Raw genomic sequence first — 144,179 nt, 5'->3', positions numbered from 1 at the left:
ATAACAATATATATATATATATATATATATATATATATATAAATAACAATATATATATATATAAATAACAATATATATATATATATATATAAATAACAATATATATATATATATATATATATATATAAATAACAATATATATATATATATATATATATATATATATATATATATATATATATATACATATATATATATATATATATATATATATATACATATATATATATATATATATATATATATATATATATATATATATATATATATACACGTATATACACTGCCCACAAAATTTCATCCAAATCCGTCCACAACTTTTTGAGATATCCTGCACACAGACAGACAAACAGACAAACAAATGAACAAGAAGAAGAAGGCAGTTGAATTCAATGACCAAATATGCATCTCCTCTTCAAATTTCAAGTCAATTGGAGGAAAATTGAGGATTTTAGAAACAGCATCTTAGTTGTTGACCTTGGGACTGTGTTGACCTTTTGGTCCATGTTGACCTGAAAAATAATTGGCTGCTTGAACTCAGTGACCTGAAATATAAATCCTCTTCAAATTTCAAGTCAATCGGATGAAAATTATGCCTGGTGTTGGCTTAATGGTTAGGGTGGTGGGCTTGGGATCCGAGGATCCTGAGTTCAAATCCCACTCGGCTGTTGAATTAATACCAGGTGGGGCTGACTCTGCCTGTCATCCTTCTGAGGTCGACAAAATTAGTGCCAGCTTGTTGGGATCCTGTGTTGGAGTGCCGACCCATCCAGGATTGTGCCCAATAGCCAAGGAGACTGTGAAGGCAGCACCAATGTTCTGCACAGAGTATGGTCCCGATGGATGGGATGGCTGGATGAAAATTGAGAATTTTAGAAATACCACCTTCGTTGTTGACCTTGGGACTATGTTCACCTCAAAAAGAATTCACTGGTTGAATTCATTGACCTGAAAAAAAAATCCTCTTCAAATTTCAAGTCAATCGGATGAAAATTGAGGATTTTAGAAATCTCACTGTGCTGCGACAGCTCGCGACATATTTTATCTCAAAATAGTCACAGTCGTCGCGGTTGTCTCGAACCCTTCTCAATTTAGTTTCCGTGAGTCAGAAGGTGTGACAAATGTGACATGCAATGTAATGTAGATAGATTCACAATAGTTCAATCCAGATATGACTAAAAAAAAAAAAAAAACCTCATAGTCAAAATTGTAAAACCAGCATTGTCTGTCCTCTTTCTCTCCTGTTCTGAGCAATGGCCTTCAATGCAAACTTTTCACCTTCCCATCATTCATAAATCACGTCGCACATATTTTTACATAAATTAGGTCACACACAAAAATATGGTCACACCCACAAGCCCCTATCAAGGCAGATGAACAATTGGGTCACACACAATGTTTGTGGGTGTAACGTTGACAAGTAACAGAAGACTTTGAACAATCAGGCTTGGTCAGCATTCTCCTGTAATCCCACCATCCTGTTCTGCCAGGGCACAGCTCCCACACCATTGTAGTACTTAATCAGGTACTCTCTTACTCGTTTCCCAACTGACAATATGATCGCTGGAAGGGAGAGGCCTCATATATATATATATATATATATATATATATATATATATATATATATATATATATATATATATATATATATATATATATATATATATATATATATATATATATATATATATATATATATATATATATATATATATATATATATATAGTCCCGATTTCTCAATTGTCACGCACAGTTGTCGTGCGACTGTTGCACGACATTTGCGCGATGGTCGCACGACTGGCATGTGACCGTCGCGTGACAGCTGCATGTGCCAAAAAATCTCAGTTTTGTCACCTGAACGTCGCACGAATGTCGTGCGACATGTATGCGAACTTCAGGCGAAGTTCATCCCAAATTTCGCCGGGAGTTCGTGCAACATTCGTGCGAGATTCGTGAGACATCCGCAAATGGGTTTTAGTTTAAATTCAATGCGATTCCAAGTGAAAATTATCGCTGTTTTATCGCAATTTGGTGTCTCCAACTAGTCGCGAGCTGTCGCAGCCCAGTGAGATACAGGCTTAAGTTGTTGACCTTTGGCCTATGTTGACCTTTTGACCTCAAAAACAATAGACGTCTTCCTTATGTCAACCTCTACCATGTAATGAAGTTTCGTGAAGATCGGTGTAAATTGTGACTTGTAGGCGACAAACAGACAGACAGACAAACAGAATAACAAAATCGACTGACCAACATACTTGAAAAATTTTCGATTATGCAAGTAACAAACAGACAGACAGAAAGGAGTGAAAACATAACCTCCTTCCCCTTTGGTTGCAGAGGTAATTACAGTGGACTGCAGAGAATAACTGCAGTAAATGGATGTATAAGATTTGCTTGGCTGATAATTTGTATAGTTTACATTGGACGGTGAATATGGATGTGTTAGGAGTGCTTCCATGACCTCAAGACGAGGCAGAAGATGATACGAATATCTGGGCAGTTCACCGACGTGCATCGAGAATCTTCGAGGATAGATACAATCCTCTGGAGAAGTATGATGAGATCAAATTTGTCCGGCGTTACAGACTCTTGAAGGAATCATTTCATTGGCTGTTGAATCTAGTGTAAGATGACCTGGATCAACCTTCGATGGGGGGCAATGCACTAAATCCCCTCCAACAATTGTCCATGGCGCTGCCCTTTCTCCAACATTCATTTGAAATGATACACTGTGCAAGTGCATTATTTCAATTGGATGTTGGAGATATGTGTGGCGTTTCCCAGGCTAATCGGCTGTTTAGACGTGCGCAACTAAACGGCTGTTTATCTCCCTTTTAAAATTGATATTTAGACGGACGATTAGCTGTGCACATACAGCAATATTTTTGTCACCATTTCAGGATAAGGCTTGTGTTAGCAAGACGCTCGCAAAACGCCTTTTGTAAATTCAGCCCAAAGTTTTGTCAATAAAAATAGTGGTTGGAGACGAACTGATGTGACTTCTTATTAAAAGGAGATTCTGAAGAGAGAGAGGGAGAGGGAGAGGGAGAGGGAGAGAGAGAGAGGGGATTGAACGAAGACGTTTCGATCGTTTGCACAGCCACAGACCTCCTTTAGCAGCTGGCGGGTGTCAGACGGGAGTTTGGGAATTGGAAATGACTCGCGGTGCCAGCGATCGGTGTAACATTGCAGGCGAATTCTTGGCCGAGTCATTCTGCCAGTCCCGGTCGCTCTGACTCGGGAAACTGAAGCCTCGAAGTGCTCTTGCCGCGGGGGCTTTGTGGGTTTGGGGAATAATGTGCGTCAGTTTGTTACTACCTAAAAAGCCAGCAATTCAGCTCTGAAAAATGGTCATGTATCATGCACATGCATAATATATGTGCATAACTATATATATGTATATACATATATATATATATATATATATATATATATATGTATATATATATATATATATATATGTATATATGTATATACATATATATCTATATATATATATATATTACAAAATAGGGGGTTATACAGGTTAGAGGAGGAATTTTTAATGATACTTGACGTCCACCAGCGAATACTGAGACAGTCGGCTTTGACGACACATTCATTGATGCACGCACCCTGCCTGAGAAGCACAAGGAGTGTGTGTGTAGGGGGGGGGCGGGGAGCTATCTTATAGTGGGTTCAAGAATCGGACCCACACTAGACCACTCAAAGGCGAGTGCATGATCCTCTCGCCCAAAAAACCTCTGTGTCAGCTTCATGAAAATAAACAATACTAAATAAAGTTAGACCTCCGAGAATGTGTTTGAAATTTGGTTGCAGTGAAGGAAGGTTGCACGCAGTGTATATGTGTGTTGGCTCTTCGTCAGGAGGACGATGAACGAGCACATCTCCAGAAAGAGGGTACTCGACCTTGGCACGATGAGTGCAGTTTAAAGCCACATAACCACCTCACTCTCCATTATGTAATCATACAAAGAGTGTGTGACGACCAGAAGAAGGCAATTTCAAACTAACACATGCCGAATGGCTCAGTGACCTCCCATTTTTGAATATGGATAAAATTGCATCTCTGAATGGTCGTGGGAATCGAACCCACAATAGTGGAGGTAAAGCGAAGAGTATTCACCCAATTAACCACAAATCCACTGCAAAATGATGTGGAACTTTAAGCCACGAATATGTCAAAGCAAGCCAAATATAGAACTCAAGTTTACAATTGGCAAGACTGTTTGATGTGTCAATTGCATTATTTTGGGGATTCATGGTATTTTGACGCCTCTTTCCAAGTTGACCTGGCAGCAATACTATTATCAGTCAAGCGCAAAATAAAGACCGGCATCATGTGTGGACCAGACCAGGAGAGGCAGGCAAATTAACCCATACTAATAAAGGTATTCATTAAACAGCTCTCTTTTTAATCGACAATTCCCAACTACTACTACTACTACTACTACTACTACTACTACTACTACTACTACTACTACTACTACTACTACTGCAACAACTTCCAATGCTCCAATTATTCCCATCTTCTTGTGTGGTCGGCCAGAGAATGGTTTTGTCCCAAGTCTTTCACGAACCTGATGGTCAGGCCTGAGGTTCGACTGAAGGTGATCCAAGTCGGTACTTGTAATTTGTTCAAGGTGCCGAAGATAACTCACCTGTTCTTTGCAAGAAATCTTTAAAATCCACCAGCTAATGCTAGGAGATGCAACACCGAGCTTAATATCGTCATGACGGATGGTACAGATTGTGATGCAACACCCAGCCTGTGAAACTCTAATCCGGCAGTTTACAGTCGGGTTGGGAATCAAAGCCAAACTTGACAACTCAAAGGTAAGCGCAACCATTCTCAAGTAGATCACCTCGGTTTCAATAACTTCAACGTACAAATCGTGAATTGTATGCCCCGCAACCCGCAAAACAGGTGAGAGGCAAGCTCATTGATCTCACCTGTTGGTCTACACCACTTACTATCAATTTAATGGTCAAATCTGCTTCATTAACATGATGCAAAAGCTAGGATGTTCTATACAGGTTTGTTGAGTTTTGATCAATCACCAAGTGGCTTGAAGTCTCGTTAGTGATCGATCGGGGCCAGATATGATGGAATGCGGTGAGCCAGCATTATCAAGTGCAGTGTACACACCTTCCTCGCACCATACTCTCATCACAGCAGCCTTTGGACTCGGTTTAAATGAAATCATTTCTGCTCTGAAGTTCAGCAAAACGAAATTAAAGCGCATTCCGTTTTCACCACTGGGAAGCGGCCAAGAATAAGACGTGCCTCGGTGTGCAGAATGCGGTTGTTACACCATGAATGGCTTCACTGTGAAAACTGATGCTTTGATTTGAAAGGCGAGTTGACGCTTTCAGGCCAAACAGCGATTGAGCCAACTCAAACAGGTACATACCAGGGGCATGCTCTGTACGAGCGTCGGATCCGGAAACGGGCGCAGGCGATGGCACACTGGCATCAAATGTCAGGCTGGCTCATGGTCCGACTGCACGTCAAAGTTACTTCTTTGTTTTGCTTATTGAGCAGCAAACAGTGCCATGGTTGGACTCTTGCCTCCTTGCACGCTTTCGTTCTCGTGCAATCAGTCTCTGTCCGTGCGTTTTGTTTGCAATGCACCTGTTTTTATTTATTGAGATTGATCGATTCTCCATTTAAAAGGCATGTCATATTGTTTAGCAAGCAGTAATGTGAACCCATCTGCATGGCAAGAGTTCAACCATGGAGTCTTGTCTGATAATAAGCATTCCATCCCCTGACCCAGCCATTCACTTTTCCATTTCTACCTTCTCCTCACAAACTCACAACCAGTGTGACCACTCCTCATTTTCATAAATGCCAAGGTGAGCCAATGAAAAAAAAGCCAAGAATTCACAAGGTTTCGGAAAAGCGATGATAATAGAAAACCTATACGCCAAGAAAACCTATAGAAAACCAAGACGCCAAGGTGAACAACGAATAGCCAAGATCTTGTGAAAAAAGCCAAGGAGTGGTCACACTGACCACGACCAGGGCCTTGTACTCCGTCCGAATACCGAGCCAGCATGCTACCTTGTTTAGGTTGAGGTGTGGATATGACACAGCATGATGGGCCAAGGTGTGTGTGTGTGTGTGTGTGTGTGTGTGTGTGTGTGTGTGTGTGTGTGTGTGTGTGTGTGTGTGTGTGTGTGTGTGTGTGTGTGTGTGTGTGTGTGTGTGTGTGTGTGTGTGTGTCCATCTGTGGCTCCTTGTGCAAGACATGTAGGGTGTTCCAAAAAGACCCAGACAACTTTGGTTGTTAATATATTTAGAACCACAAATGACACGATGATGCCGTTTGGTTTATATGATACAGAAACACAATGTTTTGTGCGCATCATCAATACACTTCAACATGAGCTCCATATGTTGCGAGCAGGACATCGAGGTGGTACACGAGTTCTTGCCATGTTCGGCTCAGAATGTTTGCGTCCACCAGTGTGAATGCAGCTGTGATCTTAGAATGAAGATCCTGCAGGTTTGCCACCTTGGTGTTGCAGCCAACATCTTTGATAAACCCTGACAGAAAAAAAAAATCAAGGGGGGTTATGTCTGGTGATCGTGGGGGCCAGGTCTGTCTCAGCCAATCCAGTAACCTGGAAATTTTTCATACAGGACTGCTCGACCGACTAAGGTCCAATGAGGGGCGGGGGGGCGCTGTCCTGTTGGAAAAATGATATTGGGTTGCAGGTCTTCCATCTGTCAGAAGGCGAATCCTTCCAGCGTGTTCATGTAAATTGTTGAGGTCACTGTAGCCTCCGCAAAGAAAAACGGACCAACCAAGCAGTCATAAAGAAGGCCACACCACAGATTGACCTTTGAACTATCACATGTGTTCAATGACCATGTGGGGATTTTCAGAGCACCAGATCCTTATTTTGTGCCAGTTGACCTTCCGCGATACATGACCTTTTTTCAGTAATCTTCATCATCCTCGATGTGACTGAGCATTTCCAAGGCAAACACCTTGCCTTTGGGTCCATCATTTGGTTTGAGTACTGCAGAATCTGCACGTTATTGGCATCAAGCTTCAGTCTTTTATGAAAAATCCTGTGTGCAGTGGTGGTCGGTAGTCCCATTTCTCTGGATGCACGTCAAATTGATTTTCTGGGACTTTGTTGAAATGATTCATGCACTCATTTAACATCTGCTGTGGTTGTGCTTGGTCGACCAGTACTTTTCTGTTTCTGACAACTTCCACTCTCCTGAAACCTCTTGCACCACTCTCTGATATTGTCCGCAATGGCAGATTCCTTCCATACCTTGTACAAAAATTACGCTAAACTTGCCTGTCGGATCTCGTCTCGATCAACCATTCCACGCACTGAGCTTTCTCCTGTGGAGTCGCCATTTAATTTTACATTAAATCGTAAGATCTGGAAATACAGAAAACGTTATGAGTTTCTATATCATATAAAATAAAGGATATGATTGTATCATTTCTGCTACTCAATATATTAACAACGAAAGTTGTCCAGGTCTTTTTGGAACAACCATTACCATGATTCAGTGCTCTTGGTGAGGCCAAAAACAAACATTAATTATCCTGTGACACGGCTCAGAGCACAAACATATATACAGGGTGTCCCAAAAAAACATACAAGTTTTCATCTGCAAAGAGGATGGTCATAACATATATCTTTTAAAAAGATATATGGCTGGATAGAAAGCTGAAAGGTTGAAGTTTATTGTACCAATGTCAAAATGTCCACCAAAATTTAAATTTTGGGATAGAATCGTCGTTTTCTTTTAGACCACAAGTTCGATGTCAGCTCCACGTTGTCCGATCACTGCCTGCAAACGCGTTGTCATGTTCTCCATCACTTTGGGAAACGTTTCCTGAGGAATGTTCTGGATTTCTCGGTGGATGTTTTTCTTCAGCTGATCAAGAGTCTGAGGCCTAGGGTTTCCCTAGATCCTGTCCTTGAGATACCCCCACAAGAAGAAGTCTGGAGGAGTAAGGTCAGGGGAATACGGTGGCCACTTAATGTCTTCGTAGAGGGAGATAAAGCGGCCCTCAAAATGTTGGTTGAGAAAACGCCTTGTTTCCCTGGCTGTATGGCGTGGTGCCCCATCCTGCTGGAACCACTGGATTCTCATCTGGATCAGGATGTTTCTCCTACGGGCCTGAGTACATAGAATTCCTGAATCATTTCGTGATAGTTCCTCTGGTTTACCATGCAAGCATGTCCCTGGTCATCTTCAAAGAAGTATGGACCAATTATCCCATACCAACCAACCGCCACCCACATGGTGACTTTGAGAACAGATCGAGGCACCAGTTCAGTTGATGCATTACCAGGATTTTCAGTTCCCCAGTGCCGAAAGTTTTGCTTGTTTACCTCCCCAGACAAGTGAGCATGGCATTCGTCTGTCATGGGAAGTTTTTTGAGGAAGTCTGCAGCTTCCTCCAACTCTCCTGAGAACCAATTTGCAAAGTCTAGTCGTTTGTGTTTCTGTTGATCAGTAAGCACCGTTTCCGTTTGAATTTTGTATGGAAAGGCATGAATGTCTTGGCGAAGGATCCTCTGAACAGTGCTCTTATGAATGTTTGTCTCGGCAGAAAGTCGTCAAATAGATTTTTTTGGACTCTGAACGCCTGTCTCACCATTTCCACATTTTCTTCACTACGACCTGTCCTCTTCCGACCACTGTGGCCCTTGTGAAGGTCACAGATGGGTCCCACATTGGTAAGCTTTGCGATGGTTTACTTTATTGTCCGAAAGTTTGGTGCATGGCGCATGTGGATACCGAAATGTCTTGAGTAAGGACGTTGCACCTCTATGACACTTTTCGTCTGGTGCCAAAGTTCAACAATTTTCGTCCGTTGTTGTACGGTCAGTCTTGGCATTTTTCTGGAGCTTGCTTGGTATCAAAATAAACTTTAGGGTCTCTGCAACAAGAAATGAAGCATTAGTGAAAAAATTACTGCTTTTTTAGGATCAAACGAAGCATTATAAAAGTTGTATATTTTTTTGGGACACCCTATATATGTTGGTTTGTGTGTCTCTTCGTTTATGCATTCGCACCATGCAGGAAGTATTGCAACCAAACTTTGCATGACCTCTTCTTTTATGGAGTGGAATGTGAAGACCTATGTTTGGATTTTAAAAAATTGAAAACTAGATGGTATCAAAAAAAGGTGACCGTGAAATCACATGGTCATGGCAGGTGACGTCAGGTCAGGAATGGAAGCATGCGCTGGAGCAGCACATCACTGCATCCACTTTTCGCCGGTACTCCAGGGGCCTCCGTCTAGCCATCCCCCAGGCAGATGCCTGGCCCCTCCCCATCTCCTTGAGATGCTGATCAACCTGCTGCAACCATGAGGCATATGGTCAGCCCAATGGCCACCTCCACTCAGAGGTTCCCTCGCTGAGAGAATTTGGTGAGCAGGATCAGCATCAGGAAAATGAGCCCCATGTCCATAGAGCCACAGCTGATGCTCAAGGACTATACAGGTAACAAATCTCATTTGAGTCTCTCTGCAACCGCTTGTCCAAAGTCCAAAGGTCAGGTCCAACGTGTCCAAAGGCACAAAGTCCAACCAGCGATTGTCAAAGATTTTCCGAAGAGACCTGGAACATAAGGAGTTAAGTCTCCGTCTCAGATCCCTGCTCAGAGTCCAAGTCTCCCATCCACAGAGCAAGATCGGACGTGAAGACTCGGACTTTCATCCACCTGCACAGGTACCATCAGAGCCACACCACATGATCCCGTCAATCCATGACTCCCCAGGCCCAACCGAGACATCGATTCACCACTGGTTTACAGCCAGCTGAGACATGAATATCACTGCCAAGGTAAGTGACATCCTCACTACAAACAGGCACAGACAAGATAGCAGCATCCAAGATGTCAATGAAAGCCTGGATCTTAGTTTTGATCCAGGAAACCTGTAATCCCAGCAGCTCCGTCTCCTCATTCAGCACCTCGAAGGCCCCCAAAAGGATATCCAGAGTCTCCGCAAAAATGACTGCATCGTCTGTGAAATGAATGTCAGAGATCTTGACATTCCCAAAGGCTGCACTACAGCTTGATCTCTCCGACATCCTCCACAGAAACCAATCCATACAAGTGCTGAAAAGTGTGGGGCCAGTACACACCCCTAACAAACTCCAGTCATAACTGGAAATAAATCAGAGATGATATCTCCACATCTCACAGCACTCTCAGTTGCAGAGTATCATTCAGACATCAGATTTATCAGTTTTGGTGGCATCCCATGAAGAATAGGAATCCTCCAGAAAGCATTCCGATTCACTGAATAAAATGCATTGCAGACATCAACATCCCAGGAGCTTTACCCCATTTCAACTGGTTCCCTGCAGCCTGTGCTTCCACAAACAAAGGTAGATCACAGTTGATTGGAGGGACAGCAAAAGGGATAGTAACACCCCTAACATCCAACTCAACAATTGCTGAATCAGCCTGGTACAGCCACTCAAAGTAACCGGCCCAGCGGGCCTTCACTTCAGACTCCTCTGTCAAGAGCCCACCACCTTCCGCTCTAACTGCAGTACACCGAGGGATGGGTTTGAAGGAACGCAATGTACAAATTCCCTTGAAGCAGGACAGGAATCACTTGACCACAGGTGATGCTCTTGCCCCTCACAGATTCCTTGCACATAAGCTTCCTTGTCCACCCTCAGCGCACGTACAGTTTTATGCATCAACTCCATGAACAGCTCAGCTCTGCCATTAAGCCTGGACCTGCAACTCTTGTCTATGGTATTCAGTGTCCCCTGAAAGACATAATTCTTCTTGGACCAATGGTGAGTTCCAAGACATCCAACAGCAACATCAACATTGTTGTCACTTTAATTTGACATCTGATGTACCATACTCATTACAGAGTGTCTGTGCCACGAAGTAGTTTCCTGCGAAATGGTTAAACTGGGTGGTTTGCCATTGCCTTCCCAGTCGTAATTCGGGCAGAAATTTAGAATTTGGTCACGGTGCCGGCATGCCGGTTTATGGTCGAGTTGTCGGAGACTAAACCATCTCTCCCACCAGGATTCCTGGTGAGAAGGGTGTACGGATATGGGAACCAAGTATAATAAAAAACAAAACCTGCCAAAGGGAGGGGAGGGGTTCCTTGTGAGCCAACGGCCATCCATATATGGTGTCCAACTGTGTCTGCGGACATCCTACTCCAGTTGGGTTACCTTTTTGTCGGAGGTCGGTGGCAAGATTTACATTGCGGCCACGATAAAACATTTCATTCCATAAAACACATTAAAAAAAAAAAAACCGCAAAGAAATCTGAAAACCCACTCCGTTGGAGTACCTCCTGCGCAACTGCCCTTCACAGGGCAGCTCACTGAATGACGGGATTGGGGCAAAGCCTTCAGGACAACAAATTTCTTGATGATAGGAGGAAAAGCACGGGGTAACCTTCCTGGGTTGGATTGCAGTAGTGCGTGTCGAGGTGGTAATGAGGTGTCATCCACCAGATGGCGATTTCCTCAGGTTAACCTGAGGTGGTCCCTTCAGGTGAGTACCTGGAATGTCCTCTGCCCAAGAGAGAATGATCACCTGTCTCTGATATCATCTGAGTGACAGCATTTCAACATCGGTACTGCAGCACTCTCTTGAAGTTTGGAGTCCGGATAGTGGTGAGATCATGGTGGATAGTTACACCAACCTCTGCTCTTGTCGATCTGATGGTTACCATGCCCAAGGAGTTGCTGTTGCTGTGCCCAATAATCTGACTCCCATGGTAACACGGGATTTTTGAGGTAATCGAGGTAACACGGTTCAACGAGCGTATTATGAGACTGAGGATTCGTCACTCCTCGGATTTCATTTCTCTGGTCTCTGTATATGCTTTGACTGAGGCGAATGATCTCACAATGAAGGAGGCATTCGATGCCACATTCTTGTCTGTAGATGATCATTGCCCCAGGCAAGATACTTTTCTCGTCTTGAGGATTTAAATGCATCGACTGGAATCAATAGGGATAGTTATGAGACGTGTTTTTCCCCATGTGTCTGGAACTGTGAACAAGAATAGCACCAAGTTCCTTGACTTTGTGAGAAGTTGTAGACTTGGGGTGACTGGTTCATGGATGGAGTGTGCGAAGGCTCATCACTGGATTTGCTATTCCAACGCTGCTGGTGTGGCAAAGGAGATTGACCATGTCCTCATTGACGGTCGTTGGAGGATGATCCAGAACTGCAGGGTCTACCGGAGTGCTCAGTTCCTCAATACTGACCACAGGCTTGTGGAAGCAACTCTGAAGTTGCAGCTTAAATGTGGGAATATGGTACCTTCCAACCCGAGGCTGGATGTTGGAAAGCTCAAGGATGAGACGGTAGCTGATGAGCTTGTGAACAGGCTGAGTGGGGATTTGTGGGATCTATGTGCTTTGGGGAATCCTGAACTGTTTGGGAGCACTTTAAAGACCACCATTCTTGATGTTAACAGGGGATATCTTGAAACTCACTGTCAGGTGAAGAAGAATTTTGTCTCTCAAGAGACACTGGATACCATTGACAAGAGTTGCAGGGCCAGGCTTAACGGCAGAGCTGAGCTGTTAAAGGAATAGAGTCGTAAAACTGTACGTGTGCGGAGGCTGGACAAGGAGGCCTATGTCCGAGGAATCTGTGAGGGGGTAGAGCATCACCTGTGGTCAAGTGATTCCCGTCATGATTACAGGGGAATTTGAGCGTTGAGTTCCTCCAAGCCCATCCCTCGGTGTACTACCATTAGAGCAGAGGGTGGTGGCCTTCCGAAGTGAAGGCCCGCTGAGCCAGTTACTTAGATTGGCTGATCCACCAGCTTTTGAGTTGGATGTCAGGGGTGTTATTATATCCCTATTGCTGTCCCTCTAATCAACTGTGATCCACCTTCGTTTGTGGAAACACAGGCTACGGTGATCCAGATGAAATGGGGTAAACCTTCTGGGATCTGTGGCCTCCACTCTGAACTTCTCAAGGTTGGTGGAAATGCTCTACTTATGTTGTGTTGTTGCATGCAGTTCTGTGCTCTGTCTGGAACACAGGCATCATTCCAACTGATTGGAAGAGGGGCCTTGTTGTCCCTCTCTGGAAAGGGAAGGGTGATCACCAAGACTACAACAACTTCCGAGGGGTGACGCTGCTCTCAGTGCCAGGCAAGATTTTCGCTCGGATAATTCTTGATGGGGTTTGCCACCAGCTGCTTGAGCACCCACGCCCAGAGCAGTCAGGCTTTACACCAAAGTGGTCAATGACTGACTATCCTTGCACTTTGGGTCCTCTCCGATCGCAGACGAGAGTTTCGGCAGGATCTGCTTTGATCTCTGCAAAGCATTCAATTGAGTGAATCTGGATGCCCTCTGGAGGATTCTTGGTCTTTATGGGGTGCCACCAAAACATCTTGGATACTGCTATCCTATCTGTTCCTGTTTGTCGTGAGCACGTTGAAGTCACGGAGAGATTCACGAACCTTGACAGTGATATTCCTGTCTCTGCTGGCTGCGAGCCAGAGGTCAATAGACATCTGGGTCAGGCCTGGGGAGTCATGCATTCACTGGATCATGGGGTGTGGTGGTGTCGGTACCTGTGCACCAGGGTGAAAGTTTGATTCTTCACGTCCTTGGTGCTTACAGTCTTGCTCTATGGATGTGGGACTTGGACTCTGACCAGGGATCTGAGACAGAGACTGAATTCCTTTGGTACGAGGTCTCTTCGGAGAATCTTTGGCTATCGCTGGTCGGACTTTGTGTCCAACGAACCATTGCTGAGAGAGACTCAAAAGAGATTTGTTACCTGCATAGTCCGTGAGCGTCAGCTGTGGCTGTATGGACATGTGGCTCGTTCTCCTGAGGCTTATCCTGCTCACTAGATTCTCTCAGCGAGGGAGCCTCATGAGTGAAGTAGGCCAATGAGCCGACCACATGTGTCATGGTTGTGGCAGGTTGATCAGCATCTGAAGGAGATGGGGATGGGCCTCGCATCTGCCATGGCCAAACGGAGGATCCTGGAGTACCGCTGGAAAGAGGATGCAGCGACACGCTGCTCTGGCGCATGCTCCCATACCTAACCTGACCTGATAATCATGTCTCCGCATGTTGTGTGCAAGAGGTCAATAGACATCTGGGTTGGGGATGGGTAGTCATGGATTCACTGGTTCCTGGGGTGTGGCATGATCGTTGCCTTTGCAGGATGATGAATGTCCAAGCCTTTAAGTCATTGATGCTTCCAGTCTTGCTCTATGGATGTGAGACTTGGACTCTGACCAAGGATTTGAGATGGAGAGTCATCTCCTTCAGTCACAGGTCTCATCAGAAAATCCTTGGCTACTGCTGATCAGCTTTGTGGAACGAGCAGTTTCTGAGAGAATCTCAGATGATATTTGTCACCTCTATAGTCCGTGAGCTTCAGCTACGGCTGTATGATCATGTGGCTCGTTTTCCTGATGCTATCTTGCTCACCAGATTCTCTTAGCAAGGGAGCTTCGTGAGTGGAGGAGGCCAATGGGCTAACCACATACCACGGAGTCACAGCAGGTTGATCGGCATCTCAAGGAGATGGGTATGGGCCAGCGCATCTGCCTGGGGATGGCGAGACAGAGGCCCATGGATTGCTGGTGGGAAGTGGATGCAGTGATGCACTGCTCTGTCGCATGCTTCCATACCTGATATGCCCTGTCGGCGATAACTTGCCCACTCTTCATGAAGGACACCATGGGGATCTTTATTGTCCCTCAACTGTTGTTGGAAGACAGTACACCAAGTTTAATGTCCATCAGAGGGCCAACACATTGATGACTCACCCAGTCTGTGGAACACCAGAATTAAATGTTATAGCTGGACCGAGATTCAAACCCGACAAGACAGCGTTGAGGTGAGTGTGGGTACCTCAAGGTCATCCTGTCGACCAAGGTTGTACCTTAATAACTCACTGTTCATAAACAAACTGCGATTCCATGGTATATATTCCATGGTACACCCAGTTTAATGTCCATCAGAGGGCCAACACATTGATGACTCACCCAGTCTGTGGAACACCAGAATTAAATGTTATAGCTGGACCGAGATTCAAACCCGACAAGACAGCGTTGAGGTGAGTGTGGGTACCTCAAGGTCATCCTGTCGACCAAGGTTGTACCTTAATAACTCACTGTTCATAAACAAACTGCGATTCCATGGTATATTTATACGCTAAAAATGTCCATATGATAAAAGTCGAATCCAAATCCAAAATGATCACTCCTGGGGTTTCTGGGTGGTGTAAAATAAAATCAGACACAATAATTACTGTACCTTTGAAAGATTGAAAAAATGGATTTTGGAGCCATTTTACCTTCGCTCCACGGACCCTATTATTTAATTATATTGGGTCGGGTGAGAAGAAAGTCGATTTTTCATAAAAAAAATTTCTGATTCCACTCCAGATTTCAACATGATTATTTAGGCCATGATTTCCAATTGTCAAATATGGAATCTGATTTCATATAACAGCTTATAATAAGCTTACACGATACATTATTCAGTCTTGTCAGGAGCCAATCCCATTACGCCTTGCCTCAACCAGCCAAACAGCATCAACCATGAGCAGACAAACGGATAGCAATCTCTGTATGATTATATATATATATATATAAATATATATATATATATATATATATTAACCACACATCAATAGATAATATGTTGGAATATAAGTCGAAACGTGTCAAAATTTCCTTTGTATCTCCGATGCAGTAAACCCCTTGGATGTGACGTTCTCACTCAGTCCTGCCACGGGTGGTTGAGAAACGCACCAACCTGGGCTGAGAAGCCAAGCACGCGGCAAAGCCCAGTATGCCTTCCTGCCTGGCAGGCAAACGGAGGCGCATTCCTCGGGCAGGCCGCACTTTTGGCTGGTCGCCTTTCCCCTCCACCCGGCCCCCGTGAAGCCACAGAGTGCCGGAGCTTTTGAGATCCCCTCCCGGAGAGAATTTGGCCTCTGAACAGGCTCCGTGTCCCGCTGCTCGAGGCCTGAGGCTTCTAACGCGGCCACCAACCAGGCTTTGATATTCCTTCCATGTCCTGCAGCAGTTCCAGGGGAGGCCATGTCGGGCCGCAAAGAAAATGCCCGCTCATTTTGGGCAGTTCATGAGCACGACACCATCAAGGAGTGCGGAGCGCATGTGTGATCATTTATAACCTCACCAAGGTTGCTGCATGTACATTTTGTCTTCTTTTTTTTCATTACATTGCTTCCAAATAGCCGATGCAATGGTATTTTCTGGAGCACCATGCTGAACACTCGGTTTTACAATCCCACTGCAACAGTTTGGACATGCGTTGTAAACCTTCACGAGAGCTGCAGGCAAAGGGTCTGTTTTTCAATTGATGTTAAAACTTCATGAAAACTATATTCATGGGAATTTCATTCCAAGTAAATGCAATGTATGCTTGTGGTGGACTGAACCATGTTTGTGGCCTTGTGGTGGCATCAAAAGAGCTGCAAAAGAACTTACAATTACCATAATCATTTCAAACAACATGAGACTCATGTGGGAGTTTGTACTTGCATGTCAGGGAAGACAAAAATTGCACATCAGTGTACCTTTACACTAATTATAAAGATACCAATAAACAATGGACAAACAAATGGAAACAGTACTGTATTTGAACCTGGTAAATCTGCATCATGTGCCAGAGGTTCAGATGGGATGATGAACAGCTGAACCTGCTTTATGTGTTGACCACCATCATATAATGATATCTACCATATTATAAATTAATATATCTACAATATAATAAATTAATATACTGTATCGACTATATAGCCTGGTGTTTGCGTAGTGGTTAGGGTAGCAGCTTGGGATCCAAAAGGTCCTGAGTTCGAGCCCCATTGGCCGCTTGAATTAATACACACCAGGAGGTTGACTCAGCCTGTCATCCTTCCAAAGTCGGCGAAGTGAGTACCAGTGTACTGGGCCCGGTGTATGCCCCGGTTCGAATAGGTGTACCATATCCCTGTGTCGTAAGAGGTGACCAGGGTTGCGTCAGGAAGGGCATCCGGCGTAAAACCTGTGCCAAATCATTATGCGGATCATAACGGATGATCCGCTGTGGCGACCCCTAACGGGAGCAGCCGAAAGAAGAAGAAGACTGTATCCACTATATTATAAATTAATGTATCCACAATATAATAAATGAATATACTGTATCTACCATATTATAAATTAATATATCTTCAATATAATAAATTAATATACTGTATCTACAATAAAATAAATTAATATACTGTATCTACCATATTATAAATTAATATATCTACAATATAATAAATTAATATACTGTATCTACCATATTATAAATTAATATATCTACAATATAATAAATTAATATACTGTATCTACCATATTATAAATTAATATATCGACAATATAATAAATTAATATACTGTATCTACCACATTATAAATTAATATATCGAAAATATAATAAATTAATATACTGTATCTACCATATTATAAATTAATATATCGAAAATATAATAAATTAATATACTGTATCTACCATATTATATATTAATATATCTACAAAATAATAAATAATATACTGTATCAACCATATTATAAATTAATGTATCTACAATATAATAAATTAATATGCTGTATCTACTATATTATAAATTAAGCCTGGTGTTGGTTTAGTGGTTAGGGTGGCGGCTTGGGATCCCAGGGTCCTGAGTTCAAGCCCCGTTGGCTGCTTAATTAACACCAGGGGATTGACTCAGCCTGTCATCCATCTGAGGTCGGCAAAGTGAGTACCAGTGTACTGGTCCCGGTGTATGCCCCGGTTAGAATAGGTATACCATATCCCTGTGTGTCGTAAGAGGCGACCAGGGTTGGCGTCAGGAAGGGCATCCGGCCATAAAAACATTGCCTCAAGAAAAAGCCTAACCCCTGCACAGCAGGGAAAAATGGCTGTAAAAACGGTCATATACTATATTATAAATTAATGTATCTACAATATAATAAATTAATATACTGTATCGACCATATTATAAATTAATGTATCTTAATATAATAAGTTAATATACTGTATCTACCATATTATAAATTAATATATCTACAATATAAAAAATTAATATACTGTATCTACCATATTATAAATTAATATATCTACAATATAAAAAATTAATATACTGTATCGACCATATTATAAAGCAATGTATCTACAATATAATAAATTAATATACTGTATCTACCATATTATGAAATTGAGTGGTTGGTGGCTCGAACCTGATCCCAGCTGAGCCAAGCCAAAGACTTTAAAAATAGGATGTGCTGCTTCCCTGCTTGACGTTCAGCTTCTAAATATGATGGAGCACGGACAAATAACCGTATGTTGGCAATCATTGCACATTATTTGATGGGTATAATGGCCTTCTCCTGGTCAACGTTCCTTGTAAGGGAACTCTCTAGTTATTAAATTAATTACTGTAAGGTATCTTGCCGACTTCCATAAACAAGAAATAGTTCCCAATGATGTCTTAGAAAACCCTCTTCATATTTTTTGACATTATAGGAAGAAAATTGGTTTTGTTTATCTATTTAGGTCCTTTCCAAGGAGGTGTTGCTGATGGAAGACCCATCCAAGAAATGATTTTGCACTTGGTGAAAGATTTTAAGTAACAACAACCTTTCTGTTCTTCGCTGCTGAACCGAGACAGAATCCAATAAATTTAGCTCACAGTAAAAGTAATGCCCTCCACGTAAACTCCATTTCAAAGGTTTTGCTGGCTTCAATGTTCAGGGCTGAAGCTTATAATTGCAGTCCATTGAGAATTTGCATCGCAGAAGCAAAATTCGCCGCACTGGCAGCGCACAGAGCCTTCACACCGTTACCTATCATCAGCCAGGATGCCAGGTGTCTTTAGTTTAAATGGATTTCATACCTCATTGGCATCACGATGTGGTGCCATGCCAAGGGGTGTAACCTCGAACTTGAGCAATACGGAGAAACCAGACCAGACTTGCTGGTTATGTCCGTACCTCGATCACACCCAGCTGTCAGCACAGGTGTGTTATACATGATTACGTAGCCGTTTGTACGCATGCATATTGAAAAACGTCATTAATTACGTCCACAAAATGAACACCGATTTCCTTACGCATTTAGTCCTGATTTTAGAGTTAATAGTGATATGTAAGTCACATAATAAGTAAATAATGCGGGGTAAGATTTGTGAATAAAAGTTACCGAGTGCAGTGCTGCTTTCACGAAACTCATTTACATTACATTCCCTTTTTAGACACTTCAAGACATTTCAATGTCAAACTAGAAAGGCACTCGGTAGAGCACATACCTCTGATATGCAATGACTGATCCACTAGAACATATCGGACCCAATACATTTTTGAAATATCATGCTATACAGTACGATATAGTTTTTGGCACTCTCTCTCAATAGTGAAGAAACACTTTAAAAATTAAATAATTCTCATATTTGGATCTTCACGAAAATCGAATCAATTCGTCCTTGCCACACACCCAACGTGTCCACCAAGTTTCGTCCGAGTCCGTCCACAACCTTTCCAGATATCATGCTAAATATAGGTTTAGTCCTTTCTCTCAATGGTGAAGAATTACTTTTAAAATTCTAGTTGTTGGATCCGGATCCGGATCTTCACCAAAATCTATTTAGTTCGTCATTGTCACACACAGAACCTGTCCCCAAAATTTCATCCGGATCCACCCTGGACTTTTTGAGATATCCTGTACACAAACAGACAAGCCAGTAGGCGGCGATAGGTCGCCGAGCATGGAAACTATAAGATATAGAGCAAAATGGATGTCATATCGCGGATAGGGAATCACCTTAAGATTATGCATATCAAACCTCATCCAGTTCCATCTACTGATAACTACTCGGTATCCATGTGAATGAAAAGTACCGAAAATGCGGTTTAAAATTGTAAATCCTCGAAGTTCGAGGGGGTGCTGTGGGTGAACAAAGATCTAAATCGAAAATCTGGCTCGATTGTTTGTGCACAATGTATTCCAGATGATTAGTGTGAATTTTCATGACCATCCGACCATAACCCTAGGAGGAGTAGCATTTGGCGCGAAGGCACCTCCAGCTCTCGCATATTATCAATTTTTGCACGAATTGACCTTTGACCCCTGACCTAAGCGAAATCGGTCAATATGTCCTGAGGCAAAGTTGTAGTACTCATTGAGTACCATGAACCTGCAAAGTTTCATTCGTATCGATGCACTCACCTGGTCGCTAGGGGGCCTTCGATTTTTGCCAATTTTCACGCATACCCTAATTGTAGGGGGCGCTGCGGGTAAACTATTCCATATATCACAAAAACCGGAATAAATTTGATAGAGCATCACCTGTAGATCATTCGTGCTAAATTTCATAACCCTACGTGGGATAATGGCTTTCGGAATTGATTTCACGTAAACGGTACTGATTTTGAAGGTTTTTCGGTTGTTGCTAGGGAACCAAAGCGTCCCTAGCAACCATCACAATTTCCAACCATCACAACTAGGTCATAAGCACAAAGCACTAGGTACCTACCACCCGAGTTTGGTCAAAATCCGCCCACGTTTACTACCAATTATGCTGATGACAAACGAACAAACATCCAAACAAACAGACAGAATTACTGACAATAAGGCTCACCTATTTCGGTGACCCAACAGAGAGACAGACAAACAGACAGAAAGGGGTGAAAACATAACCTCCTTCACCTTTGGTGGCAGAGGTAATAAAACGTGGTTTAACCAGTCGATTAGCCTGGTATTGACCCTATGCACTAAGCGAGTGACGTCACAGCGGAAGGTAAGGCTCCGCCATATTGAGTGGCAAAAAATCATGGCTACCACGCACGTGTCACGCGAACTTCTGGGCTATTTCCATGGATTACATGATATTTCTAAGAAGAGGTACTGAAAAAAACTGAAACTGTGTGGTCTTAGTGAAGATCCTTATATTATTTCAAAGGATAAATGGACAACAGAAAGGAAATTTTGGCCTCAAATCGTTTTCCCCGACATCGATGTTCACCTTGATGAAACGCCGAGTCCTTTCACTCAAGCCAGTCTGAAAGCCTTCACGAGTAAGGACGCTTACTCGTATTATGTCGCCGGGTTTGTTGGTGACATAATCTCGACGAAAGCTGATAATAACTGTATTATCGTGAGGTAAAGGTAAGCCTGTTTTCTTTCATTTCACTATTATTGTATTATCGTTGTTGCTTGTTTTGTTCAGCAACCAGCGTCACTTTTTTTTTTAACCTGACTGCTGCCACAAGTTAATTTTAAGTAAACCTCTTGTCTAAGTGCTAAGTTTGTATAAAATCTTCGTTCGTCAGTTTGTTTACAGATACATTATATTTTTTCCATGACAAACATCCGGTATAATGCCACACTGCTGTGGATATTTCTAAGTGCTAGTTTTTTTTTTATGTATTATACATAATGATGTGACTTTCTGTAGTGAAAATGTTACACTGATTTTTTTTTCAAATTCCTACAATGCTATTTTAAAAAAACTATTTAATTTAATCTGCGATGTAATAACAATAGGACAAGTTTCGAGGAAACAACTCAGAACTGTGCGGATTAGACAGCTGTGAGAAAGGCGATCGAGCCCATCTCATTCTGTCAATAAAACAAGGGATATAATGCATTTTAATGATACAAATCAGACAATATTTTGAATATTTGAATGATACAAACTACTGAAATAACGTATCAGAAATTAGTTACATACCGGAGACAAAACGAAGGCCTCACAACCAGTCAGGTTCGCCAGGTCGCCATTTTTCTCTTCTCAGAACCGATATCCAAAGATGTCGTCGGTCCACTTCGGCGGGAAAGCGGTAAAACTGCACTCCAGAGCCTTCCCAGGTCAAAAAACCAGTAAAGACCAGTAGCTTACTGGTCAACTGGTACCAGTTGAAAACCAGTAGCCAACTGGTACCAGTAAAGCCAGTTGGTTTCTTACTGGTTTTAATATGGAAATTGGAATAGAGTGATATATTACCAGTTGAAATACATGTATTTAACTAACTGGTATCAACTGGGAGACCAGTACATTGTAACTGGTATCAACTGGGAGACCAGTACATTGCAACTGGTATCAACTGGAACCAGTAAGACTTTAACTGGTACAAATATGAGCTACTGGTTTTTTCAACTGGGAAATTGGAATTCTGACTGAATTTAACTGGTACCAGTTGAAACCAATAGAGACCAGTTAAAGACCAATTAGAACCAATAGAGACCAGTTGAAAATGTGTACTGGTTTTAACTGGTTTTTCGACCTGGGTTTAGTATATCGCTGAGTACATCCCGGGGCACAACAACTCTTACCCATTTGCAGAAAAAAAAAAATCGCTTGCTTGGAAATAACGGTGTAGTTGAAGTGGAGACTACCGGTTGTTATGCACGCGGTAATACTTTCTTGCCACTCAATATGGCGGAGCTGCCACAGTCACGTGACCGCTGACGTCATATGAATAAGCGCTATTGGCTTCTCGGTGAGGGCGGTGTCTTGGGATCCTTGGGCGCTGAGTTCGAACCCCATTGGGCGCTGAGTTCGAACCCCATTGGGCGCTGAGTTCGAACCCCATTGGCCGCTGAATTTACACCAGGGGGTTGACTCAGTCTGTCATCCTTCCGAGGTCGGCAAAATAAGCACCAGTATACTGGTAATAGGAGCACTGCATCAGTGGCACAGCTGTGCCCCGAACCAATGATGCACCCAGAAGCCAAAAAAGGCAGCACACGATATCAACCGGCTGATTTAATTTTGAAGAAGATTCACTCCAGAAGAAGAAGAAGAAGAAGAAGAAGAAGAAGAAGAAGAAGAAGAAGAAGAAGAGGAAGAAGAAGAAGAAGAAGAGGAAGAAGAAGAAGAAGAAGAAGAAGAAGAAGAAGAAGAAGAAGAAGAAGAAGAAGAGGAAGAAGAAGAAGAAGAAGAAGAAGAAGAAGAAGAAGAAGAAGAAGAAGAAGAAGAAGAAGAAGAAGAAGAAGAAGAAGAAGAAGAAGAAGAAGAAGAAAAAGAAGAAGAAGAAGGGGAAGAAGAAAAAAAAGAAGAGGAAGAAGAAGAAAAAGAAGAAGAAGAAGAAGAAGAAGAAGAAGAAGAAGAAGAAGAAGAAGAAGAAGAAAAAGAAGAAGAAGAAGAGGAAGAGGAAGAAAAAGAACAAGAAGAAGAAGAAGAAGAAGAAGAAGAAGAAGAAGAAGAAGAAACAGACGAAGAAGAAGAAGAAGAAGAAGAAGAAGAAGAAGAAGAAGAGGAAGAAGAAGAAGAAGAAGAAGAAGAAGAAGAAGAAGAAGAAGAAGAAGAAGAAGAAGAAGAAGAAGAGGAAGAAGAAGAAGAAGACGAAGAATAATAGGAAGAAGAATAAGAGGAAGAAGAAGAAGAGGAAGAGGAAAAAGCAGAAAAAGAATATAAGGAGAAGAAGAAGATTTCAATGTTGTTTGACGAGTGCTTGATCTCACTGGTTTCGTTTGATCATAATACTCGAACTCAACTTGTTCCAATCACTGTATTGAAAAAGACATCGAAGGAACATCACTACATAGCCATTCAGAACACAGAGCGTGGTGTCGCCATTTCGCCGCCATGTTGGTTAGCACAGGAAGCCAGACGAAGGCGATTTCAATGACGTGCGTTTGTGCGTCGGTTAAAACGAAAAATGATGGCATTTCTTCACCGTTTTTCCGATCATTTTTCAATAGGAAACCCATTATAGTAACTATAATACTTTCCCTTATCCTGTCCTTTTCAGAGTAAGGTACCAGAACAAATAATGTGCATTTGGGAGCGACAACAAGTCGGTCAATTTCCCTCAAACTTACAATGACCAAGATCAAGTCTGTCCAGTTTCTTTCACGATTCTTTTTTTGGTCAAAATTTACATGAATTTACCTGTACTCTACCTGTCCTTTTTATTTCTTACCGGTGTTATTAAACGAAACCAACTTCATCACAGAGGCTCAAATTGTTGGCCGAGCGAGCAGCCGCGATCAGAGTGTGGACATGTTACTGATGTTAGTGGAGCAACTTAGCTAAATATAGCATAACAATTGTGCATTTTATGAGGAAAGCACCAAATTTGAGACACTGGTAGCCTACCATATTATGAACAGATTTGGATATTGGGCCATCTCAAATTCAGCCGCTGATGGCTGTGACAGCCATTTTCCACTGCCATCAAAAATGTTGAGATGGCCCAATATCCAAATCTGTTCATAATATGTTCGGCTACTAGTGTGCCAAATTTGGTGCTTTCCTCACAAAATACACAATTGTTATGCTAAGTTGCCCCACTATGTGTGCTGCACAAAGTGTGTACATGTGATCGATTTAATGACTGGATTTTTTTCCCCCTAAACTAATGACGTTAGAACGTTCTCCTTCAACCATAATATTCACTCCAAATAGTTTAATGATTATATTGTCATCACCACCTGCCAGTGCAATCAGTTCTCTGTATTTCTCGTGATTCAGTCAGGACATTCACTCCAATAAAAGGCATTTCTTCATCATTACATCACTTTCACTTCAAAATGGCTTTCTCATGACAATCCGCAATCATTGTCATCAATACGATGAATTGTCCGACCCGCACACCATACACAGTACACTCACGGAATGGCAGGTAAGCTTGCATGCAAAGCACTACCTGAGCACTGCATGAAGCACTTTTTACATTCCCGTATCTTGGTAACTATTTATACCAATTGTGCTAAAGTTTGGCTTAAATTAAATGGAACCAGAAGGGCACTCTTCGATGTCACGACGTCGCCAGATTATGCCTCTGCCACATTATTACATCATTATACATACTTGTACCAAGTTTGATTCAAATCCCTGAACCCAGATTGAAAATATTAAATATTTATGGCTGCCAGACCATGCGTCCGATCAGGTTGAAATTTAAAACATATTCTCCATGAATACTAGATCATAATTGTGACGTTTCACGTCGATTGATGAAGCGGTTCAAGAGAAATATACATATTTAAGGATTTTCGTTCAATCCAATATGGCTGCCAGACAAAGTGACCTATTAATTATTCGTGAACATCCTGATATCCCCAAGGCTTCGGGAACATGACGTGGATGTAGTTTCCCCTCGATCTGTCAAGCCGTTCTGGAGAAGGGAATTTTTAGAGGTTTATTCTTCAAAAAAATTATAGCTGTCAAAGTATGTGACCTATGATGTCATAGGTGGACAACTTTTTGTTCCTCATGGATCGGCGATCATACCTGCAAAGTTTTGCTTAGATCTGTTAAGCCATTTCGGAGAAGAAGATTTTTAATGGTTTTTATGTTTAAAAAAATATGGCTGCCGAACGACGTGACCGATGACGTGATTACATTTTTTCCCCCATACAATTTAGCCCTAGATGACCATCAAAAAGTTTCATACTGATCGTAAAAAGCGTTCGATGTATGCAATTGTGACGTCGTAACGAAAGTCCTTGTGACATCATAAAAAAAAAACACAAATTTCCCATGGGGAGTACTTGTCATGTGCCAAGTTTCAATTTTTTTCCATGGAGCAGTTTCGGAGATACAGAGATCTAAAGTTTTTCCTTTTTTCCAACATCGCTGCAACAACACGTGACCTATGATATCACAATTATCAAAACTAAGCTGTTAGTAGTCCACATGAGTAGTTGCACCTATGGTGAAAATTTCGTGTCAATCGGATAAGCAGTTGCAGAGAAAACAAACAAAATTAGCACAGATGAATGCACAGACATGTCCCGAGAAAAGAAAAAGTTATGTTGAACACGCACACACACACACACACACACACACACACACACACACACACACACACACACACACACACACACACACACACACACACACACACACACACACACACACTTAGTGTCTTTTCGAGGGACAATCCTTTTTCCAAGAAAGATGCAGGGATAGTTTCACATGATAATTTCTTGTGACCATCCCTACCTTGTTTACTTACTTTTTGAAGTAATATCCCTGCAGCGTTTTGAATTTTTATCCTCACCAGAGGAGAGGGAGAGGGAATTGCGTTTGGGTCCTTTTGTTTGTTACTTGCAAAATCGAAGATTTTTCAAGTATATTGGTTCGTCGATTTTGTTAATCTGTCTGTTTGTCACGTACAGGTCAAAATTTTAAACCGATCGTCACAAAACTTCATCACATGGTAGAGTTTGGCATAAGAAAGAAGCCTATTGTTTTTGTGGTAAAAAGGTCAACATAGGCCAAAGGTCAACAACACTCTGGGACCATACTCTGCAGAGCATTGGTGCTGCCTTCGCAGTCTCCTTGGCTATTGGGCACAATCCTGGACAAGTCACCACTCCAACACAGGATACCAGCAAACTGGCAATCATTCTGCTGACTTCAGAACGATGACAAGCAGAGTCAACCCCACTTGGTACAAATTCAACGGTTGAGTGGGATTTGAACTCAGGATCCAAGGATTCCAAGCCCACCACCTGAATCATTAAACCAACACAAGGCATAACAACTTAGGTGGTATTCCTAAAATCCTCAATTATCATCCGATTGACTTGAAATTTGAAGAGGATTTATATTTCAGGTCACAAAATTCAACCAACCAATTATTTTTAAGGTCAACATCGACCAAAAGGTCATCATAGGCAGGTCAGGTCAGATTAGATCTGTGATTTGCTACAGGTGCCATGTAAACCTGCACTAACCTGTTCCATGGTCGGGTTGTCGGCGACTAAACCATCTCCCCCACCAAGTTTCTTGGTGAGGAGGGTGTGTGGTATGGATGCCCAGCAGCATGAAAAACAAAACCTGTCAAAGGGTGGAGGAGCTCCTTGTGAGCAAACGGCCATCCATATCTAGTGTCCAACTGTGTCTGCGGACGTCCTCCTGCAGTTGGGTTACATTTTATTAGGAGGTTGGTGGCAGGATTTGAACTCCGGCCACCGTAAAACCCTTCATTCTGCAAAACATACGAAAAGCATGAAAAAAAATCTGAAAACTCACTCCGTGAGAGTACCTCCTGTGCAGCTGCCCTGCGGTGACGGGATTGGGGAAAAGGCTTCGGGAACCCCAATCTTTGATGATAGGAGGGGAACCACGGGGTAACCTTCCCGGATCAGATTGCGGGAGTGTGTATCAGGGTGATGCTGAGGTGTCATCCACCAGACGGCGGTCTCCTTGTGTTAACCTGAGGCGGTCCCTTCAGGTGGGTGCCTGGAATGTCCTATCCCGAAGAGAGGATGATCACCGGTCTCTGTTATTATCTGAGCTCAAGCGTTTGGATATCGGCATTACAGCACTCAAACACTTGAGTTTGGACTCAAACGTTTGGACATCGTTTGGACTCTCTGAGGTTCGGAGACCGGATTGCGGCGAGATCCTGGTGGGTGGTTACAACTACGATTGGTCTGGTCGCTCTGATGGTTATCATGCCCAAGGAGTTGCTGCAGGTGTATCTAATAAGCTGACTCCAATGATAACTGAGGTAACACCAGTGAACGAGCGTATCATGAGACTAAGAATTCGTCACTCCTTGGGTGTTATTTCCCTGGTCTCTGTTTATGCTCCAACTGAGGCGAGTGATCTCACCGTGAAGGATGCATTCCATGTCACGCTCGAGTCTGTGGTTGATCAGTGCCCCAGGCGAGACACTCTTCTAGTCTTGGGGGATTTCAATGCATCAAATGGAACTGATAGGGATGGCTGTGAGATGTGTGTTGCTCCCCATGGGTCTGGAACTGTGAACCAGAATAGCACTAATTCATTGACTTTTCAAGAAGTCATGGACTTTGGGTGGTCGGTTCATGGTTTCAGTGCCCACAGACTCATCGCTGCACTTGGAATACCAATGCTGGTGGTGTTGCAAAGGAGATTGACAATATGCTCGTTGATGGTCGCTGGAGTGTTTAGTTCCTCAATACTGACCACAGGCATGTTGTGGTAACTCTGAAGTTGCAGCTTAAATCCAAGAGAATGGTACCATCCCAGCCGAGGCTGGATGTTGGCAAGCTCAAGGGTGAGAGGGTAGCTGAGGAGTGTGTGAACAGACTGGTTGGGGATTTCGGGGTTTGGGTGCTTTGGGGAATCCTGAAAATTTGTGGAGTGCCTTCAAGACCACTGTCCTTGATATTACTGGTTGATGTCTTGGAATTCACTGCAGAGGGAAGAATAATTTTCTCTTAAGGGACACTGGATACCATTGTCCAGTCACAGTGCCAGGCTGAATGGCAGAGCTGAGCTCTTCAGGGAGGTGTGTAATAAAACTGTACGTGCACTCAGGGTGGACAAGGAGGCCTATGTGCAAGGAATCTGTGAGGGGGTAAAGCATCACCTGTGGTCAAGTGATTCCTGTCCTGCTTCAAGGGAATTTGCGCATTGTGTTCCTCCAAGCCCGTCCCTTGGTGTACTGCAGTTAGAGCAGAGGGTGGTGGGTTCTTGACAGAGGAGTCCAAAGTGAAGGCTTACTGGACCGGTTAGTTTGAGCGGCTGTACCAGGCTGATCCACCAGCTGTCGAATTGGATGCCATAGGTGTTACTATCCCTATTGCTGTCTCTCCAATCAACTGTGGTCCACCTTCGTTTGTGGAAACAGGCTGCGGTGAACCGGTTAAAATGGGGTAAAGCTCGTGGGATCTGTGGAATCAGGCCCGTAGCCAGGGCTCAGTATTAAGGGGGGCATATTAACTGGATGGGGGGGCACAATTATTATATTTAATATTTTTGATAACCCGGTATACTATTGTATTCATGCAGCATTGACACATCTATACTGAGGTTGCCGTCGCATACTAACCAAATTGATCTCAGCTCGATTTAATATGTTCCGATGTTTTTGGCCTCAAATTATTCGAATGCAGGAGAGCCGCAACAAACTGGCACATTCACAATGCAAATATTCAATGATTAGACAATTGGCACCAATCCAGGTGCACTTATACAAGGTGTTGTGAAGAATTGGCATAAGAATATTAATATACCAGAGATACAATGACTAAACGGGGGAGGTTGGCACCAGAATCAGTGGACTATGAAATAAGATACAGTAGGCTATATGACCTGCGATCATCACGTTAAACTATCAACAGCAAATACGACCAGCCTGAAGATACCACAAAGTCCGCATTTAAAGCAGTCAATTACACAGAGGTAAGGTTATGCACAAAACACTAGATATGGGATATGCAAAGCACCAAACACAACATTTAACTTAAACATCAGAAGTACAAAGCAGCCGACCACGGCGGGTGCTGACCACAACCACACTGCAACCACAACCACATACGCATCACCAGCAGTCATACACACAATCTGAACTCCTCGTATAGTTTTTATACCACTGTACTCGCTGTCAGAAGAGCTGCAGGCGACGTGTCTCGGTGTGGAATCTTCTGAGGACCTTCTCCTTCCATTCATTCAGGCATTTACGTGTGAGGTCTCTCTCGAAGGCCAGCCGTACCAGTTATGCCTTGCGTGCATGGCGCATGGACCGTCGATGGTCAGTGAAGACATTCCTCAATGTTGAGAATGAGTTTTCACACATGGCAGTGGACGCACCAAGTGTTAGTCCAAGTCTCATAGCAGTCACTACACTTGGCATGGCTTCCAGCGTTTTGTGGTATGTTGAGAGGAGTTTTTGTGTTGTCCATCTCTCGTTTGGCTGCTTTTCTGTCTGTGTGCGAATAAACTGCTTTGCAACCACACACTCTGTTTCACTGATGGTTGACTTTGTTAATGTCATGATGTGCTGGAGCAAGTGGGGATCCAAAAACGTGCCATTTTCAGGATTCAAGGCAGCGAGTGAACGGGCGAGTTGTGTGTTGCGCTCACTGAAGCGCTGAGTGATCTCGCCAAGCACAGTGTCAATTGCCCTGTAAAAAACCCTCTGCAGTTCCGTCTTGTCATTGTCGTTGTTTTGTCCTGCAGTCTCCAAAACTACAAACTCTTCCAAGTTCTTATGCATTGTGCGTCTCCGTTTTGGTGGTGCAGGTGTAGAAGTGTGAGCATCGTTGGCCTTGTTCCACAGATCAGTGAACTCATCCTTCGAGTGGAGTTTCTTCACGCACTCTGTAGCACTCGCCACCAGTTCCAACCCCGTTAGCAAGTCCATGTCCTCTGCCTGCAAGAGTCTGTTAGGGCCATTTAACAACATCAGCAGTTTTTGTACAAAGATAGCAATGAACATGAAGGCAGGCCCAGAGACTTCCCGCAAAAGCCCAATAGCCTCCATCCTCATCTCTTCACCGTAGGCGCGCTCTGCATCAATCTCCGACAGTAAGGATGTGATATCCTTAAAAGATCCGATGATCACAGACACGGTGGCTAAATGTCCCGTCCACCTTTGATGAAGAAGTCGTTTTAACCGCTCACCTTCATACTGTGCAGCAACAGTGGGCTTTCTGAAGAATTTGTACAGGCAACAACAAACCTCGAGGAAATCAGTGACAGCTTTCTCTGCTGCCAGTGCGTGGATAACTACCAGATGGAGTTGGTGATTTAAGCAGTGCACATAGGGGATTTCTCTTTCCAATATCTCTTGCAACAGCTTTTGCACCCCACCGTGATTCCCAGCAATTACCGAAGCCCCGTCGTACACCTGACTTAATATTTTTGACACGTCAAGTCCTGTTTTTGTCAGCTCTGCAATTATTAGGTCTGTCAATGTTTTTGCATCACCAGCGTTGGCAGTAGCTATTGTGAGTAGATGCTCTGTTGCTTCATTTGATGCCGATACAAAGCGAATGATGATTGATATGTTCTCACATTCAGTGGGGTCCCTCATCCCATCCGCCTTGATGGTAAACCACGATGTGCCTACTTCTTCCACGATGGCATCTGTCACAACATTACTCAATGTGCAGATCAGTTCATTCTGCATTTCTGGACTAGTATAGCTTGCGTTTTGTGGGATATGCTTTATTATTTCGGCAAGCTCAGTGTCTTTTTTGAGTGTGTAGTTTAAAAGCGAGAGGAAGAGCCCACTGTGCCCTTCTAACATATCTTCAAAATGATCACGGCTCCCTCTAAAAGGTATCTGATTTTCGGCGAGAAATCCCACAACATCTATAAGAGCAGACACATAGTACTGGTTTCTATTTAGTTGGTCAGCATTGAGGAGTGTGGAAACCTCCTTACCACAATCGATGCACCTCTCATTCTCCTTCCACCTCAAAACAAGTTAAATGTTCCTTTGAAGTTGCGTGTTTGTGAAACCCCCTGCCTTTCTCAACGGCATGTTTCCAATTCCGGTAGCCTCGCACTGTGAAAGTAGAGTCCACTGGGCCACGTGCGGTGTTAAACTTCCCACATGGATAGCAGAATGCTGTATCTGTCTGCACACTGTATTCCAGCCATTCATTAGTCTGGTACCACGAGGACACAAATGAGCGACTCTTGTTCTGAAACAGATGGCCAGGGTACCGCTGTAGAACAACTTGATTCGGTCTCTCACTTCCAAGATCATCGGGAAGCGGCTTGACAGTCACACCCGGTCCCGAGGCCGCCGCCGAGCGTGGCAACTCGGCTGTCTGTGCTGGGGCTCCAGCCGCAGGGCTAACGTTGCTGGCTTGGCCAGGTTGGCCAGCTTCTGTCGGTATTTCATCGACATGATCATCTTTTCCTCCTCCTCCTCCTCCAACTCCTCCCACAACATGTCTTTCATCATCTTCTTCATTTTCGTCGGTTGCATTTTTTCCTTTTCTGAGCCATTTTCGTATATCCATCATCCACGTCCTTTTCTCCTGCTGCGAGCTCGTGCTCTTTGATTCGTCCCTCGCGACTCGCGACACTAATCTCGCGACTCGCGACACTAATCTCGCGACTCACGTCACTAATCTCGCGACTCGCGTCACTAATCTCGCGACTCGCGTCACTAATCTCGCGACTCGCGTCATTAATCTCGCGACTCGCGTCACTAATCTCGCGACTCGCGACACTAATCTCGCGACTCGCGACACTAATCTCGCGACTCGCGACACTAATCTCGCGACTCGCGACACTAATCTCGCGACTCGCGACACTAATCTCGCGACTCGCGACACTAATCTCACGACTCGCGTCACTAATCTCGCGACTCGCGTCACTAATCTCGCGACTCGCGACACTAATCTCGCGACTCGCGACACTAATCTCGCGACTCGCGACACTAATCTCGCGACTCGCGACACTAATCTCGTGACTCGCGTCACTAATCTCGCGACTCGCGACACTAATCTCTCGACTCGCGACACTAATCTCGTGACTAGCGACACTAATCTCGCGACTCGCGACACTAATCTCGCGACTCGCGACACTAATCTCGCGACTCGCGACACTAATCTCGCGACTCGCGACACTAATCTCACAACTCGCGACACTAATCTCGCGACTCGCGATATATGACTGTTGACGGTTTTATTTATTAAATGATGCATCCATCAAAAACAGGTTTTATCTGCATCATTTCAAATGTAAGCACGATTGCAAACACACATATTTTTAATTTTTATTATAAAATTACTTTTGTAAGATGGAGGGTTGACGGGTGGTGAAGGTCACGTGGTGCACGTGCACTTCATCTTTAATAATGTAAATTAATGTCTTTTCCTTCATCATATTATTATATTATGACTATATTACATTTATACCTAACTTACAACCAATCAGGAAACCTGCTCAATAGGGTCTCCATATCGAATACGCTGATTGGCTATTCCTTAAAACTAAATGATCCACGATATATATAAATATATATAACCACCCACAACATCGACATTCGACACGAGGTCTTGGCTGCTGGCATTGGTGCTTGCGTTATTATCTTTTATCTTGTGGTCTTGGACTGTATTGTCTTGCCAATTGCTTTTGGAGATGCGCTGGGAAGCGCACACTTATCTCTTGACTGTTATTCAAAGAAGGATATTATTAAAGAACAGTTTATCCAAGAGGGCCTTATTATTCACCATGTTGAACATCTGGAATAAGGGTTTTAGTTCACACAGGTGAACTCTTAAATAGCAAGTTCACAGTGGGCGCTCGTCCTTAAACACTAAGTTGTTCACAGGGTGCAACAGGGCATAAATGGGTGGCGTACAAGTGAGGGGGGCACCAGATGCGCCATGGGGGGGGGCATTGCACCCAAATGCCCCCCCCTAGCGACGGGCCTGTGTGGAATCCATGCTGAACTTCCCAAGGCTGGTGGAAATGCTGTACTGGTGTCATTGCATGCAGTTATGTGCTCAGCATGGAACACAGGCATCATCCATAATGACTGGAAGAGGGGCCTTGTTGTTCCTCTCTGGAAACAGAAGGGTGATCACCAATATTACAACAACTACTGAGGGGTGATGCTACTCTCAATGCTGGGCAAGGTCTTTGCTCGGATAATTATTGATAGGGTACGCCACCATCTGCTTGAGCACCAGCATCCGGATCAGCCAGGCTTTACACCAAAGAGGTCAAAATTGACCATATCCTTGCTCTTCGAGTCTTCACCGAATGCAGAAGACAGTATCTGCTGTCTTGCAGCCTGTATTGATGTCCATAAAGTGTTTGATTCAGTGAATCGGGATGCCCTCTGGAGGATTCTTGGTCTTCGTGGGTGCCACCAAAACTGATCAATCTGATGTCTGAACTATACTCTGGTGCTGAGAGTGCTTTGAGATGCAGTGATACTATCTCTGGCTTATTTCCAGTTTTTACTGGAATTTGTCGGGGTGTGTACTGACCCCCACACTTTTCACCACTTGTATGGACAGGATCCTGGGGAAGATGTCGGAGAGATCAAGCTGCGGTGCATCGTTTGGGAATATCAAGATTTCTGATCTTGATTTCGCAGATGGTTCTGAATCAGGAGTCGGAGCTACTGGGATAATAGGTTTCCTGGATTAAAACTAAGATCCAGGGTTTCAATGACATCTTGGACGCTGCTGTCCTGTCTCATCCAGTTTGTCGCGAGGATGTTGAGGTCATGGAGAGATTCACTTCCCTTGGCAGTGATATTTATGTCTCTGCTAGCTGTGAGCCAGAGATCAACAGATTGACTTGAAATTTGAAGAGGAGTTGCATATTTCATCACTGAATTCAACCACCAATTGTTGTTGAGGTCAACATGGACCAAAAGATCAACATAGGCCAAAGGTCTGATACTAAGGTGGTATTTCTACAATCCTCAGTTTTCATCCGACTGGCTTTTAATTTGAAGAGGATTTATGTTTCAGGTCACTGATTTCAACCACCAATTATTTTAGCGGTCCACATCGGCCAAAAGGTCAACATTGACCGAATTTCTAAAATTGTCAATTTTCATCTGATTCACTTGAAATTTGAAGAGGAGTTGCATATTTGGTCATTGAATTTAACCATCAATTATTTTTGAGGTCAAATTTGTTTTATGGATTTTGCAATTGTCGTGCATGACATCTTCTTTTTGTTTGTTTATCTGTCTGTCTGTCTGTTTTTCCGCACAGAACTTTTGTGTTTTTCTCCACAACCGCTTGGTGGATTGAGACAACGTTTTCACCAAAGGAACAACTACTCATGTGGAGTGTTTTGTTGATAATTATGATGTCATAGGTCATGTGATGTGGCAGCCATGTTTGGAAAATGGAAAAACTTTGGACCTATATCTGAAACCTCACCATGGAAAAAATTGAAACTTGGCACATGGCAAGTACTCTTCATAGGGAATGAGATTTTTTTAATGACGTCACAGGTGCCTTCGTTATGACGTCATAATTGCATATGTAGAATGCTACATCTCATCAGTATGAAAATTTTTGAGGTTCATCTCGGAATAAAATTGTCCACAAAAATTTTTTTGATGATGTCATCGGTCACGTGATTTGGCAGCAATATTGTTTTGAAAAAAAAAAATTCAAAATCTTCCTCCCTGAAGTGGCTCAACAGATCTCGGTGAAACTTTACACATATGACCACCTATCCATGAGGAACAAAATGTTCACACATATGACGTCATAGGTCACATGGTTTGGCAGCCATATTGGATTTATCCGAAAACGTATTAAAAAATCTTTTCCAGAACTGCTGGACAGATCGAGGGGAAACTTCATGCAAATGTTTCCCAAGCGTTGGGGCCACCAGGGTATTCACGGACAATTGATAAATCACGTGGTCTGGCGGTCATATTGGATTGAGCAAAAATCTTTTTAAAAAATTATTTCTCTTGAACCACTTAATTAATCGATGTGAACCTTCAAAATTATGATCTAGTCGTGATGTGGAATATAAATTTTAAATTTCAACTTAATTAGTCGCATGGTCTGTGAGCCAGAATTATTTAATTTTTTTGATCTGGGTCATTTTTGAAAATTTTTATTATTATTATTATTATTATTATTATTATTATTATTGTTACTAAGGCTCACTTGGCTGTGCCTGGATGGGTTTGAGGGTAGAGGAGTAGCAGCTGAAATGTTTATCATATCCAGGTTCCTCCTGATGACTTCATCTTTGCTTTTTGCTTGTTTGGTTTCCTTCTGATTACTCCAATGCAGGACTGTACCCATTTGGTCTTCTATTTGATTTGAATTTGATTAATTTTAATCCCATTCTGAGTTCACTTAAAAAAAAAAAAGGACATGAGTCAGGGTCAGGTGTCCAATCAAAGCGGGGTTGCATCAAAGTAGGACGTCTTGGTACCAGGTCATCACTGCTAGCAATTATAAAGTGGCAGTTGTAGTTATGTCTCATTAATTAGGTAACACACCAGCACACAAAACCCACACAAAATACACCACTCAAAACTACACAAACACCACACAAAACAAGTCCTGGCAAGGGTCTGCAATCTGTGATTGCAATTTTTCTTGTTCAAAATGTTTTTATCACTTGTTTCTTGCACATATATGTATATATATATATATATATATATATATATATATATATATATATATATATATATATATATATATATATATATATATATATATATTCTACTTCTGATTTACAAATGTTGTTGTACAAACTTTATTGACGTGCTCACATTGTTATGGTACTGCACATACTTTATAGACGATCTATCATTCTAAATAGTATGTTGTTTATATAAATATGTGTGTTGTTGCTGTCACTGACTTCCTGATAATATTCCGCCTTTAATCATACCCATGTAGCTCTGATTGGCCCGAGGAGTAAATGTGAAGGATATGTTATTCATTTATTTGGCATGGGGGTGGTGTACTTTGAACATAGCTCTATTTGTTTTGCTTTTTTATTTTCTCCATGGTCTGGAGTACTGAAATGTGATCCTTGCCTCGACAATCAGCTGAACAAACCAGGTGGGCTCTCATATGTAGCCTTAATGACTTTTTCGAGAAGATACTCCAACTTTAGTTTTGTATATAGTGGGTGGGACCGAAAAGATTTTCCTGCGCCATCCCTTCATAGAGATTGCAACCGCACTCTCTCATTACATTGTTCCTGTTTCGCAACATATAAAACTACCTGTGAAACGTCTTTACACAACACATCCGTAAACAATTGGAACGGTGTATTGCTGTACAAAACGGCATTTTCACAGAGAATTCAGTTTGAGATCTCTTCATAAACAATGAGATCTTCTTTTTCCAGTGAATCCACTAGTGCTAACAAAGATGGTGACTGGGCGGCGACACTTTGAGATCTGCTTTTCCCGTGAACCGACTAGTGCTAACAAAGATGGTGACTGGGCGGCGACACTTTATGATCTGCTTTTCCCGTGAACCGACTAGTGATAGCAAAGATGGTGACTGGGCAGCGACACTTTGAGATCTGCTTTTCCCGTGAACCGACTAGTGCTAACAAAGATGGTGACTGGGCAGCGACACTGTGAGATCTGCTTTTCCGGTGAATTGACTAGTGCTAACAAAGATGGTGACTGAGAGGCGACACTTCGCATAGCTTATGCTCCTTCTATATGTTTTCCAATTCAGTGGTTCTGATCAATACGCGACTTTCAAAATGACGTGTTAATGCTAACGAGGCCTTTCATGCATGTGCTGTGTGTGCGTTTACTGTGACTCACTTCTGCTAGCGTGGGCATTTCTAACCTGCCATTGCTAGGGAGAAATGTGCAAGTGAAAGTCATTTTAACATAATTTCTGTATTGAAACGAAAGTGGCCAGTTTAAAATGGTTACCCATAATTGTTGCGTTCCTGGATGCAAATCGGACTCACGGAAGTATAGGAAAGAGGAGAAATATCCGTGGATGACAGCGGGGTGTTGAGTTTCTCTCATTTCCAGTTATTACAAGCAAACGGTTGCAGTGGATATATTAAAACACACACACACACACACGCACACACTTCCCCTTTTTGCAAAAGTATAATTTTATTGTGGCCCCAGAACCAAACAAGCAATATCTTTACAACAGTCCTCACAGCTACCAGAACTCCCACCCCTCCCCCTCCCAACATGATTAATCATAAATATCATCATTTCAAACTTACCTGCACCGAGCATGCTGGGGCGGATTACGTAATTTCAAAAGTGGCGCATTACTTTATGATATAAATGAACAAAAAATGCAATTAATAACCGACTCTGTCCTGCTAGTAAATATTGTTGCAGGGCAGAGGTCCGGTGGCGAGAATGACCACGAGGTGGGGAAAGTTACGTCGATTCCCACCGGACTCTCCGGAATTGTAGGCCATCCCTCTCGGATAACTCCATGAGGCAGTGGGTCGCTTAACCGACCGTGGACGCCAATACCTCCAACGCATAGCGCATGGTCTTTTTGTCCAGAAGCAATTTACCTAATTAAACACGCAGTGTCGTCTACCGGGGCACCACGCCCTCGGCACGTCTTGATCGAACCGGGTCACTCTACCGACTGCGGTAAAGTTCCAACTACCAACAACCAACTCTGGTTTGGGTGCAGTCGAGCGGAACTGCCAAAGCCGTGCCGGCTAGGATGAGCAGATTAACGGGAACAAAAACCCAGCTCAGATCCGAACCATGCTGGACCAATGAAGGAAAAGACGAAAACGAACTGGGTACATTTCTAATAATAGTTTATTTACAATAAGGACACAGAGCAAGATTTATCGCGGAATATACAAGAAAGAATTCACAATGATCAGAAATAAACACTTAAGCAGTTCTACTTAAGAGACGGCCCCACACACGCAGACACACACACAGACGAAAATAAAACCCAGGTGTTTTATTAGGACCCCCGCAGCCAGGGAGAAAGACGAACTGGGGTCGCAGTTCGGCGGGGTACCTGCACGTTGGAGGGATGGGGTGCTCCGTGGTGTGGCGCCTGCCAATGGCTGTGCAGCCCGGCCCACAGTCACACGTGTGGGGCTCCTGTCCATGGAGGAACTTGAGAGGAGTAGTCGGAGTCCCAGGGAGGGGGTCAGGGTCATGGACAGGACCCAGCAAAACTTCCACGAATGCCCCAGACTCCGGCAACGAATGCCCCGTCTCCAATAAACCTCCGACAAATGCCCTCGAATGCCCCACGCAGAGTTGAACTCCTTCTGAAGTGAACTGAACTCAGACTCCAGCTCAGAACACACGACGCACACCCACCAACTCACTCCTCCAAAGAACTCTCCTCAAGACTGAGGATGGTGTCGTCTTTTTATGGACCTCCCCGAACGGGGCGGGGGCTCGGTGTAACAGACGTCACCGTCTGCCCTGATTGGACAGGGCCTCCACGGGTCCGCCATTTCTGGGCGGGGTCTCAGCCTTGTTGGGGGAACCCCCCCCCCCTTCCACGCGTGTTTGCACTCGTCGTGCAAGAGTTACAACATTGAAAAGAAACGTTTGTGGAAGTGGCAAGGAATGGCTGAAAGATTTTGCCTCGGCAAGTCAGGGTGCGAGTAGACAGTGGGTGGGTAGTGGATCGTGATGGGGGATGGGATAATTGTTGGATGTAAAGATTTAATAACCTACCAAAAAAAACATCGCAACGCACACCTTTGATTCTCCCACTAGACAAAAGGAAGGGACCTGTCTTCACATGTACTTAACAGAATCACTGACTTTTGGGACATCTGTATGTTTGAATGCATATGGTTTCCACATCCAGAACAATATTATCAACATGATAAATACACAAGATGGCTGTCTGACTGACAAGCCCCAAATATGGATGTTTAGAAGAAACCAAACCAGATACAGTGTCTTCTTCAGGGAAGTCCACCTGATACATCCAACTCCCATGTAAATATAGCTGGCACAAGCTTTGTGTACCTTCACGTCGTGAAGCGGTCTTTTGCTGAAAAGTTGGTTACCGTAACTTGCTAATGATGCACAAGATTGTCTTTTCAATTGCAGACATCCATTAATATATTACCAAGCCTGTCATGCTCACAGGAGGCACTCCCACAAGCTTCAAAGTCCACTCACTGGTAGCGATCCCTCGGGGGTTTGTGTAGTACACGCCCGTCCACTCTGGCCTTGCACTGGTCCACATGGTCAGGAGTTTGCAGTACGGACAGCTACCCGTTCGGCGAGCTGAGAAAGTTATCCAAGTCTTTCCTTGTGCAGAGGCACAGCCCTTTCTCAAAGGTATTTTTTTAATTATTTTCAGGCTTCTTTTTTAATGAGCCAAGTCATTTAAGGTAACAATCCTTATCTTTCACACACGATATCCTTTATGGTGCCCTGGAGATCGCAATTTCTAGTGGTTTCTGCACATGTGCACCAAGCATTTTGGGGTGGATTACGTCATTTTGAAAGTAACATATTGCATGAGATAACCAGAGAGTTGGTGTCAAAGCCACCCAAAGCTCGCCTGTTTATACATTTATCGTTTTTAAAAGACGAGTCTAATAATATTTTTGATAAAGCATTGCAGTGAAGTCTGATACAAATCATTTTAAAGCAATTTTCTGTATGTATTTGTATATTGTAATCAATAAACTAGTACACATATTAAATGAATGGCAAGCATCTAGTATAAACAGGTGAGCATTGGGTGGCTTTGACACCATCTTAGGTTGAAATTTAAAAAATAATTTGTTAATTTCAACTTCACTACACCAATAGTATACCCCAAAGGAACCTCCATGCCAAATATCAGCATCCTAGTACACATATTAAATGAATGGCAAGCTTCTAAAAAAATAACTTGCACCAAAAACTTTAACGTTGATGTGCTATAAAAAAGTTAAATCAAAAACAGGTCAAAAATTTTAAACATTTGAAATTATTTTTTAATTTCAACTTCACTACATCAATAACATACCCAAAGGAACCTCCATGCCAAATATCAGCATCCTAGTACACATATTAAATGAATGGCAAGCTTCTAAATAACTTGCACCAAAAACTTTAACGTTGATGTGCTATAAAAAAGTTAAATCAAAAACAGGTCAAAAATTTTAAACATTTGAAATTATTTTTTAATTTCAACTTCACTACATCAATAACATACCCAAAGGAACCTCCATGCCAAATATCAGCATCCTAGTACACATATTAAATGAATGGCAAGCTTCTAAATAACTTGCACCAAAAACTTTAACATTTTCAGGCTCACGCTGACACTGACGCTCATGCCGGGGTATCGCTATGGCTCTCTATTCTTCGAACAGGCGAGATAAAAATTAACAAAAATTAATAACTGACCCTGCCCTGATCGCAAATACGATCAACACGACAAATACACAAGATGGCTTTCTGACCGACAAAGTTTTGTGAATTATTTTATGAAGGCCCCACCGTTGAATAGTGGCATACCTATGATTGTACAATGAAATTAGTGCATATTATTTAGGATTTTTATCATGCTTAAAACAAGATGGTAGCTATAATAAAAGAGTAAAGTGTGACAATTAAATTGATCATGTCATGAGGTCCGCTGATGGATTTGCATGGAAACGTGATGATATAATGTGTTATTTTCCAAAGCATTAGTTCTGTCAAAGCAGTTCCTTGGCCTGCGGTCATGCTGGGCTGCTTGCCATCCCTCTCCCAGCAGTAGTTAGGGCAGGAATTTGGAATTTGTTCAGGGTTCCGGAGATAGCTCGCCCACTCTTCATGAAGGACACTATGTGATTTTAACCGACATCAACTAATGTCGGGAGATGAGACACCCAGTTTAACGTCCATCCAAGGGACGGCCCACACATTTATGAATCACCCTGCCTGTAAAAAACCTGGATGACAGTTTATACCTGTGTCGGAATTCAAACCCAGGATAGATGGCTTACAGGTGAGCATGCATACAGTTCCTCCAGGCTATCCTGCCAGTCGAGATAGCCGATACACAAACGCCAATTGTCGATATACTAACACTTTGTATTTTCTTAAACTCGACTACAGCAAAACCTCCATGCAATCACTCCCCCTTGGATCACTCCGATGGACGTTAAGCTGAGCGTCCTGCCTGCTCGTATCGGTTGATGGACACCAATGATCCCACGGGGGCTTTGGCAAAGAGTAAACGACTTCCAAGTTCCAAATTGCTGCCATCTTTCAGTCAAACATCAGGCCTGTCCAGCCGGTTCGTGAAAGACGTGTCAAGAATATTCCTTGGCGGACCCCAAACGAATGTGGGAATAATTGGGGCAGTTAACTGTTAAAGTAGTCGGAGGGTCTAAGTTGTTTGATACTGATTTGGAAGATTCACACTCAGATCAAGGAATACACGACGATGTCGAATACAGGTGTTCATTTCATCCTTGCGGATGACTTACTGTACCAAGTTATCTTTGGACTTCTCGGAGGACGAAAAGGCAATTACCTTACCAGAGACGAGTATTTGTGAAAGAGAATTTTAAAAAACATCTTTTTGGCTGCAAACGTTTTCCACAATGACGTGGCAATCATCCGTGAAGTCAAAGTGCCTTCTTCGTGCCTGAAAAAGTTCCCTTTCGCAAAGAGGAATAAAATGATCATGAAGAAACAACAAGCAAACGCCAGATGTCACAAAACACAAATCATTCACCCAGGCAACCCAGATGTTTTACCAGCAATCTGGGCAAACTACTATATATATATATATATATATATATATATATATATATATATATATATATATATATATATATATATATATATATAAAAAGCCGAGGGGTATGCACGCTCGCTCTAAGCTGTCGAACCTCAGTTCGAGTCCTGACCCAGTTATAAACTGTCATCCCTGTGTTTCACAGGCAGGGTGATTCATTGAAGTGTGTGTGCCAGTTAAACTGGACATCACATCTGCCAGAATTCCTTCCCCTCCCACCAGTGTGACCACTCCTCATTTTCATAAATGCCAAGGTGAGCCAATGAAAAAAGCCAAGAATTCACAAGGTTTCGGGAAATCAATGATAATAGAAAACCGATACGCCAAGAAAACCTATCGAAAACCAAGACGCCAAAGTGAACAACGAATAGCCAAGATCTTGTGAAAAAAGCCAAGGAGTGGTCACACTCCTCCCCTCTCCCTTCCCATCTCTCTCCACCCTCCCCCTCTCCCTGTCTCCGAACATATCTGGATGGTGGTTATGCCTGGATGGTGGTTATCTCTGCAAGTATTCAGATGGTGGTTATCTCCACACGTATTTGAACGGTGGTTATTTATGGATGGACCCTCTGCTCATACTGCCTTCCATTGCCCTTCCCTCATGCTGCCTTCCATTGTTCTCCCCTCACACTTCTTTCCTCTCCCTTCACACTGCCTTCCCTTCCCCCACCCCACCTTTTCTCCCCACCCCTCTGCACTCCCCCTTCTTTCCTCACTCCCCACCCCTCCTCAATCTCCCTTCCTCCTCGCTCCTCCACTCTCTCTTTCCCACCCTTCCCCAAGTATACCTGTTGGCCGGACGGTGGTTATCCCCAGACGTGTCCGGACGGTAGTTATGTCCGGACACACCATCCCCTTACACTACCTAACCTTGCCCTCCCCTCATGCTGCCTTCCCTTGACGTATCTGTACAGTGGTTATGCCAAGATTGTGGTTATATCTGCACGTATCTGGATGGTGGTTATTTCCAGACAGTGGTTATATCTGGATGGTGGTTATCACTGGACATGTCCAGATGGACCCCCCCCCTCACAATGCCCTACCTTGCCTTTCCCTCACTCTGCCTTCCCTTGCCCTCCCCTGCCCTCCCCTCACACTGCCTTCCCTTGCCCCCCCCCACAATGTCTTCCCTTCCCCCACCCCTCCTTGCTCCCCTTCTCACTCCCCAACCCCTCCTTGCTCCCCCCTACCTTCCTCACTCCCCCACCCCTTCTCGCTGGCCCCACATTGGGTGTTCAGTTTAATTAAAACACCCCTTTTGAAGATAATTAACAACCTTATCTAATTATATCCTTTATCAGGCACATCCTCAGAAACCTCCATGCATCCTCAGTCACCTCGAACACCTTGCACTCCCTCTCTGGGGTCTTAATTCGCCATTTTGTTCGGCCTATTCAAACATGCCTTTATTTAGAAACATGATCTACTCTCACTGACTAATTAAAGTATATAATCAAAATATATCTGATTTGAGAATCGGACCTCGTGGTCTAAATAAGTATCGAAAACTGGAGTGAAAGTATAAAATTTCAACGAATTTGCGATTTTCATAAATAAGTATATTTATTTAAGCAAAGCATTCAGCTTAATTGTTTCTATTTTTCAGACAATTATATTTAGTGAAGAAAAGATTTAGGAATGTGCAGAAAGTGTAACGCCATTGAGTGCAACGCCATGCTCTACAACCTGATTTTGCAAGCCATTGCTAGACAGTCCACAGGGGTCCTTTTTCGGAAATTACAGACACAGTTTGTTTTATACCATTTTGTGCAATCGGTTTTCATGACAAAATATGAATATAAATCTACTAATAGTTGCTGCACCCTCAGCGAAGCGACGGGTTGTATTCGCTCGTGTAAAAATAATTATGCCGGTGAGAGCAATAGAAGTGGCCCTTCCAGCGGAAAGGAGCATTGATTAGAGGGAGGGGGAATTAGTTTCGAAATTAGTTGGAGGAATGGAGACAATGACAGACATTTCAACATGTAGTCGGGACGCAGTTAGTTTCGCGACGTAGAGTCAAAAAGAATGTGCATTGGTTTAAGGGATGACAGGGATCATGAGCTAGTTCGGGGAGCGTAGTTATCTAGTAGCGCCAGTCTGAGTGTGAAATATAATGAAAAAAATGAATGAATGCAGATCAGTGCGCCCGGTATGTTTGGAGTGAATGTGGAGTGCATAGTGTGAATGAATGAATATGGGGTGGCGGGGGAGGTAAGCCCCACCCAAGGAAACCCAGGGTTAGTGTAAAGTTAGCTCATGATTTCGTGAAATTTCCAAATGGGTGTCGTTTTGTGATTGGTGGTGAATGTAGGCACAGAATCATTTTGCAGGGTGCAGGAGATGATTGACCACCTGGTAGTGTGACTCATGAAAGATGGTACATACAGGGTAATGAAGGTCTACGGGGGGGGGGTATTGTTGTGAAGGGCACCTCCGACGTTGGGTGCTAGTCGGTCAGAGTAGGCAGTGGGTCCAGGGGACCGTTAGTGTGTGTAGTGGGTACGGGTACCCGAGGGAAAGGGCCTAGTGCACCGGATGCCCTGTGGGTATCAGGGGAGAGCCAGAGAGCCTCCCCCGTAGTTCAGGAGCAGGTAAACTCGGAGGCAGCCTCAACGTCCTCAATTGATTTCATGTCTGACAGTGAGGGCCTCCATTCATTGTTGGGTGAGTTGTAGCAGCATGTCCAAGGTGGAGTGATCTGGTCTGAAACATAATTGGTGATCTGGGATGAGGTTGTTTGAGAAAGGGAAGGATTCATATCAACTGTGATGATGGATTCCATGACTTTGCAGATGATTGGAAGTAAGCCGATAGGTCTGTAGTTAAGGGGATCCGATTTTTGCACCTTTTATGTAGTGCAGTGATGTTGGTGGATTTCCAAGGAGAGGGAAGATGACCGAGTGCAAATGATTGGGTGAAAAGGGTAAAGAGAGGACGTGCAAGAGCAGCAGAGCAGCAGTAAAGGGTAAAGAGATCTAATGAGCTGATGCCATCCAGTCCAGTTGCAGAGTCAGAGTCAAGGGTTTAAATAACCTTTTCCATCATTCTTCTCAAGGGCAAAAGACACAGTCCAGGAGCAGTTGGCTATGACAGGGAAGGATGGGTACTGAGAGTGAGGATTTGGGAACACAAGATTTGGAAGCAAACACAAAAATGAGGCATTCAGCCTTTTCATGAGTGGAGTCGGCTGTGATGCCATTCGAGGAGAGGGTAAGGATGGAAAGGAGCATAGACCAGAGACAGACTCAACAAGGTGCTACCTGGTTTTAGAGGAGGGAGACCAGTTTGAAAGTTCAATCTTAAGGTTGGACAGATGTTATTTTCTGGCTCTCCTGAGAGCGGATACAAACTTGTGGACTTTTTGGAATGCACTTTGCACAAAGTCTAGCTGACTACCCCTAGCACTAAGAGAGGAATTCTCCCTGGTCCAAACAGTGGTTTCTGGGATTTGGTCAGGCTGTACTTGTTACCCCCCTTTGACTTGTTACACTCCTCTGTAATGCCTCTGTACACATTCTCTGGGGTGACGGTTACGTTAGCTCTTATTTTAATTTTGAACTCCACTTTACTATATATTTTGTGGATTTCAACAGACTTCAACCCCAATTGGTCTTCTCCCACCTCTACTGTACCTAGGAAAAAGCTACTGTCCTCCATAACAGTGTGGACTGCTTCAGCCGATTTGCAAACTTTGCTAAGGTGTCCCCCTTTTCCCACACATGTGGCATGCTACTCCTTTCGCTGGGCACCGCCATTTTGTACGTGTTGACCATTTTCTGCACGTCGGGCAGATTCTCTGATCTGGCTTGCTCTGTCTGGTGTGTAGCTGGTCTAGCCTATGCACATGGCTTTGCCTTGCACAGCAGCTTGTTGTTAGCTTTAGCCAATACAGCATCTATCGCTGGTGAGTATTTGTTAGCACTGTTCACATCGCCCCTTATGTCTGTTTGCTGCGACTTAATCACCTCTGACTGCCTCGCCATATTTATGGCTTTACCGAGGGTTAGGTCCTTCTCTATCTATATTCTTTCCGACAGCAGTCTCTCAGACCAATGCCTAATCAGTCCCCAATGAGTTCATCATGAAATGGCCCATAATTGCAGTTTTCAGCTTGCATATATAAGGATATGACAAATGAGTCTGCATTCTCAGTGACTTGTTGTAGTCTCTGATTAAATCTGGCCCTCCCAAGAATTACATTTTTCTTTGGCATGAAAACCTTGTCAAAGCTCTCTTTGACGATGCTGAACTGCAGCCATTTATCCACATCCAAGTTTTATCCTCATGCATGTCATCCTCTCCATCAGTATACCAATGTGTTTACCAGGTCTTCCTGAGACTAAATGTGCATATGGTAGACAGTCGGAATCTCTCAAACCTTCTCAGCCATTTAGCCCACTCTTGTGGTTTTCAAAAGTAGAATACTGCTGGAGGTTGGATGGTGAAGGTGCCGCTCGGTGGTGCACTTGACTGCTGCTGGTGCTCCATTGCAGCTGTGTTTTCACAGTCCAGTTTTTTTCAGCTCTCCGTGCCATCCTTCAGGTTTCTTCAAAACTATGCTGTTGCAGGATTTCTGACACCATGTTATGTTGGGTGTTTTAAAGGACTGAACAACAGCGAAGGTTTAACTGTTTTATTGCATTATAAAGCATACAGTTTATAACTTGGGAATGAGTCTCTGAGCTAGAGCTTATGATTCCATGTTCTTCTCTCCAGCTCAGCCCGCCAGACCCCTCCCCCATGTCATGTCACATCCTGTGACATGTCAATGTGCATTATACCACAGCATCAGTTTGATGGGTCAAATGGCCTGCTCCCGTATTTAAATTTCTTTGTACCTCGACATCCTATTGTGTCTCCTTGAATACATGATTGCTATTATGATGTCATAATGGAGTGTTTTTGATGTATACAGGGGATAGGGGATGGCGGAGGTGGGAGGAGAATGTGGGGTCTTGGTAGAGGGAGGATAGATTTATAAGTTATAGTTGTTCCCCTTACACTTAGAGAAAAGTCAGTCAGTTATTCCTGCATTGGATTTCCATAAATCATAAAATTTGTTTTTCCCCAGTTTATGGTTTTGCTTTTGTGTTTTTTTTAACTGGGTGCATGCCACATGTAGGGGAAACTGGGATGCATTGGGACACCTCCTCCAGCTGCTTTTCTTGGCCAATTATTATTATATGCCAACACTTTGGCCAAGCATTGGTCCAGAAAAGGTGCTGGGTACATCCCAATGTACCAGATCCCCTCCCTCCTCCTCCCACTTTACATGAGGAAATCATATTGGCCATAGATTGCACTTGGCTGACCATTCCACCCTTCCTGTACCTCTCTTCCTTCAAACACTGCCCAGTAGGCTGACTGGATTGGACAACCACGACTATTCAAATAAACTCACGTTCCTCTTGCTCTCCAGGCTAGCCCGTACTTAGAAAGACCCTTTTTAGCTCTGCGGGGTTCACCCAAGTGCCGTCTTTAGCCATGCCAGATCAACACGCGTTTTTGACAGAACCATTTATCTTCGAGGGTTGCACACGTTTGGTGTGGGGTTCAAACGCAGGATTATTGGAAGGGTAGAAGAGGAATATTGTTTATATTCCTCTGAACAGGCCTTATATTACATGTTTAATCTCCAAGCATTCCTGCGTATTGCGGTAACGGCCAGTCCTTTGGCCTCACATAAGGTTGTATAACCCTATTAGCCAACTTTACTATAAAATCAGTGAGAAACATGGAAATAGAGAAACCCTACTTCGCAAAACCCTCTCCTTAGATCCTTTATCTTAGTACAGTAAAGGAAATAAAATTCCTTATTTATTAGAAGATGAGGTAGAAAATTGTGACAATGCAACATAATCATGACAATGTTACAGAAAATAAAGTCTAACTTTTTGGACGACTTTTGTGTCGCCTCCATCTCCTCCATCTCCTTCATCTACAGAAACCATATAATATTGTGTACGCATCAATGGGAACGATGGTATATGCTATATAGTAAGAGAGGATGGAAATTGAAGAAAATGAATTTGAGAAAAGGGGAAGGGGAATGATAACGGAGAGGAATGGCAATGGTAGGGGATTGGGTTGGATGAGGGGAGAAAAGGGAGAGGAGGTATTTTTCTTTTTAAGAGGATAGGAGTAAGGAGAGTGGACGAAATGGCGCATGTATTTATTATGTAAACAAACAAGGTTGACCTTTTAACTGCCCCTCTCCCCTGTGTACTTTGGTTCAACCCCTCCCACTCTCACTTCTTATTTTCGATGTGAATTACGCATTATAATTTCCAGAATTTGATGACAAACTGCATGGCATCCTTAGCTAGTATAAAAGCATGGAGGCCAGGTAAAAAGTATTCGTTGCAATAACACAGGTGAGGGAATACGAAGTTGTTTTGGTTCAAAAGGAAGCTGTTTTATTCATTATTTTTAAAATAAAACAAAACTGGTTCTTGATCAATATAGGATTAAGCCTGGTGTTGGCTTAATGGTTGAGGTGGCTGGCTTAAAAAATCTTAGGGTCTTGAGTGCTTAATGGTTAAGGTGGATGTTTTAGAAATCTTATGGTCTTGAGGTTGAGCCCCTTTTTCATTAAATCAACACCAGGTGGGTTGACTTAGCCTGTCATCCTTCTGAGTTCGGCAAAATGAGTACCAGCTGACTGTAAACAGGGGAACTGCATCAGTGGTACAGCTGCACTCCCAGCAACGATGCAACTAGCAGCTACAGGCTGCATACAAATGTTTTTTTGTTTTTAAATATACGATTTAACAACTTCATAAGCATATTCATTGCATGTTAGAACTACTAGTAGTAAACACTCTTCACGTTAAATACAAATGTGCACACAAATTTTAAATGTATCTTCATATATATTTATTTTATTTTATTTAATCACTCTCTCGTGCTTAAGCCTTTGTAGTGACGTAAAAGGCAATGTTAAAGTATCCCGCCCCATTCCTTAATGGGTGTGGGGAAGTATTTTAGGCCCCCACAAAAATAGAAAAAAAGCCCAAAATTTGATTTCTTCAAAATTCCAACAGGATTAGAACAGTACCGGGAAATGCCAGGTACCCCTGCTAGTTCCTGATAATGAAATACCCTGCAACCAATGTCTACAAAGAAAATACTTTTTTGAATGCCAGCCACATTTTTCATCCAATCATCATGTGACTTTGGTGAAAATTCTTCCATGGGGAGTTACTCCTCTGTGGAAACGTTTTGAGTCAATCATTCAAGAAGTTATGGAGAAAACAAATTAAAAAGCAACTAAAGGTGAAAAAGTGAGGGCGGAAGACAAAAACGTGAGGGCCTTTGCCGACATTCCAGAGCATGGTTGAGGATGGTTATGGATGCCTATGACTAGTGCAGTAAATTTGTGGAGTTCGTATTCAAACTATTCTTCATTGCTTCCTCGATTTCTGCAAAAATTACCTTCCAAAATTTATTTTCTAGTGTGCAGGATATCTGTACTAATAAATGTCAGTGCAGCAGTCAGTCAATCCATCAGTCAGTCCGCCCATCCGTCCTTCCGTCCGTCCTTATGTCTCCTCGATAACTCCAAAACCATGAAACCAAGCGGCCCCAAACTTTACATGCATACTAAGGGAACTCCAAGGTAGTGCTAGAATGAAAATTTAGTGGGTCTAATGTAAACACCCCTTTTGAAGATGATTAATAGTCTTATATAATTATCCTTTATCAAGACGTTATCCTTGGTTACCTCGCTTTCGCTCACTGGGGTCTCAATTCACCACATTTTTGGACTGCTCAACAATGCCTTGACTTGGAACAGGCCGCAATGGTTTCTTGATGATAAAGTTATTTTTTTTTTTCATTTTCCTCACTCACATCATCGAATGCTTGATCATCATACCTACAAATAGCTGGATACATTACAATGCTTATAAACACCCGGAGACATCAGCGTTCGGGGCTTTATTTCATTTCCGCACATGCCATAACCTCTATAATCTCTTAATCTGAGCCAAAATTCAAAATTTGAACTTCCTAATTGACCTCAGCAGCAGTTCTGACTTCTAAAAAGTGTTAATTTATCCAATTTGGACATTGCTTGACATTCCCAGCATTTCTTGGTGCATGGTGTTTATATGACTGATCGGCGATCGCTACTTGCTTGCCAAGCCAACTGTTCCTTATCAACAATTTTGTTGGAGTGCTTGCTTGAGTGCTTAAGCCACTTGTGGAGTGATATACAAGCTGCTTTGTTGTTCGTTTCCAAGCCATGGCCATACACGACAAAAGTATTCGCATCGTCATTGAATATATCTTTCGACTTGAACAAAGTTCAGGCTTATTCACCTGCTTTTGGCCCCGCGTTGTCGTGCAGTCCCTCAAGCAGTGGCTCGCTCGCTGAAAATGTGTGATTATATTTTACACGACGTTTCCCATTTTTGTACGATATTCATTCATTATACGACCCGTCACTTTGACATATATGTAAGATACATATAATAAAAAAAACACGTTTCTTCAACTATTTCGTTGGAGTGCTTGCTTCAGTGCTTAAGCCACTTGTTAAGTGCTTTTCAAGCTTCAGATCACTTCAAGCTTCAATCACCACAAGCTTCCATGGCGATACCATGGCTCGGTTCTCCGTGGGGACATTTCCCGAGTTAGAAAGGCAAACAAAATCGGATAACTACAATGAATAAAAAATATTTTCAATTGTTGCAAAGCAATGAATTGCCACATCACGGCAGGATAGCCAGGAGGTACACAAGCTCGATCTAAGCTGTCTCGCCTGAGTTTGAATCCTGACCGAACTATAAACTGTCAACCCAGTGTTTCACAGGCAGGGTGATTCATCAATGTGTGTGCCATCTCTCAGATGGATGTTAAACTGGCCATCAGATATGCCGGAATCCTCCCCCCCCTCCTCTCCCCTACCCCTCCTAAATCTCCCCCCAACCCCCACTCTCTCCCCTCTCCCACTCAATCCACTCTCCCATTCTCTACCCTCTCCCACACTCAATCATCTCACCCCTCTCCCACTTTCCCACTCAGCCTTCTCCCACTCTCAGCCCTCTCCCACTCACAACCCTCTCCCACTCTCAATCCTCTCCCACTCGCAGCCCTCTCCCAATGTCACTCCTCTCACTTCCCCCCTCTCCCACTCTCAGCCCTCTCCCAATCTCACCCCTCTCCCTCAACCATCCATCTCCCTCTCCCTTCCCCCTCTCCCACTCTCAGCCCTCTCCCAATCTCACCCCTCTCCCAATCTCACCCCTCTCCCTTCCCCCTCTCCCACTTTCAGCCCTCTCCCAATCTCACCCCTATCCCACACCTCTCCCTCGACCATCCGTCTCCCTCACCTCTCTCTCTCTCTCTCTCTCTCTCTCTCTCTCTCTCTCTCTCTCTCTCTCTCTCTCTCTCTCTCTCTCTCTCTCTCTCTCTCTCTCTCTCACCAAATGGCCTGATCACTGATCATAAGTTTGGATTCTGACCTGGTCAGAATATTGCATATGTTAGTGTTTCACCATTAACAATGAATGGAGGTGCTGAACAAAAAGAGACTTTCTTTGGACATAATGCAGGCCTTTGACACTGTCTGACACACTCTGCTCTGCTATGCTCACTAAGTTTTCTACTCTTGATGTGCCAGACCACCTTCATTCCTGACTTACAAAGTTCTTCTATATATGCAATCAGCACATAATTTTAAATGGTATCCTTTCATGCACTCTCTCACTGAGGTGCCAATGCTCCAAAGTAATGCTTTAGGCCCAATTTTGTTCCTCATATACACCATTGACCTCTCATATGCCTTAGAAAACCTTGACCACTTTGTAGATGCCACATTTTGATGTATGGTATCTATCCAAATGGCATACCTCCAGCTTCTGCATGCCTCTCAGTCCAAAAGATCATGCAGATGCTGGTCCAACACATGGAACATTCCACTCAAACCAGGAATGTAGAACATTTTCACCTCGTCTCTCCAGTAATATAACTTAGCAAGCCCACATATCTTTATTCCTTGATCAGCCACTGGAAGAATTTCAGTCCTTCAATCATTCAGGTCTTATCATCAGCTCCGAGTACGATATCCCCTGGGCAGATTATATATGAAAGTTGGCCTCCAAAACCAGCTGAAGACTACATGTGGGTATCCCTCTCACACCAAGGTCTGTATTTTCTACTACCCTGTGTTCTCCCACATTATTTTTGTCTTGCTGCTGATTTTCATCCTTCCACCAGCCTATCCCCAGGCCCTTGAGGATGCATTCATAGTTCTTTGATCCCTCTATATCGGGACATTCCAAAATCCAGACATGCTCACCTCCACTCCTTTTTATCTATTTTTCTCCCACCTGTGGAATATAATCTGACCTTTCCGTCCAGAGATTTAAGGTGACAGTACACCACCATCTCCTGCGATCTTGTATCCCTACTCATGATCTTTTTTTTACCTTTGATAACCCTCTCTGAACTCCACTCACACACACACGTTCCTCCACATTACTATTTTTTTTTCTCACCTCTCCTTTCTTTTCTCATTTGTTCATCCACTTGCTTGTTTGTGTGTGGTTGTTTCCTCATCACCCCGCAGTCAGTTTGATACCCTTTCATCATCTTTCAACGTGTTTCACTATGAGCCTTGATTTTGAAGACCAAATACACTACTAAGGAAGTTCAATTCCGTCTGAAAGAGTTATAAGAATGTAAAAAGGCCTATAAGCCAAAATTTGAGGTCAGCCCAGCAGGGGTCATTATCGGCCCACTATGGGTGACAACTGAAAAACACAATGGTGTTGCAAGTACTCGATGGAGTGACTTGCAATGTTTATATAAAAATTTCCATCCATCGGATAGAAAGATATACATGTTGCTTTAGAATTTTAAAAGTTTCTAAAAATCAAACCAAAGACATGCTATAAATGGGCCAGGAGGTTATAGATATAAATTATATAAATGGTAATAAAAGGGAAATCTGCACACAAGTGCCATCTGTGCCTTTGCAAAATGGAAAAAGAAAAATCACAAAGTGAAGATTGTTTCTCAAGCAAACAGTAAATTCCGGGTGGGATAGCAAAGCAAACAAAAGAATATCCGACATTTTGAGAGGGATGTAACATACAGAGAGCCATTGGTCCTTATCCAGACAAGAATTCATACAATATACATCATAATAATTGATGCGTAACATAAAAAAGCCAACCTCAGATGTCATGCCACATAAAAAATTTCATCCTTCCTCTCTTGAATCTCTGTCACCGTCACCATAATGATGTTCCTCATTGAATATAAAACATAGGTAAATATTCTGTACAGACAGTACCTGAAATTAGCAACCCCTTTGGACCCCCATCACTCATGTCTTGTTACTCTCCTGACATACTGTACAAGCTTCTGGATGAAATGATTTTGTTCATTTTTTGCTTGGTGTTCTTTTGTCTTCGGTAATTTTTGTCTGCATAACATGGCAGGGAAATGTCATTAGACAGTGAATATCAATGAAACTGTGATAAGTCATTGTTAAAAGAATTATCGTTGTTATTATCATTTGAGTTCCTTTTATGGAACTAGAAATCCCAGTTCATTGAGGAATTAAATGACAGTGGACAGCAGGTTCAAAGACTTACAGTGGGTCAAAGGGAAAATCAGGGAGGCATTGACATCAAACTTGAGTGTATAAGAGGCCAGAAACGTTGATATCATCACACATGATATCGAGATTGATTGCACACCTCAACTTCTTTGCTCCTCGCTTTTCCCATCTATGGAACTGCATTTCAGAGGCTTTTCTTTCTCACTCTTTCCTCCAGGACTTCAAACTGGCAGTGCACCGTCACCTCATGTCATCCCCCATACTGACCCATGATCTTTATTACCCCCATTAACTTTGAATAACCCAACCCTCTTACTTGCTTGTTTCAGCATTTCCGCCCGTTCTCTCTCTTCCTCTCCCGTTTGTTTCTTCCCTTGCTGTTGGTGCCCTATTGTTGCCCTGCTACTCCATTGTCAATTTTCCCTTGCTGTTCTATGTACCTCACTCTTACAGAGGGAGAGAGAGAGAGAGAGAGAGAAAATGAAAAGAGCAGGAGGGGGGTCAAAGAGAGTAGAAGAGAGCAGAGGTAGGTATGGGAGAAAGCATGAGGTGACTCTGGGCAGCACTCTTGAAGGACCAGAGGGAGCAGCATGGGAAGGCACATGGGTAAATGTGGTGAAATTTCACACCTGCAAGGAACTTCAAACAAACAAAGGGCTTCAAATCACCAAATTCAGGAACAAAGACCTGCAAAAAAACTTGAGTTCAGTTCCTTGTTCTCGAATTGTGAAACTCAGGTTTTTCTCTCACACGACAAAACATTTCTTGGGAAAATGCGCACAAAACCTTTCATATTAATCTGATCGAAATGGAAATCCTTATGTTTTGGGGCCAAGCTCCACTAAACTTGGAGTTTTTTAAAACCAGGCTCAACTTTGCTTTGCTATCGAAGTCTGAAAGGATTGGACACATTCAAACCGATAAGTTGCAGGATCAGTTTTGTTTTAAAATTGGCCAATTATGATATTTTGCACACTTATTTGACTGACAACTATAGTAAATATGCATCATATCGTATGTAGTCGGTTCACGCCAATTAAGACCGATGCTGGATGGATGGACCGAACTGGCTTTTACTCCCTTGGACACGTCAATTAATGGTGGCCTTGTGCATGCAGGTCAAGAAGAAATGTGGCGCCACACACCAGATTGTTCACGGATGGGGTTAGGGAACGACGACCGGGTGAGGCCTTAGCTGCTGGTGGACAAGCAGATGATGAGGAAGTGGGCAGGAGAGACGAACAGGCGATCAGAACCAATGAAGAGGGGTAAAGGCATGAACACGAGAAGGCAGGCCGGCAGCACTAAGGACAGAGCAACAGTTTCTCCTTGGCACATAATCTCCACCCCTCTTAGCGCCAAATCCAAACCTACTCTCCCTCTCACGAGCTCTGAAAAACCCGAGATGATCCTGAAAACTCTTCGCTCTCGGGGGCAACGAAACTCCGCCCTTCGGGAGAAGATCCATGGCTCTGCCCCTCAGGAGGGGATCCAAGGTCCACCCTCCTGTCTTTGATTCAGCCTCACCTTGGTGCCTCATCCCATGGGACATTACAAGAGGCTATATGTACAATTCTTACCTTAAACTCGAACTATTTATTACAATGCACTCCCCTCCGTATGGTGCACATTGAAACAGGCAATTCGTAAGCAACGTTTCCCTACTTAATCACATTGAGATGGGCCATCCATAAAAGTCACACAGCTCCATCCCCCCCCTACCACGAAAGACCCCCTAATTAGGTTAGGCAAGATTAGATCTGTGACTTGCTGCAGGTACAATGTAAACCTGTACAAAGTTGTTTCATGGTCGGGTTGTCGGCAACTAGACCATATACCCCACCAGGTTTCCTGGTAAGGAGGATGTATGAATATGAACAACCAGCAGGATTAAAAACAAAACCTATCAAAGGGTGGAGGAGCTCCTTGTGAGCCGGCGGCCATCCGACATCCATATCTAGTGCCCAACTGTGTCTGCGAACATGTTCCTGCAGTTGGGTTACTTTTTGTTAGGGAGCTTGGTGGCAGGACTTGTACTCCGGCCACCATAAAACCTTTCACTCCGCAAAACACAAGAAAAACACAAAGAAATCTGAAAACGCACTACGTGGGAGTACCTCCATGCAGCTGCTCTTCACAGGGCAGTGCATCGGATGACGGGATTGGGGAAAAGCCTTCGGGACCCCCACTATTTGATGATAGGAGGAAAACCACGGAGTAACCTTCCCAGGTCAGGCTGCAGTAGTGTGTTTCAGGGTGGTGCTGAGGTGTCGCCCACCAGATGGCAGTCTCCTTGGGTTAACCTGAGGCGTCCCTTCAGGTGGGTGCCTGAAATGGCCTATCCCAAAGAGAGGATGATCACCTGTCTCTGTTATCATCTGAGCTCAAGAGTTTAAACATCGATATCGCAGCACCCTAATAGGTTCGGAGACTGGATAGTAGTGCAATCATGGCAGGTGGTTACACCTACTATTTGTCTGGTCACTGATGGTTACCATGCTGAAGGAGTTGCTGTAGCTGTGTACAACAAACTGACTCCAATGATAATTGAGGTAACACTGGTCAACGAGCGTATTATGAGACCAAGGATTAGTCAGTCACTCCTTGGGTGTCGTTTCCATAGTCTCTGTGTATGCTCCTACTGAGGTGAGTGATCTCACTGTGAAGGATGCATTCTATGACACGCTCGAGTCCATGGTTGAACAGTGCTCCATTCGAGATACTCTTCTAGAATGGGGGATTTCAATGCAACGACTGGAACTGATAGGGATGGTTATGAGGTGTGTGTTGGTCCCCATGGGTCTGGAACTGTGACCCAGAATCACACTAAGTTCCTTGATTTTGCAAGAAGTCATGGAGTTCGGGTGGCTGGTTCATGGTTTCGGTGCCCACAAGCTCATCGCTGGACTTAGTATTCAAATGCTGGTGGTGTGGCAAAGGAGATTGACCATGTGTTCGTTGATGGTTTCTGGAACGCGATCCAGAACTGCAGTGTCCACCAGTGGTCAGTTCCTCAATACTGACCACAACCTTGTGGTAGCAACTTTGAAGTTGTAGCTTAAATCGGGAAGAATTGTACCATCCAGCCAAGGCTGGATGTGGCAAGCTCAAGGATGAGGGTAGCTGAGGAGTTTGCAAACAGGCTGAATGGGGATTGGGGTGGGGGGGGGGAGGTCTGGGTGCTTTGAAGGACGCTGAAGAGTTGTGCCTTCAAGACCACCATTCTTGATGTTGCCAGGTGATGTCTTGGAACTCACCGAAGGGTGAAGAATACTTTTGTCTCTTGAGGGATACTGGATACCATTGACCAGAGTCACAGGGTCAGGCTTAATGGCAGAGCTGAGCTGTTCAGGAAGTTGAGGCGCAAAACTGTACATGCGCTGAGGGTGGACAAGGATGCCTATGTGTGAGGAATCTGTGAGGGCTAGAGCATCACCTGTAGTCAAGTGATTGTCATCCTGCTTACAGGGGAATTTGCACATTGCATTCTTCCAAGTGTACCCTTCGGTGTTCTGCAGTTAGAGTGGAGGGTGGTGGGCTCTTGACAGAGGAGTCTTAAGTGAAGTACCGCTAGGCTGGTTACTTTGCGTGGCGGTACCAGGCTGATCCACCTGCTGTTGAGTTGGATTTCAGGGGTGTTACTATCCCTATTGCTGACTCTCCAATCAGCTGTGATCCACCTTCATTTGTGGAAACACAGGCTGTGGTGAACCGGTTGAAATGGGGTAAAGCTCCTGGGATTTATAGCATCCATGCTGAACTTCTCAAGGCTGGTTGAAATGCTGTACAGTACTCATGTCATTGCATGCAGTTCTGTGCTGTGCTTGGAACACAGGCATCATCCCAACTGACTGGAAGTGTGGCCTTGTTGTCCGTTCTCTGGAAAGAAAAGGGTGATCTCCAGGACTGCAACAACGACTGAGGGGTGATGCTGCTCTCAGTGCCTGGCAAGGTCTTTGCTTGGATAATTCTTGATAGGGTTCGCCACCATCTGCTTGAGGACCTGCACCCAGAGCAGTCATACTTTACACCAAAGAGGTCAATGACTGACCGTATCCTTGCCCTTTGGGTCCTCACTGAATGCAGATGAGAGTTTTGGCAGGGGCTGCTTGCAGCCTATGTTGATCTCTGCAAAGCATTTGATTCAGTGAATCTGGATGCCCTCTGGAGGATTCTCGGTCTTCCTGCGGTGCCACCAAGACCAATCGATCTCATGTCTGAACTATACTCTCGTAGTGAGAATGCAGTGAGATGTGGTGATACCATCTCCGACTTTATTTCCAGTTGTTACTGGAGTTCATCAGGGTTGTGTACTGTCCCCCACACTTTTCAGTGCTTGCATGGACTGGATTCTGGGGACGATGTCGGAGAGATCAAGCTGCGGTGCATCGTTTGGGAATGTCAAGATCTCTGACCTTGATTTCACAGATGATGCAGTCATCTTTACGGAGACTCTGGATATCCTTTTGGGGGCCATAGAAGCTCTGAATGGGGAGTCAAAGCCGCTGGGATTATGGGTTTCCTGGGTCAAAACTAAGATCCCGGCTTTCAATGACATCTTGGATGTTGCTCTCTTGTCTTTACCAGTTTGGGGTGAGGATGTTGAGGTTATGGAGAGATTCACATACCTTGGCAGTTATATTCATGTCTCTGCTGGCTGTGAGCCAAAGGTAAATAGATGTCTGGGTCAGGCCTGGGAAGTCATGGATTTACTAGATCATGGGGTGTGGCGCTGTTAGTACATGTGCAGGAGGATGAAAGTCTGAGTCTTCCGGTCCTTGGTGCTTCCAGTTTTGCTCTCCGGATGTGACACTTTGATTCTGACCAGCGATCTGGGATGGAGACTTAATTGCTTTGGTAGCAGGTCTCTTCAGAGAATCCTTGGCTATCACTTGTCGGACTTTATATCCAATGAGCTGTTGCTGAGAGAGAATCAAATGAGATTTGTTACCTGCATAGTCCGTGAGCGTTAGCTGAGGATGTATGGACACGTGGCTCGTTTTCCTGATGCTGATCCTGCTTACCAGACTCTCTCAGCAAGGGAGCCTTGTGAGTGGAGGAGGCTAATTGACCAACTATATTCCTCGTGGTTGCAGCAGGTTAATCAGAATCTCAAGGAGATGGAGATGGGCGATGTATTTGCTTATGGTATGGTCAGATGGAAGCCCCTGGAGTACCAGCAGAAAGTGGATGCAGCGAAGCGCTCCTCGTGCAGATGCTCTGATTCCTGACCCTGACCTGACCTAATTTGCCTCAATATAAATCAGGAGGAGCTGTGGGAAACAAACCGCAGCTAATTTACCTAACCTCCCTATCGTACTACACCTTCAGCTGCAAACAATTCATAACTGTACAATTATTATGTTCAGAATTCTTTCCTCTTGTCTCCTTGCTATGATATCCTGGAGTGGGGAGAGAATGGCTGGCAAAAACAAAAACAAGCCGACCTTTCTGATAAACGCATCCTTGTCAAAAACCATGAACATTTGTGCAATATCCTGACATAATGACCATGCCCCCCAGTGGATGTCACTTGCTCCAGCTGTCAGCTGAGCCCAAATACCAATTGAGAAATTACCTTTCCAATTCTTGGGCTACCTGCCCTCTATAGCACATGTCAAGTCACATGGGACTGAGTGGAACATTCCTCCATTCACACAACAACATTCCCTCATTCATAACAGCAACAACAACCATCACATTCCCTGCAAGGCGATGGCTTCATCTTATATATTATTTCCGAGTTTGTGGTTTCGTGTCGCGCTATCTTCGACTTTGTTCTGCACTCGAGTAACGTGATATTCGGCTTACATTATCTCAAAAACCATATGAGGTGCATGGTGCAAAAAAAGTAAATAAAATGGTTCTGAAACAGTGAAATCGTATTCCACTTACTGCATTAAAGTAAAATTACTACTGATACTCTGAATCAGTTCCTTTCTCAAACACACCCACCCCAACATGTCGTGCAGAGCGCGGGTTATGCTAGTCTTTAATACACTGCAGGTGTGGCCCTAAACTCTGCAGCAGGATAGGTCCTGCACAAGCAATACCTTGGGGATGCTTCAGGCTGTGGTACTAATTGATTGGGTGTTGACACCTCTCTCACCAGCCATAGCACTTTTGCAAATGACTTCTGTGACTCCATGCATCTGAATCAACCTGAACTTTCCCACCCAGATTTATCCTAATGGCAAATCTTCCCTTTTGGATTTGGTGATGACCAATTTCCTCGCCAATGTATCTTGCTCATCCTCTGCCACAATTGGCTCGTCTGATCATATGCTTGTGAAGGTGAACATCTCTCTGGCGATTCTTCGACAACAGCCTCTGTGCCGGCGAGTCTGGCAGTTCGCTCAGGCTGAATGGCAGGGACTGCAAGCAGCCATCTCTCTTCAGGATTGGTCTCCTATATCTACCGTCATTAACATTGATTCAGTCTGGGAAATATTGCACAGAAACCTGCTCTCTCTTATGCACAAATTCATCCCATCTCATCTTCGGATATCTTCGGCATATTCCCGCTCTTGGTAGACTGAATCCTGTCATAAGGTTGTTGCTTTAGAACACTTGCATTCTCCTCCAGGGAGGCAAATCCAACCGAAGGCAACCTCAGATCATTCCACAAAGCCATCAACAAGTGTGTGTTTTTACTATCAGGAGAGCCAGAAAACAACATCTGTCCAATCTCATGAATGAGCTTTCAAACTTGTCTCCCTCCTCTAAAACCTGGTGGTGCTTTGTCAAGTCTGTGTCTGGTGTATGCTCCCCTTCCATCCCTTCCCTCACTTAAAATGGCACCAAGCAGACTCCACTTGTGAGAAGGCTGAATGCTTCAATTCTGTGTTTGCCTCAAAATCTTCTGGTCCCAATCTCTATCTCTATCTCTATCTCTATCTCTATCTCTATCTCTATCTCTATCTCTATCTCTATCTCTATCTCTATCTCTATCTCTATCTCTATCTCTATCTCTATCTCTATCTCTCTCTCTCTCTCTCTCTCTCTCTCTCTCTCTCTTTCTCTCTCCCTCTTTTTCCCTCTCTCTCCCTCCCTCTCTCCCTCCCTCTCTCCCTCCCTCTATCCCTCCCTCTATCCCTCCCTCGCTCCCTCTCTCGCTCCCTCTCTCGCTCCCTCTCTCGCTCCCTCTCTCGCTCCCTCTCTCGCTCACTCTCTCACTCACTCTTCCCACCCTTCCCAGTCATACCCAATCTTTTGCACCTGAACAGGTGGAAAAGTTCCAGCAACCCTCGCCTCTGACTCTGAAACTGAACCGACTAGACCTGAAAAACCTACTCTGCTGCTCTTTCACGTCCACTCTCTGCCCTTTTCACCCTGTCATTTACCATAAGTCATCTTTAATCTACTTGTAAATCAGCTAACATCACAGCATTACATTAAAATGGTGCAAAAACGAATCCCCTTAACTACAGACCAATCAGCTTACTTCTAATCATCAGGAATGTCAAGGAATCCATCATCACAGTTGACATTAAATCATTCATTTTCTCCAACAGCCTCATCCCAGATCATCAATTTGGAATCAGACCTGGTCACTCTACTTTGGACATGCTGCTTTGAGTTTCCCACCAATGGATGGAGGCCCTCAATATCAGACATGAGATTAGGACCGTCTCTCTGGACATATCTCGAGCTTTTGACACAGTCTAGCTTCCTGTCCTGCTCTCCAAACTGTCGACCCATGGAATCCAAGGCCAACTCCACTCTTACATAACTGACTTCTTCCACTCTTGTAGCAAATTTGTGGCTCTCAACAGAACCCTTTCTTCTCCTCTCCTGTCAAGGCTGAAGTACCACGAGGCAGTTTTCCAGGCCCCATCTTATTCCTAATCTTCATCAATGATCTCACTGTCTCTCTCGAAAATCCTCTTTATCTCTTTGCTGATGGCTCTCCTCTCTGCCGTGACATCTCTCATCCATCTTACTGACAGGGAGCAGCCACTTCCCTCTCCTCAGACCTTAACAAAATCACAATCTGGTGAAACACTTGGAATATGTCTTTCAATCCTGAGAAATCCCACAACCTCTCTCTCTCCACTCCCCCCCCCCCAAGAGGACCACAGTGCAAAGCCCTCCATACTTTGTCAACAACCCTCTTGAAGAGGTTCGGCCACTCAAACTCTTGGGTCTCACTCTCAGCCATGATCTCTCTTGAGCAAGCCATATTTCAAAATTTCAAATTTCAAAAAATTCAAAATATTTCAAAATCCATATTGTACACCCTTTGCTTTTTTCCTTACCCCTCATCATTTCCTTCATCCCTTGTTTGTCCATCAACGTCTACTTTCTCCCTCTGCCCTGCTCGTCATGTTTCCCCTTTCTCCTGCTGTTCCCTTTGTTAAGTTATGTCCTGATTTGTTCTGTATCATAGCTATTCCACGAGTTCAGAGCATGTATATAAAAAAAACCCCATTAGCAAAGCTTGGCAAGCCCTGACAATGGGAAAACGTAAATTTACCAACAATCCAATCACCACTGGGGAGCCCATTCAATACCCAATACCAGTAGCGCCTGCTGCAGCCAATCTCTTCATGTAACCCATGACAATTAAACCCAGGACTCTCTTTCCAAACCAAGAGCCCATAGATCAGTGGACTATCTGGGGAAAGCCATGTAGGCCTTTCCGGGGCATTCCCAACCACTTCAGAATGTTCCACAGATGCTCCAGTGGTTACCATCCATCCATTGGGACCATACTCTGTACAGAGCATTGGTGCTGCCTAAGCCGTCTCCATGGCTATTGGGTACAATCCTGGACGGGTTGCCAATCCGACACAAGATACCAGCAAGCTGGCACTTATTTTGCCGACCTCGGAAGTATTACAGGCAGAGTCAACCCCACCTGGTATTAACTCAACAGCCGACGGGGGATTTGAACTCAGAATCCTCGGATCCCAAGCCCACCATCCTAACCATTAAGCCAACACTAGGCATAATGGTTCCCAGTGGGCTGTATTCATACCGAGTCCATGTGGATCGACCCATGTCCATAGAACAGCAGAGCATAGGAAGTTGGTTGCCACATGCTGTCTGTTCCAGAGCCTCAGGGAGAGGCTACCAGGCTACGTGCCTGGACGGTCACCTCATCAAGCCTTTAAAGGCTTTACTGTGGTGTCACCACCAAAGCACAACCCACAACACCCCCCCCCCCTTGTGGTCCTCATGGTGCACTATGACAGGTGCCCAGAATGAACCACCTCAGACCCTCTGACAGAGGCAGATTAAGATTATTGGGGCCCTGGGCACAAAAACTATTTAGGCCCAAAAAGGCCACAAAAAATTGGACTCGGTTATTTAGCCAGCCGTTACTTAATCGCTTCATTGGAATGCTTGGCTGAGTGCTTCAGCCGCATGTTCTACATTGCCAGAAATAATGTCTGCTGAACCCGAAGCTGTGTCGCCATCATCTTCATCTGTCGTTGCTCCTTAAAGTATTGGTTTATAGTTGGTATCTTTTTTTTAAAAAAAACAAAATCAACTCCTTTAGCCCCCCCTTTTTTTGCTTCACCTTTCTTTTTGAGCACGCACCTCAGTACCGCTGATCCATTTTTTTTTTCGCATAACCCGCATTTTTTTTAAAAATACCTTTTTATTCTAATGGAACTGCCATCTGACCGATGAGGTTGCAAGTCATTTGCATATTGGAACATGAGTTTATAAAAAATAAATTTACCTACAGACTAGCAATTGTTACATCGATTAATTTACGTACATAATTTTTTGAAAAAAAAATGGAGTTGCGTAATTTTTGAATAGGCCAATGTTGGGGCAAGACAGTCTGTAACCATGTGACAAATCATCTCGTTCTGATATACAGTAACCATGGAACATAATACATGGTGGAACATAATACATAATACATGGTGGAACATAATATTAAAGTGGTGGATCTGGAATATGTGGTGTATTGGCATAAAGCGTTGTGGGGGCGAGGAGGAGTTGTGATAGTAGTCACGTGTCTGCAATGTGTTTTGCTGTTCGCGCCCGCTAGAGGCTTGTAGCACCAGTTAGCAGCATGTGGTATCATTAGCAGTGTCTTGTAGGTCGTGTGCCTGTAGGGTGCATCGAGTGCGTACTAAAGCGGAGTTATGGGCATCCAATGCCCACCCTCTCGCTCGAGGCAATAAAGCGGAGTTGTGTTACCCTCCAGCTCGTATCTGCCTGTTCTTACCTCGGCCACGACACCACAGTTTGGCGACGAGGATGTTTCGGATCGACGCGTGCAGAGTGCCTGTTTTCCTCGGCATTGACTTTGAGTCGTTGCCGGGACAATTGGATTGTCAGGTGCACAGAGCGCCGGGAGAATCAGTGCAGCTCACGCGGTACGAGTTTGATCACCTGGCGAGGAGCCCAGGGAAGCGCATCGCGAGTTTCACCGAGCGGGTGAGACATCTCGCCGTCGCCTGCACATTCACATCGAGTGAACGGTAGGCCAAGCTCGAAGATCGTTTTATTTCTGCGTCGGCCGTTGGGCAGACTCTGACAGACGTCCGAGCCGTCACTGGCCAGAGTATGACAGGTGATCCGGAGGTCCGTGCGATATACCAGTCGCCTACAACCGCACGCACAGTCTTCGGTGTGGGCTGTGGCCAGGCATTGCAAAGCAGCCAGTCGGACGATGATGTGAACACCAGGGACATCTACGGCGTGTGTGCGGTCATGGATAACGGTCATGGATGGCGATGTACGAGGCGACCCCAGCGACGCGGGGCGAGATCTACACCCGGTACGATGTTTTGTGCATGACGTACGCTTTTACGTCCCGGGTCGAGACCTGCATCCTGTGCGAGGTTTTGTGAATGGAACGCCAATCGTGTTTCAAGTTGATACCGGGGCCGCGGTGTCGATCATGGGCGAATAGACCGCTCGTGAACTCCGCGGTCTTCACCTTGTCAGGGCGACCCTCTCGCTGTGCACGTACACCGGCAAAGCAGTTACACCACTTGCTATGGCAGACGTCTCGGTGACCTACCAAGGTCAAAGTGCCCTGCTCTCGCTGTTTGTGGTACGAGGGGAGGGGCCGGCATTTTTGGGCCAAGACTAGCTGACTCGCCTCAGGCTAGACTGGACGGCACCAGTCATTCACCTTGGACGTCCCGTGCCGAGCCGATTAGAGAGTCGGTGGGAGGAGGTTCCTCTTTCGGAGTTCGTACCGCCAGGTGTGCCTGTGTCTCCTTTGGGCCCCGTACCTCCGTCTGGGCCCGGGCCTCCCTCGAGACCCGAGGACGAGGTCCCGGTGGCAGGGGCCACGGCGATACAACGTTGGTGTCCGTTCATTGCTTCCTGCAACTACGATATACGGTTCCGGAGCAACGGGGAGCATGCCAGCTGCGACGGGCTCTCGCGCTTGCGTTGCGCGGAGGGTCCACCTTCGCCAGGATTAACCAACCAGGTTGATGTATTGGCACTGGGCCAGGTCCAGGATGGGCCGGTCACCACCAGGCAGGTCGCGGTGGAGTCAGCTCATGATACAGTGCACGCCCGTGTCGTTCAGGCGATTTCAACGGGGGATTGGAGCGAACCGGGCGCATTCAAGAAGTTCGCGGAACGCGACCATCGACGGTGTCCTCTTCGACGTTCAGATAAGGACCTGCATGCAAGTCGCCTCAACGTCATGACAACCAAGAGGCTTGCTCGCAGCGTGGTTCATGATTTGTTAATTGTTGTATGTTTGATTCTCGCAGCACGAGTGATTAAGCATGTCGTTATGAAAGCAAATGCTGACAGTCCGTGTGTGAGCAAAATGTGTTTGATTGGGATCAATGCTTTCTTTGATGTGAAGAACTTGCGGATGATCGTTGCGAATAAAGAGGTTTTCCAGATCCCGGTCTTCGATGACAGTCCGCAGTTCGCTGCACTCTCATGTGTTAGAATTATACTGTGGGAACGCGCTGTACGTAAATAGAAGTTTGCATCTGCGCAGACGATGTCTCTGCTGTTGTATGACTGCTGTGCATCCAGTCAATGCTGATCGTCTGTATGGACGTGCGTTGAAGTCTCGGCTGGATTCGCTGCGACCTAAGGGGTCGGTGGCAGGGGTGGTGTTGCGCCCGGCGCTGGTGCGCGATTTTGGTGTGGGACAGCTGGTAATGGAGCCGGCTAATTACCTGGTTCGAGTTGATGGCGGGGAGCCGGGGCAGGTTCGCTGTTCAGTGGCACCCCCACCCCTGGTTTCGCCAAGGTCAGACGTGCCGGGCGCCATGGAGCGCAAACCTCTGATCTCGCCAAGGTCAGCCGCGCTGGCGCCCGCGGGGCTTGCAGACTCAGGGTGTTTACCTGATTTGGTCCTGTCTGAGTGAGACGAGCCAGCTTGTCGACCGGGGGCATTTGATGGTGCCGGGGGAGGTTCACCTGGGGTGTCACCTCGACCTCGCCGGAAGGCGTGCAAGCATGGGCCGCCTGGGGGCACTTCTGCTGCATAGTTATACTGTGCTCCCAAACTTCCCTCTTTATATCTTTAAAACGGCCATTGTTATTATGGTCTGCAAACACCATTAGCTTCGTCGTGCAACTCAGTACTCAAGCACCCAGTCCACTGCATTTGGAATTCAACTCACTCGCACTAACACAGCATATGAAATGATGTGATGGGGATAGAAGAGTGTATTATGTGCCAGATTAAAACAACGGCATTATTGTTACAGATTGTGCGGAAGAAGCACGTTTTTCTTTTGAGCCATCTCATCTGGGTTTGATTCTCAGCCCGACCATCATCCCAGGGTTAGATCAAGTGACGTGGTACTTGGAGGGTATTACATGGTTGATGTCCTTTTGTTCCTCTTTGCTTTTTGTGTCATGGTATTCTTTGCCAATTATGCTTGTCATTATAATTGTCATTTTATAATCATACTTTTAGGAGGGAGGAGTGTGGTGTATTGGCATAGAGCGTTGTGGGGGCGTGGAGGAGTTGTGATAGTAGTCACGTGTCTGCAATGCATATAGCTGTTCGCGCCCGCTAGAGGCTTGTAGCACCAGTTAGCAGCATGTAGTATCATTATCATTGTCTTATAGGTCATGTGCCTGTAGGGTGCATGAAGTGCGTACTAAAGCGGAGTTACGGGCATCCTACGCCCACCCTCTCGCTCGAGGCAATAAAGTGGAGTTGTGTTACCCTCCGGCTCGTGTCTGCCTGTTCGCACCTCGGCCACGACACCACAGTATAGACATTTTTATAGCAGCAAATGTATTTTTCCCTGGGGCCCTCATTGAGCTCGCGGCGCTGGGCATGGACCCTGTGTGCCCATGTGTTAATCATCCCCTGTCCCCAGAAATCTCAACAGTCTTTAGGGTCCAGTGACCCCACTGGGCCAAGCCACTTGCTTTGAGAGCGCCCCAATGGACAACGGACGCCACACTCAAACAACCCCCCCCCCCCCCCGTGGAGCCCTGGTCAGACCACACGACCTGTGATCGGACCCCACATCCAAATCCTGTCAGTGTAGCTCCCCAGCTGCCTGTCCCAAACCAACCTCCCACGGGGCAATCGCCCACAAGGCCGACCCCATTGATCCCTCTCCTCCACCCCCACCCCCGCATAAATTGCACAGCCCAGGGACCAATTCCCACCAAGGCTGCTCCAAAACAATTTCCCATTTAAATTTAAAATACCCGGCTCTGCATTTCCAAATGCGGTTGCATACTATAATAACCCCATTATCCCTATCAGGCTTTTCTTGCCCCTCCCTCAAGCCGCTGCTGGCCTTGAGCCTCCCCACTCTTCCAACTTTTCTCCATTGTCATGAGTCGGCAGCTGTCAGGAGACTCACAGCTCCCACTTGATAAGAACAAGTGAGTTTAACAACCAAATTGAGCTCAGATTGACACAGGCTCTTTCTAATTATCTTTCTACCACTACAATTTTTCCTTACGTGCTGCCCCGTGGTCACTAACAAACTCTGTGCACGGCGATTGAACGACCTTGGGTACCGAGTCGACTCCGATAAGGTCCGTCCCGAACACCCTGGAAACCGGCACGACTTCTGCCAACACCAACTCACATACGACTACAGACGTAGCCTCACTCTCCAGTGCAGGCCCGGACCAGCACACCAGCAGTCCGACCTCGCTCCCATCGTGAACAGGCTCGACTGCTTCCTCACATGTCGCAGGCTTGGACACCTGACTCGCCGGCTCAGGTTCGTCAGCCTGCATGTACCTCAGAGTTGGCGCCACATTGTAAACTGTCGGTCTTGGGCTTGCCAGCAGAACTCCCGCCGGATCCAACCGCACACCCATGAGTGCCATACCGCAAACCACGGAGCCAAACCTACCACTCTCGAAGCCTTCTGTCTTTCTCGTCATGTGGACAATCTCTTTCCACTGGTGCAGAGCAACATTCACACCAGTGTAATGCTCCTCCAGGCCATTACCCATTTTTAGCTCACCTGGAACGCAGTTCTGGGGAGCTTAGTGATCGAGCAGTGTCCGTAGGTGAGTCACTCCATAAACACTCAGTCATTATCGCTTGAACCAAACACACGATTTTGATGAAACTCTGCCATAAGCTCCATATCTGATGCCTAACGAAGGTGTATTAACCACATCAAAATCTGCACTCATTAAGGGGCTCTACGGGGGTGCTTCCTTCATCCTCGTGACCTCCTCGTACCGCCAAATTTTGCACATCCGCAAATTTCGTGCAGCAGTTTTCTTCCAACGCACACCTCGACAATTCAAACAAAAAAAGGTTTAATTTGAAATGTGTTAAACTGTGCTCTCCCAGCACCAATTAGCTATAAATTTTGAAGTCCTTTGGATTCTAGATCCCACCCCAGCAAAGGTAGGAACATGAGAAGGCAGGCTGGCAGGCAGGCGGGCAGCACCACGGAGAGAGCAACCGTTTATCTTCAGCACACGATCTCCTCCTCTCTTGGCACCAAACCCAATTCATTCTCTCTCTCTCTCTCTCTCTCTCTCTCTCTCTCTCTCTCTCTCTCTCTCTCTCTCTCTCTCTCTCTCTCTCTCTCTCTCTCTCTCTCTCTCTCTCTCTCTCTCTCTCTCTCTCTCTCTCTCTCTCTCTCTCTCTCTCTCTCTCTCTCTCTCTCTCTCTCTCTCTCTCTCTCTCTCTCTCTCTCTCTCTCTCTCTCTCTCGTTCTGCAAAACCTCGAGACGATCCAGAAAAGTCTGCCCTCTCAGGGGCAATGAAACTCCGCCTTCAGGAGGCGATCCAAGCTTAGCCCTTCTCTCTTTGATTCCGCCTCACCTAGGCCCCTCATCCGGTGGGACATTACAAGAGGTTAAAAGTACGATTCCTTACCTTAAACCCTAACTATGTATTACAATGCACCACCCTCAATATGGTGCACATTTAAACAGACAATTCTTAAGCTACTTTTCCCTACTTAATCACATCGAGATAGACTAAATACTCGTACGTGGACCATACTACTCTGTATACCTCTAGGTTTTCTAAGGTAATACCTACCGACACTCCCCCCCCCTCCTCCCAAAAAAATGTAATAGCATATTCACTAATCTGTAATTTCTTTTTTTTCTCCAACTCTAATGTGTTGTTGAAGAATGTAAACCATCAAGTATTATCAGCCAAATGCGAACATGTATTGACGGAGTCAATTTGCATCAATTCCAGAAGAAGTTCCTGCCTTTTAAGTCTTCTCAACCCTTACAAAGATAATTGCGCAGCTAACTGCACCACACTTTACACCACAGAAGCAACGAACGCCGATACTTACACAAAAGTTATTTGACACGCGGCTATCTATTCTTGTTTTTGGTGCAAATGTTCCACCAGAGACTTCATAAGACTCCCAAAGAAGTGATGTCCACGATTCTTAATTTAAATTCAACAAATTTCACAAATGTTCATAAATTAGTGATTGAAGAGTTGAATCACCTTTTTGAGTTGTTGCTGGAAATTCAGTTTGGACAGCCACTTGTGTGCCAAAGCAGACTTTGCACTCATTCTCCACCTGTAAATATGATGGCAACTGAGATGATAGCAATGGTATATGGAAGCATACCATGTCACAGTTAGCTCGAGATGAAAATCTGTAGCAGAGTACATGTTAAACCACAGGTGAAATCACATACTGCAAACTAGCTTAAACGAAATCTCTTCAACTCAAAAAACTACATTTTCTATATGTGGGAGAATTGTGTGCTCAGCCCAGGGGTCGCCCAGCTCGCAGAGTACTGGTATGGTTTACCAGAAGACCTGGGTTTTATTCCTGATCTGGGTGCTTAGTTTTCCCACATAAACATATTATATATGTTTGCCTGTTCATTTATACAATTGTATTACTATGCCCCCTGCGATGTAATCATAGCGAACATGGATTTGCTCCCCCATGGAGGAAAACCCTCTCGTGGACAGGTTTTGCTGCTTCTATGGTTGCCAGTGAGTGTCTTGGAAGCAGTGGCGGAAAGAGAGTGGTGTTTCTTTCTGGAAGAATTGTGGGTTGGCCAGATAGCTCAGATGGCAGAGCACTGGTGCAGTTCACATGAGGACCTGTGTTTGATCTCTGGTCTGGTTGTGTAGTTTTGCTCACATATACATATTATCTATTATATTACAAAGCAGGTATGTCTGTCTGTCTTTTTGAGTCCATCCATCAGTCCCCAAACTACTCCCTCAGTTTTGGGGCAAGCCCCGCCAAACCTCTGTGGAACATTTTGGGGTCCCAGCTGGTGTCCTAAGGTGGGTGGAAGTTTTCATCAAGTCCTCAATTCAATTATTATTTTTAATTTTTATCTTTACGAAGGGAAGAAGCCCATAAAGACAAAATAGATCAAAATTTTATACATAAAAAAGGAAGATAAGACTGTTTTGAGTTGTTCTGTGTCACAAAAATTATTTTACTGTTGGAAGTACTGTATACTTTTAAAGATCTACAATGCATTTTTATGGTGTTGTCATGTTGTTTTTTTTGACTGTTTAGTGCATATGTGGTTCTGTTCTGCTCTTGCACATTGCAGCTTGGCTGCCAGGTCGCTATCATTTCTTGAAAGTGCAACTGTGCCACTGATGCTGTGCCCCTCTACCAGTACAATGGTGCTCATTTCACCAACCTCGGAAGGATGACAGGCTGAGTCAACCCCACCTGGTGTTAATTCAGCAGCCAACAGGGCTGAAACTCAGGACCATAGGATTCCAAGCCAGCCACCCGAACCACTTCGCCAACACGAGGCTTAATGCATATGTCGTGGCTAAATTGTTCCAATTTATTACTTGTACAGTTGGTGTAGGTCATGTTCTGTGTTTCAATTTATAAATGCATCCAAAGAAATCCTGGTCTGAATGTATAGTTTTGAAAGAGAAGTTCCATGCGGATGGAGATATTAAAAATCGAATTGCTTGGATTCGTCAAGCAGGCAAGACATATTCTGAAATCCACAAGCTCTTGAAGAAGGAGAAAATCCCTATTTCTCTGTCTAACATAAAGAGAATAGGTATACTGTTCCAGAAAATTGGTTTTACTGTAAGGAAGACGGGATCTGGCAGGCCTGGAGCCACTACAACTGAAGATGACAGGTGACTGAAATTCTTAGTTCTCCAGGAAAGAAAGAAAAGACTGCAGTAACTGTCAGAGGAGTTCAGAACTGCAGAAAACAAGACTGTTTCCAGAAGGACCATCACAAGAAGGCTGATTGATGCTGGTTAAGACGTGCTAAGATAATATGTGCTAAGAATCCTCTATTATCAGAGAAAAACATTCAGGACAGATTGCACTTTTCGACCGAATATGGGAGCTGTGAATAAAACTGGTTTCAGAGAGTTCTGTGGAGTGATGAATCAAGATTTCAGCTTTGCATTGATTCCCCAAAACGTTGCCTTCGAAGATGTGGTGAGAGATTCAACACGAAGTGCATTTGAAGAACTGCGAAGCATGGAGGAGGTGGAATCATGGTCAGGGTTACATTTTCGGCTGCTGGTGTTGGTGAACTGATGTGAACAATCAATTACTGCCAAGAAATACCAGAAAATATTGGAGAAAGGATTACTTTCCAGCCTCCAAAACTTATTTCATGAAGAGGAAAGCAGCAAAGTCATTTTTCAACAACATAATGACCCTGCATGGATATATATATATATATATATATATATATATATATATATATATATATATATATATATATATATATATATATATATAATATAAGCAGTATACACAGTGCCGATAGAAAGTCTACACCTCCTTTCAAAATTTCCACCTTTTGTTGCGTTATAGGCTGGAAATAAATTGCATTAAATCAGACTTTTTCCACCTTTACTTACACATTGTAACCCACAACTTTCAAGTGGAAAACAAATTCCACAAATTTCAGAGAATTAATTATAAATACAAAAATAGAATATCTACCCAGCAGAGGAAGTATCTGTATAAACATCCACGAGCGAATGCTGGCAAAGGGGCTCCCCCTGAGTTAATACTTGATGGAAGCATCTTTGACAGCAATTAGAGCTGCGAATCTGTTGGGATAGGTCTCTATCAACTTTGCACACCTTTATTGGGCAATATTTGCCCATTCTTCTGCACAAAAATGTTCAAGCTCAGTCAAGTTGCATGGGGAGCGTTAATGGACAGCAATCTTCAAGTCGTGCCACAGATTTTGGATTGGATTTAGGACAGGGCTCTGATGAGGCCACTCAAGGACATTTTTTGTTTCTTTCTTAGCCACTCCAGTGTAGCTTTAGATGTGTGGTTTGGGTCATTGTCATGCTGAAAGGTGAACTTCCGTCCCAATTTAAGCTTTCTTGCAGAGGTTTTCCTCTGGGATTTTTCTGTATTTTGCTCCATCCATTTTCCCTTCTTTCCTGATAAGTGCCCAGTCCCTGCTGATGAAAAACATCCTCATCACATGATGCAGCCACTACCATGCTTCACAGTAGGGATGGTGTTCTTTGGGTGATATGCTGTGTTGGTTTTGTACCAAACGTAACGTTTTGCATTTAGGCCAAAAAGTTCTATCTTGGTTTCATTGGACCACAAAACTTTTTGCCACATGGCTTCAGAATCTCCAGAATGGTTTTTTTTGCATACCTCAAATGCGACACAAGGTGGGCTTTTTTGAGTAATGGCTTCCTTCTTGCCATCCTATCAACCAGGCCAGACATGTGGAGTGTTTGGGATGTTGTTATCACATGCACACAGTTACCAGTCTTTCCCATAAATGCATGCAGCTCGTTTAAAGTTACCATTGGCCTGTTGGTAGCTCTCTGATCAGTCTTCTTCTTGCTTGGTCATCCAGTTTGGAGGGATGGCCTGATCGAGGCAGGGTCTTGGTGGTACCATACACTTTCCATTTCTTAATGATTGCCTTGACTGCGATCCAAGGGATATTCAAGGCCTATGAAATATTTTTATATCCATCCCCTGATCTGTACCTTTCCACAACTTTATCCCGGAGGTCTTTTGAAAGCTCCTTGGTTCTCATAGTTGAGTCTTTGCTGTAAAATGCACTACCCAGCAGAGGAAACCTACAGGAACAGTTGATTTTATTTTGAAATAATCAGAATCCCCACAATTTAACACAGGTGGAGGCCAATTAACTTTGTATGTGATTTTGAAGGTGACTAGTTACACCTGAGCTAATTTACAATTATTATTATAAGGGGGGTGGACACTTATCCAACCAAGATATTCTAGTGTTGTATTGGTTCACAAGTCAGTAAGTGACCACTATATTCGTTATGGGTGTGTGTGTGTGTGTGTGTGTGTGTGTGTGTGTGTGTGTGTGTGTGTGTGTCTGTCTGTCTGTCCTGAGCATAGCTCCGTGGGTTTTCATCCGATCTTGATAAAATTAGGGTGCGAGGTTTGTATCATGATGTCGTTGTGTTTTCCAGAGAATGAGCATGCTGCGTACGTTATGGGCGGAGCCACGCCCAAAACACATGTGTTTTTAAGGGGTAGCCGGTTTCAAGTTACATCTTCTCTGAGGGGGTTTGTCGAATCTGGCAGGGGTTTCAGTATTTGGTTAGCCCAATGGCACATGCATAGCCCCACGGAGCTCGATTTTTCATTTTCGACCCAAGGTCAAGGTCACAAGGTCACGAACTTAGAAAATGTCAAAAACATCAACAAATTGGGCATCGAGCTCCTCGGGTTTTCAACTGTTTCGAATGAAAGTTGGTATGCAAGTAGTGTTCTTTGAGTACTACAACTTTCATCATTTACGTTTTTCCCGATTCTCGCCAGTTTGCCCGTGGCGTCCCCTCGAAGGTCAAAAAATAAAAGAGGCGAACCGTGTACATTGCTCGTGAACCATCGCCGTCCCAGACTTGTTTTTAAATAATTTTCTGAAATTTGTAGAATTTGTTTTTCACTTGAAAGTTGTGGGTTATGATGTGTAAATAAAGGTGGGAAAAGTCTGATTTGATGCAATTTAATTCCATGCTCTCAGGCAACAAATGGTGAAATATTTGAAAGGGGATGTAGACTTTCTTGAGGCACTATATACATATATATATATATATATATATATATATATATATATATATATATATATATATATATATATCTCAAGATCAGACCCATTACTGTCGTGGGTACCAGAAAGGAAGTGCCATACCAGCTATTACTGCATGCATCCTGACCAACAGGAAATGCCTGCCACATATTAACCTGTCTTTGGTGCACAAACCAGCTCTTGGGGAGCCAGGAACAATATAAATTAAATGAAGGCTCTTCTGGCTGAACAGTTGCACAGGCTTTGCCTGTCAGGCATGAGCTTAGCAGAGTCACAGCTCCCTACAGCTCCGTAGGATTGTACTGCAGCCAGTACCGGGAAGAGAGTTTAATTCTCAATTTTATAGACCAGTCCGCCACTGAAATTTACAAATGAGGAACACTGACCCATAATTTAATCATCATCAATATGAAAAAAACATTCTCTCATCTGGCTTCTTGGAATGACATCTGTTTCAATTTTGCTTTGTATTTAAGTATTTGTACTCAAAATGGGACATTAAAGCATGATGTGTTACCTACGCCTTCTCTTTCTCCAACAGGCTGGATATAAAATCCTTCGCTTCTTCTGAAATGTTTTTGAAGGCTTCTTCTTCAAATTCCCACTCGCCTGATGCTATGTTGCTCAGTGTTTCCGGTTCATCATCACCAAGGAATGGAGACAGGCCGCTTAGTCTGAAAAAGCAACAGATGTTTGAATGAAAAACAGTTGAAGGCATTGTAATATTTAAGAGGAATGTTGTACACAAAAACGCAAAATCAAATAATGCCAGGCCATGTTGCAACAGCATGCTGCATTTAAAGATCCTTTATGAGAAATACTTCTTGAGAAAGAGAATCTCATTTATTAATCTACCATGCTCTATACAGACCATCGGTTCTGCCAAATCAGTTTATTTGGCAAAGACAACAATCCAGGAGGGGTCACCACTGCAACACAGGACACTCGACTGAGTGTGCAGGAATTTGTAATTTGTTCATGGTGCCAATGATAACTCGCATACTCTTCGTAAAGGATATCGTGGGATCGTCAACATCCACTAACGAATGCTGGCAAAGGGACTCCCAGTTTAAAATCTATCCGAGGGACGGCACAGACATTGATATGCCTCACCCTGCCTGAGATTCAAAAGCAGGTGAGATAGCTCAAAGGCGAGTGTTCACAGCTTTTTGGCTATCCTACCAGCCCAAATCTCACTGGTAAATATATTTCTTTTAAATGAAGCCCAGTCTGACAGAGTTTAGTGGTGAGCATCTTGCCACCAATAATGTCCTAAAATGACCAGGCAGTGCAGGTCTTTCGAACAAAGACCGAATCAGTGAGGTTACTGTAACACAGTAGAAACAGAGTGGTGTGGACTTACAGCATATAGGTGATGATCCCAACACTCCACATGTCAGTTGGAAAGGATACGAACTCATAGTTCACCACTTCTGGTGCCAGGAATTCCGCTGTGCCAAAGATTACTTTCAGTTTTTCACGGGGCTTGAACCTGTTCATAAGATATTAATAGGTAAAGACCCAAGGGTGCTTGATTCTGATGCCTTTTTAAGACTGCTCTAAGACATATGGGACTTCCATGTATTATCACATGCATGACAAGGAAATTAGGAGGGATTAATGTACTTTTAGGATGCTTGTTTGTTGTTCGAATCAGTATGTATCTGTATCTGTCGACCACTGGTGATGTAACGGCTCTTGCATTCGCATTAACCCTTCCTTCTCCCTCTTCAAAACCCATCAGTGCATACATGTCGTTGTGCTGCCTGGGTAATGTCAGTCTGAATAGTAACATTGGCCATATGACTCTGATGACACCACCAAAGTCCAAACGAGTAATACAGATCTCAAGGCTAATTAAAATGTTCAAACAATTGGCAAAATCTGTCAATCTCTACCTTTAGAAGAAGCATCTTTCAAAAGTATTCCTCAATATGCGAGGTGTTCAAAAAGGTATTGAAACAAGATACCAGAGTCGAAGAACACCACCTTGTTACTTTTCAATTTTCCTTGGCCAAGTACACCATTGCACTGTATGGTCCTCATCATTAAGAAAACATATTTTCTTACCAACTGTATATACATACTTATTGAACAATAAAAAATCAACAATTGGCGATACTTAACTTATATTGAGTATCTCGTACGCAGAACATTTTGAATGATGCTCATGATGTGTGGCGATCTAAGGAGCAAACTCGATGTTGGATTCAAAGGAGGTAACTGTCCTGATTGATGCTTTTCTTAATTGTATTGAGTAACAGGTGTCTCGTAGTACATCAGAGCTATTGTGGCACTTTAATTTCCCTGTCATGGAGGGGTAAGACTGAGAATGATCATCTCCATTTCCTTTAATAAGCGGTGAAGAAGTAGAACTCAAAAAGCTCGAGTGGGGTCGTTTTGACATTTAAAGGTGAAACTTACCTGCATGAGGACCACACAGTGCAATCCTGGTGTTGAGATAACAAAAGTGCATTCACTGTATCTCTGCCCTCAGGAGTCACAAGACCTTAAAGTTGTTCATCTTCGACTTATATTAATGTGCAAAACACGACTTCTTGAAATGAAATGAACCCTTCATGTGTTACATAAACCGTATGCTGGTATGATTGCCATTAATATATTGTTAAGGTATTTTTTGCCGGACATTGTAACTCGTATTCTCCAATTGTGACTCGTCAGTAAGCCGTAGAAATATTCATGCTATCCAAACCAGAATTTGATCCCGATTTCTGATCCAGTGAGAATCCTGTGCCATATATATATATATATATATATATATATATATATATATATATATATATATATATATATATATATATATATATATATATATATATATATATATATATATATTTACTGGTAAAAATTGCAGAATGTGTGTCAACCGCCTACCCACCACCACTAACCTCTCATGCCTCATCTCATGCCCGACTTGCTGCTTTTGGCCTCATTCTCCCCCCCTCCCAATTTCCTTCTTCAACCAACGTTGTTTTCTCACTTAACCCCCCACTCTCCTTCCCTTGTATACATAAAATGTTTTTGAGTGTAACTAGGCTAAGAGTAACTTCATATCAGCTAATGGCACCTGGCATGTGACAATAAACCCAAATAACTTTTACATGATTGCATCCATACGAAGTCACTTCAAGAAGACCTGCCTGCTGATCTTCCCATATTCTTCGATGACCAACCTCCATTAGGGAAGTATAACCCCTTAAGCTGATGGGACTCACAATTTTACATGACATATCCTGCAAAAAAAAAAAAAAATTACGTTTTGATGAACTTCAAAAATCATACACAGGCCTCAGATAGTAGGAATCAAGTGTTTTAGGCCATGGATTTAGGTGTGCTGATGAGAAGTGATTTTGCAAGAGTTTTACATTTGCATGATTTACCTTCGAGCCAAGCCAAAGTCGATTATCTTGACTTGCTTTCCATGACGATTTACACATACAATGTTTTCTGGCTGGGGGGTGAGAGAGAGAGAGAGGAAAATAAAATAACAACAAAGGACAATAGACTTTAAAATCGAAGGACCTCATAAAAAAAACATCTCACGCAATTCTACATGTACAAAGGTACCTTGACGTTTCGATCCGATTACTAGTCAACATCAGTTTTCATCCTTCTGCCTGCTTTATGAAAATGAAGTTTAACGTCCATCATATGCTCAATCCGATGCATTTCTTATTACATTCAGTACTTGCAAATACCACCCGTCGCTTCACTGATGGAAATACCAAGAGGGTTTGGTAGAGATAGGGGAGAGAGAGGAGGGAGGAAAGAGGATGGAGGGGGTGAGGATGGGTTGGGGATGAGGAAGGGCACAAGAAGGAGTGGGCAAAGAGGGGTAGGAGCAAGGAAAGGGGAGAAGGTGAGGAAGGAGGGGACAGCGAGGAAGGGGACAAGAGTGATGCCTCAACACATGTCACCATACACTCCAGAAGGTAGGAATGTGAGAAGGGGGTGGAAGTGAGAGAAATAGAGAGGGAGGGTGGGAGAGAGGAGAGAGAGAGGTGTGTCAGTAGAGTGCTGCACTTCATGAGGAGTGGGAGCGATGAGGGGACAGAGAGAGAGAGGGAGGGAAAAAATAGATTGTAGATGAAATCAGATCACACAAAAAGGGTAAACAATGCGATCTCGTGTAAAAAAAAAAGAACAAAAGAAGTAATTTCACTCCAGATGACACTGAAGGCACCACATGACACCATGGGGCCTGCAGATGGGTGGGGCCTACACTTTGTACTTTGATTCATTGACTAGTTATTACAAAGGACAATAGAATGTATGTTTTGTTGTGTTTAGCACTTTTCGGCATGAATTAACACTGTACCGTAAGGAACAAACATCGACGAATACCATTCAAAGTTGAGCAACAAAGTCATTACAAATATTTAAGCAAAAAGACAAATAAAGCAAATGGAAAAGTGAGAGAATGGTGAAACAGGGGTGTGTTCCATTACCAAGCAGATGAAGCACTCAATCAAGCACTTCAATAAAATGCTTGACAAGGAACGGCTGGCTTGGCACGTGATAGCAAGCTGATTGATAATGGGACACACCCCAGCACCTTCATCAGCACAAAAAGAAAAACTGGCATAAAATATGGAAAAGGAGGGATCATAGTCTTGCTTAAAGTAAATAGGCTTTGTTATAAGAATCAATAGTTTCTCTAAATTTTCAGTTTCCACTCCAGATTTTGACACTAAATTAGTCCACGAGCTACAATCCTCAAAACCGAAGACAGATTTTGATCATGTAATTTAATTCGTCCATGAGAGGCCGTCATGGAAAATTGCATCACATAATGCATGAAATCGCTCCTTGCTCCTAATTTGAAAACTATAGTACTGACAAAAGTGATGTATATAGCAATTCATAGGCATGAAGATCAGGAAAGCCTGGTGTTGGCACAGTGGTTAGGGCAGTGGCTTGGGACCCAAAAGGTTCTGAGTTCAAGCCCTGTTGGGACACTGAATTTATATATATATATATATATATATATATATATATATATATATATATATATATATATATATATATATATATATATGTGTGTGTATATATATATAAACCAAGTCGAAAACACCAGGGGGTTGACTCAGCCTGCCATCCTCCCGAGGTCGGCGAAATGAGTACCAGTTGTACTGGGCCCGGTGTATGCCCGGTTAGAATAGGTGTACCATATCCCTGTGCGTCGTAAGAGGCGACCAGGGTTGCGTCAGGAAGGGCATCCGGTGTAAAAACCTATGCCAAATCATTATGCGGACAGCAAAACGAATTTCCATACCGGATCGGTCGAGGCCCGGGTTACCAACGACCGCCACCGGTACCGGTGGTCAGCAGGGTACCAGTAGAAATTGTGCTACTGCTGGGCGAAGGAGGAGAAGGAGACGGGGAAGGCGAGTCCGGAGGCAGTGGGAGAGGGGGAAGGGTAGAAATGTGCAGGTGAGAGTTGGAACTCTGAATGTTGGGACGATGACTGGCAAAGGGCGAGAGTTGGCTGATATGATGGAGAGAAGAAAGGTGGACATACTGTGTGTTCAAGAGACCAAGTGGATGGGGAGTAAGGCTCGGAGCATTGGAGGTGGTTTCAAACTGTTCTACCATGGTGTGGATGGGAGGATAAATGGTGTCGGGGTAATCCTGAAGGAAGATTATGTCAAGAGGGTATTGGAGGTGAGGAGAGTGTCGGACCGAGTGATGAGTGTGAAGTTGGAAATTGAAGGGGTGATGATGAATGTCATCAGTGCATATGCCCCACATATGGGGTGTGAGATGGAGTATAAAGAAGATTTCTGGAGTAAGTTAGATGAAGTGGTGGAGAGTGTATCCAAGGATGAAAGAGTGGTGATTGGAGCAGATTTCAATGGGAATGTTGGGGAAGGGAATAAAGAGGATGAGAAGGTGATGGGTAGGTACGGTCTCAACAAGAGAAATGTGGAAGGGCAAATGGTGGTAGAGTTTGCAAAAAGAATGGAAATGGCAGTGGTAAATATGTATTTCAAGAAGAAGGAGGAACACAGGGTGACATACAAGAGTGGAGGAAAGTGCACACAGGTGGATTACATCTTAAGCAGGAGATGCAACCTGAAAGAGATTAGTGACTGTAAGGTGGTGGCAGGAGAGAATGTAGCTCGACAGCATCGATTGGTGGTCTGTAGGATGACTTTAGAGGTGAGGTTGAGGAAGAGAGTGAGGGCTGAACCAAGGACCAGATGGTGGAAGCTGAAGGAGGAAGACTGTTGCGTGAAATTTAGGGAGGAGGTGAGACAGGCGTTGGATGGTGGTAAAGATGGGTGGGATGATTGTGCAACGACAGCAGAAGTTGTGAGGGAGATAGCTAGGAAGGTACTTAGTGTGACATCTGGACAGAGAAAGGAAGATAAGGAGACTTGGTGGTGGAATGAGGGAGTACAGGAAAGTATAAGGAAGAAGGGGTTGGCGAAAAAGAAGTGGGATAGTCAGAGAGATGAAGAAAGTTGGCAGGAGTACAAGGAGTGGCGGCGAAAGGTGAAAAGAGAGGTGGCAAAGGCCAAGGAAAAGGCATATGACGAGCTGTATGAGAAGTTGGATACAAGAGAAGGGGAAAAGGATTTATACCGATTCGCAAGACAGAGGGACCGAGCTGGGAAGGATGTGCTGCAGGTTAGGGTGATAAAGGACGCAAATGGGAATGTGCTGACGAGCGAGGAGAGTGTGTTGAGAAGGTGGATGGAGTACTTTGAGGAGCTGATGAATGAAGAAAATGAGAGAGAGAAGGTTGGAAGAGGTGGAGATAGTGAATCTGGAAGTGGGGTGGATCAGTAAGGATGAAGTGAAGACTGCTATGAAGAAGATGAAAAGTGGAAAGGCGGTTGGCCCAGATGGTATACCAGTGGAGGCATGGAAGTGCTTAGGAGAGATGGCAGTGGGGTTGTGAACCAGATTGTTTAATAAAGTCTTGGAAAGGGAGAGGATGCCGGAGGAGTGGAGATTCAGTGTACTGGTTCCGATTTTCAAGAATAAGGGTGATGTGCAGAGCTGTGGAAATTACAGAGGGATAAAGTTGTTAAGCCTCACCATGAAGATGTGGGAAAGAGTAGTTGAAGCTAGGTTGAGAGGAGAGGTGACGATCTGTGAGCAGCAATATGGGTTTATGCCAGGAAAGAGCACCACTGATGCGATGTTTGCTTTGAGAATGTTGATGGAGAAGTATAGGGAAGGCCAGAAGGAGTTACATTGTGTGTTTGTGGATTTAGAGAAAGCTTATGATAGGGTGCCAAGAGAGGAGTTGTGGCATTGTATGAGGAAGTCGGGAGTGGTGGGGAAGTTTGTGAGGATCGTGCAGGATATGTATGAGGACAGTGTGACAGCGGTGAGGTGTGCGGTAGGAATGACGGACCGGTTTAAGGTTAAAGTGGGATTGCACCAAGGATCGACTCTGAGCCCTTTCCTGTTTGCAATGGTGATGGACAGGTTGACGGACGAGATCAGACTGGAGTCCCCATGGACTATGATGTTCGCGGATGACATCATGATCTGTAGGGAGAGTAGGGAGCAGGCTGAGGCGAGCCTCGAGAGGTGGAGGTACGCACTGGAGAGAAGGGGAATGATAGTCAGTCAGAGTAAGACGGAGTACATGTGCGTAAATGAGAGGGAGGGTGGTGGTATGGTGCGGATGCAAGGAGTTGAGGTGGGGAAGGTGGATGAGTTTAAATACTTGGGATCAACTGTCCAAAGTAACGGAGAGTGTGGGAGAGAAGTGAAAAAGAGAGTGCAGGCAGGATGGAGTGGGTGGAGAAGAGTTGCAGGAGTGATTTGTGACAGAAGGCTAGCTGCAAGAGTGAAGGGGAAAGTATATAAGACGGTAGTGAGACCAGCTATGTTGTATGGTTTGGAGGCGGAGGCACTAACAAAAAGACAGCAAGCGGAGCTGGAGGTGGCAGAGTTAAAGATGCTGCGATTCTCGTTGGGAGTGACGAGGATGGACAGGATAAGGAATGAGTATATTAGAGGGACAGCGCAGGTAGGACGGTTTGGAGACAAAGTGAGAGAGGCGAGATTGAGATGGTTTGGACATGTGCTCAGGAGGGAAGCAGAGTATATCGGGAGAAGGATGTTGAAGATGGAGCCACCAGGCAGGAAGAGAAGAGGAAGGCCAAAGAAGAGGTTCATGGATACGGTGAGGGCGGACATGCGGGTGGTTGGAGTGTCAATGGAAGATGTGGAGGATAGAGCGAAATGGAGACGGTTGATCCGCTGTGGTGACCCCTAACAGGAGCGAGCCGAAAGACGAAGTAGGAGAAGAAGAAGAAGAAGAAGAAGAAGAAGGAGAAGAAGAAGAAGAAAAAGAAGAAGAGGTATGAAGATCAGGCATTTGATTATATGAGTGAGGAAAGTGAAAAAATAAATATTTAGCACTTGATCATACAGAAACCGTTGTGGCCTGTTCCAAGTCAAGGCATTGTTGAGCAGGCCAAACCAAAATGGCGGCTTAAGACCCTTGTGAGATGACGGTGGGCTGACCAAAAATAGCACCGCCATCTTGGTAATCCTTTTTTTATGCTGAGCACCCCATTAGTTATCTTCAAAAGGGGTGTTTAAATTTACCCAAATACCCAGTTTTAATTCATTCACTCCCTTGGAGTTCCCTTGGTATGCTTGCAAAGTTTCAGGCTGCGAGGTTTCATGATTTTGGAGTTATGGAGGACACTAACACGCACGCACACACACACACACACACACACACACACACACACACACTGACATTTATTACTGCAGATGGGAGATTTTGGGGTGGTGTTACTTTTTTCATTGGGAGCACTTTGTTGCCCATCTCGGACTGCCCTGAAGGGATAAATGTGTGGACTGGAATCACAAGTACACTGGATCAGGTGGTACAGGCAGATGAGCCTCACCCCTTTAACATCACAAATTAGTCGGCTGGGTTTTTCATGACAATCCAAGCTTGGTTTTCAAAAGCCTTTGAATCCAGATTCTTAGCAATGTTTTCTTCAACAGGATTTCAACCGACGACCTCTTGGATGGTAGTCCAGGTGTCCTAACAACTGGACCAACAATTATGCCCTTCTCATTGTGGTACCTTCTCTTGTGCTACAGTATGTGAATGTTTCAGGAGCAGGGCCTGCGTTATGCAGGAGTGCTGAAATGTGGATGTGATGCAAGAACAAAATATCAAAATTTCTTATTTTTCTTCCCATATGCATGAGTGGAAGATACTGTATGATGTTTGTTTTGTAAAAATTCCCTTAGCCTTTTGGCCAGCCATGTCAATCTCCTGACCATTCATCATGATGAGGGAAGGTGGGGGGGGGGGATAGATATTGGCAGTAATCCAGAACCTTTGAACTGCCAAATGGGAAGTGCTGGATTTTCCGACAGTGGGATAGTTATATCGGACACTCGTATTCCTCCAGTTCAAAGGAATCAAAATTAACTTTTATGGGGAGATCATGTGAGTGCCAAATTGCTGGTTAGACGAAGTGCCACCTGCTTGGCTGCACTATAAATCCTGAGATCAGATTTCTTTAAAGTGGTTTTTGTCAATCCATATAATGTAGAAAGAACCAAAATGTCTAAAAATATGGTCTTTGAGAAGTTTTTAAAATCTGAAATAATTTCAATCCAATACGAGTGGAGGTTTATCGGCAAAGGGTTGTCAGAGGATTTACCAACCAATCTTAGGTCAAAGTTTAAGCTTTATCCTAAAGGTTCGATGCTGAAGTGAGCATTTGAAAAGAGTAAAGGAAGGTGTTCATTAACCTCGCCGAAGGAGAGAGTATTGCATTTGGTTCCGTTTGTTTGTTTGTCTGTTTGTTTGTCTGTACAGAACTTTCGTGTTTTTATCCGCAACCGCTTGTCGGATTGAGACGAAATTTTCACCATTGGTGCGACTACTCATGTTGAATGTTTTAATAATTATGACGTCATAGGTCACGTGGTGTGGCAGCCATGTTGGAAAAACGGAAATACTTTGGACCTCTATCTCTGAAACCGCACCAAGGAAAAAACTTGAAACTTGGCCCATGGCAAGTACTCCTCATGGGGAATGAGTTTGATTTTTTTTAAGGACATCATAGGTACCTTAATTATGACATCATAATTGCATATGCACAACACGACATCTGATCAGTATGAAATTTTTTGAGGGTCATCTAGGGATAAAATCATCCACAAAAAAATTTTTGATGACGTCTTCAGTCACACCATTTGGCAGCAATATTGTTTTTTTTTAAAGCCTTCAAAAATCTTCTCTGAAATGACTGAACCAGTCATCACTGCGAGCATTTATAAAGTGGCAGTTCTAATTATGTCTTCTGAATTACGTAACACACCAGTACACAAACGCCACACAAAATAGACCATACAAAACAAGTCCTGGCAAGGGTCTGCAATCTCTCATTGCTCTTTTTCTTGTTTGTTAATGGGATTTAAGGAATTGTGGATTTGAATCAAAGAAACAACGAAATGAGGCCAAACATTAATATATATATATATATATATATATATATATATATATATATATATATATATATATATATATATATATATATATATATATATATATATATATATATATATATATATTTAACCCATTAAATGCAGACACTTCATTGAATGTTATCCGAGATATAGATTTCTCAACCTGCTCCAAGAATCCCCAATGAGAAAAGATGATTGTGCAGCATTATTAGCCCCCATTGGACTCAGTCAGAAATGGGGGCTGCTGGATTTGGTCTCGATTTCCGTGTCCGTGCGTGTGTGCGTGAATGCGTCCACAACCATATCTCGAACATGAATGGTCTCATTTTATTCAATCTTGGCACAAGCACAGTGCATGATGGCATACACGTGCACCTCACTTTATTTTGTGATGTGATCAAAGATGGCCGATTGGTAGACTGGCAACCATTTTCGTCGTACACACACATACATATATATATATATATATATATATATATATATATATATATATATATATATATATATATATATATATATATATATATATATATATATATATATATATATATATATATACAGTATCTCACAAATGTGAGTCCACCCCTCACAAATATGCAAATAATTCAGTGTGACTTTTTAAGCAGCTGTGCTCGAAGCAAAACCTTAGAGTTGATGACAGAGTAGACATTCTGCAATATGTATGCAGGCACAAACTGCCATTCCATGAAAAAACAATGTGGCATATTACAAATATTTCTGAAAGAGGAGGCAACAAAAGTGAGTACACCCCTGCTATTGTCTGCACAAGAAGTAAGTCAAGCATGGTAAAACAGCTTCCATTTTCATCATTTTCTGCATATTTCAAGGCCATCTCCACTCATGGCTCGGAGACTTCCTCTCCTGTCGCAGTCAACGTGTGGCCCTAAATGGAGTTCTTTCATCCCCTCTTCCTGTGCAGGCTGGAGTTCCTCAAGGTAGAGTTCTGGGCCCTGTTCTTTTTCTGGTTTTCATCAATGATCTCTCCGACTCTCTAGAAAACCCTCTATTTCTCTTTGCCGACGACTCCACCCTCTGCCGTACCATCTGTCATCCCTCAGACCGGCAAGCAGCAGCTTCTTCGCTCACTGCAGATCTGGATAAAATCACAAACTGGTCCAACACGTGGAACATGTCTTTCAATCCAGACAAATCTCACACTCTCACTATGACTCTTCGAAAGAACCGTTTTGAAAAACCCCCATCCACTTTCTCAACAATCCTCTGGAAGAAGTCTTTTCTTTCAAGCTTCTGGGTCTCGCTATCTGCCATGACCTTTCCTGGGAAAGACACATTTCAAACCTCGCCTCCAAAGCCAGTCGCCGACTGGGAATCCTCCGTCGTGCAAAGTCCTTCCTTGGCCCTCTTGAGCTTCTGACCACTTACAAAGCTTTTGTCCATAGCCTGATGGAGTACTGCTCTCCCCTCTGGGCTGGTGCTCCTGCCTCCCACCTTTTTCGGCTTCACGCTGTCGAAACCAGGGCATTTGGAATCATCGGCATCTCCCGCAATGAAGCTGAGTCTTTGGGCCTTTCACTCAATCACCACAGGTTGGTCGGTGGTCTTTCTGTCTTCTACCGACTCCTCTCCAGCCTTGCCTCCCCCCCTGCTCTCTCTGCGATTTGTCCTCACCACATTTCCACAGGGCGCTCAAGGTCCGTCAACAACCCCCTTCTGGTAAAACTACCAAAATCACGAATCACCGCTCATCTTCACTCTTTCATTCCTCTTTTTTCCCACCTTTGGAGTAAACTTCCTCACTCTATTCTTTCCCATTCTTCCCTCCAGGCTTTCAAAACAGCTGTTCACCACCACCTCTTATCATCCCCCATCCAAATCCTCGATCTTTTCTACCCCCGATAATCCACCCAAGCCCACTTCCTTCAATTCCCCTGCTTTCCTTCCTGAAAGTCCCTGTAATGTCCATCTTCTCTTCGCCATGTTCCCCGTCCCATCCCCATCCCTCTCCCTTCCACAGTTCACCTAATGTCTGTTCCCCACTGTTTTGTCCCTTCCCCTCCTGCCCCTCTTGTCTCATGCCCCCTTGCTGTGAGTTGTGTGTTAGCTCTCACCCCAGCCTCGACAAGGTATACAAAAAAAAATATTTAAGTCAAAGAGTGTTAAAGGTACAAATATGCACCAAACAATACACACAATGTCCATAGAGCTGCAACCTCCCTGTTATGTTAAAAGTGAAGAAGTGTACTCAATGCAGTAATTGTCTATCTGCTTGCTGAAGAAATAATTGCATAGGAAATACTGTACCAATCGCCATTGAGAAAGCAGCATGGCTCCTCATGGTAAAGAGCTCTCGAAAGATGTCAAAGATCGAATTGTTGCCCCACATAAAGATGGCCAAGGATACAAGAAGATCAGTGCTTCTTTGAAAGTAAGCCCCAACACCATGGCAAAGGTCATCCAGAGGTTCTCCAAGAAGCGTACAACAATGAGTTGCGCTCGCCAGGGCAGACCAGCAAAGATGACTGCACGTACTGTTCACCAAGTTCAGAATCTAGTCCTCCAAGACAGACGACAAAGTGCTGCCAAGATTGCTGAAGAGATTTCTACAGCTTCTAGCCAGTCTGTTAGTGCGCAAACCATACGTTGTACACTCCATCGTATCGGGTTGCATGGGCGTCATCGAAGGCGTAAGCCTCTCCTGAAGCAGAGCCACAAGAAAGCTCGCAAACAGTTTGCTGAAGCACATCAATCCAAGCCCCTGGACTACTGCAGACATGTCCTCTGGTCTGATGAAACGAAGATCAATTTGTTTGGATCTGATGGAGTGCAGCATGTCTGGCGGTGACCTAGGGAACAGTACCAAGACAAATGCATTATCCCTACTGTCAAGCATGGTGGTGGTAGTGTCATGGTTTGGGGATGCATGAGTCCTGCCGGTACTGGAGAGCTCAAGTTCATCCAGGGAAACATGGATTCTACAATGTACTGTGACATCCTGAAGGAGAAGATGTTACCCTCCCTGCAAAAACTTGGTAGAGGAGCTATATTTCAGCACGAAAACGATCGAAATCATCGTTCCAAGCAGACAACTGCCTTTCTGAAGAAGTCGAAGTTCAATGTGTTGGAGTGGCCAAGCATGTCACCTGATCTGAACCCAATAGAACACCTGTGGGGCATCCTGAAATGTAAGGTTGAGGGACGAAAGGTGTCCAACATCACACAACTTCGAGAAGTCATTGCAGAGGAGTGGAACAGGATCCCAGCAAAGACATGTGGAACACTGGTCAACTCCATACCGGGTAGAATACCTGCTGTGCTCAAAAACAATGGTGGACATACAAAATACTGAAAACAATAATGCTTCAATGTGAGAAAGGGTGTACTCACTTTTGTTGTCCCCCCCCCCCTTTTCACAGATATGCCCAGTATGCCACATTGTTTCCACAGAATAAATGTTTTGGGCCTGTACATGTATGACAGAATGTCTACTCTATATGTCTTTGAGTCTTGTGTTTATAATACATCTAAGTAAAAAGTTACAACAAAATATGTGCATTTTTGTAAAGGGTGTACTCACTTTTGTGAGATACTGTATATATATATATATATATATATATATATATATATATATATATATATATATATATATATATATATATATATATATATATACAAATATGTGAGAGATCTGATCCATACATCCATACATACATCTGATCCATACAGCAAAATTACTAAAACAACGGGGTGATGACATTTTATGTCTAGTTTACTTGTTTTAACATAGCCCATGCACCTTGAGGTCGAGATGTAAGATGTAATTCTGATGTATGTACTGAACACCCTCGCAGATTTGCTGTACAAAGATCATGCACTCGAGTTCAGTGAGGCGCTCGCTTTCATTAACAATCCGATCGAAGAGTTCACCACCCTCGAGGCTGTAGTGGAGTGGGGAGTGAGAGTAGTGGATGGTTATACAATAAAAATGCACAACTGGCTCAAACGCAAACCACTTATTATCATTGTCGACAATTCCTCCCTGGAAGACAATGATTCCTATTCAAAGTTCATTCATCAATGAATATGTTCAAATAATTTCAAATTCCAACTTCGGAGCATCGAGAGTTGTTCAGCAAATTAATTATTAATATTACCTTTTATAAGAGAGATGATGAACAGTAAGCAGACTTAGTATCGTGCTGATAATTCAATATGAATATGGACAAATTTCAAGATCATCTCCGGCTTAGGAGGCTGTCTTATTGGCCTACCACTTTAAATTGCAGGCAGGTCAGTGGTCTCTCTGTCTTCTTCCACCTCCTGTATGTTCTTGCACTCTCTACTCTCCATGTTTTGTCTCCACCTCCCTCCTCCCACCACCCCCAAGATTCTTCAGGGTGCATGCAGTCCACCATGAACCCTATTCTTAAACTCCAAAAATCCAGAATCATTGCTCACCTCCACTCATTCGTTCCTGTTTTTACCTCAATCATGAAAGGTGGATGGAGGATATATTTCCAAAGGTGAATGGAGGTTATATTTCACCCCTGTCTGTCTGTCTGTTTCTCTGTTTATCTGGCTGTGAGCAGGATATCTCAAAAAGTCTGAGATGGATTCGGACAAAACTTGGTGGATAGGTTGGATGTGTGACAAGGACGAATTGATTACATTTTGGTGATGATCCAGAACCGAGAATTGTTTTATTTTTTCAAGTGATTCTTCACCGTTGAGAGATGGGGCCAAAAACTACATGTTGCATGATATTTCAAAAAGTTGAGTTGTGATTATAACAAAATTTGGTGGATGGGTTGGGTAGGTGACAAGAAAAGCCGATTAGATTTTGGTGTGTGACAATGACGAATGGTCTGGAAGCTGATCCGGCCCATCAGTGGCATATTAAATGTAAACCGTCCAGCCTGGTTACTTCTGCCACCAAAAGTGGATGGAGGTTATATTTTCACCCCTGTCTGTCTGTCTGTTTGTCTATCTATAAGCACGATATATCAAAAACTTATGGACGGATTGGGATGAAACTTGGTGGACATGTTTGGTGCGTTACAAAGATGAATTGATTTGATTTTGATGAAGCCCCAGATCCGGTCAGACAAACATTCACATCCGGATAAGAGAATTTTTTTTTAATGTTTCTTCACCGTTGATAGATGGGGCCAAAAACGATATACTGTGCAGTATGACATATTTCAAAAAGTTTTGGAGGGATTCTGCCATAACTTGGTGGATGAGTTGGGTAGGTGATAAGAACAAGCTGATTCGATTTTGGTGTGTGACAAGGACGAATGGTCCGCAGGCAGATCCGGCCCATCAGTGGGATGCAAAACATAAACTTGTTCAACCTGAAAGAGGTATTCGCTCAACCGAGTGCCATTATAGTTTCCCACCTGTGGAACCAGCTTCCACATTTTCTTCAATCTCAATCTTCCCTCCAGGTCTTCAGGACGGCTGTTCACCACCATTTCAGAACATCCCTCATCCAAAACCATGATCTTTTCTACCCCCGTTAAACCACCCCACTCTAGTTTTTCCTTCCTGAGAGTTTACTTCTGTATCCATCTTATCCACCCCTCTGCTTTCTCCACTCCTCCTCATCCTTACCCACATCCCTTGTTGTCCGTTTCCATCTATTTTCTCCCTCAACCTTACCGTTGCCATTTTCCACTTCTCTTTTTGCTGTTCATTTTGCTCTGTTACAACCTGATCCGTTCCGTGTTGTAGCTTTTCCATGATCCTTAACTCTGTATACCAAAAATAAATAAATACATACATATATATCATCACAAATGGTTAATGCTTGGGGGAACAAAATGCATACCTGCTCTATAGCAGTAGTTTGCATAAAATGCACATTGTTTACATCTTCAATAATGATTGGACGATATATGCATCGAAGACAAATCAGGACAATCAAAAAGGTTTGGGTTCATGCTCAGAAGAGATCCTGGAAATTAAACCACCCATCCCCCCTGAAAAGTCGGAAAATCATTCAACCAACCCCCTGAAAAGGGAGAAAATGGTCGTCAAATGTGTGTGTGTTTGTTTTTGTTTGGGTGTGTGTGTTTGTGTGAGTGTTTGTTTGCGTGTGTGCGTTTTATTTTTATTTTATTTAGTGTGTGTGTGTGCGTGCGTGCGTGCGTGCGTGCGTGCGTGCGTGCGTGCGTGCGTGCATGCGTGTGTGTGTGTGTGTGTGTGAGATAGAATTGTTAGGAACAGTTGTGTGTGAAAAACACAATATGTTTGTGAGAGATACTACATTAAATCCTCCAGTGAGTAGAGTCTGTTTAGTGATGTTGCATTGATGGGTTGATGGACTGCCTGGACACAACTGAGGTTGTGGATCTCCTTTTGTAGTTTTTTTTTCAATAATTTTTCAAGATATCAAATTAAAACTTAAGCAACCTATTTGTATGTATGTGTATTACTTGTGAGTAATATTTGGTCAAACTTAGTTAAAGGTCAAGGTCAAGACCATCCAAAACATGCAAAAACACAAATTAGGCCGCAATTGGAACAACAACGGCAGTTGTGGAGTGTATTGTCTCGCCTCGCATGTTCATTCTGAGCAAAAATTGCATTGTTAACTGAACACGCTACAATTATGGCCCAAAGCTATTATGGCCTTTACGGCCCACATACTCATATCATCCAAGCACCGAATTATGTCACATAGTTTCTTGGCATGGGTTATGAACATCGTAAGTTTAATTATTCACTCACATCGGGTCATAGATCGGATATAATAAACTCTCAAATATTGCGGGTTCTAATATCGCAGGTTTCGACTAATCACAGGCAACCTATTGTGTTCCAATTTCATTATCGTCGGATTTCATTTCAACCAATCGTGGTTTTTGAGCTGAAATGAGTCATCATCTGCGTCAGCGTGGACGATTATCTCCGATTACAGGATCAATGAATCTACTGTGCGGTGTATCCGTAAAAGTGAGTCAAATATCCGACAAAGTATTGCCACCAGTGCTCTGCAAAGCGCAAAGGTCTTTCCAGTTCCTTGATCCTCATTTTAAGAGGATAGAAAAAGCGCTCAATGTTTGGGTCAAGGATGATGCAGAAAAAAGTGCCTTTCAATGGACCAATGATATGGGAGAAACCAATGCTGATTGACCAACGTTTCCAAGAGGCAGCCAAAGGCTCCAGTTCAACTTCGGCTACCCACAAGTTTCACGTCAGCAAGGGCTGTTTTGAGAAATTCAAAAGAGGATTCAGCCTTCATCATGTAAAATTAGTCGGAGAAATAGCATAGACCGACCATGATGCTGTGAAAAACTACCAATCACAGCTCATGGCACTAATCGAGGCGAAGGGATTTTTGCCGGAGCAGGTTTTTGATGCCGACGAGAAGGGATTATTCTGAAAGATGCTGCCATCTGATAACTTCCTCTCCAAGAAGGAAATATCTGCTCCAGGGTTCAAAGTAAGATGGTTAAGATTCGTTTTACCCTTCTTCTATGATGCAGGCGACTTCATTGAAGAGCTAATGCTGCTCTTCTGATCACTGAATCCCGCTCCCCCTCCTGCTTCCTCTCTTCGCCCTCCTCCATTCCCCTTCCCCTCCCCCTGTTCCCCATCTCCCTGCTCTCTCTCTCTCTCTCTCTCTCTCTCTCTCTCTCTCTCTCTCTCTCTCTCTCTCTCTCTCTCTCTCTCTCTCTCTCTCTCTCTCTCTCTCTCTCTCTCTCTCTCTCTCTCTCTCTCTCTCTCTCTCTCTCTCTCCCTGCTTGACCTCTTTTCCTCCCCCCCTCCCTGCTCCCCACTCTATTAGCATCATCATCATCCCAATGTAAGTCTTATGTTTCATATTTATGGCAGAGTACAGTACGAGTCTGTGCAATTTAGGAAATATTGTTTAGTAATTAGTAAGAATTCTGGTATTAACACTTTCTGGAGTATTCGTTCCACTTTAGAGTTTTTAGATTGGATTAGATTCCTCAATTTTTTAATCTGTTGATGTTTTTGATTTTTCTGCCTTGTATACAAATTTGGATTTGGCACTGGTTAAGGATACACTCTTTAGTGTTATTGATAAAGTTTTTAGCTCATACACTAATTTTTTATGTATCAGGTTTAACTAGTCATTCTTTTCTAAGAAAAAAATATATGGGTTTCAATTGTTTTGATAACAAAAAAATTTAAAGATGTTAATTTTATTTTACTTAACACTTTTTGTATTTTTTGGTGGGAAAATATTTCAACACAAAAATACTTTCTGTTGGTATGTGGTTTGTATGCTTTTTATTGGTATGTGTTGTGGGTGTTTTCTGTTGGTGTGTGTGTTTTTTAAAAACTTTTTTTATGTTAGTGTACATGGTTTCTTTCTGTCCTTCATCTCTCTTTCTTTCTTTTTCTTTGTCTGTAGAGGGGTGAATTTTACAAATAGTTTTTGAATGAGGTTTACTTGGCTGCACCTGGATGTGTTTGAAGTAGAGGAGTAGCGGCCGAAACCCAAATCCTATCTCGGTTCATCCTGATGACTCCATTGTTGTCCGTTTGGGTTTGTCCTGATACTCCAGTGTTGTATTTGGTCAGTTATTTTATTACCCTCACCCACCTTGCCGTTTTGCAAAAATCACCTCGCTGTTTTGGAAAAAATTTAAAAGGTAAAAGTCCTGTTTTTGTTTATTGTCCTCACCGGAGAGGGTATTTAATTTGGGTCCGTTTGTTTGTCTGTTTGTTCGCATCGAACTTTCGTGTTTTTCTCTGCAACCGTTTGTCGGATTGAGACAAAATTTTAATCATTGGTGCGACTACTCATGGAGAATGTTTCAATAACGATGACGTCAAAGGTCACGTGGTGTGGCAGCCGTGTTGGAAAAACGGAAAAACTTTGGACCTCTATCTCTGAAACAGCACCAAGGAAAAAATTGAAACTTGGCACATAGCAAGTACTCCTCATGTGGAAAGAGTGATTTTTTAATGTCATCAGAGGTGCCTTCATTATGACGTCATAATTGAATATGTAGAACGCTACATCCGATCAGTATAAAAATTTTTGAGGGTAATCTCGGGATAAAATGGTCCAAAAACCATTTTGATGACGTCATTGGTCACGCGATTTGGCAGCCATATTGTTTTTTTTTTTAAACCTTCAAAAATCTTCTCTGAAATGGCTGAACTAATCTGTCTTTCTAATGCCATTTCTTTCTCCATTTTCCACATTTTACTCCATCATTTTTTCTTCTCCATCGTTCATTCATTTTTCCTATCCCTGTTCCATTTTTGCATATCACTGTTCCATTGGTTTTGTCCTGCTTGTATATTCCCATTTATTTCATCCATCTGTGTTTGCATATTTCTGTTCAATTCATCCATTTTTGTTTGCATATTACTCCTCCATTCCATCATTTGTTTCATCATTTGTTCAATCATTTCCCGCATCTGATTCATCTCAAATGGCTTTGGCGAAGACGATCTGCAACGATTGGCTGTGGATTCCATGGGGATCGCGATGTCTTCCGCGAGGGAAATTTGGTGGTGGGGGCGGCCCCCGCTCAGGACGGGGGAAACTTTTACCCTATGTTATCAAGCAGCTCACCTTCTTCATACGCATTGAATCTCTTCAGACAAAAAATCTATTTCTCTCCCCTAAATTTCCATGTGTTCTTTTCTCCCAACACCAATTAGCGTGATAGACAAATATTTACAAAGGACAATAATCAGAATAAAATAATATGTGAGGTAAACCGATCCTAAAGTCTAAATCGAGGTGCCTCTACACGCAGACTTAAATCCAGACAAGGGGGAATGAAATAAAAGAAAATACCTCCTTTATTCTGGCACTTAGCTTTGTCCAGAGATGCTCTTTGTGCAAAGTGGAATCAAGGAGCTTCTATTTGCGCATGTAGACGCGTGCAAAATGGCGCCAAGTTGCTTTCTCGCAGTGTGACAAACGTATGTCAGGCAATTTGTGAGTGGTATTCAACACCAAGCCTCAGAGACCCTGTGCAGCTGCTTCGTGCATCGATTGTCCTCACCAACCCGCTATTTGACATACACTCGGCTCGGGGTACATTCCTCATGACCCAACCAAGAGCCAAAGACCAGCGTTTGGCTTCACCACACAAGTCAATTCGCCTCAACACGAGTACAAGAATTGTGCCATCTTCTTCACACATTGAAAAAACCCAGCCGTAAAGCCCTGTTCTTACAGACCATCTCATAGCTACATTCCCTCTTGACCGTGTGCGCCCCTCACTTCACATTCAACCCCACTTCACAGCTATAAACTATCAGTCCAGTGTTTCACAGGCAGGGAGATTCATCAATGTGTGTGCCATCCCTCGGATGGATGTTAAACTGGGCGTCCCATCACATACTTATCTCTAAGCAGTCTAGCTATCACAGGCATCAGCCAGTTAGTGAAAGACTTGTGTCAAACATCCTTCTGCCGACCAGATGAGAAGGTGGGATTAATGGTGGCTGTTAACATAAATATACTCATTAATCTTCCCCATTCATTCTCCCTACATAAAAAAATTATAAATCTATTTGTGACCAAGAAAACAAATCAACTTATGAACACGGTTCATGTGATGAATGCCAAATGAGAAGCTGGGACACTGCAGTGATATTTCAGAGGAAAATTACATGATTCCTCTTCATCAACATAGAAAAATACTTGTGAAACGTCTTTCCACAAACCTCCCATAACCGATTAGAGCAGCTTATTGCTGCACAAAATGGCATTTTAACATTTATTTGGCTTTCTCAATCTGGGACGTGCTCAAAAATGAACGAGATCCACGACGTGAGTCTGCCAATTAGTGCCAACCAAGATTGTGCCGGTCAAGTGACCCTGACCTGACGGTGGCTACATTATTGATGGGTTATGAGCATTCTATTTCTTTTCAGTTTAGTGGGAGACCCTCCTCTGTTTAAAGTTTTGTGTCAATTGGAAAAGCGGTTGCAGCTAAGACTATTTTTGAAGCGAAAATAGACACGGACACACACACACACACACACACACACACACACACACACACACACACACACACACACACACACACACACACACACACACACACACACACGTTGCAATAGCCTTGCATCCCCCCTTAAAAATGCATCAATCATTCCTCAGCCACAGGTAAGTTCCTCCCGTTGTTTTGACTTTTCTCATAAAGACTCAGGTCAGCCTGGGAGGTCGGTGGTACACATCCCCGCTGAGTTATCCCAAAGACTTAAAAATGGTATGTACTGTCTTCTTCCTTATCGTTTAGCATTCATAAGGAAAGAATAATCCCCAAAAGTTGGCATTCATGGGGAGCAGGAAATTCCTCCTGATGAAATGCCCCACTGAGTGCGGTAAGAGAAGTGGCACCATTGTTGTGGTGTTGCTGGTACCCAGAGTATCCTGGGAAGTGATGGCACTTCCCCCAATATCAGTGGCTGTGTTTGTTTCATCTAACAGTCTTGTGTAGTGTCACATATGTTTGTCTTTACATCCATGTATGTGCGTGTCAGCCCCACTACGAGCCTCAGATCATGTTCAAAGAAAACCTCCAAAAACCTGCTCAAGAAATTAATTGCAGGCAGATAAATTAATTTGCTGGGCCCACACTCATAATCCAGCCCAGTAACAGTCACTCTGACAAATAACATGGAGCCCAATTTAAACAGAGCAAAAACGTCTGGTTTCTTTGTTTCAAGCTGAATAATTTACTGTAAATAAATATACACACATTTGTTGTACATGTGTCCATCAGCAGCAAAGTACAGCAGCATGTATTTGAGAGACTCCATGTGAAGATACCAATTCCATTTCCTCTCTGCCTTGATGAACCAGCAAAGTAAATCAATCATCTTCATGTATTTTATCTAAAGACATGCAGTTTGACAAGGAACCAAGGAAGCCTTCACTTCTGGTAGTTAATGCTGTACCCTGCCAAGAGAACCATCCAAGCATATCACATTTGCTGAGACCAGACCACTCATCAGTTGATCATACAGGTCTGCAGTTAGAGCTGGAATGGCACCCATAGAGCACATAGTCTCACCTCTCACATTAATTCTGAACAAAAACAACATCTCTAAGGCCTAAGTCACATTTGCCACGGCGGCCGTGGGGTCTCCAAAATTTACGGCCACTAGCAATTATACGGCGGCCGCAGTATTTCCACAGTCACACAATGTAGCAGTCACATATGTTTTTATTTTTCGGGTAGCCGCACGGCGTATTTAGAAATTGTGGAGACCGAAAACGTGGGGGTGCCATACGGTCTTTGATTTGATGTCGCACGGTGACCTTAGGGCATTCCTGCGGCGGCCACAGAATTTTCAAGGCAGACGCAAGGTGCCCGCAAGGTGACCACAGGGGGGCCCTAAGCTGAACGTGCCGCCAAACGGACGGTAATGGTGGGTTCTTTTTTTACCAGTTCTTTTGTCTCGGCTTGTCGAATTGCTACAGCGAACGTAGAAATGAAAAAAGTTATAACTCCGCGTTATAATTCGACGGCGATCCTCCAGCCTGTAAAATATAGCCATACGGCATAGGGCCACCCTTGAGGCCACCTCAGAAACTCTGCGGCCACCGCACGTTTCTGTCAATTCAGAGGGTGTACGGCCGCCGTATCCTCGCCGTAGAGCAAATGTGACTTAGGCCTACCTGTACATGCTACTATTATGGCCCATATACCCGTATCATCCATGCACCCTATTATGTCACATAGCTTCTTGGTATGGGTGTTGAACGGTATAAATTTTATTCTCCACTCACATCTGGTAATCGACCAGATATATGAAAATTCAACCAATTCTGGATGGAATACCACTTCACCGATGATGTTATTGTTATCACCCTATCACCCCAAGGAGAGTTGATGACATCTGCCAAGTTTCAATTTTTGCATTGAGCGGTTTCAGAGAAAATGATGTCAAAGTTTTTTCTTTTAATCCAATATGTCTACCATACTATGTGACCTATGATGTCGTAGGTTTAATTAGTCACACGTCAGATCATAGATCAGATATATGAAGTTTCAGATTTTTTGGATAAGGATTTCAATTTAACGAATTATGGCTGGAATATCACTACACTGATGACATCATCGGTATCACCCTATGTACCCCATGGGAAGTTGATGACATATGCCAAGGTTCATCTTTTTTCGTTGAGCGGTTTCGGAGAAAATTATGTCCAATTTTTTTTCCTTTAATCCAATATGGCTGCCATCCCATGTGACCAATGACATCAGAGTTAGCAAGAAAGTATTCTATATTGGGAGTCCCTCCTTTGTTTAACATTTCACATCGATCAGCCAAGCGGTCGCTGAGAAAACATTTTTAAAGTGAAATATATAAGATGCGGACACACACAGACAGACAGACAGACAAACATATAGGGACGTTGCAATTGTCTCGCATCACCTTTGGCGCAGCAGTTATTGTGTCTCCATGTCTCAGGATTCTGTGGCATGTGTCATGTGCTTTACTACATATATATGTTTACACCATAAGGCTGCATGCGTATCTGCTCTTGCCACCCGACAAGCACAGACGTTTGGGCTGAATGTTGATCACCTGGAGGATTAAAATTAAATAAAAGCACAAATGGTAATTCTAATATTGTTAATTGACATGGTTTAGACCACATTGGGAATAAGGGGCCATAAAAATCAGTGCTCAGTGATCTCCTTGACAGTATTTGTTCTCCATGCCAGGTGCAGTTGTGGATGTGTATTCTAACCTCAATTAAATGAGTAAAGGATTGTGGAGACTTATCTACAAGCAACACTGGGTGTACAATGCTGCCTGGGTGCTGGGCCCACACTCAGAAAGAGGCCCATAACAACTACAATTTTTTTTTTTAAGTGTATACATCACAATACATTTAAATAAAGAATACATGGAGAATTAATGATAGCTTTTAAAATATATTTTTGAAAGGTGTATATACATTTTAAGTGCAACAATCATGTTGTCGTGTTGTAGTTTACATTTTATTTCCCCACTCTAGTCATTTGCTGATATGTGGCATCATTGAACTGTCAATGGCAGAGAGGGAAAGGAGGGAAGGAGGGGGGCAATGGGGGTCCACAAATTTATTTGTCACCAGGTCCACAAAAGGTCAATTCAGCCCTGTCTGCAAGTGTTAAATCTATATTATCTGTACACAAGGTATGTTTTAGAAAATGTATTATACCTTTACTAAGATAGGTAGATATGTACATAGTCTAATTGTGAACCTAACCTAAATACTTAATCCTCTCCTGCCAGTTTCATGAACTGCACAACAGAAATTGGAGCGAAGAGTGCAGAGTTTTGTGTGGGTTCCTTACTATTCCATGATGAGTGTTATATCGTTGTTGGACTCGTATGCATCGTATAGTCGAATAAGGTTGGTATGGTTCAGCTGATTCATAATATTGATCTCGTTCCTGACCATGTCCTGCAGCCAAAAACAAAACATGGATGACAGTTGTGTGGGTCATACTGAGATTTTTATATTCTTGCAAGTCTCACGTTCTCATGAATGGTAGCATTCTCAAGATATGATATAACCAGATCAACCAGCCTGCCTTCTCTTTTGAGCCCCGTGCACGAATGATTTTCGCAGCAAGTGTCAGACTTGTTGCTTTCTCCACACAAGGATGTACTTGGCCGAACCTTCCCCTGGAGGGATAATACAGAGACACTGAATAACGTGTGCTTTCAATGTGGCACCACATAAAAGACATTGTGTTTTCGGCTTTGGCATTGACTCAACACATCAATCTTCAAAAATAAAAGAACTGATTGGTTACATACCTGCCATTTTGGAATCCTCAAAATGAGGAATATTTCCTCAAATATCCTCTTTTGGACCCTTTGGGATCGAATTGTACTACTTTCCAGTTCAATTGGCAAATTTCAACAAGTTTGGGGAATTTTCAGGATATAAAAAAGCGAGTTTATATGAAGGGGATATTTTCTTGTCTTTAAAGATTCCTTATTACTTCTGCATGAATAAACGGCCAAATTTTACTTTCACCATAATTTGGCCCAAAAAGCCTAAACATTAGTCACAAGGTGGAATCGATGGCAGGCATGGCTCGTGTAACTCCACTTATTGGTGCAGATGTATTATGAAAGACACACCCTCCGAGCAACTCAGAATGATTCACTGCAAAGAATGTGTTCACATTGACAATCTGGGTAGATACAACACGGTGTTCAAATGGAGCCTGCGGTGGTGTCGTTGTTTCTGAAAAAAAAAGAGAGATTACTCCTTTTCATTCACTTACAATTTGTTAACCCTGCCTCAAAATTACTTCACACCACAACTTACCAATTACTTCTCGAAGTGTTTTGTTGTCATCGGTTAGAGAGAGTGCCTCCTCTTTAGTATCTTCTACCTTGGTGTCCTCACAACATACTAGAGATCTCCGCTCTGTTACTCCCAAATCATCAGGTATTGTCTGCATTTCCGTTTTCATCTCACCTGCAGCATCCAACTTTCTCGGTTCACTATGAGTTCCTGAAGCACTGCAAGTTGTATCGGCGTCATCCTGTTTTAAAACATCTTCTTTTGCATCAGTCTCCGACTCTGCCTCTGCCTCGGTGTCAGAATCTGTCTCACCATTTTCCGTTTCCTTTACTGTCTCTTTCCCGGTGCCATTTGTGAAATGTTTTTCTTCCATACAGATGTGTAAAGGCATTGCAGCTTCTTCACCTTCTGAACCACGTTGCTGTCCTGCATTGCATTTCAATTCCATGGTAGTTGCGGTTGTTTCTGCTCCCAGGGACTCAACACAAGGAGAACTTTCCATTTTTTCTTTCTTGCCCTCAATAGCCTGATCAGACGACCCACTGGTCCTGCCTGTTTCCAGGATGGTTCGGGAGGTATCTACCAAGAGCAAAGTTTTGGAATCGATTCGAGAATCTCGGGATGCCATCTGCTGGTCAGCAGGTTTTTCTTTCGGTGTTATGGTCTTTTTAATCGGGGCATCTGCAAAGAAAGAGAACACATCGTAAAGCTTTTATAGGCATCATTTTATCAATCATTGAACGTAACCATAAAAATGTTAAAATTTCGAATCTCTTTTCTTTGTGCAGACATTTTCAGAGTGTCAGAAGTCATCAGGGTACACTGGAAAAAAACTAAAAATAAACACCTACAGCCGATTAGGACTGCGATTGGAAATGATTTATAGTAGATGTGCCTTTTAGTGAAAAATTACGACGGTATATTTATTAATTGTGCGCATCTAAATGCAAACAAGATATGTCCCCAAATCTGCGATAAGAAAGTGAAACTAGATATTATAATGACACTAAATGTCTTGTAAGAATACCACTGTCCTTGAAATGAAGTGTATGCAAGGTTGATTAATATATTCGTAAAGGTTATGTCGTAAGGTCGGTCAACTTTGAATGTTTTGTTTGCATGTCGTTTATTGCTTTGTTACATGTGCTATTATACAATGAGTGCAACATAAATAGTTTCAGAAAAACGCAAAGCTTATCCATTGGTTTCTATAAACCGAAGTTATATTTCCCCAAAACAATATGAGCATGACTTTTAAGAATTAAGGAATGTATTGTTTTCTATTTACATGACTATGACTTTGCCTACGAAAACTACGACAACTACTACTACTACTACTACTACTACTACTACTACTACTACTACTACTACTACTACTACCACTACTACTTGAATGGCCACAATTATTCCCATCTTGTGGGGTCAGCCAGGGAATGTTTTTAGCCCAAGTCTTTCATGAACCGGCTGGCCAGGCCTGACGTTTAACTGAAGGTGATTTGGGCAGAAATTTGTAATTTGCTCAGGGTGCCGGTGATAACTCACCTTCTTTTCATGATAATTACCACTGTGGGATCTCACATCCGCCACCGATCAATGCTGGCAGACGGGTCCTCTGGCTTAACGTCCTTCCATTGGACGGCACAGATTGATGCCTCGCCTTGCCTGTGAAACACCAGAATGACCGTGTATGGCTGTGTCAGGATTCGAACCCAGGTTAGACTGTATATAGATTAAAAAAAAAACCTTGAAGGTGAGTTATCTTGCCAGTCCACGTTATTCCTTCCCTGTTATTTTCAATTTTAACCAATTTACTTTGCAATGCCCTTTTTTTACCTCCACCACCGAAGGTGGAAGGGGGTTATGTTTTCACCCCTGTCTGTCTGTTTGTTTTATGTGCTGGATATCTCAAAAAGTTGTGGACTGATTCAGATGAAATTTTGTGGACCGGTTCGGTGTGTGACAAGGACGAACTGATTAGATTTTGATGAAGATCCATATCAGGATCCGACTACGAGAAATTTTTAAGTGATTCTTCACCATTTAGAGATAGGACTAAACTAATATATAGCACAATATCTCAAAAAGTTGTGGACGGATTCGGACGAAATTTGGTGGACAGGTTTGGTCTGTGACGAGGACAAATTGATTCAGTTTTGCTGAAGATCCGAATCCGGATCCGACAAATAGAGTTATTTAATTTTTTAAGTGATTCTTCACCATTGAGAGATTGGGCCAAAAACGATATGTCGCATGATATTTCACAAATTTATTGGCCCCGATATATGGATCAAACATTGCGCGATGCACGTATGAGGTATGTGTTCTACCGAGTGCCCTTCTAGTTTCCGATTTCTTTGTTCGGCTGCCAAATTACTGATAAACCTTCCTAACTCTTAAGAAAAAAGGATCAAAGCCATAAGCAACTGGATTTGTGTTCAACATTGTACTTTTATTCTTTGGAGATGACAACCACGCTGAAGTCTCCCCTCTTGCTATATAGTCTCAGGTCAATTATCTTTTTTTGTTCTTTTAATATTTTTGAAAATGTGTACAACAATGGGCAACTTTATTATTACTATAAAAAAAAAAAGAAGTTTTCATCAAAACCAATGAAACAATCTTATTTTGCTGCTGTAATTAAAAAGTAAATGGCTGCGGTATGCTCAGGTACGTTGGACATTCAGAATGTTCTTGGAATGAGATAATATAGTCTAAGACACGGCAACGTTTTGTATTTTAATCGCTGGGAATAATTGGAGGTATTAAAGAAGAAGTAGTAACAGGACGACCAGTTTAACCGTCCAAAAAAAACACAAGTGTCGAGTGGGGAATCACATCTTAACAGCAAAACGCCATCCTCATAATGACGTTGCATTCACAACTCCAGGAAAGGACGGTCACCACGAAATAAAGAGGTTGAATTTAATTTGAAAGGACATTTTAGATTTAAAAAGGTTCACAAAAATTGAGAGGGTTTACTTCCCATGCAAATAAACCCACGCTTTACCATAAGCAATTAGCTGAACATGTAAAACGAGATGAACTTTTACAACTTCTTGCCGGAGAGTGAAATTTTGAGCAATGATAATGAATTGGCGGTGGCACGTATTACCCAATTCTCCAAAACTTCCACCACAATGCAAAGTTGTGGTTGTTCTTTGACGGCCACAATTATTCCCACCTTTTCGTTGGGTCGGCTGAGGAAAGTTTGGTCCAAGTCTTTCAAAAACTGGCTGCATCCCACGGCCAGGAGACTTCTTTGCAACTTTCTTCGAAGTTTTCTTCGGCATTTTTTTTTTTCGGCCACCAAAACGGATCTGGACTGGGCCACCAAATTTCAAATTGAGTTCAACTAAGCAGAAATTGGAACGTGAGGAATTTTAATTTGTTCGGGGTGCTGGCAATAGCTCGCCTACTCTTCACGAAAGACAAAATGGGATATTTAACGTACACCAACTAATGCTGGTAGACGAGGACGCTCGGTTTAACGTCCATCCGAGGGACAACACACATTGATGAATCGCCTGCCTGCGAAACACCAGGATGACAGTTTGTAGCTGGATCGGGATTCTAATCCTACCTACATCCTACCAGACATATGTGAAGTATCCACCAAATAAAAAAAGTAACTTACTTACCTTTGCCAATTTCTTTCTCTTTTGTGATCTTCTTCCAGTGTCCCGAAAAGCGCTTCAAATTGAGTTTCTTGAAATGTTTCTCTTTCTTGACCTGGCATGTAGGAACGCATGGCAATCGTGAAGCTCTGAGCCGTTAGGAATTTTATAACCACGGCAGACAAAGATTAAATAAAGCAGCACGTCGGAATTTCGACGTACAAGTTTGATTCACAAAAACAACGTATATCGCGTTTCTGTGGCATCTCCTCTCAGAGCCAGACAAACTTGTGGTGGTGGAAGTAGGAATCACAATCCAGAAATAAAATTATAGCACCACGCCTGACAGTCAGCAGTATCATACCTGGGGCAGTGCAAAAGATTAGGCTATACCGTAAACTCTTACCATAGAACACCAACATCATTTAGCAACAGTACCCACCCAATCGGGAGGCAAAGGTCAACATTTATAGTCTTCTCTTCTTCTTTAACGACCTTAATCCCATATTATTTTCAAAAGGGGGTGTTTAAATTAACCCAAACACCCAGTTTTCATTCATACACTCCCTTGGAGTTCCTTTAATATGCATGCAAAGTTTCTGGCCACGAGGTTTCATGGTTTTGGAGTTATGGTGGAGAAACACACACACACACACACACACACGCGCACACACACACACACACACACACACACACACACACACACACACACACACACACACACACACACACACACACACACACACACACACACACACACACGACACTCTGACATTTATTATTATAGATTGTGGGGTCAGCTGGGGGGTTGTGTTGTGACCCATATCTTTCTGGAATCTGCTGATCAGGCCAGACGTTTGACTGTGGTAGGCATTTATAATGTTTTCAAGGTAACTGTGATAACTCACCTACTCTTCGCGAAGGACACCGTGGGATCTTTAAAATACACAAATTAATGCTGGAAGATGAGACACCCGGCTTAATATCCATCTGATGGATGGTTCATACAGTGCCGAGAGTAAGTCCACACCCCCTTTCAAAATTTTCACCTCTTGTTACCTTACAGCCTGGAATTAAATTACATTAAATCAGACTTTTTCCACCTTTATTTACACATCATAACCCACAACTTCTCAGCGAAAAACAAATTCTACAAATTTCAGAAAATTAATTAAAAATACAACACGAGAATATCTCAGTTGGATAAGTGTCCACCCCCCTGAGTTAATATTTGGTGGAAGCACCTTTGACAGCAATTACAGTTGTGAGTCTGTTGGGATAGGTCTCTTCCAATTTTTCACACCTTGATTGGGCAATATTTGCCCATTCTGTACAAAACTGTTCAAGCTCAGTCAGGTTGAGTGTGGAGTGTTGATGGACAGCAATCTTCAAATCATGCCAGGGATTCTCGATTGGATTTCGGTCAGGGATCTGATTGGGCCACCAAAGGACATTTATCTTTTTGGTCCTGAGCCACTCCAGTGTAGCTTTGGCTGTGTGCTTTGGGTTGTCATGCTGAAAAATGAACTTCAGTCCCAATTTCAGCTTTTTTTGCAGATGGCAGCAGGTTTACTTTAGGATTTTTCTGTGTTTTGCTCCATCCATTTTCCCTTCTCTCCTGACAAGTGCCCCAGTCCCTGCTGATGAGAAACATCCCCGTAACATGATGCTGCCACTATCGTGCTTCAGACTAGGGATGGTGTTCTTTGAGTGATGTGCCGTGTTGGGTTTGCACCAATTGTTAACATTTTGCATTTAGGCTAAAAAGTTACATTTTGGTTTTGTCAGACCGCAAAACTTTTTGCCACATGGCTTCAGAATCTCTAGAGTGGATTTGTGCATACCTCAAACGGGACTCAAGGTGAGATTTTTTGAGTATTTGCTTCCTTCTTGCCACCATACTGCACAAGCCAGATTTGTGCTTGGGGTGTTGTTGTCACATACACTCAGTGACCAGTCTTTGCCATAAAGGCAGGCAGCTCTTTCACAGTTGCCATTGGCTTCTTGGTGGCTTCTTTGATCAGTCTCCTCCTTGCTTGGTCATCCAGTTTGGAGTGCCGGCCTGATCTCGGCAGGGTCTTGGTGGTACCATACACCTTCCACTTCTTTATGATTGCCTTGACTGTGCTCCAAGGGATATTCAAGGCCTTTGATATATTTTTAAACCCATTGGCTGATCCGTGCCTTTCTCAAACTTTATCCCAGAAGTCTTTTGAAAGTTCCTTGGTGCTCATGGTTGAGTCTTTTCTGTGAAATGCACTACCCAGCAGAGGAAAGCTACAGGAACAGTTGATTACCTATGCCACCGAAGTTGAAGGAGGTTATGTTTTTCACCCCTTTCTGTCTGTTTGTTTGTGTGCAGGATATTTCAAAAAGTTGTGGACGGATCCGGATGACATTTTGTGGACAGGTTTGGCTTGTGACAAGGACGAAATGATTAGATTTTGATGAAGATCCGGATTCGGATCCGACTAATGTAATTTTCTTCAGTGATTCTTCACCATTGAGAGATATGGCCGAAAACGATATATAGCTTAATATTTCAAGAATGTATTGGACCAAATATGTTCTCATGGATCAGGCATTACGTGGTGGAGGTATGCGCTCTACCGAGTCCCCTTCTAGTTTTATTCTGAAATAATCAGAATCACAACAATTTAGCACAGGTCGAAGCCAATTAACATGGTGTTTGATTTCAAAGGTGATAGGTTACACCTGAGCTAATTTACAATATCATAAGGGGGGTGGACACTTATCCAACCACGATATTCTAGTTTTGTATTCTTAACTAATCATCTGAAATTTGTAGAATTTCTTTTTCACTTGGAAGTTGTGGGTTATGATGTGTTAATAATGGTAGAAAAAAAAATCTGTTTTAATGCAATTTACTTCCAGGCTATAAGGCAACAAAAGGTGAAACATTTGAAAGGGGGCGTAGACTTTCTATAGGCACTATACATTAATGCCTTGTCCTGCAAGTGAAACACCAGGGTGGTAGTTTATAGCTGGGTCGAGATTCGAACCAACACTATATGACTCAAAGGCAAGTGCACATTCTTCTGAGCTGTCCTTCCTGCCCAAAGGTTAGCATTACGATGGTAAAAAAAAAATTCAGGCCATCTTAAAACTGCTGATGACCGAGAGACTGAAACTTTATCAACTGTTGGAAAGCCATTTCCAGGAATGCAGACATGCTACATGATACCACGAAGCAAACAGCAATGTTGGTGATATGTTAGTTCCACTTCGCAGTGTGATTATTCGTTGTTTTGTGAATACTATATAATGTAAAAAGATTGCGCTCTATGATGGGAAACTTCGGAGAAGAACGTGATTGGTGATTTGCAATCTGTTGTCGGTGTAATAGCTGTGAAAGTAACACTATGCATAGCTATGCATTGATCAAATTTCACATTCCTTTCGGGTTTGGAAGGAGCAGGAGCATGTGAGGCCATGTCTTGTCTATAACCTTGAAGACCATGTTTAGGGAAGAACTTTGCACAATGGCCCCTTGGGAAATATTGATTACAAGCAATTAATGGACATGGAAAAATGCTTTGGAGTAAAGTGTATCTTTGTGTATTTTCAGGAGGTGCCATTTTTGGTTTAAAGTATTATATGTATGACCAAGGAGATTAATAACACATTGACAGATAGGGTGGAAAGCTAATCTGACTGAGGGCAACTTTAGTTCATTCCATAAGGCTTGCAACAAATGTGTGCCCACCCTGAGGCAAGCCAGAATACATAATCTTACAAATCTCAAGGCTGAACTCTTCAACCAGTCTTCTCCCTCCGTGTCATGGTGGCACCTTGTCAAGTCTATCTCTGGTGTATACTCCCCCTCCATTCCCTTCCTTACCTCAAATGGCATTACTGCGGACTCTGCCAGAGATAAGGCAGGATGTCTAAACTGTGTTTGCTTCCAAATCTCATGTACCCAACCCATCCTGGTCTGCTCCCATTTTATCCCCTCGTACACACTGTTTACTGGACCTTCTCTCTTTCTCACCCGAGAAGGTAGATAATATTCTGTCTGGCCTTGATTGTGCTTTGGCAATGAGCCCAGATAGCATCAGTGTCCATGTTCTCTAGTCCTTGCTCGACTGTTCTTGGTTCCCCCTTTGTCTGTCCCATTCAGTCGTCCTCCTTTAGCCACTTCCCATCAGCCTTGAAGTCAGCAAACATCATGCTTGTCTCCTGTAAGGGTACAAAAACAGATCATATCAACTACAGACCAGTGAGCTTCCAATTACAAGCAAAGTTATGGAATCCTTCATTTCCGTTAATGACTTCTTCCTTGTTTTCAAACAAGCAGATCTCTGATCATCAGTTTGGATTCCGTCCTGGTCACTCAACTCTGGACATGCTGCGACTCTCTCAGTAATGGTTGGATGCCCTAAATCTCAATAAAGAGGTCAGGACTGCCTCCTTGGACATATGTCATACACTTCAAACAGTCTGGCATCCTGTTTGCATGCCAAGCTCTCTGTCTGTGTTATAAAAGGTGGCCTTCATTCCTGGATTTATGATTTCCTACTGGAGGCTACAGTTCCACATTGCAGTGTCTTGGTCCCAGTCTGGTTCCTCATTGACATAAAAGACCTCTCCGATGCTCTGGAAAATCCTCTATTCATTTTTGCAGAATCCACAGGTCAATGGAGAGTGGTCTTCCCCATGTGCTGGTGCCCAAGCATTACATCCGTCTGTCCTGGTTTCTGTGGAGTCTAAAGCTCTCAGCTTTATTGGAATCTCCCACAACGAGGCTGAAGCACAAAGTCTGTTTGTTTGACATTGTAGGCAAGTTGGTGGTCTCTGGTTTTTACTGCCTCTTCTATGATATTTCTTCCTCTGCTCTGTCATCCGACACTTCCCAGCAATTCCAAGATGTGTTTTTACAATAACCCTATCATCGCTAAACTACCAAAATCCACGCTGACTGCACACCTCAACTCCTTTGTTCCTTGCTTCTCTCATTGATGAAAGCACATCCCAGAGGCCATTCTTTCCCACCCTTCCCTCAAGGGCTTTAAGCAGGCAGTGCACCACCACCTCATGTCATCCTCCTTCCTGCCGCATGATATTTATTAGCCCCATTGACCCTTCCTAACACAATCCTCTTTACTGATTTAAGTGTTTCCTCCCCTCCCCTATCTCTCTTATTTTTCTGTTCATTCATCCCTTTGCTGTTTGTGCTCAATTGTTGCCCCACTACCCCCTGTAAGTTAAACCTTGCTCTTTAATGAGCCTCCCTATTGTCCTGAAAAAAAAAACAGGTGATTTGGCTCACAGAATAGCAGAACAGAGAGTGAAAGGTAAACAGGTATGCAATTGAGAGCATGGATGCACTGCATCACGAGGAAAAAAGTTGCAGGTGAAAGGGGGACAGGATCTCAGAGGGTTGAGAAAAGCTCCGTGGTAGAAATTTGAGAGACCATGCTGTGGTGATGGGAAGCAGACTTGAGCACTTGGAGGAAAGAAGATGAGAAAACAGGCTGGGGAAGACCTTTTACATGTAGAAAAAAAGAGACCAGGACAAATGAATCAAGGTGAGTGAATCAGAAAGGATAGCAAGTTAAGAGGTTTCTGGGAGAACATGTGATATTTGGAGGGGAGGCGGAGGAGTTTCAAAGTTTGTCTGGAGAACCAAGACAATGGGAGGAGCAAGACCAGAAGAGGATTGGTAAAAGACTGCAAGGCCACTTACCTGCCTGCAGTGAGTGAGACTCGGCCTCGTGTTGTGAGATACCAATGACATACGATGCCTTCAACATCATGGCCTCAAGTGGGTCAAGACAGGAAGCAGCATCATGCCATATGAGGATCCATATTTCACAGCACTTTGGATACAGGATTCCACACCATTATATGCTGAGGATGACAGAAGAAGGACTTGGCCTTGTGGAGAATTCCAAGGTGGTAGCAGGCTTTTGATGTCAGCTTGGATAATGATGTGCCCAAGGTAGGTTACAACTGAAAGTGAGGCTCAGGAGCTCTAGAAATCATACCTCTTCCAGAGGCTGAACACAAAAATAAAGTGGGGAATTTGCCAGCTTGTCTTCATTAAGGGAAAACGTGAGGCTGTGGGACTTCCTTGCATTAAAATGCATGAGTTATACCTGCTCCCTCCGGGAGCGATATGGGTCAATACCTCTCCCTCGAGCTCAGGACTCAGTGATTTAACAACTTGCATTATTCCCATGTTTTATTTTGTTCCCATATCCGAACTCTGGGTACCCTGAGCACGTATGCAAAATTTGGTGGATATCGGCCAAGCCGTTGGAATTTATATGGTTCAGACATACATACAGACAATTGCCAACTTTTAGTATGATGTTTAAGGTGGATGATGACCAGATGTTACCTCGAGGGATAGTCATTGATGTATACCAAGAACAAGGACAATACTGACTGCTCTGTAGTAGAGAGTGGCACCCTTATGAATTTGAGTAAGTTTGCCAACATTTACTGATGCAGATGGACAGTCTTCAGAGAAAGACCTGATAAATAGCAGAGAAAGAGGGATTGAGAAAGTTGATGAACAAGTCTTAGAGATTGAGGCACTGATGCCATTAGTCCCATTAACAATGGTGTGCTGTCTGAATATTTGTTTGTCCATAAAGGACATGCATTTACTTTGAATATTGGACAATATGACTTTCAGAAAGGTGAGCACAAAAGTCATAGTGATGTCTGGATTTTAAAAACTCCATAGTTTGGTCATAAACATGTTAAGTTTATCATCAGACAGTCATGCATATATTACAAATGAGAACTTTTATACTGACTCAAGCTCAATTAATATATTTGATTAACATTACCTTTTCGATCTTGATTTTGCTGCTTAATTGTCCAACAGTTTGGCATGCTTGGTCTTTAGCATCTTCTGTAGCCACTTTAGTAGTGCATTCCTGCATCAGGAATTGCAGGAACTTTGGATTCTTCATGATGTCTCCAATAAGACATATAACGGGCTGCATATCAATAGTCATCTTTTCCATTGCTTCTATCCGCTTGATTTGACTGCCAATGACCTCAAGCACCTTTCTGATCACAACACGCATGTCTTGCTGAAGCCTCGTCACACCAACACTGGCAGAGATGCTTCCTAACTCGTAATCTTCGTTTTCTACCTGAAATAATTCAACTTCCTTATCAATTCGAATGGCATCCTTTGCCACTCCATTCAACTTAGAAATCACTTCCTCTTGCAATTCAACTACACGATCTACCTGTAGGCTAAGGGCTTCCAACTTCATATCCACCTGGTTGATGTCATTGAAGTTTTCATGGCTAAGAGAGATGACCTTCTTACGTATGTCCGTTGTACTTCCACCATGATCCTTCCAGTGTTTCTGTACATTCGCATCGAAAGCTTTTGCAAGGGAGTTGACGATGCTGCTTGGGTTTTCCATTGCCTTGGTGTTGAACGATCTATTGGGTAAAGCGTGAAGGTCTTGATCTTCTGTGGAGCTCACTGCTCTGCTTCTAAAGCGGAGATGTTGTTTTGATTCTGACAGTAAAAAGAAAGGTACAAATTTGGCGGTTTTGCATAGCCATACCCACGAAGAATCAGTCCTTCCAGGAACTTGACACAGACAAATCCGCAACAATGAATATCCACTGAATGCATAGAAGAAGCACCCGTTGTAGACCGCAGAGAATGTTTCCCTGCTGCTAGTCTTTTGCTGGGGGTGCCTGACAACTGTGTTCTCAGTGAGCCACACAGATTGGAGGACAGATATAGCATGAGAGCTGTTTATCACCTCCCTTGCTTGCCTGGCAGAGACATCATTGGAAAGAATGCTCGGAAAAATTTATACGAAGCATTTTAACAACAAATATATTTGATGGGAAACAAAACATATTTATGCTCACGGTGGTAGTAGCAATAAATGAAGCACAAGGGATAATCGTTGAAAGTAAAAAATTTTTTAAAAAGATTAAGCACAGTTTTAAATCAATTTGTCCTCATCACATATCCAACCAGTACACCGAGTTGATTCCGAATCTGTCCATAACTTTTTTTTAGATATCCTGCTCACAAACAAACAGACAAACAGGGGTGAAAACACAGTCTCCACCCACCTTCAATGGCAGAGGTAACAAGAATGATTAACACTGGGACGATTTACCTATTATTTGCTTTGTTACAATGATCTAAGGCTCATGGGGGAGCTCACACATAAAGGCTCAGAACAAAGCCATTGGAAGATGCCAGTGTACTTTAACATGAAAAATTACAATTAAATTACGAGAAAATAGAAAAACACACATGCTATTTGTAATGCGAACCTGGGTTACTCAAATCTTGAACAAGGGATTCAGATGGGAACACTATCAACAACTTGAATATGTTCTGTGAAATGTCTTAATCCAATTCCCTAAGTGTGTATCATTCCTGAATACTTCTTAACACCAAGATATGCATTGCACTTATATCTCAAATATATTACAACAAATATGATAAATCAGTATTATCTGAGCATTCTAAAATAATTAAGTGCAAAAATATTCACACATGACAGTCATTATTATCCTGAACGGATAACTACTCTGATATTAGCCCCCATTGGACTGAGTCCAAAACGGGGGCTGGTGGATTTGGTGTCGATTTTCGTGTCGTGCGTCCACAACCATATCTCAGACATGTATGGACAGATTTCATTCATACTTGGCACAAAGACAACAGATGATGGTATACAAATGCACATCATTTTGTTTCACGATGCAATCAAAGAGCTGAATGGAGGCCATTTTAGTTGTAAAAAAAACCTTATATCGAACACGTCCTCAACCATTTCTCAGACATGAATTTACCAATGTTGTTCAAACTTGGTACACAGATAACTTGGTATAGTACACAGAATGATGGCTTACGTAAGCATGTCATTTCTTTTTATGATCAGATCCAAGATGGCCGACTGGTGGTCATTTTGTTACTTAAACATGTCTCCAACCATTTCCTGAATATGCATGGTCCAATTTTGTTCAAACTTGGCACAAAAACAGTACATGATGGCAAACACATGCTCCTCACTTTCTTTTCCATTCTGATCAAAGATGGCCGACTGGAAAACAGGTGGCCATTTTAGTTGTAAAAAAAAAAAAAACTGGTGTCAAATACGTCATCAAATATCTCTCAGAAATGCATTTACCAACCTTGTGAAAACTTGGCACACAGATAATGAATGATGGCTTATATATGCATGTCATTGTTTTTTGAGATAAGATCCAAGATAGCCGACTGGCAGCCATGTTGTTACTTAAAAGTGTCCCAACCATTTCTCGGGCATGCATGGTCTGATTTTGTTCAAACTTGGCAAATGTCACATGTCACAGATGTCACAAATCTTCTTGTATGTCACATGACCACTCAAGTCAGTTGTGCATGCACATAAATCTTGTAAATATGGGCTAGCCCTTTAACTCTGTACAGAAAAATTACAAGAACCACTGGGGCTATTACATTTTATGTCTTTTTCTCCTTGTTTTCAAAAGAAAAGTTGAGAATGCAGGAAATTTTCTATACTTTAAAATTCCTTTATTATCGCAGCACATATTGTTGCGGGCCCGGGTATCGGCGACGAGCATGACTGCGAGATGGAGCAGTAGAGTCGGCTCCACCGATCACCCGGAATTTATAGGTCGTCACCCCAGGTAACTCCGGAGCCGACGGGTCCCTTATCGGACCGAAGTTCGCCAATAGATAGACCTATAGATAGGGGTAGGGTCGATTGCCAATTTCAATTTACCTAAATACCCACGTCATCCAACTAACGGGTAAATTCACCCTCGACAATGCTCGTACGGAACGAGCCACTAGCGTACTCGAACCGTGTGCGACCCGAGCGGACGGTCACTGAGCTTCCGTCGGTCCAAATGTCCCTTTACAGCGGCAACAGTCTGGCTAATTCTCCAACACGCACCGTGTTAAACCAATAAAAGAAAGACAAAAACGAACCGATACATTTAACACATGGGTTTATTTATAGTGGAGTAGGGGAGCACGTAAGAAGCAGAGTTATCCGAATATGAGGCACGTATGTACAGCAAGGCACTTATACAATTTCTACTTGCTGGACTGGTGTCACAAACACACACACACACACACACACACACACACGAAACGGACCCCAAGTGGTCTCTATTGAGGCCCCCAGCTCGGAGGGAAAGCGAGCTGAAGACCAGATTCTGCCTTGGACCTGTCCACCCCGTGTGGGATTCGAGCTGATTCGAACCAGGCACCAGTGAGAGGCAAGCCAAATCCAGACACCGGCGAGACGAGGTGAGGAATGGCTGCGACGCGCCCAGAGCCAGCGATGAGACGAGAGCCAGAAGACCACCAGCGACACGAGTCCAGGAGTGGCGACACGGGTCCAACACGACCAGGAGACCAAGCGACCACAATAAGAAAGACGAAGACGAAGAAGACCCTTTTCACGTCGCCTGTCCCGTCTATTTCTACTCGCCCCTCGCCGGGGCGGGGGGAATGCGTCTCACCCCTCCGCGCACCTCATTCGCCGAGGAACTCCGTTGCCTCTCCATCATTGGTCGGGGGGGGGGTGTCGGGCGTCTTGATTCCCCGCCCCCCCTCCCCCGAAGAGGCTGTGCTTCTCTTGGAGCTCGCTCTGTGCCCTTTGACCGACTTACGGCCACCTCGTCCCCGATCTGCTGAGGATTTGCGAGAGAGACATCAGGCCTTCGTGAACTCCGCCCACGTACATGCTGCCACGCACGTGCCTGCTGGTGAGCTCTGGGAGAATGCCGTGAGCAGAGCATTGTTGCTGAAGATGGCATTGATGTAAAAATCCTAACTATAAAAATAACTCACAGTGCAAGTACATTTATTCACCCATTAGACTAGGGAAAGGGAGCTATCTATCCACATTCACTTATCGAAATAACTGAGCTTTAGGACCTGAATGTTGTGTGCTCATGACTTCCAGATTCGCAACAATATAACACCCACGGTGTTGATAAATATTCAGAAATTATAAGCGTGTGATGAATTGGGACATGTGTGAGACAATTATACAAGGATTGTTTATTATATATATAATAAATTATATTATATGAAGAATTATACAAGGATACAACAAGGATGCATCTATTGTTGAAAATCGTGTAGCAGAAGAGGAGAGTAGAAAATGTTCTTGATTGTAGTTTTACAACATTGTATGGTAGGTGTCCTTTTAGAGAGACAAAATAATGCATGGAAGTATTATGTGAGTTGCACATTTTCCCACCATGCAGGCTGTGTGTTATGTAAGGCTGGCAGTGTATCCAAAAGATGTGTGCATTCGTCTCCGAGCTATCTAACCTGGGTGGGAATCCCCTGCACCCACCTATAAACTATAACCCAGGTATTTTGCATGTAGGGTGAGGCATCAATGTGTGGACCATTCTGTCAGCACTCATTGTTTGTGGCCGTTAAAGATCCCACGGTGTATTTCAAGAAGAGTCAGTGAGTTATCGCCAGAAACCTGAAGGAATTACAAATTCCTTTTTCTTTCAGTCGAACGTCAGGCTTACCAGCTGGTTCATAAAAGACTTGGACCAAAAAAAGTTCCCCAGTCGACCCCACATGAAGTTGGAACGAAATGTGGTTATTGAAGAAATAGTAGTATTAGTAGTAGTTGTCTAAGAGTATTAGTAATAAGCTCCAATAATGGCAAAACATGTCAGTAGAAGTCGTCATAGTCATAATAAAAGACAAGCTGTATATAGTGAAACTACTCAACAGAGGTTCAAACTCCATTCAGGCACAAATCAGAAGAATCGCCTGCCAGAGAAGGATGAAATCAGGATTCTTCGAGGACGATGCATGAGGGGTTTCCATTCCTCAGATCAAATTAATCACAATAAGTCACTTGAATTAAATATATAAACAAAACGACTTAACTTAATGATTCTTTTCTTCCAGATTGGTTTCCTGCTGCACAAATACAAGTTAACTCGTCGGGTTTCTTTTCTACATACTACAGAAATAGTTTGCCTTTTTGATGCAAAATATGGAGATCGAGAGACTTTTTAAATAAAAAGTGGAGGTTTGGGATGATCTTCCATATTTTCTGGAGATGTGAAGCCTCTGTGATGTTGCAAATTCCTGTTTTATTTAAGTTTTTCCCTGTTTCACTCTTGTTAGTGTACACTGTTTTTAGCAATACTTTGTCTCTCCATTACCTCTTTTTTGTATACAGTCGAGGCTTGGGAGGAGCTAGGCTAGAACATCGAACAAGTCAGGACACAACAGAACAAAAGGAAAAGTAGAAAGAGGGGTGGGGAGGGCGAAACGCACCAACAGCAGGGTTGAGGGACAAAATAGAGAGAGACTTGGACAAATCAGGGATGTTGGGAAAAACTGATTGGTAGGGGAGGACAAAAAGAGTATCACTGTCTTCTCTTTTTTATGTTTCCTACAGGGAGTCATTTTGTACATTCCATTATTTGTTGCTATGCAAATAACTGTCTGCATCAGCAATTTTGTCTTCATATTTAAAATGCACATGTGCGAATAAATCGAATGAGTCGATTCCATTTGACTTACATTAACCAAATGTAATTTGTTGTTCCAGATTTTTTTATGGATGATTAATTGTTTTTATTTTTGGTATATCCTTCCTTCCCACCACAACCACGTGTGATTCAACTTTCAGTAACAACTCCACTGAGAATTTAAAAACAAGTAGTCGGCGATAAGGAATGATGGCTTACACAGTGATAAGCCTTTTGGTCGCAGGACACAGTTGTAAACAGCTCCTGGAATTTGTACTAACACAGGCCTCAATACCTTCTGGTGTGCTGGGAATTTATTTTTGGACTTCATAGGGTGGAGCAATGTTGCACGCTCGTCAACTCACTCCAAATGCTTTTGATGCTTCTTGTTAACCTTGAAAATGAATAATATTTTGAAACGCAGTCAATTGGGGATATTACCTTGATACTCTTGCAGAGCATAATGATGATTATTTGACTTGACTGTGGCAATATGATCTCCCTTTGGTCATGTTTCCACCAGTCATCAAGTATTATATTTTTAGACAGTCTCCAATTGCATGTTTTACATGTGACAAACAGCCTTGGAACCTAAAAACGATCGAGATGCATATGCTTCCTTTTATCCAGACATCCGGGTTGGAAATACTCATGTACAGGGTGTTCCAAAAAGACCCAGACAAATTTGGTTGTCAGCATATTTATAACCACAAATGATACAACAATACCCTTTGGTTTATATGATACAGAAACTCGTAAAGGTTTGTGTACACCATCAATACACTTCAATGTGAGGTCCGTTTGTCACGCGGAGAAAATTAAGGCAGGACAAGGGTTCATGCCATGTTCGGCTCAGCAAATTTGCATCCACCAGTGTGCAGGCAGCTGTGATCCGAGAACAAAGATCCTGCAAGTTTGCCACCTCAGTGTTGTTGACATCATCTTTGACAAACACCCACAGAAAAATATCAAGGGGGGTTAGGTCTGGTGATTGTGGGGGCCAGGCGGTTGGTCCGTATTGGCCAATCCAGTGACCTGGAAATTTTTCATTCAGGACCGCTTGAATGACAAAGGTCCAATGAGGGGGAACACGGTCATGTTGAAAAATTATATTGGGCTGCAGGTCTTCAATCTGCGGGAAGGCGAATCCTTCCAACATGTTCCTGTAAATTGTTGAGGTCACTGTCTACTCCGCAAAGAAAAACGGACCCAACAAGAGGTCATGGGGAAGGCCACACTACACATTGACCTTTGGAATGTCATGTATGTGTTCAATGAGCATGTGGGGGTTTTCAGAGCCCCAGATCCTCACATTGTGCTGGTTGACCTTCCTCAATACATGGAAGCAAGCTTTGTCTGTGAACATTACCCTTTTCAGGTAATCTTTGTCATCCTCTTTGTGATTGAGCATTTATAAGGCAAATGCAGTCCATTTGGGTTGATCAATTGGCTTGAGTTCCTGCAGAATTTGTACCTTATAGGCATAAAGCTGCAGTCTTTTATACAAGATTTTATACTGCAGTCTGTGTATAGTGGTGGTTGGTAGTCCCAGTTCTCTGGATGCATGTCAAATTGATTTTCTGAGTCTTTGCTGAAATGAGTCACAAACTCGTTCAACATCTGCTGTACTCGTTCAACAAGGCTGATGCGAATGGGTTTTGCGAAGAGGAGACTTGCCCTGCCAAATTTTATTCTTTCCCAAATCAGATGTGGACAGGTATCGCAAGGCTGGGACGGGCAGGCACTTTCTAGTATTGTATAAACCCAAACAGGTATTAACCTCAACACACTGTTTTAAACCATTCGCCACATCACCAGCTCTCCTACCCCTTTCTCAGTCCACAGAGCTGTCCTACCACCCTGCCCCAGGCAGGCAAAACTATATGCTGCTTTGGTATCAGTCCATGAGCCAGTAGGGTTGGTCGGTACCAACTGGGGGGAATAATTCTCATTATGATTTTTGGCAAGGTATAGAACCCGAGAGATAGAAAATATGTGATAGCATTATATCGGTGGAAAATTTTTGTGTGTTATCACCCTGTTTATATGCAGACACTGAAATCAGCTTTTGTGCAAAATGGCCAGTACAAGGTAAGACATCCTACTTCAACTTGACAAAAAAAAATTTTTATCAGTCAAACATTAACATTGAAATTTGTCTCAACTTTTGCTCGGATCATTTGCTTCGCAACAAAAAGTGCTAAACTTGCCTAGGTTGAAAGGTATGTCATTAGTGACACACACACACACACACACACACACACACACACACACACACACACACACACACACACACACACACACACACACACACACACACACACACACACACACACACACATATATATATATATATATATATATATATATATATATATATATATATATATATATATATATATATATATATATATATATATATATCAGTGTCTATATCCTGTGTCATAAATCATACCGCCTTTAGAAAAGTATGTGACTATCATTTATTGTGGAAAGTAAATAAAAGTTCTGGAACAATATAATTACATGGGTGTTTAACAAATTTATTAAGAAATCCAAAAATCTAAAAAAAAAATTTTTTCTATGTTGTATATTAAGATCAGTATAGCAGACAATGTCACCCCACCCCCCCCCCCCCCCAAATGAAAAAAATACCTAATTTGGACGGATTTATGTAGTTTGGTCAATGTCATGATATTTTCCCTGTTGTTATTGAAGGATACTTTCCAAAAATCAAACAAAGGTAAATGATAGCATGTTCATGAACAATATTAATGCTTTTTCCCTGTAATTTCTCAAAAAATACAGAATTTGAGGGATTTAGATACTCCATAATGCACATATGAAGGTATAAAACACCTGTATTACACAATATAAACCAATAAGATAGCAGCAAGATGGTTAATCATGTGCAATCTGATGAATGAGTCAAAGGTAAAAATTAAACAATCTTCTGATGTAGGGCTTAAAGTTACAGAACAGAAACACAAATGTGGTGTTCCACACTAACAAGGCCATTACCTAGGCCCAATATGTTGCTGATAAACATATTGTCTTATGAACCAAAGACGGGTCATTTATAGTTTCTTTGACATCTCTGATCATATGCACTGATTGTAAGTGATATAAAATGTTCAAGATGAACTTAAAAATCATAATCATTATCCAGTTCTTCAATATCCTCATCTAAACTTTCCCCATTGTCTGGCTCAAAGATGGATGCCTGGTTCTCACAGTCTGGCAGTCTGCATATATATCAGTGCATTTCAGTCCGTTTGACAAACACACATTTTGGTAGTGAACACTTCTTTACACAATTGCAGGCCAATAAATCAAGGACCGCCTCAGGTGCTGGCTGACCAACTGTTCAACTCCTTCTTGTTCAACTCCTTCTTCCTTCACCATCTTCCATCCTCAGCCAATAGGACTTGGTACTTCCGTGTCCTGTTCAAGACATCGTCTCCATATTGCAGCCTGGTAGTTGGCTCTTTGTGCGTGTTTCACTAAGCAGTCCCTGCATGGTGGAAGCTGGTGGCTCTCTATATCACCTGTCTTCGCACAGAATAGGTCGTACCTGAGATCATTGACCTGAGTGGATGATGCCTTTGGTGCATAGAGGAGGCAAGTAAATGCCTCAAGTTTGTCCATTAATTCTCTGGAGAGGTCCCATATATGACCCAACTCTAGAAATGTGTCCTGGGTTTCCCTGTTGCTGGTCAAGAGTTTCAAGGGGCTTGTCTTCCCTTTCCCTGCAAACGCACTGACAGTCACATCTATGCCAACATAGAGCCCGAGACATCTATGCCAACAGTGGCAGCAACCTTCATGATGTCAATGAGCCTCGTCCGGGTTCTAGTTCCACATTTCTGGAACAGTCGGACTCCAATCTTGTCATGAAATGCCAAGGACATTATGAAGACATCTGTGTCCTCTGAGCAGATCACTACAGCCTGATAGGCCTCTCTTGCTGCATGAGCAGCATGGAGAAGTAGGCACCCATCTGCTTCTTCCTGTTTTTACTGAAGAGCTGGCACCTTCTCACTGTCCTGAGATGTGATTCTGTAACATTTGTCATTCACAGTTGCATGTAGAACCTTCCCCTGTAGCTTTTCTCTGTATTCTTGTTTCCTCCATTCACCAACTAAGAAGGTAATGAGACTGGTCTTGTTATGAACTGTGCTCAGGAACCTCCTCCACTGCCTCACAATATGTGTGCCTGTGATGCTTTGCAGCTGATGGCCAGCCTCTCCACCTCGTAGTGATCTCTCACTGTTCTTGATAGAGTTCTCCCTGTATGTGTCAAACACAACATCTATTCTGTCACTATCAGCTCCTTCCCTCTGTGCCATAGACAAAACTGTAGTGGCGACATCTCCAAAAGTAACTTGATCACCTTTTACTTTTTGGACTAAGTTCATCCTATCGACCACTGAAACAGAGTTACCTGCAAGTTGCTCTGCCACTGTCACATTCCTCTGCAAAGTTGTGGCTGAAGTAGCTTTGTTGGTCTTTTGCAGCAATCCTTCTGGTGTGGACAGGGCCCAGAGCAATGGTCCAAGGGGATGAGAGAGGATATCCTCCATCTGGAGATTGCGTCATTGTGCCATCACTATGATGCAACCAAACAAAGACCTGTCTGTATTCAAGATCGTCACCCTCCCACTTGGTTTCACTTCCTTCTTCTTTCACATATTGCTGAATGTCTTCAGATTCTAAGTTTTCATTGGGTCATGGAATTTATTTGCTGGTGGGTCTCTCTCTAGTCTCTCATCGTAAAAGGTTGCATAGGTTTGCTGACCGATCTCATTAGCCTTCAAAAGAAAAACTAAAAGCAACAAATTTTCCTTGATTTGTGGTATTTTTCGTTTTTGGGGGGGGTGGGGTAACAATTATTGTCAGGTCAGGCCAGATCAGATCTGTGACTTGCTACAGGTATCATGTAAACTTGCACTAACCTACTCCATGGTCAGGTTGTCGGCGACGAAACCGTCTCCCCCACCAGATTTTCTGGTGAGGAGGGTGTTTGGATATGGACACCCAGCAGGATTAAAAACCAAACCTGTCAAAGGGCAGAGGAGCTCCTTGTGAGCCAACGGTCATCCATATCTAGTGCCCAACTGTGTCTGCGGACGTCCTCCTGCAGTTGGGTTACTTCTTATTAGGAGGTTGGTGGCAAGATTTGCACTCCGGCCACCGTAAAACATGTAGAACCTTCCCCTGTAGTACCTCCTGTGCAGCTTCCCTTCGCAGGGCAGCTCAACGGATGAAGGGATTGAGGCAAAGCCTTCAGGACCCCAAATCTTTGATGATAGGAGGGAAACCACGGGGTAACATTCCCAGGTCAGATTGTGGGAGAGTGTGTCGGAGTGGTGCTGAGGTGTCATCCACCAGACGGCGGTCTCCGTGGGTTAACCTGAGGCTGTCCCTTCAGGTGGGTGCCTGGAATGTCCTAACCCGAAGAGAGGATGATCACCTGTCTCTGTTATGATCTGAGCTCAAGCGTTTGGACATCGGTATTGCAGCTCTCTCTGAGGTTCGGAGACTGGATTGCAGTGAGATCATGGCGGTTGGTTAAACCTACTATTGGTCTGGTCACTCTGATGGTTACCATACTCAAGGAGTTGCCGTAGCTGTGTTCAATAAGCTGACTGCAATGATATATAACACTGGTCAACAACAAATTTGTTGTCTGCATTTTTTAAGCTGATTTAGGACGAATCTGATGCGCTGAATCCAAAACTCACATTAGTTTTGTTCAATCAGGTCAAGTTTTTGAGATATGGCCACATGTCGTTTTTTACATTTTTGTTCACATGTACGCATGTGTGGAGCATTTTAGAAGAAGTTGGTGGGGGTAAAATGTCATGTCAAATAATTGTTTTGATTGGAAATAATTATTTTAATGACAAGAAGTATTCAGGTACGATAGTTCTAGGTAATTATGTCGAAAAGGGATCAGTTTGAAGTCATAAAACCTCAAAATCTTCCAAAAATTGGTGAGGCAAAGCATAAAGTTCGTGGATCAAAACTAAAGTTAATGGGGCAGATTTTGTAATAATGTGATACAAAAAAGTTGTATTTCTTGAAATAACGAACTCTGAAGAATGTACAATACCTACATGCGCCAATTTATGACATGCGCTTCTGCTCAAGCTTGGAGTGCCACAGTACGAACCCAAAGATTGGAGACTGTTCATTGACAGCAGCAAGCGATCACTGAAATGTGTTCTGCTACACAACGGCAACCAGTTTGCCTCTGTACCTATCGCTCACTCGACTACACTGAAGGAGAAGTATGAAGCGGTGAAGTACGTGCTGGAGAAAATTGGTTATGATCAGCATAAGTGGTTTATTTGTGTTGACCTGAAGATGGTGAACTTTTTGTTGGGACAACAGTCTGGCTTCACCAAGTACCCATGTTTTCTGTGCATGTGGGATAGTAGGGACCGTGCTCAGCATTACACGAAGAAGGACTGGCCTGTGCGGGAGGAATTGGTGCCATGCAAAGAAAGGAACGTCATCAACGACCCTCTGGTGGACAGAGACAGAATACTCTTCCCACCGCTGCACATCAAGCTCGGCTTAATCAAGCAGTTCACCAAGGCTCTGGACAAAGATGGTGACTGCTTCACTTACTTGTGCCAGGCTTTTCCAGGATTGACCATGGAGAAGTTGAAAGCTGGCATCTTTGATGGTTCTCAGATCCGTCAGCTCATCAGAGATCCAGAGTTCAAAAACTCAATGAACGAAGTGGAACTGGAAGCGTGGAAGACATTTGTTTTGGTAGTGAAGAACTTTCTTGGCAACAATAAGGCCAGAAACTACGCAGAACTTGTCAACAACATTCTGACTGCTTTCAGAAACCTGGGCTGCAACATGAGCATCAAGATGCACTACCTATTTTCACATATGAACCGGTTTCCTGAGAACCTGGGTTCAATGAGTGACGAGCAGGGGGAGAGATTCCATCAGGACATGAAGGAGATGGAGACCAGGTATCAGGGTCGCTGGGACGCAGTCATGATGGCTGACTACTGTTGGAATCTGAAGAGAGACCTCCCTGCCGCTGAACATTCCAGGAGTTCGAAGAAACGGAAGTTCAAGCCCTGAAGTTTGAACAGTGGTGACGCAACATGCAATTTACTTGTACTTACCTTTATCAATGCCCACCATTCAGATGACAGTAATCGATGTTTCTATCATATAATCAATAAATGTTGTTGGCAAAACATTTTTTTTTCTTAAAAACATGTTTAGGATGATATGTGTTGACAAAAATCAGCTGATAATGCCACAAAAATGTAATTGATTTTGTCACAAGATCTGATTTTTTCAAATCAACTTAGCACAAAAACCTGACCTGATGGAGAGAAACGGATGCCATTTCCTGATTCAGCAGTGCCAGAATACCCTAATTCACTTGTAGAAATCTAGACAACATTCAGAAAGTAAAAAATTGTTGACCAGTGTAATTGAGGCAACACCGGTCAACGAGCGTATTATGAGGCTAAGGATTCATCACTCCTTGGGTGTCATATCCCTGGTCTCTGTTTATGCTACGAGTGAGGCGAGTGATCTCACCAAGAAGGACGCATTCTGTACCACGCTCGAATCTGTGGTTTAACTATGCTCCAGGTGAGATACTCTTCTAGTCTTTGGGGATTTCAATGCAGCGAGTGGAACTGATAGGGACGGTTATGAGACATGTGTTTGTACCCATGGGTCTGGAACTGTGAACCTGAATTTTTAGTTTGTTTTTGTATACCTTGTCGAGGCTCGTTTGAGAGCTAACACACAACGCACAGCAAGGGGGGCATGAGACAAGAGGGGCGGGAGTGGGAAGGACAAAAAGTGGGGAACAGAGACATTAGGAGATCTGTGGAAGGGAGAGGGATGGGGCGGGGTACATGGGGAATACAAGATGGACATGACAGGGACTTTAAGGAAGGAAAGCAGGGAAGTTGAAGTAAGTGGGCTTGGGTGGATTATCGGGGGTAGAAAAGATCGAGGATTTGGATGGGGGATGATAAGAGGTGGTGGTGAACAGCTGTTTTGAAGGCCTGGAGGGAAGAATGGGATTGAATAGAGTGAGGGAGTTTATTCCAAAGGTGGGGAAAAAGAGGAATGAAAGAGTGAAGGTGAGCAGTGATTCATGATTTTGGTAGTTTTACCAGAAGGGGGTTAATGGCGGACTTTGAGCACCCTGCGGGAATGTGGTGGGGACAAATCGCAGAGAGCAGGGGGGGGCAAGGCAGGAGAGGAGACGGTAGAAGACAAAAAGACCACTGACCCTTCTGCCGTGAGAGAGTGAGAGGCCCAAAGACTCAGCCTCATTGCGGGAGATGCCAATCATCCGAAATGCCTTGGTTTCCACAGTGTGAAACCAAGAAAGGTGGGCGGCAGGAGCACCAGCCCAGAGGGGAGAGCAGTACTCCATCAGGCTGCGGATGAAAGCTTTGTAAGTGGTCAGGAGCTCAGGTGAGCTGAGGAAGGACTTTGCACAATGGAGGATTCCCAGTCGGCGACTAGTTTTGGAGGCGAGGTTTGAAATGTGGCTGTCCCAGGAAAGGTCATGGCAGATAATGAGACCCAGAAGCTTGAAAGAAAGGACTTCTTCCAGAGGATTGTTGAGAAAATGGATGGGGGGGGGGGGTTTCTAAACGGTCCTTTCGGAGAGGCATAGTGAGAGTGTGAGATTTGTCCGGATTGAAAGACATGTTCCACGTGTTGGACCAGTTTGTGATTTTACGCAGATCTGCAGTGAGCGAAGAAGCTGCTGCATGCCGATCTGAGGGATGACAGATGGTACGGCAGAGGGTGGAGTCATCAGCAAAGAGATAAAGAGGATTTTCCAGAGAGTCAGAGAGATCATTGATGAAAACCAGAAAAAGAACAGGGCCCAGAACACTGCCTTGAAAAACTCAAGTCTGGACACGAAGAGGGGACGAAAGAACTCCATTTAGGGCCACACATTGACTGCGACAGGAGAGGAAGTCTGTGAGCCATGAGTGGAGATGGCCTTGGATAACATAGGAAGAGAGTTTGGTGAGCAGGGCAGAGTGCCAGACCGTGTCAAAAGCACGTGATATGTCTCAGGAGATGGCTTTGATTTAATGTCTGGCATTGAGGACCTCCATCCATTGTTGGGAGAGCAGAAGCAGCATAGCCAGGGTAGAGTGACCTGGTCTGAAACCAAATTGATGATCAGAAATCAAGCCATTGGAGAAGAGGAAGGATTTAATGTCTGAAGCGATGATGGATTCCATAACCTTGCTGATGATTGTGAGAAGGCTGATTGGTCTGTAGTTGCAGGGATCTGTTTTTGCACCTTTTTATGCAGGGCAGTAATGTTTGCTGATTTCCAAGCAGATGGCAGATGACCTTGAGAAAATGAGAGGGTGAATAGAACAGAGAGAGCGTGAGCATGAGCAGAAGAGTAGGTTTTAAGGACACGTGGGCTGATGCCGTCTGGACTGGTTGCAGAATCTGAGTGGAGGTTTGACAGCAAGCTCTCCACCTTGTTAGGAGAAAAGGACGCAGAGTCCAGGGACAGTTGGGTGCGACTGGGGAAGGTGGGCAGAGAAAGCGATGGGTTTTGGACACAAGATTTAGCTGCAAACACCGAGTTTAGGCATTCAGCCTTTTCATGTGCGGTATCAGCAGTGTTGCCATTTAAGGTAAGGGAGAGGATGGAGGGGGAACATAAACCAGAAACAGATTTGATGAGATGCCACCAGGATTTTGAGGAGGGGGAGAGGTTTGAAAGTTCAGACTTTAGCTGAGAAAGATGTTGTTTTCTGGCTCTCCTGAGGGTAGATACACACTTGTTCTGAGCTTTATGGAAGGAACTGTGATTACCCTCAGTTGGGTTTGCTTTCCATGAGGCAAAGGCAAGTTGTTTCAGGACAACTGCCTCACCACAAGCTTCAGTGAACCAAGTACGGGAGGAAGGGTAGGAAAACTGAAGACGAGAGGGGATAAATCTGTGCATGAAGGTGGGCAAGTTTCCTTGAAATAATTCCCAGGATGAGTTGATGTTGGAGAAAGTAGCGATAGGAGACCAGTCGAAAAGTTTGATGGCTGCTCGGAGAACCTGCCAGTCGGCTTGAGTGAAATGCCAAACTCAATGGCGGTGAGGTGGTTCTCTGTTAATAGCCAGAGAAATGTCCACTTTGACAAGGATGTGGTCAGAAGAACCGATTGGAGCAAAGGAAGAGCAGCAGATATTGTCAGGGAAATTTGTCAAAATCAGATCCAGAAGAGATGGAGTAGCATTGGTTGAGATCCGGGTCGGGAAGTTGACCGGTTGAGTCAGTCCCAATGAGTCGCAGAAAGCTTTTGCAGAAGTGCCATGACAGGTGAGGGAGGTACCCACACCCAGCCAACGGGCATGATGACAATTGAAGTCGCCACATATGAGGAAGAGAGAGTTTGGATGAGAAGATTGAATTTGGTCCATGTTTTCGGATAGTGAGGTGTAGATGGAGTCATCACTGTTTGGTGGACGGTACAGTACACATATAAACATGAGGTGAGAGTGGAGGGGAAGCCGTAGCTAGAGGTATTCCTGGGGGTGTGGGGGAGTGAGGGCAGTGCATGGAGAGTGAGGAATAGAGTCTTTGATGAAGAGAGCAACTCCTCCACCAGGACGAGGCTCAGGTCTGTCATACCGGAGGAGGGAGTAACCAGGGAGAGATACTTGTGAGTCAGACACGTCTTGGGGGAGGAAAGTTTCTGTTAGGCAGATTATGTCTGGTTTGTCAATGGCAACCTGTATGGAAAGATCTGAAAGGTTTGAGCAAAGGCACTGGATATTTGAGGTCCACACTGTTCATGAAGAGGGAGGGGAATAGGCTTTGGGTGCAGGGGATGGGAGGGGAGGGGGAGGGTAGGACAAGGGACGAGGGGGGAGGTAAGGAGGGTTGTTGAAAGAGTGTGGGGGATTGCATAATACCTAGGGGAGGGGTGGATGAGGAGGAGAAAAGGCTCTGTGGTGCTGGGGGAGAGGAGGGACAAGAGAGGGGAAGAAGGCAGTTGAGGATTTGAGGAGGTGGAGTGAAGAGATGGAGGTGAGAGGGCAGTGGAAGGAGGCAGCTTTCTGTATGAGAGGGGGGGGTGAATGGTGGGAGAAGGGTGAGTGGGGAGAGTTGTGGGAGAAAGGTGTGGGGGGAGTTTTTGAGAGAGGTGAGAGGGAGGCTTGGAGGGAGAAGAGTGTGATGGTTGCTTTGAGAGTGAGGGGTGAGAGGGATGAGTTGGCACTGAAATTGGAAAAAAAAGAATGGTTGATGGAAAGCGAACATGCATAGCAAACTGGTTTTTTTTAAGTTTTAGGTCAGAGATGCGATTAAACATATTTCTGGATGGATGCAATAAAGGCGAATTCAGAGAATGGAGAGAAGAAACGCTGTTACAGTTGAATTTTTTAGGCAAGGTATGAAGGAAAGGTCGAATTGAGAGCAGTCTGTTTAAATAGTTGAAGAGGAGTGAATTATGATACAGTAAAGAGTACCACATGTGTGAAAGAGGAAGAGGAAGCATTATAAGAGATCGTTTTTATTATTGTTATTATTATTATTATTATTATTATTGTAAGAGAAAGTTTTCATCAGATTAGGTCATGGAAGTGTTGTAGAAAAAAATCGTGAGGTGAATGGTGAATTTGGATCAGTAAACGCAGGGGGTCTAAACAGATCACGTGGTTATGGGAGAAGCACTTGGCGATGGGAGGTGTATAGTCAAAGTGAAATTATTTATTTTAAATAATAGCACTAAGTTCCTTGACTTTGCAAGAGGTCATGAACTTTGGGTGGCTGATTCATGGTTTCAGCACCCACAAGCTCATCGCTGGACTTGGTATTCCAATGCTGGCGGTGTGGCAAAGGAGATTGACCATGTGCTCGTTGATGGTCACTTGAGGATGATCCAGAACCGCAGGGTCTACCGGAGTGCTCAGTTCCTCAATACTGACCACCGGCTTGTTGTAGCAACTCTGAAGTTGCACCTTAAATCCAGGAGAATGGTACCATCCGAGCCGAGGCTGGATGTTGGCAAGCTCAAGGATGAGAGGGTAGCTGCAGAGTTTGCAAACAAGCTGAGTGGAGATTTGGGGGGTCTGGGTGCTTTGGGAGATCCTGAAGAGTTGTGGAGTGCCTTCAAGATCACCGCCCTTGATGTTGCCAGTGGATGTCTTGGAACTCACCGTAGAGCGAAGAAGAATTTTGTCTCTCAAGGGACACTGGATACCATTGACCAGAGTGCAGGGCCAGGCTGAATGGCAGAGCTGAGCTGTTCAGGGAGCTGAGGCGTAAAACTGTACGTGTGCTCAGGGTGGATAAGGAGGCCAATGTGCAAGGAATCTGTAAGGAGTAGAGCATCAGGTCAGGTCAGGTATGGGAGCATGTGCCAGAACAGCACGTCGCTGCGTCCACTTTCCGCCGGTACTCCAGGGGCCTCCGTCTGGCCATCCCCCAGGCAGATGCCAGGCCCATCCCCATCTCCTTGAGATGATGGTCAACCTGCTGCAACCTGAGGCACGTGGTCGGCCCACTGGCCTCCTCCACTCATGAGACTCCCTCGCTGAGAGAATCTGGTGAGCAGGATCAGCGTCAGGAAAACGAGCCACATGTCCCTACAGCCGCCCTACATGTCACAAGCCTGTGGTCAGTATTGAAGAACTGAGCACTCCGGTAGACCCTGCAGTTCTGGATCATCCTCCAACGACCGTCAATGAGGACATTGTCAATCTCCTTTGCCACACCGCCAGCGTTGGAATACCAAGTCCAGCGATGAGCTTCTGGGCGCTGAAACCATGAACCAGCCACCCGAAGTCCATGACTTCGTGCAAAGTCAAGGAACTTAGTGCTATTCTGGTTCATAGTTCCTGACTCATGGGGACCAACACACACCTCATAACCATCCCTATCAATTCCAGTCGATGCATTGAAATCCCCCAAGACTACAAGTGTATCTCGTCTGGGGCACTGATCAACCACAGACTCGAGTGTGGCGTAGAATGCATCCTTCACGGTGAGATCACTCGCCTCAGTCGGAGCATAAACAGAGACCAGGGAAATGACACCAAAGGAGTGACGAATCCTTAATCTCATAATACGCTCGTTGACCGGCGTTACCTCAATTATCATTGGGGTCAGCTTATTGGACACAGCTGCGGCAACTCCTTGGGTGTGGTAACCATCAGAGTGACCAGACCAATAGTAGGTGTAACCACCCACCATTATCTCGCCACAATCCGGTCTCCGAACCTCAGAGAGAGCTGCAATCCCGATGTCCAAACGCTTGAGCTCAGATGATAACAGAGACAGGTGATCATCCTCTCTTAGGGATAGGACATTCCAGGCACCCACCCGAAGGGACCGCCTCAGGTTAACCCAAGGAGACCGCCGTCTGGTGGACGACACCTCAGCATCACTCCGACACACTCTCCCGCAATCTGACCCAGGGATGTTACCCCGTGGTTTCCCTCCTATCATCAAAGATTGGGGGTCCCGAAGGCTTTGCCCCAATCCCGTCATCCGGTGAGCTGCCCTGCAAAGGGAAGCTGCACGGGAGGTACTCCCACGGAGTGGGTTTTCAGAATTTTTTGCGTTTTTGTGTTTTGCGGAATGAAGGGTTTTACGGTGGCCGCAGTGCAAATCCTGCCACCAACCTCCTAATAAAAAAGTAACCCAACTGCAGGAGGAAGTCCGCAGACACAGTTGGGCAATAGATATGGATGGCGTTGGCTCACAAGGAGCTCCTCCTGTGGAGCATCACTTGTGGAGTAGAGCATCACCTGTGGTCAAGTGATTCTCATCCTGCTTCCAGGGGAATTTGCGCAATGCATTGATGTTGAGGTCAAGAGTTCATCCAAGCCTATCCCTCGGTGTACTGCATTTAGAGCAGAGAGTGGTTGGCTCTTTACAGAGGAGTCATAAGTGAAGGCCCCCTGGGCCGTTTACTTTGAGCAGTTGAACCAGGCTGATCCACCAGCTGTCGAGTTGGACATCAGGGGTGTTACAATCACTATTGCTGACCCTCCAATCAACTGTGGTCCACCTTCGTTTGTGGAAACGCAGGCTGCGGTGAACCGGTTGAAATGGGGGTAAAGCTCCAGGGATCTGTGGCATCCATGCTGAACTTCTCAAGGCTCGTGAAAATGCTGCACTCGTGTCATTGCATGCACTTCTGTGCTCTACCTGGAACACAGGCATCATCCCAACTGACTGGAAGAGGGGCCTTGTTGTTCCTCTCTGGAAAGGGAAGGGTAATCGCCAAGACTGAAACAACTACTGAGGTGTGACACTGCTCTCAGTGCCGGGCAAGGTCTTTGCTCGTATAATTCTTGAGAGGGTTCGCCACCATCTGCTTGAGCTCCAGCGTCCAGAGCAGTCAGGCTTTACACCAAAGAGGTCAACGATTGACCGTATCCTTGCTCTTTGGTTCCTCACCGAACGCAGACGAGATTTTCGGCAGGCGCTGCTTGCAGCCTATGTGGATCTCTGCAAAGCATTTGATTCAGTGAATCGAGATGCCCTCTGAAGGATTCTTGGTCTTTGTGGGGTGCCACCAAAACTGATCGATCTGATGTCTGAACTCTACTCTGGTACTGAGAGTGCTGTGAGATGTGATGGTACCATCTCTGACTTATTTCCAGTTGTTACTGGCGTTCGGCAGTGGTGTGTTCTGGCCCCCACACTTTTCAGCACTTGCATGGACTGGATTCTGGGGAGGATGTTGGAGAGATCAAGCTGTGGTGCATCATTTGGGAATGTCAAGATCTCTGACCTTGATGTCGCAGATGATGCAGTCATCTTTGCGGAGACTTTAGATATCCTTTTGTGGGCCCTCGAGGTGCTGAATGAGGAGTTGTAGCCACTGGGATTACGGTTTTCCTGGGACAAAACTAAGATCTAGGCTTTCAATGACATCTTGGATGCTGCTGTCATGTCTGTGCCTGTTTGTGTTGAGGTTGTTGAGGTCAAGAGATTCCCTTCCCTTGACAGTGATATTCATGTCTTTGCTGGCTGTGAGTCAGACGTCAATAGTCGTCTGGTTTGGCCTGGGGAGTCATGGATTCACTGGATCATGGGGTGTGGCACTGCCGGTACCTGTGCGGGAGGACGAAAGTCCAAGTCTTTAGGTCCTTGGTGCTTCCAGTCTTGCTCTATGAATGTGAGACTTGGATTCTGAGATCGCGTTGTGACAGCAGTTGAGAAAAAAAATCATTTAAAAAAAAAAGATAGCTCCAGCGAACTATACCGCAGAGGTTGTTTGCATTGATCAAATTATCATGAGGAGTACTTCACTGAATTGGGAATTGATTTTTTAATAATATTTTTTGTTGCCCGATTTGAACGAAACTTGATATTGTGCGTCAATGTGAAAAAAAATCGGAGAAAAGAAAGTCGAATAAATTATTGTGCATAATCTTCTAAACACAATTTTATTTATTAATGAACACGGAAATAATTAGATCAAAATGGCGTTGTTTATTTACGCTTAAAAATAAATCGTTCTTTGTCTCCACTCAATATTTCAGATTTTTAAATAAATCATTTCAAGAAAAAAAAAAGAAATATCTCAAGCGAACTATATCGCTGAGGTTGTTTGTATTGATCAAATTCTCCTGAAGAGTACTTGCCTGAATCGGGAATTGATTTTTTAATAATTTTTTTCTTTGCCAGATTTGAACGAAACTTCATACTGCACACCGCAGGAGAATGGTGAGTTAGGTGGCCCTAAAAATGTTGCGCTATCGTGTATCATTTTGGCTGTATTTTGGGAACATACGTACATACCTACAAGATGAGAGTTTTAGTAATAAATAGATGTCTTCTTCTGTCTTACGCCGGTTTCAGAAAAGTTTATTTTGGGATGGGGTTACTAAACGGCTAACAACACACAAAAGGCTACCACCAATGCAATGATATCACATAGTTTCTGACTGTAGAGATGGATACGAGTATACCCTGCCAAAAATTACGATGAGCATTATTCCCCTCGGATGGTCCCAGTGGCCAAAAATTACCGGGTCTGGCTCATGGCCTAATGTAACAGAGGGGATTAATTTACTGATCCAATGGCATTTGAACAGTAATAGCAAATGTTGACTGAGGGCTTGCCATTGGAGGGAAAGGTGGGACGGGGGGGGGGGGAGGGAGAAGGGAAGGAGGATAAATTTGCCTGTGCGAAGAGTGCTTTAACCTCAGCATTGCTCAGGCAAAAAAAGGAAACTGTAATACCCTCTGCCACCACCACGAGGTGGCGCTACACAGTACACATTTACAGAGAGAGTTTACGCCCCCCACACCCATCAAACCCCCATGTGAGGCCAGGGCCGCATAGCCTATGTTACCCCCCACACAAAGTTGTATTTGTTCCCTACGAGTTTGGAGTTTGTGGATTAAAAATGTGGCCATGCATACAACAAAGAGAGAAAGAGAGACAGACAGACAGACAGACATTTGCCTTCTATAGGTATTCTATATGCATTAGGTGAAAAGACTGAGTATGGATTCTTGACGACAATCCACCGCAAGGCCACCTTCACTTGGCAGTACACACGGTGGGACTCTTTTCGCTCAATATGCTACAAGATTGGCCTTATGAATACCCTTTTTAACAGAGTGTAGGCCATCTGTCCACCCTGTCGACTTGCTGCTGAAATTGAGTGCATTAAAAGCATTCTCCATGACAATGGCTACCCTGAGCAACTCATCTGTGGGTTCATACAGCGCAAAACTGCCCATCGGTCTGAGGACACTATTTGGACCAGAACAGTGTAAGGTTTATCCTAAGCTTCCATGGAGAGGTACAGTCTCTCAAAAGTTTGAACAACAGGTGAAACAGTCAGTTTCACAATGTCACAACTCTTGCAACGAGAGTGATTTTTACAACCCACAAATTGCACCCCTCAGTCCAGAAAAATGTGCTCCCTACCATAAAACTGAACAATGTTACTTATGAATTTCAGTGTCGGTGTGATGCCAGGTAAGTAGGTTGCACATCACTCAGACTGGAGGATCGGATCAAGCAGCACATTCCATTGGCAATCCAAAACAACTTGGAGACTGGTCATACACAACCATCCCATACATGTAACAACCCAACAATTATGCCTGCTCAAAAAAGTGATTCTGCCATTGGTGAACATAATAATATCTCCTAAATAATCCCGAATGTGCCCAGGACTATCACGCTGCACGGTTCCAGATTGTGGCACATTTGCTTAAGGCCCTGTCACACCTTGACGATTTAGCCAGCATATGCCTGACCTATGAAAAATTTGGCTAAATCGCTGGCACACGTTGAATACGTTATGGGTAAGTTTGTATACGTTAAGAGCACGCTGGCATACGTCATAGTACGCTGGCATACGTCATAGTACGCTGGCATACATCGTAGTACGCCGAGCTGTTAGACAAATTTTCCATGCTTGAAATTTTTCGACGTATGCCAGCGTATGACTCACACGCTCCGTATAACGCTGGCCATAAGTTGTAGGCACGTTATGCGATCCTTGACACACGTCGACACACGTTACTTATAAGTTACTCATCAGTCGAAACATGTTGAGGTAATGTTTAGCGTTCCCGAAACATATTTCTAACCTATGAGTAACGTGTTGTAGGCACGTTACGCGATCGTTGACACACGTCGACACACATTACTTGTAAGTTACTCATAAGTCGAAACACGTCAAGGTAATGGTTAGCGTCAGTGTTCCAGACTCTCTGGTTTTTTTTTCTTCAGTACGACGGTGATGTTGACACTTCGATTTCTAGTGCGGTTATAATATAATATAATTAATAGGCTGCCGCTCAACGATTTAAATCATAACCGCACTAGAAATCGAAGTGTCAACATCACCGTCATACTGAAGAAAAAAAAAAACAGGGAGTCTGGAACACTGACGCTAACCATTACCTCAACGTGTTTCGACGTATGAGTAACTTACAAGTAACGTGTGTCGACGTGCGTCAATGATCATGTAACGTGCCTCCAACTTATGGCCAGCGTATGCAGAACGTGTGTAATATGCCGAGTACGTTGAGAAATTTTCAACACTTGGCGCATGACGACGTATGCCAGTGTACTACGACGTATGCCAGCGTGCTCTTAACATATACAAAACTTACCCATAACGTATTCGACATGTGCCAGCTTGGTGCAGCAATTTTTTCATACATCGGCATACGCTGGCTAAAAGGTCAAGGTGTGACTGCAGCTTAACACTTCGATGTCTAGTGCGGTTATGATTTGAATCGTCGAGCCGCAGCTTATGAATAGCCTACGCCACGTGATCGTCGGCGATACGCTGCCGCGCGCTATACATAAGTTAGACCATAGTTGGGCATAGGTTGTGAACGCTGACAACATGCTCAGCATTCGTTGGTATAAGTTATCTATATGTGATTGAAACGTTCTGTGTACATTACTAATATGTTATGCATACGTCCAACACGTTATTATACGTCCAAAACTTTTTTTAAAACATCAATAGTTCAGCGTACGCCAGCGTTTTACATACATTTTGATACCTTGCCATACGCTGGCTAAAACGTCAAGGTGTGACAGCCCCTTTACTGAAGCACATTTACGTGTTCTTGAAGCTACATGTATACACACATGAGCTCCTGTTCTTTAAAACAAAAAGAGTAAGTGCAAACATTGCATCTGTTCTGACCTGGATACATGGAAAAACGGAAGGTCACGGGTTCCCTCTGTGCCTCAAGGCCATGATGAGTATGTTTGCGTCAGTAACAGTCCAAAGAACCAATCCCCAACTGTCTGAACAATTTTTTTTTTCATTTTGTGTTTACATATCTGGTAATCTTGCGTGTCTTGACGAGCTGCAAGACGAAAAGCTTTGACAATATCTTCTTTTTTCATATATATATATATATATATATATATATATATATATATATATATATATATATATATATATATATATATATATATATATATATATATATATATATATATATATATGTTGTTGCGGCCACGGGTACCGAGACACCAGCTTGTCACTCGGGGATTAATCCCCGTTTGTCCTCGGTAGAGCCGGACCTGGGGCCACCGCTCACAATTAACGTTGTGGTACGGTGGGGTGTTATAGAACCATGAACGCCACCCAGTCAACCACGAGTTCCAGTGTCCACCATCTAATTATGCCGTTTAACTCGAGATCGCATGGTTACCTGAGCAGGGAGCATGCCCTCGGCAAAGCACCAATGTTATCTCGATAAGATTTTAATTAGGGCAGCTGAGCGTTTTAACCACTGGTGCGTGCCGACGATTTTTGGTCAAATCTGTGGTAATTACCTCCCAGTCTATCTCGGTTCGGACAATGCTAGACCAATGGAAGGAAAGGACAAACATGGACAGGTTGGAAATTGACAAATGATTTATTAATAACAAAATAAAGAAATAAAAAGAACTTTTTATTTTCTGAGGTAAATAAAGAATGAATTTCAAAGCAAAATCAATCAAAATGCCAGAAAAGAGGAAAAGAGCAGATGCTTATCAGGGGGTTGACTTACTTACAGCTGAACACAGACAAGGGTAATCAACAGATCATTCGGGGGGGGTGGGGGAAAGAGTCGTCTCGCTCACCAGAGAGTAGCCATCCGTGAAGTGAAAACGTCCTGAAATGTGTGCGTGCATGTCACATCCGTCGCCAGCACCCAGCCTTGCCGTGCACCCTCTCGCGAACAGCCTTGAATGCCAGTCGACATCTGGGAGGGCGCCAAGATCGTGTCTCGCGGGTTTATACCCTGGTGCTGCGACACGAGCAGTTCCTCACACTTCACGAAACTGGTCACGTCCAGTGACCCACACGGTCCGTCGGTGACTGACCCACACCTCATTTGTTGGTGACTGACCGTGCCTCACTCGTTGTCGGCATTGCGGGCTTGCACACTTCCTCCTCCTTTTCCTCTCTGGCTTTCTTTCTCGTTCTCTTCTTCCTCCTCTTACTTCTCTCACCCTTTTCCGCTCACTTATCTCGCCTCAGAATAGACCTCCAATTCGTTTTATATTTGCGGGCCGTCTCGGCGGGCGCAGTCCGCCCCAAGCTCATCCCGCCCCACTTGCGCACATTTACCATGACCACCCATGCGCTCTCAAAAAACGCGGTCGCCGGCGCTCGCGAAAGAAATGCTGAGGAAAAATAAGGGCGGTCGCCGGCGCTCGTGAAAGACGTTGCTGAGGAAAAATAAGGGCGCGCGTCAGAGCTCGCGAAGGAAATGTGTGTAAACATGTCTGTCAAAAAGAAAAAAAGCTTCCCATAAGAGAGGGGATCTCTCCTTTACCCTTCTCAATGCATCACATTTAAAATCCCCTTAGACATGGGGATGGGGCTAATCTAAACATGCATTTAAGGAAATAACTGTCTGAGGACCTGGATGTGTGGATGCATTCATCAGACCGGATTCTGAATTCCGTAACACTATATATATATTTTATTTATTATTATTATTGTTTTTTTCAAGGAAATCCAACACAGGTGCAGGCCATTCAGCTCATCATGCCTGCGCGAACACCACACCAACCCATCTACACAAGATCCAAGGAAGAAAATGCAAAAAAATGTTTTTAATAAATGAAATAAAAAAATTTGTTTGTTTCATTGTTTGCTTTTGTAGTTTTTATAGGTTTTTTGGATACATATATTTTTTCCTTTTCTTCCCCTCAGGGGAGGGGGCATAGGCTTGGTTAAAAACACACATCAACCACACAACCCCCCTTGACAAGACCCCCACCAACAGCACTCCATACACAATCACCCATCAATGCTCAAACTACCTGAAAGTCTTATCAACATCCCCATATCCCTCTCTCTCCATTACTTCCAGGTACCTATCTAATTCTAATTTAAACTTATCTACTTTTTCTGCTGCCACTACCTTTCCAGGGAGACCACTCCATGCATTAACTACTCTCTGAGTGAAAGTCCCCTGCCTTACTACCGTCTTTACTCTCCTCTTCTTTACTCTCAGGCTATGTCCCCTGGTCCTATCACTGTCCACTCTGTTGAATAATTCATCTGCACTTATTTTATCTATACCTTTCATTATCTTAAACAATATATCATAAACAATTATCATTATCATATATATATATATATATATATATATATATATATATATATATATATATATATATATATATATATACACACACACACACACACACACACACACACACACACACACACACACACACACACACACACACACACACACACACACACACACACACACACACACACACACACACACACACACACACATACACGGTGTTTCAAAAAGAGTGATGCAACTTTAAATTTTTATTTACAAAGAAACAGAAATCTCAGGAATGTGAACCAAACATTTCTTGAAAGCTTTTGACATGGTATTTTCTATCACTGAATACTATTGCCAGAAGTCACTGCTAGAGTTAGTGAGAGCCCAAGGTCTGGAATTGGCATTTACGCAAAATCCTTGTAATTGACGTTCTCGATGTGTGCCCCTCCGCGGTTCAGACAGGCATTGATCCTGACTCCACAGTTCTGTCCAGCTTTCCTGTAGGTCTCATGTGGAACTCACTGGTGGTAGTCTGATACCTCCTGATTCAGATCATCCAGTGTAGCAGGGCAGTTGGCGTAGACAGAGACCTTCACAGCCCCCCAGAACCAGTAGTCCAGAGGGTTCAAGTCTGAGTTATGGGGTGCCCAGTCATGAGCGGTACCCAGGGCAACGATGCGGATTCTGAAGTGCTGCCGCAGGAAAGTGATTGTGTCATGAGCTGAATGTAGGGGTGCACCATCCTGCATAAACCAGGTCATGCTGAGTTTGGGGTGAACTTTTGGACTAGATCATAATGGAACTTCTGGAGCACAGCCTGGTAGCACTCACCATTGATTGTTACCATCCTGCTGTTGTCGTTCTCAAACCAGTAAGGCCCTAGCGTTCCCCATCTAGCATTGAAGGCGCAGAAGCATGTTACCTTAGGCCCATTCAGGTACCTCTCAGTGATCTCCTCAGGTGGTCCTGTTCCTCAGAAAATGTTGTTGTGGTTGTTGATGGCAGTGCGGCCAATGCATTGCGGCCGTGAAACATTACTACAAATGTTATCGTGAAAAGCCTCGTACCATTCAGGAATTGAAGGCTCAAATCACTGCAAAGTTTGAGGAAATTGATATCGAACTCTGCAGAGGTGTGTGCCGCTCTGTGCCTGCTCGGCTGCAATTGTGCATCGATCACGAGGGAGGGCACTTTGAAAATTGCAAGTAAAACAGTTTGGTACAGTTCCGTAATAATTTTTTCTTGAATAAATGGTTAGATAAACATTTCATTCATTTATTTCTACCTTCTTGTACACTGTAATACAAATGGCAAACAAACAATCAACTGACAAAAATGGGGCACTACTTCTGACTCACCCTGTGTATACATATATGTATATATATATATATATATATATATATATATATATATATATATATATATATATACATATATGTATATATATATATATATATATATATATATATATATATATATATATATATATATATATATATATATATATATATATATATATATATATATATATATATATATATATATATATACATATACACACACACACATATATATGCAGTCTGTCCTTTCCTGTGTTGTCACTAAACTACACCCTCAAACTTTTGTGTAATTGTACCAAACTTCAAACTTCAGGGCTGCACCTAACTCTTCCATGTGTATTGTCACTTTCTGGTTCTTGAGCGATGGGTTGGGGTGGGGGGAGTGGTCTGAGGACGCTCACATCCACAAAGCTGCCTCCTTCCCACACCCTCTCTCTTCCATCTCATCACTCCACTTCTCCAATCTTCAACTGCCCTCTACCCCCTCTGTTATTACTCCCCACTGTACCTCAACCCATTACCACCAAGCCTTTTCTCCTCCTTCTCATCCAGCCCTCTCCCCCAGCTCTACTTTTTCTGCTGCAATTTTTTTCTGCAATCCCCCACACTCTTTCAACAACTCTCCAAACCTCCCCTCCCCCTCCTCCCTCGTCCTACCTCCCCCTCCACTCCCTTGCACCCTAAACCTACTCACCTCCCTCTTCCTTAACAGTATGGACCTCAAACATCCAGGGCCTTCAATCAACCCTGACAGATCTTTCCATATAGGTTGCCACTGAAAAACCAGACATCATCTGCTTAACAGAAACTTTATTCCTTCAAGACGTCTCTGAATACCTCGTATCTCTCCCGAGTTACTCCCTCCTCTGGAATGACAAACCTGAGCCTCATCTTGGCGGTGGAGTTGCTTCATCAAAGACTCTATTCCTCACTCACCATGCACTGCCCTCTTTCCCCCACACCCCCAGGAATACCTCTGGTTACGGCTTCCCCTCCACTCCCACCTCATGTTTATATGTGTGTTGTACTATCCACCAAACAGTGATGACTCAATTTACATCTCGCTCCACGAAAACATGGACCAACTTCTATTCTCTCATCCTAATTCTCTTCCTTATATGTGGTGACTTCAATTGCCATCATGCCAGTTGGCTGGGTGTGGGTACCTCTCTCACCTTCGATGGCAGTTCAGCAAAACACTTCTGTGACTCATTAGGACTGACACAATCTGTCAACTTCCTGACCCTGATTTAAAAAAATGGTCCTCGATCTCTTCTGGATCTGATTTTGACCAATTTCCTTTAAAATATCTGCTGTTCTTCTGCTGCTCCAATTGGTTCATCTGACCACATGTTTGTCAAAGTAGACATCTCTCTGGCTGTTATTAGAGAACCACCTCAGTGCCATCGAGTCTGGCATTTCACTCAGCCCACTGGCAGGGACTTCAAGCAGCCATCAAACTTCGAGTCAGGTCTCCCACCTCTACTTCCTCCGATATCAACTTGGCCTGGAAAAAATTTTCAATGACACTTGATCTCTCTGTCCTGCACAGATTTCTCCCATCTCATTTTCAGATGTTCTACCCTTCCTCCTGCCCAAGGTACACTGAAGCTTGTGGCGAGGCAGTTGTCCTGAAACAACTTGACTTTGCTTCATGGAAGGCTAATCTAACTGAAGGCAATCTCAGTTCCTTCCACATCGCTCAGAATAAATGTGTGTCTACCCTCAGGAGAGCCAGAAAACAACATCTTTCTAATCTCAAGTCTGAACTCTCAAACATGTCTCTCTCCTCCAAATCCTGGTGGTATCTAGTTAAGTCTGTTTATAGTGTATGTCCCCCCTCCATCCCTTCCCTTACCTCAATTGGACACACAGTTGACACTGCATTTGAAAAAGCTGAATGCCTAAACTCCGTGTTTGCTTCCAAATCTTGTGTTCCAAACCCGTCACTTTCCGAACCCACCTTACCCAGTTATACCCAGCTGTTCCTGGACTCTGTGTCCTTTTCTCATGACAAGATGGAGAGCTTGCTGTCAAACCTCGACTCAAATTCTGCAACCGGTCCAGATGGCATCAGCCCACGTGTCCTAAAAACCTGCTCTGCTGCTCTTACTCAGCCTCTCTCTGTTCTATTCACCATCTCATTTGCTCAAGGTCATCTGCCATCTGCTTTGGAAATCAGCAAACATTACCACCCTGCATAAAAAGGTGCAAAAACAGATCCTTGCAACTACAGACCAATCAGCCTTCTTCCAATCATCAGTAAAGTTATGGAATCCATCATCACTTCAGACATAAAATCCTTCCTCTTCTCCAATGGCTTTATTTCGAATCACCAATTTGAATTCAGATCAGGTCACTCTACCCTGAATATGCTGCTTATGCTCTCTCAACAATGGATGGAGATCCGCAATGCCAGACAGGAAATCAAAACCATCTCCCTCGACATGTTGTGTGCTTTCAATACGATCTTGCACCCTGCCCTGCTCACCAAACTCTCTTCCGATGATATCCAAGGATATCTCCAACTCATTGCTCGCAGACTGCCTCTCCTGTCGCAGCCAATGCGTGCCCCTTAATGGAATTCTCTCATCCCCTCTTCCTGTCCAGTCTTGAGTTCCTCAAGGCAGTGTTCTGGGCCTTGTTCTTTTTCTAGTTTTCATCAATGATCTCTCTGACTCTCTGGAAAATCCTCTTTATCTCTTTGCTGATGCCTACACTGTCTGCCGTACCACCTGTCATCCCTCAGATTAGCAAGCAGCAGCTTGTTCACTCACTGCAGACCTGGATAAAATCACAAGTTGTTCCGACACGTAGAACATGTCTTTCAACCCTGACAAATCTCACACTCTCAATATGTCTCTCAGAAAGGACAGTCTGGAACCAGCCCAACCCCCCCCCCCTCCATTTACTTTCTCAACAATCCTCTGAAAGAACTCCTTTCATTCAAGCTTTTGGGTCTCACTATCTGCCATGATCTTTCCTGGGAAAGCCACATTTCCAAGCTGGCCTCCATAGCCAGTCGCCGACTGGGCATCCTCCATCATGCAAATCCTTTCTTGGCACACCTAAGGTCCTGACCACATACAAAGTTTTCCTCTGCAGACTGATGGAGTACTGCTCTCCCCTCTGGGCTGGTGCTCCCACCTCTCACTTTTCTCAGTCTCCGCTGTGGAAACCAAGGCATTTAAGATCATTGGTATCTCTCGCGATGAGGCTGAATCTTTGGGTCTCTCACTCTCTCACTGCAAGCAGGTCAGTGGTCTCTCTGTCTTCTACCATCTTCTCTCTAATCTCGCACCCCCCCCCACCCCGCTCAGTCTGCAATATGTCAATACCCACCCCATATTTCCGTAGGGTGCTCAAGGTCCACCAGCAACCCCCTTCTGGTAAAACTACAAAAATCAAGAATCACTGCTCACCTTCACTCCAACATTCCTCTTTTTCCCTGCCTTTGGAACAAACTCCCACCCTCTTTTCAATCCCACTCTTCCTTCCAGGTCTTCAAAACAGCTGTTCACCACCATCTCTTATCTCCCCCCATCCAAAACCATGATCTTTTCTACCCCCGCTAATCCACCCCAAACCCACCTCCTTCAAATTATCTGCTTTCCTTCCTGAAAGTCCCTGTCATGTCCATCTTGTGTACCCCACCCCTCCCTTCCACAGATTTCCTCATGTCTCTGTTCCACAGTGTTTTTTTCCTTCCTTCACCCCCCCCCTCCCTCTTGTTTCCTGCAACCCTTATTAGATTGTTGCGGTTCTCGGAACCGCATGCATACAACGGATAGGTGTCCCAAGACAGTTATTCAATTATTATACGTGTCTATAGTCCCTTTCCTTTTGTTTAGCGGGACAACAAGGGAGTGTGTTGTGATGATCTAATAGCTATGGTTGCTGAAATCATTTTCTCCTTCATTTCATCCCTACTCTTCTTCTTTTCTGATTATTCCTGAGTTAAAATAGCCACGTGCGCCTTCGCTGTAAGGTGGGGCCTCGTAGAAGCCAGCGCGTGCTGCGCTGCGGTGGGGAAACTGCAGCGCTGAGTCATGTGGTGTGCTTGTTTGTATGGGATTATCGACTCGATCTTCCGATGGTCTGGGGAGAATTGCCAATTGCATTAAAAAGGCATGCGAACAAATACCTCTGAAGAGGCTGCATGAATGGTGTTTTTCACGGCACGGGAGACACAGCCAGCACGACGCCCACGCTGCACGAAACGCGTACGGAGGCCAACAAAGACGACTCCACGCCATGTTTGGCAGGATACGAGTGTGTGAGTCGAAGCGGCTTGTTCTTTTTCAACCTCAATATCCGAGACATATTGGTGTTCGCCCCGCACACACGCTAGCGGAGTCGTGTGAACGCGAGCGCTGGCCACGTGCGTAATGGCAGAACCGCGCGCACTGTATGGAATGTTCTCGAAAGCAGACACGTACGTTGCTCGTGAGACGTGCACAGATTTATCCATGATGATGTACCTTCGGTCCTCGCTGGCAGCAGTGGATTCTCCACGGATGGTGAACGTCTTCTCGTCTCTACGGCCAGCGAAGCTGCGATCGAGCCAGGGAATGTACAGTGCAGGCCACGTTGGCGCGCGCGGAACGAGCGCGTTGACGTTGGTCGAACGCCCGAGCGGGCATGCAGGACCCTCGACCGGCCACCCAGGGGTTTTTGCAGGATGATTCGCGTGCCAATTTCGGTGTGGGCGATTCATGTCATCTCGTGGGGTCGGAGCACAATATTGCCGCTGTTTGAGATGACCTTGCCGAAAACGAAGTGAGGCGGTTTCCGGCCCAAGCTGGCGGGCCACATCAGGGGTCAGGGCCAATCGGAGCACCCGATTCACGTGATGACGTTACGATTCGGGGTGGCCCTCCCCCCGAGCTGCAAATCCTATAAAGGTCGGGGAATTTCCTCCGTCTCTCTCTTGCCTCTTGCTTTTTGAGTTTCTCCGCCTCCTCGTCTCCGCCCACATGACGACGACCCCACCCGCCTACCTGGTTCCACCTACTACTCCACCCCCACACTCTGGACTCCGCCCCTTCTCAACTCAAGCTCCTTTACGGTGCCCAATTCCTGGTTCTAAACTCCCTCTTCATTGGGTTTTCTGTGTCTGTGTGTGTGCGTATGTGTGTGTTCTGGTGCCTGTCTGCCAAGGTAAGACTGCAGAAGATCGTTATTATTATTGTTATTATTTTCGCGTTAAGTCTGCTCTGTGTCCCCTTTTGTAAGTTGCCTGTTTATTGTCGCACCACACTTCTTTCTATCTCTGCACAACACACCCCAATAAATCTTCACTGTGCCACATATCTTTCCTCACCCACTGTTAATAAATTATCATTAGGAATGTTCCAAGCTTGTCTTTGTGTTTTCTTCCATCGATCCAGCAGGGTCTGAATCCTAGCTCAGCCGGGACTTTATTCCCAACAATCCGTTCCTTTTAGCGGGTACGTCCTTGGCAGTGTCGCTCGGCTGCATCCGATCCAGTAAAATGATCCGGTCCACGAAAGTGATCCGGTTCGGACAAGGCATACCGAAGGCGTGTTCCCCGGTAATTAAACCATGTGATTAATTAGGTAACCCGATTAACCATACACGGGAGGACCCTAGGTCACGCGGTTGAGTTATTGGCATCCACGGTCGGTTAAGCGACCCACCGCGTCACGGAATTATCCGTGTGTGACGGCCTTCAATTCCGTCGACGTCGACGGAATAATTAGACGGCAGACACTGGAACTCATGGTTGATTGGGTGGCGTTCGTGGTTTTAAAACAACCCACCGTACCATAACTTTAATTGTGAGCGGAGCCCCAGGTCCGGCTCTACCAAGGACAACCGGGGATTAATCCCCCTGAGTGACAAGCTGGTGTCTCGGTGCCCATGACCGCAACATCATCAAGCTACTCACCCAATAATGGATGGAGGCCCTCAATGTCAGACATGAGATCA

General features: G+C 43.8%; 1 protein-coding gene across 3 annotated transcripts; it reads right to left on the bottom strand.

Annotated features, from left to right (window-relative positions):
• Positions 1 to 49,865: 49,865 nt before the first annotated feature.
• On the bottom strand, positions 49,866 to 111,037 carry LOC147021459 (uncharacterized). Of its 3 annotated transcripts, XM_085891408.1 has the most exons (12): positions 110,140 to 111,036; positions 103,343 to 103,433; positions 99,726 to 100,385; positions 99,536 to 99,641; positions 98,977 to 99,070; positions 98,737 to 98,846; positions 88,230 to 88,371; positions 77,365 to 77,435; positions 75,327 to 75,455; positions 74,485 to 74,637; positions 69,390 to 69,465; positions 49,866 to 53,380 (listed from the first exon to the last, which is right to left on the bottom strand). In XM_085891408.1, the coding sequence occupies exons 1-12, from the start codon at positions 110,731 to 110,733 to the stop codon at positions 53,339 to 53,341; spliced, it is 2,268 nt and encodes a 755-aa protein (XP_085747534.1). In that variant the 5' UTR covers positions 110,734 to 111,036; the 3' UTR covers positions 49,866 to 53,338. The 3 variants fall into 3 exon arrangements, with proteins under 3 accessions (XP_085747534.1, XP_085747537.1, XP_085747536.1); XM_085891411.1 differs by lacking the exon at positions 75,327 to 75,455 and having other exon boundaries at positions 110,140 to 111,037; XM_085891410.1 differs by lacking the exon at positions 49,866 to 53,380 and having other exon boundaries at positions 74,481 to 74,637; positions 110,140 to 111,037.
• Between the last annotated feature and the right edge of the window lie 33,142 nt (positions 111,038 to 144,179).

This window comes from Eptatretus burgeri, chromosome 8, assembly GCF_056783735.1.
Source record: "Eptatretus burgeri isolate ZD-2024b chromosome 8, Ebu_testis_v1, whole genome shotgun sequence".
Classification (NCBI taxonomy): domain Eukaryota; kingdom Metazoa; phylum Chordata; class Myxini; order Myxiniformes; family Myxinidae; genus Eptatretus; species Eptatretus burgeri.
This window is presented reverse-complemented; position numbering and strand designations above follow the sequence as displayed.

Excerpts from the sequence above, each read along its gene's own strand:
- LOC147021459 (XM_085891408.1), bottom strand. The coding sequence starts at position 110,733 with ATGGAAAACCCAAGCAGCATCGTCAACTCCCTTGCAAAAGCTTTCGAT. Across the intron at positions 99,642-99,725 it reads AACACTTCGAGAAGTAATTG|AAACAACGACACCACCGCAG; the intron begins GTAAGTTGTGGT and ends TTTTTTTTTCAG. Across the intron at positions 77,436-88,229 it reads TCTTACATCTCGACCTCAAG|CCAGAAAACATTGTATGTGT; the intron begins GTGCATGGGCTA and ends CTCACCCCCCAG.